Source organism: Panthera onca, chromosome A1 (genome assembly GCF_046562875.1).
Source record: "Panthera onca isolate mPanOnc1 chromosome A1, mPanOnc1 haplotype 2, whole genome shotgun sequence".
Lineage (NCBI taxonomy): Eukaryota > Metazoa > Chordata > Mammalia > Carnivora > Felidae > Panthera > Panthera onca.
The window spans coordinates 96,359,791-96,470,214 of NC_138339.1; the positions used below are offsets into that span (position 1 = coordinate 96,359,791).

The 110,424-nt window shown below is 40.4% G+C and overlaps 2 protein-coding genes across 3 annotated transcripts; one reads left to right on the forward strand and one right to left on the reverse strand.

Annotated features, from left to right (window-relative positions):
• Nucleotides 1-9,147: 9,147 nt before the first annotated feature.
• LOC132681238 (S-methylmethionine--homocysteine S-methyltransferase BHMT2) lies at nt 9,148-26,516 on the reverse strand. The gene is given in 9 exon segments (XM_060635480.3): nt 9,148-10,359; nt 14,718-14,946; nt 15,192-15,374; nt 15,602-15,749; nt 17,779-17,898; nt 17,900-17,971; nt 19,154-19,245; nt 21,034-21,166; nt 26,411-26,516. Coding segments are annotated over 9 exon segments (1,092 nt in total). The 5' UTR covers nt 26,444-26,516; the 3' UTR covers nt 9,148-10,277.
• An 85-nt stretch (nt 26,517-26,601) lies between these two features.
• On the forward strand, nt 26,602-97,877 carry DMGDH (dimethylglycine dehydrogenase). Of its 2 annotated transcripts, none has more exons than XM_060635477.3 (16): nt 26,602-26,709; nt 27,641-27,815; nt 37,047-37,145; nt 38,618-38,782; nt 41,444-41,648; nt 48,618-48,866; nt 50,917-51,115; nt 58,431-58,624; nt 59,648-59,801; nt 61,496-61,661; nt 62,820-62,950; nt 64,205-64,422; nt 65,875-66,032; nt 68,971-69,030; nt 88,746-88,880; nt 94,109-97,877. In XM_060635477.3, the coding sequence occupies exons 1-16, from the start codon at nt 26,615-26,617 to the stop codon at nt 94,322-94,324; spliced, it is 2,619 nt and encodes an 872-aa protein (XP_060491460.2). In that variant the 5' UTR covers nt 26,602-26,614; the 3' UTR covers nt 94,325-97,877. The 2 variants fall into 2 exon arrangements, with proteins under 2 accessions (XP_060491460.2, XP_060491461.2); XM_060635478.3 differs by having other exon boundaries at nt 58,455-58,624.
• Nucleotides 97,878-110,424: the final 12,547 nt, after the last annotated feature.

The window sequence follows — 110,424 nt, forward strand, 5'->3', positions numbered from 1 at the left end:
CTTTATTGTTTTTGTATGTTAAAATGGTTTCCATATTTTAAATGGCAGTGATGCATTTTTAAATGTGCACTTTTTCCATTGCTAATGATCCCAGGTCCTAACTCCCTCCTCTATCCTAATGCTTCCTTCAGCTCTTGCAACCTGGCCCTTCCTGGGGTTGCTCCCTGAGCTATTCTGTTCACACAGCCTGCCATTCCATTTACTGATGCCCCCTATTTCCTCCCACCAGTCTCCCTAACTTCAGCTCCTTTGAATCAGCACAATCTAATAGTGGTCTGTCATACATCATGTTCTTGTTCTTCAAAATGTTTTTGCAAGAGGGTGCCTGGGTGGCTCAGTCATTAAGCATCTGAAGTTAGCTCAGGTCATGATCTCACAGTTTGTGAGTTCTAGTCCCACATTGGGTGAGCTCGAGCCCTGCTTCGGGTAAACACAAGCCCTGGGTGAGTCCTGCTTCTCCCTCTGTCTCTCTCTCTCTTCCTGTCTCTCTCTGCCCCTCGCTCACTTGCACCCTCTCTCTCTCAAAAAAAATTTTTTTTGACAAGAGAATTCAACAAGGCAGCATAAGACAGTGATGTATTCCTCTTTGCATCCCTTGACCCTACTATGGTTTATACATTCATTTATTCATTCAACACATCTTTTTTGAGTCCTACAATGTGCTAGATACTGGGAGTACAACAGTTAACAAAATATTTTCTCTGGTCCCTCAAGTAGGGTACAAGCAAGGAATGATCAAGAGAATATTGACATTACATTGTGCTTATTTATGATAAATATTGGGTACTATCAAGCATATAGGAAGGGTGCAGAGACTATCATAGGTCAAACACTAAGTAAATGTTATTTGAATCATGAATGGGTGAGTGAGTGTCTGAGTGAATCAATGAATGACTGAGTGGATATAATTGTTATGAGAGCACAGAACCCTCAATGTAAGTCAACTGCAAAGATGATTCTCCAATTTTTCTGTTTGGAAGAGGCCAGTTCATCTGTATCTGTATCATGGAAAGTACAACTTTTCTTTCCCCTTCTCTCCTCTTCTCTCCTCTCTGCTCTGACCAAATAACAGTGTGAAATGAAAGGCGCCCGCAGAGCACCAACAATGCCAGTCAGCACACCCCATCTACTTTGCTCAGGACTCGTTAATAAAAGAACTCTGGTGTCAGGCAAAATTGTACCCTTCTGAAATTCTTTTCAGCATTTTCATTATTGACTAAACAAAGTATGTGCTGGTCTTCAAGGCAGCTGATTGTACAGCCAAAATGGGTTGCTTAACTTTGCTTACGATTTTGCATAGGGGGATCAAATCCTGTCTGTGCTCATCGTGAGGTGGGAATTGTTTTTCCAGTGAACTTCGCCCCTTAGTTTCCGCACATCTCTTCCCTCCCTTACAGCTATTTGCTGGTTCACATTGTTGATTCTACTGCAGCACAGCAGGGTTTATCAGAGGGCCATCTACTCTTCTCAGTAACTCCCTAGTACAGTAAACATCTGCTGTGGAGCTGGAAAGAGCTGGTTCAAGCCAGTTTTTCTTCATTTCACAGAGCAGTCTTAACTTTTGACAATCACCTCTTTCTTAATTTCCCCCTACCACATCAGAACCTGTAGAAAGTTTGTTTTTTAAGGAAACCCTCACTTTTATATATTAAAATATTTAAAGTAAATTATAAATAGGAATTATAACATTTTAGAATGCATTCAAAAAATTAATAAGTATCTCTAATAAGTGAGGACATTTTCCTACATAGCCATAATTAATTCTGATTCCTTAATACCCAGTCTATATGCAGATTTTCCCAGTTTGTACACAAAAGGTCTTTTATGGTAGGTTTGTCAACACTAGGATTCAATTGAGGACTATGTATTGCATTGGTTTGTTATATATAGATGAGTTGTCCCAAGGTACTTGATGTGGGAAACAAAGGCAGAAGGAAATGGCAGATAAAATTAAATTTCCTTATAACCTGCAGCCCATTGACAAATACTTGAGGCTGGTAGAATAAAACTTTTCTCCAGGAACTCCCTATTGTCTTAATGCTTTGCAGGAGGGAAAAACAACTTTAGTTTGACAATAGCCAGGCCTCCAGTATCCAGCAGTCTTCTTTAGCACCTGAAAGTCACTTTGGAATCTTCCCCTTCATTTTACCTCCTCCAAACTCCCAAGTGTATAATCAGTCTCTCTTCATGGTCTGGGGCAGCTCTTCCTGCCCACAGGTCCTGTCCCTAGGCTTTAATAAAATCACCTTTTTTGCACCAAAGATGTCTAAAGAAATCTTGGGCATTGGCTCTGGACCCCACCATCACTCCAGAACCCCCTCAGTACTGACCGGTGGAACAGACCAGACCAGCTCTCCTGTAGCATATATGATTCACCTGATTGCTTCCTTCTGGTGTTATTTACCTTATTCCTATATCACTTGTATTCCCTCTGAACTGAAAGTGAAATCTAAAGACTTGTTTAGATTCTACTCAGGGACTTTTGGCTGCTATACCATCACTGATGATGCAGTGTTTCTAATTCTATGTCACAACAGGAAACTCCTGATGTCTGATGATCTTGTTGCAGGACTCTTTACCTCAATACCCGGAGTTTGTTGTCCCACCACTTTGAAGAACGAAGAGGTAAACACAGAATAAAATGAGCAGCAGGCAAAAGTTTATTGGAGTATAAGATTAGAAAGTAGGAGTAGCATGACATCTCTCTTTACTGAGAGGGGGGTGTTTGAAAGTTAATGCCCAGGGGGTGCCTGGGTGGCTCAGTCGGTTAAGCATCTGACTTCGGCTCAGGTCATGATCTCGCGGTCCGTGAGTTCAAGCCCCGCATCAGGCTCTGTGCTGATAGCTCAGAGCCTGCAGCCTGTTGCAAATTCTGTGTCTCCCTCTCTCTCTGACCCTCCCCCGTTCATGCTGTCTCTCCCTGTCTCAAAAATAAATAAAAGTTAAAAAAAAAAAAAAAAGAAAGTAAATGCCCAGGACAAAAGGCAAGGGATTTTCTTTTTTAAGGTTTTGGTTGGCACCTCCCTTCCCTTCCCCCTTATTCCTTCTCCCCTGTTTCTTCTCAGGTCCTATCCTTATTGTCTAGGTAACTCTAAATGCCAAGTCATTTCTTTTTGATTGGCTCATTTCCGTTGTATGAGGCATGGTTTATGGCCAAATCAGTCCTTGTGGGTCATGTTTTTTTTTTTTTTTTTTTACATTTTTTTATTTTTGAGAAACAGAGTGAGACAAACCGTGAACGGGGGAGGGGCAGAGAGAGTAGGAGACACAGAATCGGAAGCAGGCTTCAGGCTCTGAGCAAGCGGTCAGCACAGAGCCCGATGCGGGGCTCGAACCCACGAACCGTGAGATCATGACCTGATCCGAAGTCGGACGCTCAACCGACTGAGCCACCCAGGCGCCCCTGGGTCATATGTTTTATGGTCTAACTAAAGATAGGTCTTTTGTCAAATTCCTGAGGGAAACCTGAGGGGGAGTAGGTGGTGTCCGTTAAATTCTTAAGAGGAAACTTACGCCCTAGGGGTTTTGCTGTGGTCAGATGCTCCCAGCATTGTTCTAAAATATGTTTTTCCCCACCCAGGAACCTCAGGTCCTAACTTTTCCCTCTCTGCCTATTTTATCCTATATTTTTCCTATCAATATTTATCCTCTTGCAATTAGAAATCTTGATATAAATTTTGTTAGTTTTTCTCTTTTTAAGTTTATTTATTTACTTATTTTTGAGAGAAAGGGAGAGCATGGCAGAGAGAGGGAGAGATAGAGAATCCCAAGCTGGCTCTGCACTGGCAGCGTGGAGCCCTACACGGGGCTCAAACTCACAAACCTTGAGATCATGACCTGAGCTGAAACTGAGTTGGACAGTTGGACTGACTGAGGCACCCAGGCACCTCAATACAAAGTTTAAAGTTAATTAATTTTTTTGAAAAAGTATTAATAACCACCCTTATTAACACATTAAGATACTAAAAAAAGTATCAGAGAAAAGGAAGTCTTCCCACTACACCATAGTTTTGTTAGGGTAGGCAGTAGGTTAGGTTCTAAAAGGTTACCCGGGGGCTACCAAAGAGGAGGTCATGGGCAGCTATTGGGAAAATCAGAGCTCTGTCCTGGCAGCACTCCACAAGAAGCCAGATCAAGCCAGACAGGCCCAAGATGGTGGGTGCCACGACAGGAAAGAAAGGAAAGTAAGGAAAGAAAGGACACCCCTGCTTCCAAGAAATCCCTGCCCCAGGTAATGAATATTTCATCCCTTAGTTAAAGACTGTCAGTGAAAGATAGAAACCCAAACCCCAAGGCAAGAGTTCTCTCTTTCTTGAGTTCTCCACTCACATCTTAAGAGTGTACTTTTGCTTTCACAGACTTTGTGTTGCGTGTCTGTCCTTGAATTCTTTCTTATGATGACACCTGGCATCTCCCCAGTTCACCTGGCAACAGTTTCAGTCCCTAGTCTCCTTTTCATAGGAGGGAAGGATTCCTCCTGGAAATATCCTCCACAAACACAATAGGAGCACACTTTCATTTAATAGTATATATAGGAGATCTTTCCATTTCAGTACGTGTTGACTTAGCGCATTCTTTTAATGGCTCCATGGTTTATTGTCCTGTAGATGTTCCTTAATTCACTCAACTAATGTTTCATTATGGACATTTTGGTAATTTCCAGATATGCACTTTTGCACAAATAAGAAAATAAATATAGGTTACATTCCTAGAAATGACATTGCTTGTTTAAGAGTGCATGAATTCTTTGCCTTTTTTTTTTTTTTAATGTTTATTTTACTTTTTTTTTTTTTTTTTTTTTTTTTTTAACGTTTTTTATTTATTTTTGGGACAGAGAGAGACAGAGCATGAACGGGGGAGGGGCAGAGAGAGAGGGAGACACAGAATCGGAAACAGGCTCCAGGCTCGGAGCCATCAGCCCAGAGCCTGACGCGGGGCTCGAACTCACGGACCGCGAGATCGTGACCTGGCTGAAGTCGGACGCTTAACCGACTGCGCCACCCAGGCGCCCCTATTTTACTTTTGAGAGAGACAGCATGAGCTGGGGAGGGGCAGAGAGAGAGGGAGAGAGAGAATCCCACGCAGGTTCTATGGTAGAGCCCTGCCTTAAGGAATGTGGTGAAAACCTCAAGACAGGGGAGGGCAATCTGGCTCTATGTGCATATGTGACATTCCTCATAACTCTGTAACATAAATTGCCCAATCAGACTATATGTCTCTATGTTACCATGTACAGGGGACAAAGAGGTAGAAATTGTATAAAAGGTTACATATACCGCCCCCCTACCCCCAAGCTTGGGGCTCAGTATTTTGGGTACAAACCCACTGAGCCTGTGCTGGTACAAATAAAGTTGCTTTCTGGAAAGAAAAGCCTCAGTGTCACGACTCTCTGTATGAACCTCAGTCCCATTACAGTTCCACGGTGACAGCAGCAAGCCTGATGTGAGGCTTAAATCCATGAACCATGAGATCATGACCTGAGCCCAAGTCAGACACTCAATCAACTGAGACACCCAGGTGCCCCAAGAGTATGTGAATTCTAAATTTTAATAGACGTGGTCAATCTTTTCAAACAGTTTGTATTAGTTTACACTTCTACAAAAAGCCTATGTGTGGTAGTGTCTTTTTCACTATGCCCTCATAACCATAAGGTATTATCAATTTTTTGCTTTTTACCAATGGTAAGTAGACAAAGATATTTCATTGTTTTAATATGCATTTATCTAATTCTGAATGTGTTGTATATCTTCGTCAACATTTCATAGGTGAAGGAAATGTATTTCCTAATCTACAGGGTAAGGAAATTCTCTCCTAGTTTATCTAATGTATGCAATATTTGTGGCAGGATATTAGCATTCAGATTGCTTTAATCTGTAAATTTATTACCCCTTTCCCTTTTCCTGCACTGCAAAGATATAAGGCAAATATTTTCCTACCTTCAATAAAGATGTCTTTTAGGAAAATGAACCTCATTTTTCTCTTGATTTTGGTCTACAGTCCTATTATAACCCTTAGAGCAAGAGGAAAAGAGGGTTTCTCTGAAAACCTTATAATGTGTGGGCATTGAGGGAAATGGGGAGGAGGCCATATGATGTGCAAGTGGGCGGGGCAGGAGCTGAGAATTGATCCCCAGAAGTTGCCCAGCAAGGGAGAGGATCTGCTGCCTGGGGAAGGAAGAGTCAAGTTGGTCCTGCCAGGTACCACGTTATGAGATAATGTGTCAATGTTCAGAGCTGTCTGAACTCTTGGCCAGTGCCTGCAGACCCACTGCCTGGAACCTCACCTCTACCAGGTGCACTGTGCTTCCTGGGACAGCTGATTCACATATCCTATCCTACACTGGAATAGTGATTGTCAAGCAATGGTGATGATGCTAGTGCTGACCCCAAGCTTTGCTTGGCCCCCAGCTGCATACATCTCCCTCTCATAATTCTTGCAAGTGCAAGAAAATGCGGTGAAATGGAGTTCTGGATGCCAGTCTCATAGGTGAGCCCCACCTTCACGTTATCTGCATGCATGGGGAGAGGGTTGAACTAAGATAGCTCAAGACCCAGTCCTGCAATGGCAGTTATTAATCCTTGTTACACATTATTCCCATTTGACTTCATTTTTGTTTATAAAGTATTTTGGGGTTTGTGCATACATTTAAATTTTTTGTTTGGTAAAATTTATGTTTTTCTTCTTTTATGGATTTATGTTTAAAATGTAGATCAAGCATGAACTTGTTTTAAGAGTTTCAACTTTTTCTTTCCATATGATTGACCAAATATCCATCATTACTAAACAATCCAGCTTTTCCTCACTAACCTGAAATGCCCTCTTTATCGTACATTAACTTCCATTGATCTTTTTTTAAAAAAAAGTATTTATTTTTGAGAGAGAGAGCGAGCATGAGCAGAGGGGAGCAGAGAGAGGGAGAGACAGAATCCCATGCTGTCAGCACAGAGCCTGACGCAGAGCTTGAACTCACAAACCATGAGATCATGACCTGAGCTGAAATCAAGAGTCAGGCGCTTAACCACTCAGGCACCCCAGATCTTTATTTTTTTTAATGCACATATCCACCTATGTTACATATAGCGATTATTTGGCAAGGCTACACCTTCCTCACTACCTATCTTTTTCTAATTTTCCCATAACCCCTATTTTTTTCCCCCTAATATGAACCTGAGAGTTTGCATGTCTATTTCCCCTCAATCCTGCTGATATTTTTCACTGGGATTATACAGCATTTATTAATCAATTTAGAACAACTATGCCTCTTACAATATCGTGTCTTTCTCTTTATAAGCACGTATAGATTTATTCGTATTTATGTATATTTGGTCTATAGACCACAGTTATTAATCTGCAAAGTAGATGAATGACTTTCCTCTTCCTAAAAGCCTAAATGGACTGCTCTTAGCATATATGGTTCTTAAGTGATTTTTAGTTGTTACAGACTGAGGGACCCAGGTTTAATGTCACCTCTTTACCACCTACCATATATAATTCATGTTTATTTGTTACATTGCTTCTAAACCATATGGCCTGAAACAAAATGAAGGTTTTAATTGTATGGATGTAGACCCAAGGAAGGGGCTTACAGTGAAAGATAGCTCCCCTTCCAGATGTAGCCTCTCAGTTCTTGCTTTTTGCCTGATGCCATCCACTTTCCTTTTCACATAAACTTCATCTGTCAAACAAGCTGTTGTCCAAGCATCCACTCCTGGAGTGTGGTGTTCAGGACCAGGCACTAAATTTATGCAGAGGCTTTGATGCTGGAGTGTGGCCAGAAGAGAGTCACAATGAGGATGAAGGGATTGGAAACAAAGTCACGTAATTATATTACACTACACAGTGTACACTGAGTGCTTACTATATTCCAGACACTGTTCCTGTCTCAATCCTAACTGTTCACTCAATCCTCATAGTACTCCAATGAGGATGGTTCTATTGTTATCCTCATTTAACAGAGGAGAAAATTAAGACAGAAAAGTTAACTGTCCACTATCACAGTGCTAGTATGGCAAGGCACATCTTACAAGTCTATGCCTTTGGTTGGAGGAAATGAGGAGGAGTAAGTCTAAGGAAGCGTGACACTTACCTTTAAATTTTTGAAGAGCTATCACATGGAAGAGACCACCCATTTGTTTATAGTCCCAGAGACTAACATGTGGACAAACAGGCAAAAGTTGTTGATAAGTAGGTTTCCGGTTAATGAATACAATAATTTGCAAAGAATGAAATATATCTTAAGAAAGAATATGTGATCTTGCACGGTAGTGAGTTACTACTGGGAAAGTCCAAACAGAGACTGGCTGGTCCTGGTTGGGGATGCCAGCAAAATATTCAGGCACATATTTAGTGATTTTTATTAGTCATCCTCAAGGACCCCCAAGGCCTTGAGATGATGGTAAATGGTTCACCTTTTAATTTTCAGCATGCTGGGGTTATGTATTATGGGTAGAGTGGCAACATTTTATTTATTTATTTATAGAAGGAGAGAGTGGGAGCAGGGGAGGCACGGGGTGGGGGGGTGGGTGGGACAGAAGGTCCCAAGCAGGCTCCAGACTGACAGCAGAGAGCCTGATGTGGGGCTCGAACTCACCAACTATGAGATCATGATCTGAGCTGAAGTTGGATGCTAACTCACTGAGCCATCCAGGTGCCCTAAAATGGCAACATTTTAATGAGTTCCAGGTTATCTACTTTACAGAAATAGGATTGAAAGGCTGATTCATATTAAGCAAAGCTGATAAAAATACATGAAACTTCACAACAGAAAAATTTGGATAAAAATCTGATAAAAGCAGCCACTGTGCACGTGATAGAGGTTGTGAAGTATAGTAGTTGTGAACATGGATCCCAGAGCCACACATGTAGGTTCAAATCCCAGTTCTGTCGTTTACTAACTGTGTGACCTCAGGCAAGTTAACTTAGCTCTAGTTTCCTCCTACATAAATTACTGTGTTAAAACCATGATCTCATTATTTAATCCCTGTAAAGGACAAATGAATGTGGATGAATGGATACACAGATAGATAGATAGATAAAGTGTGAGAACAAGAGTGAAGCAATAGCCTGGAACATAATAAGGAATAAATGTTTGCTATTATTTTCCAAAGAATGTCCATGATGTTTTAAATATTCAAACACTATCACAGGTACATTATTTTTAATTTTACTAATTGTCACAAATTGATACATTGTTTTGGAAAAAGCAGAGAGATATTGGCACATGGCAACTAACACAAACATAAATCAAGAAAATATTAGACCAAGATAGATTAGAACAGACTTTCTCAAAAGTCTTCTAAAACCGTTGATTTATTTTTACTCATTTTAACAATCAAAAATAAGAATTTCATTGAGCATCTATTATTATGCCTAGCACAGTGCTAAATACTTTAAGGAAAAATATATGAAGCACAGCAAATTGTCCTTGTCTTTAAGTAATTTATAATTTAGCTGTTTGTGATCATAAAGACACATTTAAGAACATTCTAGATCCTAACACCTTTTTTGTTTTTAAGGACCTAACACCTTTAAGTAAAATCATTTTTGAAAATAATCACTTACTTCAATAACCCTGCCATTGCTCAAAACATTTTTTGCTTCACTTCCTTGGGATTGCCCTTGGAGTCATCATACAAATCATGTAAGAGAAGAAGACTCATTGTTGTCCCATCTTCCTCAAGCACCTAGCTTGGTTGCCTGAATGAATCAATAGGTTTGGTGTTCAGTGACTTCTGGTTATTTTAAAATCTCAAATTCACCCTAAAAACAAGTTTCGCTATTATTCTTTTTTTTAACGTTTATTTTTGAAATAGAAAGAACCCAAGTGGAGTAGGGACAGACACTTGAGATGGGCAGAAGATCTGAAGTGGGCTCTGCACTGACAACAGAGAGCCCGATGTGGGGCTCGAATTCAAGAACCATGAGAGCCAAAACCAGATGCTTAACTGACTGAACGACTCAGGTGCACCACGTGTTGCTATTCTTGATGACCTTCCAAAGAATGTAGCACAGCATTACTGGACAGTAAGGAGCTGGAGGACCTCTATGCAGAGGCCCTTTCCCATCACCTCTGCATCTGCTGCAGCATCCAGCTGGGTGTTTGTCCACAGTGGGAGCATAAGATGTGTATGTTGGATGGAACCCAGGGGCCAGCAGCACATTAGCTGTTCAGCAACTGGAGACAGCAAGGTGGGCTGGGGGTAAAGGCGGGGAACAGTTCCAGATGGGGGCGGAGGGGGGCTTCCTTCTGTTCTGTTATTCTGAAACAGCACTACTCCTTAGACGTCCGGCTGTGACAGTGAAGGACAGAAAGGTCTGCCCGAAGCTGGCAGCAGATTTTCCCAATACTCCCTTCTGGCCCTGTGTTTAAAAAAAAATAATTAAAAAATGCGTACCTGTTTCATAAGTCTAATATGTGTGTATATATATATATATATATATATGTGAATATAAAATAAATTAGTACGTATGCATGTATGTATTTGCCAAATACACATAGGCTTGGTAGATGATCAGGCAGAACTTCAGTTTCAACACACAGACTGAAAAACTATGTCCATCAATGCTTTTCTCACATTTCTATCAAAAACAATCACTGGGTTTCACAGCACCTCTCAGAAAAAGAATATGTGTTTAAATTTTACATGTTTTGGTGAACTACATGTATTCTGAACTTTCTAGCAGGGTCCTAGCTCTACTCAATAGTTTTATATAATGACAAATATATGAAGACGGGGTTTTAAAAAAATGGTTATTTATTTTGTGTGTGTGTGTGTGTGTGTGAGAGAGAGAGAGAGAGAGAGAGAGCACAAGCAGGAGAGGGGCAGGGAGAGAGAGGGAGAGGTTGTAAGCAGGCTTCACATGGTCAGTGCAGAGCCTGACGCAGGGCTCCAACCCATGAAGTGTGAGGTCATGACCTGAGCTGAAATTAAGAGTTGGCCGCTTAATTGACTGAGCCACCCAGGCGCCCCAAAGCTGGTTTTTAATGTAAAAACACAGTGTAAGTCTTCAAAAGTAACCAGAAACCGAATACAAATTATTTTGTTAATATTTGTTCTTGTTTTTAGACAAAGAAAGAAGCGTACAAAGGTTCCTGGTCACAGACCTTTGTAGTAAATATATTTATACAGTTTTTTCCACTTTATTTACGAAGCAATGAATATATTGACATTTTTTGGATGATGAAAATGTCAGAAATCTGGGATGTCTATGGGTTTTGGTGTAATCACAAATTGTTGTGAACATCAATATGTTTGGGAGTTCAAGGTACAAGGAATGTCTGGCTTTGTTCTACAGAAAAATGTTTTCTCTTTACCTGGTAATGAATTTTAAGGATCCCTAGATAATAATTAAAGTAAGCCATATCTCACTTATCTGAACTATTTTAATCATTGCCAAAGTTTGCTCTCCTCATCTTTTAATTATATTTGTATTACTTTGTTCTAAGTATGATACCTATAAAATCAATTTTCTCTGATAAGCATCCATATCTCCCAGAAGAAGTGTTTGGCTAAATGATTTCTTGCCTGTTTTTACAATCTAAATAAATTTACGCTAGGGATGTTGTTTCAGGTAAAAAATGAAGAGTGTTCTAAATCCCACTGAAGGGGCGCCTGGGTGGCTCAGTCAGTTAAGTGGCCATCTCTGGATTTCGGCTCAGGTCATGATCTCATGGTTTGTGAGATCGAGCCCTGCATTGGGCTCTGCACTGACAGTGTGGAGCCTTCTTGGGATTCTCTCTCTCCCTTGCTCTCTGCCCCTCCCCTGCTCGCGCGTGCACACATACTCTCTTTCTCTCAAATAAATAAATAAATAAATAAATAAACATTAAAAAAATCCCGCCGAAATGCATAAAGAAATAAAAAATGGGTTAAATACATAACAGCACTGAAGAAAGACGAGGAGACAGCAGAGACTTTGGTTTCTAAAAGAGGGAAACGGGATGGCATTGTATAGAGATAGACGAGCGAGAGTCAGAGATGCAGTGATTCATAACACAACAGTCATTCAAGAGGTCCTCAGAAAAATGTCTTCAATAACAAAGTGCATTGACAAAAAGCATGATTTGTAACAATTTATAACAAATAGTATAATTTAGAACTTGGAAGACCTTAGAGAAAGTAAAGGCCTGTTATTCATCTTTCAACAATGACAAAGGAAGTTAATTAGAAGTTCCTAGAAAACCAAATGTTGTACAAAGAAAGTCACAGTCTAAGTATGAAACAAATTAAAATATGGCATACATGTGCACTACAGATGAAATGAAATATGACAGAAGGGAATTGATTTGAGCTTGATGCTTGGAACATTCTCCCACAAGAGGCTCAAGTGTCTTTAAAAAAAAATTTTTTTTTTACGTTTATTTATTTTTGAGACAGAAAGAGACAGAGCATGAACGGGGGAGGGTCAGAGAGAGGGAGACACAGAGTCTGAAACAGGCTCCAGGCTCTGAGCTGTCAGCACAGAGCCCGACGCGGGGCTCGAACTCACGGACCGTGAGATCATGACCTGAGCCAAGGTTGGCCGCCCAACCGACTGAGCCACCCAGGCGCCCCTCAAGTGTCTTAAAACAGAATTATTTCTCTTTCTCCATAGTTCCATGCTTATGTCTTGGTTCTAAGTGAACATTTAGAAAATCATTAATGTATCAGGATATTAGACTGGAAATCTTATTGGCAGCACCAAGATATGGCAGACATGAGGTATCAAGGTCATAAGACAGACACTCTGCAGAAGTTTCAAAGGAGGTGGCCAAGAGCCAGTCCCATGGCTCACCTGACTCTACCCTGGACAATCTAGCTCACAGACCAAAGGGCCAGCTTCTCTGATTGAGAGCAAAGAGGGTGCCATTAAATTGGGATCAGACCACACTCTCATAGTTTGTTTGCATGAGGGAAGAGTGAAAGTTCCTCCAGTCAGTTGTGGCCCCCAAGTGAAAGAGAGCCAGCCTGGAGGTGTTGAAAATCCGGAGGTATTTAGAATCACCAGGAAGGACGATGAGACCTCTGAAACAGGGTGTTATTTGGAGTGACCTGCTGAAAAAGCCAGGATCTGAAGGGGGAAGTGGCAGTGAGAGAAAGCGATGCCTGTGGCATCCCAGGGGAAGGCTGTGAGGAACCATGGCAGTGCTCAGGAAGACCTGTCAGGTCCAGAAAATGCAGTCTTCCTGTTAGGCTGCTGGGCAAGGAGGAACAGTTAAGTCCCCTTTCCATCCTCTCTCTTCTCCCTTTCAATCTGAAGAGGTCAGGAATCATGGTTAGCAAGACGGGAAGGGAGGATTGAAAGCCTAAGAGAGAAAGAGAAGGACCAGCCTGACTTTCCCTAGTTTCCTGCCTATTGAAGGCAACCAATGGAAAACAGGAGGAGATGTAAGCTTCATGTGTTCCAAGTTTTGATTTTACATGGAACTGTACACTTTAATTACTGAATTAAGACTGTGTGTGCTAAATAAAGTGGTCGCAGGGCTTTCTATTGCCTAAGACTACCCAACAAAGTCCTGGGGCATGTCTGTATTTTTAAATAGGGACAGAGGAAAGAATGAGCAGGTTTAAAGAGACAGAGGGAGACAAAAATAAAGTTGCACTCTGATTATTACATTTCATGAATCCCGTTTGTTTAGTATGACAATTACAATAATAGTGTAAATGTTATTTACTAGATTTACATTTTTTTAAAGTTTATTTATTTTGAGATAGAGAGTGTGCAAGTGGGGAAGGGGCAGAGAGAGAGAGCAAGAGAGACGGAATCCCAAGCAGGCTCCGCATCGCCAGTGCAGAGCTTGGCACAGGCCTCAAACTCATGAACCATGAGATCATGACCTGAGCGACATCGGACACTTAACCGACAGAGCCACCCAGGCACCCAGATTTACAGCATCGAGCAGAAATCAATGATGTAACTGTCATGGAACACCTTAAAGAAGCCAAGCGGTAGATGAGGGAGAGAGAGTAGAGGGGAGCAGAAAGAGTTAATTGTTTAAAAAAAAAATTTTTTAATGTTTGTTTATTTTTGAGAGAGGGAGAGATGGAGCACGAGCTGGGGAGGGGCAAAGAGCAAGAGAGACACAGAATCTGAAGCAGGCTCCAGGCTCTGAGCTGTCAGCACAGAGTCCGATGCGGGGCTCAAACTCACAAACCATGAGATCATGACCTGAGCCTAAGTTGGATGCTCAACCAACTGAGCCACCCAGGTGCCCCAAGTTAATTCTTGTTTTGCAAAGTGGAATTAAGAGATACTGCTTTATGGCAGTGGATTAAGAAATAGATGGCTAAATAGAAAATTCAAATTTATAAAGGTAACCAAAAGAAGAAATAAAAATGTAATACATCAAAATTGGGAAAAGTAGATCAGGGAGAAAAGGGGAATATTCTGTGATTTAAATGCCTCAGTTTTTTAAAGGGTTAGCAGTAATTACAGCTTAAAATTGCTAAACCAGAAATAAGGTCTAAGATTTCAAAACACAAGGGAGGGAGACAGAGGATCTGAAGCAGACTCCATGCTGACAGCAGAGAGCCCAACATGGGGCACAAAGTCACAAACCTGTGAGATCATGACCTGAGCCGAAGTCAGATGCTCCACTGACTGAGCCACCCAGGAGCCTCTAGTTTTAATTTTATATACTTGTATATTTTTTCAATTTTTACTGCATGCATAGTGTTTCTAACAATAAATAAAATGAGATTCGAGCAAAATAGTAATGTCAATTAGAAAATTCCTACCTGGCTCTAATCCAGGGTTTGGTGTGCATATTGAAACTGCTTCCCCAACTCCCATGTTTGTCAGAAGCAGGAGGCCAAAAGCCCCTTTCTGGGGCCAGCTCCTCTGCAATCGCCCTGATGTGGTAGGGTTCAAATCCACAGCACCCGCCAATGTACCTGACCCCGAGTTTGTAGGCCTCTCTGGCATATTTCTGAATATCCCATCTGGTTGCAGCTCTGGGCTCCAGTCCTGCAACACAACCATCACAGCATTGCTGTTACTGTCCTTGTATTCAAATCACAGGTGCTCTGATGGGCATTTTTTACAATTAGAAAATCACGAACTTTAGATTCTGCTCATTTTTCATTAACATTGAACGTTTTTGTCTTATGCGGTCTCTATTTGTAAGACCGTACCATAGCTATTTATTATGGCCGTTTCCATGCTGTCAGCACAAGAAAACGCAAGGACCTCTAATATGTGGCTGGGCTTACCAGAGGGATATTCTGGGAGATCCACAAACCCTCCTTTGCCACAGTCCGGTGTATGGAAGCCTAGGGACTGCACCATCAGATGCGCCTCCAACCCTGCAGCCTATAGGCCCGCCTTCATGAGTTTCATCGTCTTCAAGCTGGTGCTGGGTCCAAATCGGCAGTTCACGCCCACAATTGCAGCCCCTAGGCAAAGAAATAAAGGACTTATATATTTTATTTATTTTATTTTTTAGTAGTTGGAAATTGCCTTAGAAATTAGCTATCCTTCTCCACCGCCTAAGTTTTAGAAATAAGGAAACCAATTCCAGTTAATTCTGTTAGCAATGAACTGCTCTCACAATATTAAGCAACCTTTGTTAAATTTTATAAACAATAGCTGAACTGCTAATCACACGATGCATCCAAATTACCTGCCTTCACCAGCTTAACGGCACATTCTCCAGGTGACACACCATGCGTGTCTCCGTCTGGGCCTATGCACATGGTAGCTGCCACAGGTTTACCCAACGCTTTTAAGACTTCCACAGCCCACACGGCTTCTTCGGCATGCTCAAAATACTAAGAGAAATTTCACCATTTCTATTGGTCCAAATGTAAAGCAGATTTTGAAAGGTGGAATGCAAATGTTGCCAAATAGTTATAAAAATAAATAAATATATGCGGTAAAACTTGCTAGGAACAGGTATTTAGCAGACTAAAGAATACTTTTTTTTTTAAAGTTTATTTATTTATTTTGAGGGAGAGAGAGAGAGAGCTCGTGCGAGCAGGGGAGAAACAGAGAGAGAGAGAGGGAGAGAGAATCCTAAGCAGGCTCTGTGCTCAACACAGAGTCCAACACGTCACTTGATCCCATGACCCTGGGATCGTGACCTGAGCCAAAATCAAGAGTTGGACATTCAACCAACTGAGCTACCCAGGCACCCCTAAAGAATGCTTTTCTAAAGTACACATTTTAATTCCTTTAACAATAATATATAGATTTTCATTCGGGGATCATTGATTCAGCAAGATGATGACTGTTAGGAAAAAAACAGAAGCAAAAACCACAAAGGTTTTTAAAGTAATTGAGTATTTAAATTCATAATTTTGAAGGAATTTTATTAATAAACTCTTTTATGGAACTGGGGTAATCTCCAAAAAAAATTATGAATAGTGTATTATGCTTAATACTTCAAAGTGATTTTATATTCACTTCTAGTTAGACGTTCATAAGTGCTCCATGAAGTAGGGAGAAATATGATTTCTGCCTGGCGAAAACGCTGAGGCACAGAGCAGCGAGGAATAGCTACCCAGTTTCTTTGCCGAGGGTGGACAAGACACCTTGTCTGGTAAACCCAGGCCATTTGCAGGGGTGCTTCCCAGGAATCTCTTTAAGGGCCATCATTGAAAAGCTGACCTTAAGTAAGTCAAGAAAAGTCAGCAAAAATCTCCCTGTCTTCTTCCTTCTTGACTTAGATTCTGCAGAATCAGTGTGTGGGGAATGGCAGAGGGAGTCCACAGAGAGGTTCTTGCAAAACAAACTGGTGTCCTCATCCATCTGGAGAACCTATCAGGTGGGGTTGGTGACCGTCTCTGCAGATGATTCTTGCCAGGTGTGTCTGTCAGGCTTGGCTGGCCCTGAGCCTTAGGAAGGTTGACCAAGCAAGGTCTTCAATAGGTTCAGAGAGTGGTTAGGGAAATAGCGGTTGGGAGGCTATTGTCCTTGTTGAGGGTAGAGATTTGGGTTGAGAGCTTGACTTTACACGGTAACAAAGGTGGGAAATGGGGAATGAGGGCTTTTTTTTTTTTTAATGTTTATTTATTTTTGAGAGAGAGAGAGAGCGCAAGCCAGGCAGGGGCAGAGAGAGGGGATCCAAAGTGTGCTCTGTGCGGACAGCAGTGAGCCCAATGTGGGCTTGAACTCATGAACTTTGAGATCATGACCTGAGCCGAAGTCAGATGCTCAACCAGCTGAGCCATCCAGGTGCCCCGGGAATGAGGGCTTTTTAATTTTTGGAAGTGGAAGGAAGAGAATGTTCTCGGCCTTCATGTCCAATCAATGATCAATTCTTATTGATTTTTTCTTCAAAATATCACTCACATATCATAGCTAGAGGGAAAGCCGAGGGATTGGGGTAAGCACAGCATGAACAGAGGAGGGCAACGAAACTACTTGGTACTGAGTATTGTTAGTGGGGCCTGCATGAGCCCGAGCAACCATCTACCTCCTAAGCTTTGCTCTCTCACAGCCTCTAGCCCATGCACACAGCCCCTTCCTGCCCTGCCCCTCCCACAGGAGAGACTGCTTCCTGAATCACCGTCCCCTTCTCACCCAACATTGCATGGTCCCCTGTGAGTCAGCTGCTACAACCACCCAAAAGAACACGAAGGCTACAGGTAGGCCTGTCCTGGGTCTGCCCTTTGGCTTCACACAGAACCTAGCACACAATTGAGAGGATGTTTGCCTTGATTACAGTGCATTTAAACAAACCTTTGACCCTGTACCCTGAGGAAACGAGGGCACAAAGCAATCCAATACCCTCCTGAAAGCTGAAGACTATGCAGTTGTATTTGTCAAAATAGTGTTTCCCTAAAACACGAGACTTACCTCGGCAATCAAGAAGTCCACATTTTTCCTGGCAAAAACATCTAGCTGGCGTTGAAAGAGTTGTTTAACTCTAGCTTCATCCTTGTGGTGTGTGTACGCCGATGTCTGGCAGATCCCCCCCTGCCACCAAAGCGTCACCTTTTCCAGCCACTTCCCTGGCAAGGTCACAGGCAGCGGCGTTCACATCTTCCCACTGAAGTTGGAGAGCAAGAGTTCAGATGGTGAGCCTGGCGTTTTAGAGGTAAAATATTACAAATAACCAAAGGGGCAATGAGCAAGTAAGACGAGTTCAAGGTATGGCGTAAAATGCACGTTGGGAAGACCAGCAGAGTTGGATACCTTCTCCTCTACTACCAGTGAGCTTATAGTTCCATGACTGGACTTGCCACACTGGATCTTAGTAAATGTTTGTTTGCCTCCCTCACTTGACTGTGAGCCACTTAGGAATCGGGTCTGTGGCTTTCTTTCATCTTTGTTTCAAGCATAGAGATTGGACTATAGCAGGTACTCAAGAAATGCTGGTTGGTTGAATACATGGGCATGAACATTTGCAAGTATTAACACTTTTCACGTATGGAATATCTCACAATACTTCCGCATTCTTCTCCGTATCTACTTTTCTCAACGACCCTATGCATTTAAGCATAAATTATCTCTATTTGCAGAGAGAAAACCAATGCTCCCTGCAGTCAAGTGTCTTGCCCAAAGTCACACACCCAACAGATGGCAAAGTTGAGTATCAAACCCAATTCTTCTCATTCCTAGGCCAGTGCCATATTCCCAAGGACCACCCTGTCTCCAGATGGACAAGTCAGAAGAGAAGACAGTGAAATAAGGGAAAAAGGCATCTATAAAATAATAGCACAGAAGGATGACCATGTCCTTCCAATGGCCAATTCCTTCCCAGTCCTATCCTCCCCACATACCCCAGCTAAAGAGGCAGAAAAAAAAGCTCATTTATTTAGTATATATTCATTTACATAATAATTAATTCTTTAATAGACATTTTGTGTGGAGTTTGTAGCAAAGTATAGTAACACATCAGGTCAATTCCATAGCTTCCCGTCAAGAGGTTACTTTTTTTTTTTTTTTAAACGTTTATTTATTTTTGAGACAGAGGGAGAGAGAGCATGAACAGGGGAGGGTCAGAGAAAGAGGGAGACACAGAATCTGAAACAGGCTCCAGGCTCCAAGCCATCAGCACGGAGTCCTATGCGGGGCACGAACCCACGGACCGCAAGATCATGACCTGAGCTGAAGTCGGACACCCAACAGACTGAGCCACCCAGGCTCCCCAAGAGGTTACTTTTATTACAGATGATCCCTGACACTTTCCTCCTCCCTCCCTTCACACCTGCCCCCACACCAAAATTACCTTGCTCTCTATATTGTCCTCACTGGCAGAAAAGGTGAAAGTCTGCATGACATTTGATCCTGCTCTCAAGAATTCCATGTGAAGTTGACGAACTACAAGGTAGATTTTGAATTAAAATTAAGAAGATAAAAACCATAGGAGCTTTCATTTATAGCAAAAGTAGCTTACCCACTCACATCTCTTTTAATCAGACACATTTCAAACCTTGTACTTATAAAAAATTGCAGATTACGGTCAGTAGAATTCAAGGACAGAACAAGGCAGAGTCAATACCAAACTGGGGCTATTTGGAGTAGCCTCATGTTGCCCTGTCGATGGCCCTCAACAGCCTGGTGCAGTCGCAGGCAGAGATTAAGGCCTGGTTGGCCAACTGCCCCCTCAATCTTTTGGTCTAGAGAGGGTTTATTCATTTGCCTGTGTTGTGAGGGATGTGGCTGGTCTACTTATAGTCAGCACTGGGAGCCCTCAAAAAAGGATGAGGAAATTCTCAAATTGGACAGAGTGTATGTGGGTTGTGCCCCCATCAAACTGATTCAACAGCAAGCGGCTGCTAAGGTGCCATCAGAGAGCTTTGGTTGGCCTATCAGAACACCCTTTCCTTCTCTCTCTTCATCCTTGTTATTTCAACACTTTCTGGTTTAGCAGAAGAATCTTCTAAAATGAAGAACAGGGGCACCTGGGTGGCTCATTTGGTTGTGTTTGACTCTTGATTTTGACTCAGGTCATAACCCCAGGTTTGTGAGATCAAGCCCCTCGTCGGGTTCTGGGCTGACAGCATGAAGCCCACTTGGGACTCTGTTTCTCCCTCTCTCTTTGCCCCTCCCCTGCTTGCATGTGCTTGCACCACGTGCTCTCTCTTTCTCAAAATAAATAAACTTAAAAAAAATAAATAAAATGAAGAACAAGTTTTCCTTGGGCCAGATGAAAACTTCATGCTAAGCACCAGAGAAATAAAACCTGGTCCCACCACATAACTCTGGGTGTTGGATGAAACAATGCAAATGCCATCAGGGACTTAGGACACGTGGGACCCTTCACACCGGTTAACTCACAAGTCCTGACAACTAGCCCATCTCACACCTTCATGTGGCATGGATCAAGAAACTGACCCTTGGGAAAGTCAAATGACTTGTCCAAGGTCACACGGCTGGTCGGCAGAAGAACCAGGACAGGATCCCAGGCTTCTCAGATACACCGTGCATATATGAATAAAATCAGAGCAAACTGAAAGTTCCGTTCCCAGCTTGTATCCATTTCATTCTTTCACTTTATCTTCCCCTTTAATTTAGGACCTTGCTCTCAATAAAGAGTAAAAACAGAATTAAAGCTCCAGTTTTGATGTTACTCACCAATCCCATCCCAGTTTCTACCTCCAGCTCTTATTGTTTTTTGGGTTTTTTTTTCTAGCTAAGGGGATGAGGTGAAACTGTTTATTTCTTCACACCCCTCTCCCCCAGCAACCCCCAAATGTCTACTCTCTATGCTCTGTTAATCTGGTGGTTACCATTAATCATCTTTACCAAACACGGTTCTAGTATAATAAGCAAATTAGCCAGAAGGATTAACGTGAAGCCATAACACATGAGGTTCAGGAAACTCTTGACTATCCACAAGGTGAATATTCATGGAACAAATATTAAGGTGTATAATTTAACACCTCCTATGTATGAAGATGCAAGCGTGTGGTGGTGGGTGGGGGGGAGGGAGAGGACATTTTATTCTATGTGCTTCAGCCATGTACTGTCACCGTCCACATCTTGGTGATTCTGGCAAGGGAAACAGTCCTTAGAAAACACTGAGAATTATTCCTTTATATTCTCTCAGTCAGATTTAAGCAAACTGTCACCCAGATAAACGCCGTCGGGGCTGCTGGCACTGACCTGCATTGGGATATTCCACCACCGCTTCTGGAGTCCAGAGCCCCGCCTTCACGTAGCCCCTCTTCTCCAGAGTTAGGAGAAAGCTGCCGTCTCCAACCACAACCTCCCCATTCTCCAGACGTTCCAAAATACCCTGAAGAAAAGAAAGAAAAATCACCCAAGATGCCTCTTTTTTTTTTTTTTTTTTTTTCCTTAAAGCAGTTTCCAATTTTAGGAAAGGTGGTCCTATGTTCTTATAGATCCAGTTCTGTCAAAATCCTCAATGTCTAACAATATTCTAGAAAGACTGAGTATACTATATTTCCTGGACATTCCAGGTACTTGTGTTGTGCAAAGTGCTGTGACTGTTTTTTCTCAAATAATGTTTGCGCTGAGTCAAATTATAGTGAAAGTGCTGATTCTGCGATATACTGTTTTCTCAACATGTTTGTGGCAGACACTGATAGTTGCCTAATTAGTATGTATTTCCTCTTCTCTTCTTTGTTAATGTATTTCATTTGGGGAGACAATGTCCTCAACTCAAAAAAAATTCTCTGGCAGAGGGGCAGTGCACGCCTGAGTGGCTCAGTCGGTTAAGCGTTTGACTTCAGCTCAGGTCATGATCTAGCAGTTTGTGGGTTTGAGTCCTACATTGAGCTCTGTGCTGACAGCTTAGAGCCTGGAGCCTGCTTCGGATTTTGTGTCTCCCTTTCTCTCTGCCCCCTCCTACTCCCTCTCTTTCTCTCTCTCTCAAACATAAACAAACATTGAAAGAAAATTTATTAAAAAAATTCTTAGGACGCCTGGGTGGCTCAGTTGGTTAGGCGTCTGACTCTCGGTTCCTGCTCAGATCATGATCTCACAGTTTGTGGGATTGATCCCTGCATTGGGCTCTGCAATGACAGCATGGAACCTGTTTGGGATTCTCTCTCTCCATCTCTCTCTGCCCCCCCGGCTCACACTCTATCTTGCTCTCTCTCAAAATAAATAAATAAACAAAAAAAAATTCTCGGGCTCCCTTCCGCTGGGGGGAGGTGGGTATATTACATAGAGCTGGCCAATGAGACATGGGCAGAAGCCAGTTAAAGATTTCTGGCAAAGTTTTGCTTTCCTGATATAGATGGGCACTCTCTTCCATTGTGGCACTTTTTCTCTTTCCTGACTAGAATGTCAATATAAGCCCTAGAGGTATACCAGTCATCCTGCAGCCATGCCATTGAAAGTCACACACTAAGGCAGGTGGAGCCGACTAACAGTTGCTGTCACTCACAGCCACAGGGTTTTTGTTTTTGTTTTTTTTTTAAATTTTTTTTTTTAATGTTTTATTTATTTTTGAGACAGAGAGAGAGAGAGCATGAACGGGGGAGGGGCAGAGAGAGAGGGAGACACAGAACCAGAAGCAGGCTCCAGGCTCTGAGCCATCAGCCCAGAGCCCGACGCGGGGCTGGGACTCACGGACCGCGAGATCGTGACCTGAGCCAAAGTCGGACGCTTAACCGACTGAGCCACCCAGGCGCCCCCACAGCCGCAGGGTTTTAATGGCATCTTTGCGTAGCTGCAGCAGTCATGGATTGTTAGGCCTCACGTTAGGGGAGAAAACTAGCCTCTTTTTTTTTGCATAAACCACTAAACATAATCCTAAGGGGCAGAAAGTTTCATAACTATGCCCCTACATTTTCCAGCATGTTCATATATGTTTTCATTTGGTACTCCCGACAACGCTGTGAGCTAGGCAGGGCAGATGGTTTTTATTCCCATTTTATAAATGAGGAAACTGAGGTTCAACGAGACTAAGTGACTTGTCCAAGATCACAGAGCTAAGAAAGATTACAAAGCTAAAGTGGACTTCAGATCTTCTAAATTCCTAATCTACTCTCTTTCTAATCCCACTTTTCTGTTTGGCCCACCCATACTTGAATAAAAGGCTGTATCCAGAGCAGTTCTCCAAGGGCTTACAGTTTCCATTGTCTAAAATGTGCCTCCCCCAAATACCCGCCTCCCCCAAATACCTGCATGGCTCACCGTCACATGCCTTCAGGGCTTTGGTCAAGGGTCATCTTTTCAGGGAGGCATTCCCTGACCATCCTATAGGAAAACTGCAAACACTCCCATGGTGACCCCTACTCCTCTTGTAAAGATTGCATTAGCTGAAGATACAATCTTTTACTGAAAATACAAGGCCAGTTCACTTCAGCCCTGTCTACAGCTAGACACACAGCAATGCATGAGTGGGAGAGAAATGCCTCCAGTTGCCCCTTCTAACCAGCCATATCTGCAGCCCAGGAAGGTACATTAGAAAGAGTTGCAGTGGAGGCCGCCATATCTAGAACATCTCCATTTTTGTGTGGAGGGAAGTGAAATGGAATACAAACTGTGTTAGCTATATTAACCATAAACACTGCTTTGACTCTGGTTATTTTTTCCATATTTTATATCTAAAGATGAATTTTAGTTGAATGTGGAAGAACTGTTAATATTTATTATGATTCTCACCTAGTTCTCTATTCCTTCCAAAATATGCAATTTGCTCTTTCAATGTTGTACTTTTGAAACATAAAAAAAGACTTCAGCTTTAAATTTTCATGAGAACTTTCCACATGCCAGGTACAGTTCCAGGCAAGAGGGATAAACATTGGACTAAGACAAGGTCCCTGCCCTCGAGAAACTCAAAGTCTGCCCACTCGGGGGAAGGCTGATGGGTCAAAAAATCATCACAACGTATGTAAGAAAGAAATGCTGCAGAGGAATACAGAACAGAAAATCAGAGGTATAGTCATCTGTATAAAATCTCATCTTGGAAATCTAACACTTCAATTATAAGCTAAGATTCAAATTTAATAGTATACACCAAACAATTCTAGAGGGGAAAAACACTGGCATACAGTTTAGGTGTTATAGGTTAGTATCTCACCTACCACATTCAACCTGTCTCGGGGTTATGCCAAGTGTATCTATTTAACACTTCTTAGATACATACCTACATCCTACTGTCCCTGGATTATTGAAATGGCCTCCAATTCGCTCCCACAGCCCACTCTGTTGTATCTTCCACTGCTGCAGACCAAAGCCTTGCCTGTCTGACTCTTACTTGTGATTACTTCCTCCTTTGTGTTCTGCTTCAGGTCAAACACCCTCCATTCCTGCATCTGTCACCTGTAGCTACAGTATCTGGTTACTTACCTGTCCCCTCTGTTTGGCTTTAAAATGCTTGAGGCTCAGGTGACAAATCTCATTTGTCTGTATCCCTACCACCTCATACAGCACCTAACAAAGAGTAGGCTCTTAACAAACCATGCCAAGAGTCAGCAGACAGATAAGATTTTTGAAACTGTCACTTGTGTCTTATGTGCTACAAGTTTAGTCCTGAGGAGAGAGAGAGAGAAAAAAAAATGACACTCTTTAACAGAAAATTAGCTAGCTAGGGTTTTAAGAAAATTATAGTGCCTATTTTGATTGTAATCTTCATGATAACAAGTTAAGCCATTTTGATCTGTTATCTAGATGTTTGTCCAAAATTTTAAATTTTGCCAGTTTTCTTAAAAAGCCATTAGCAAAATAGCTATATTATCAAGACTTGAATTCAGAGCACCTTTAAGCCTCTCCTTCACTGCTCTATCTACCACCCTAGTTAATTACTACACCAGCTGATCTAAAGACAGCTCCAGAATGACAGGGGACTCTGTAAAATAAAGAGCAATGTAAATTAATTTGCAGTACATTTATATTTTCATTCCATCCTCCCTTTCAGTTTGGCAGTGAATCTGCCTTGGATCTGGTAGTGAGCTCTGAGAGGCATTTATGCTTCCTTGTTGCAGATATCAGTATCTAGACTTCTGGATTTAAGGTATGGCTTCAGGGCACCTCTGATCAGACAGATGAGTAGACCAACTTCATTCACCCTCGGCCAGATGCTGCCAGAGATCCAATATGCCTGAAGTTGCCACTAGGACTGCTCTTGGGGATTAATGAAGCGATTGGAAGTGTCCCCTGTGGCAACTAAATGAATTCTTAAAATGTGCCTGTTGGCTGACAGGAGAGGTGAGATTAGCTGCTTCCCACTAACATTTTAACTCCCAGGTACACATTAACATGGTTATCATACGATAACCTTGGCGTTGCAAGAGCAGAGGCTGGGAAGAAATTGAACAGGGACAGCATATTTTAAAAACCTTTTAAAAAGTGAGCCAAAGGTGAACACAGTAATACAGAAAATTTAGAGAAAGAAATCAGCACAATGTCTTTATCTTTTATTAAGCTCATTTACTTCAATGCCCATATTTTACTTTTATAAAACATATCCAAAGATTTTTTTTTAATTGTTAAAGTCATATTCCACATCTTACGCAACTATTACCATTATTATTTCTTTCCTTTCACTGCATATATAAATATTTACATAATTGGGGTCGGTCTGTATAGTATAACTCCTTTTGTAACTTAACTATTGTCAAAGCAGTTTGCTTGTTCTCATACTTAGCTTCTTAATTGGCTGCCTAATAACTTATTAAGTGGATGCACCTATATTTAGGGAGCGCACCATCATTGGGCATCTTGATTGTTGCTAATTTTTTAGGAGAAAAAGATCAGTGGTGCATACTTACATGCCTATATAGCTTCTCCCTTCCCCCTCTGAGTTTCAGGGCACAGCTGGGTTGCTTTGAGGGATCCTGGAGATGTTCTGCGTCCAAGTTCATGCCTTTCCTAATTTTGTCACCCCTTCTCCTCACCAAGAAACGTTGGGGGGTGGGGGGACAAAGCTGACACTTGGTGAACAGAGAGGGAAAGAGGCCTAGAGAAGGAACCAGAAAGCCGGTCCTACTGAAAAGGCTAGGCAGAACGCCGCTACCCCACTAACCTGCGCACTTCCCCACCCGCCCCCACTCCGCGGTGGGGGTCTGGGAGCATCTTGCACCCCTGGTTTCAGGCCAGCCCATCAGTTGCAGGGCCAGGCTGCTACCCTTCCCAAAACGCCAAAGAACCAAGCTCTGGGGCTAGTTGAGCCCAAGACCTGAGGTAGGCTGAGGGTAGAAAATGTGAGCGCGGCGCCTGAGTCCGGAGCTAGACTTCAAATCCCCGCTCCACCCTGGACTAGATGGGTGACCTTGAGCTAGTGGCCTTTCTGGGCCTCAGTTTCCTCACCTGAAAAATGGGAATAATTGTGCGCAGTCCGCGAAGTGTGGGGCACCGAGTCCGGGCTCAGTAAATTATCTAATCCTCACGCCAAGGCGGTATTGTCGCCCCGGGCAAGTGGCGATCGCGTATACTGAGACACAGAGCCCTCCAGGTGCCGGGCCAGGGCTGCAGAGCTCATTCAAGGGTTGAAGTGGGGTCTCAACTCAGGCGCCGGGAGCCTCGCGGCCGGGAGCGCTGAGTACCTCGCCGACTCCCGGAAACTCACCTTTTTGGCCCTGGGGCCTCCGGCCGGTGCCATCTCGCCGCGGCTGTGCGGCCGCCGGGTCCGCGAGAGCGCGCCAAGCTCTGGAACCCGCCCCTCGCCCGGGGGAGGGTCCCCCAGCAGAGCCGCCGGCCCCGCTGCCCCAGGGTGCCCGGTGTCCTCGGAGCAGGCTCCCGCGCCCGCGCCCTCGGCCTCCTCGGCCTCGCCATGCTCCGCCCGGGCGCGCAGCGGGGCCTCCTGCTGTCGAGTCTCCGGCTGCAGGGCTCCCCCGGCCGCCCGCGCTCAGCCTGCGGCCGCCAAGGGTGAGTGGGGGCCCGGCCGGCGCGGAGGCCCGCGGATGGGCTGCTGCCTGGGTGGGAGCAGGGCCTGAGGCAGTCTGCCGGGTCGGGGGAGCCTGGGCCTCTGAGAAATGGGCATTCGGATTTCACGGTTGGTGGACAAAGTGAAACAGTATCAAAGGGTTCCCAGTGCGAAGTTACTCCTACCCCCATCTCCCAGTCAACTTGTTAACAGTGTCTTCTGTATTTTTCCAGAGATTGTCTATGTGTAAGCAAACATAGGAAGATATACACCATATACATATATATATATGGTGTATATCTTCCTATGTTATATAGAGATATATATTCCTCTTTGCCTTACTTACACCTTGCTTTTTACAACGTGTCCTGGAGAGGCCCACGATCCGGCTAGGTAGAAAGTCACGCAAATAAATATATGAGACCACTGAGCAGTAACTATAAAATTAAAGGAGGCTGTACGTGGTGAGGAAGTTAAACGAAGAAGAACATTTTACTCCGTCTGGCTCTCCGCAGCCTGGAAAGCATTGGATGGAGGAGATGATCCAAGATTTATAGGAGCTAAAGTTCATAATAATGGTTTTTCATGGAATAGAATGATTATGTGTGTTCTCCAAGTAGACTGAAAAAAAAACTACTCTTTAACTCTTTTGGGGAAAAAAAAATAGAAGTCGTGTTCAATTCTTTAGCTATATTTGTTATCTACAATGGACCAGAATTATATGGAACGGGTTTCAAAGTCCTCCTCTTTCCTCCCTTAACCAGGTTGCTTCAATCAGGGTTTAGATGCCCCAATGACTAAATCAGCGCTATGCAACCCTCATGGGCACTGTTAAAATACTAGAGAAAAAAGGAGAAGAAACAGGAAACAAGTCAGAAAAACTACAGCTGCCATAGCCTAATAAAAATACCATTTACAAAAATTGTCTTCCAGAGAGGAAAACGCACCTTTGTCTGCGGAAACAAGATGGAAAGACAGAGCAGAAACTGTGATAATTGGAGGTGGCTGCATTGGTGTGAGTCTGGCTTATCACCTGGCCAAAGCAGGGATGAAGGATGTGGTCCTCCTGGAAAAATCAGAGCTCACTGCTGGATCTACCTGGCATGCAGTAAGAAAAGCCCCTCCACACCTTTTGGGATGAGCACTGGGTGTTGTATGGAAACCAATTTGACAATAAATTTCAAAAAAAAAAAAAAAAAGAAAGAAAGAAAATCCCCTCCAAACCATCACCTGCCCTGAAGTGTGTAAACCAGTGCAATCAACTTTCTTCCCATCACAACTCCCCACTTCGAGCTCTTTAGAGTGAGTGTCCCTTCAATAGTGTTGGAAAGTGCAATTGCAGTTTAGTGATCAAAATATATAATATTTTTATCTTGAGCCTATAGCTTCTGGATTCACTCCTGGCTCTGCCATTTTCTACCCATATGACTTTTGGTCAGTTTCCATTTCCTGATGTGCAGAAAGGAAATATTAACAGTACCTCGCTGACAGGGTTGTGATGAAGATTGAGTTAATATGTGTAAAGGTATTAAACACATGGTAAACGTTTAGCAAATGTTAGCTTTTGTCTGGAAGGATGTAGCTGGATGATTGCACATATAGCCAGAGACCTGCACTAAATTCCCCTCACCTGGGTTTTGTGGTCTTTTTAGTTTCATTTATGATTTTAATGCTGCACTGTGAGACAACAGCTTGGTGTCATGAGGCTGAGAACTGTGAGGGCTGAGAACATGTGATGTTGCTTTTGTGTTGTAAATTAACACGCAGCCTCTTCCGTTGGGCAGACTTAATAATACAAATAATTATTCCAGCACTACACAATAATTGGGCTTAAATGGAAAGTTACTCAGGTGAATGAAGTGACTGACACTGCTCTCATAGCATTATGCCATATCAATGATTTCTGAAGTCAGTTAAGGAAGAGAGAGGAAGTTTTTGTGACGGTCGGTACACATTTCTTTTGGAGAAGGAATTGGGCAGTGTTAGCCACTGCTCACCGTCCCTTTCTGTTGTGAGTTTTCCTCTGCTAAGTCAGGAGGAAATGCTGCTTTCCAGGGACTTTAGAATCTAGAGCCTGCTCAAGGTTTGGGGGGTGTTAAGCACTGAAAGGGCTGCCTATGTCCTGTTGAGATCAGGGGAAACCGCAGCCCAGACTTAAGCCCACCTGGCCACTGGGTCCTGTGGTCTCAGAGTCAGACTACACTTATGGTTGGATGGAAGCTCCTAGAAAAGTCACACCAAGCCCAGTTCCTCTTCCCTGTCTCCTTTCCCTCCAGTCCCCTCATTTCTGGGTCTGAGAGGGAGGTCCAGGCACCTGGTCCTCCCTGAATGTAATTTCAGAGCCTTTACAGGCATACTGTCTCTTGTTTCACCCTGTCCCTCAACTCACTTCCTCCTACCTGGAGAGAGGGGTCTGCGAAGCCACCAAAACTCCGGGCCCTTCTCCCCTCCCCGAACTAGACTTTCTATTCAGGCTTCACATTATCACGCAAAAAGAAGCCTGAATTTCTCCTGTAGTTCTCCTGGCACTTCTCCTTCGTGGACAGTCACTCAGCCTTTCAACAAATACTCACTGAGAGCCTATATTGTGTCAGACCAGCCCTGGTCTGAGAGGTGGGGACCCAGCAGTGAATAAAGCTAAGTCCCTGCCCTCATGGAGCCACATTCTGGTGTGCTAAACAGAAAACAAACAATGCCTGGGAGTAATCGGTGCCTCGAAGAAGAGTAAACTGGGGTAGAGGGGTGAAGGAGTCAGGAGGCTACCTTGAGGAGGTGACATCTCAGCAGAGACCAGCAAGAAGGGAATGAGGTGCTGGTGACGCTGTCCAGCAAAGAGCATGTAGGCAGAGGGAAATTTAAACAAGTGGAGATATCTTGAGAGGGAGGCTTATATCCTTTTAATACTTCTGGGTTGTTAAACAGGGCATACACCTTAATATTTTAATTACTTATTTGCTCATTTAAATTTCATTGATTTGATGTGACCTACATTTTAGAATAGATTACTGGATTCCCTGCATTATTACTTCTTAGACATTTCATGAATGAAAAAAAAAAAAAAAGCAACATACTCAACCTAAGTTTTTTGGAGAAAAGTGGGCAAAGTTTTTAAGATGATAGCTTCTGGTTAAATGTTAACTGTGCCAAATATGTCTTCTTTAACCAGAGAGCTATCAGAGTGAGTGGAAAAGGCATTCTCCCGCTTTGTGCACAAGGTTTACGCTATGGTTTACAAAATGAGATTCATGCAGTGCGAGCTCAAGATGGACTTGGGCATCAGAAGCCAGGTTATTTGGCCCACTGGGAATAAAGGAAAAGGAAAGAGGGTTGCCCTGGGAAGTCGGTCCCGGGACCTTTTGCAAGTCAGGGAAGCCTACCTGTGAGGAACAACATGAAGAAATTCTACATATTGGGAATTTTTAACATAGAAATATTTGGAGCAGATATGAGAATGTAGAAGTTTGGGGAACCAGCTAAGGGAGCAGACTACAAAAATCAAGGCAGCCTCACTGAAGTATAACATGTACTTAAGGTTTATATCTGCAAAGTGCAGGAATCAAGTGCTTAGTGAGGAAGGCACAGCTTGCAAAGTGAATATTAAAAATGGAGTCACACTGGGGCGCCTGGGTGGGTCAGTGGGTTACGGCACCGACTCTTGATTTAGTGTCGGGTCATGATCTCACAGTTCGTGGGATCGAGCCCCAAGTTGGGCTCTGTGCTGACAGTGCAGAGCCTGCTTGGTATTCTTTCTCCCTCTCTCTTTGTCCCTCTTTGTCACTCTCTTGTGCTCATGCTCTCTTTCTTTCCCTCTCTCTCTCAAGATAAATAAACACTTTAAAATAAAATAGGGGCACCTGGGTGGCTCAGTTGGTTAAGTGTCCCACTTCCGTTCAAGTCAGGATCTCACAGCTCATGAGTTCGAACCCTGCATAGGGCTCTGTGCTGACAGCTCAGAGCCTGGAGCCTGCTTCGGATTCTGTGTCTCCCTCTCTCTCTGCCCCTCCCCCGCTCATGCTCTGTCTCCCTCTCTCTCTGCCCCTCCCCCGCTCATGCTCTCTCTCTCTCTCTCTCTCTCTCTTAAAAATAAATAAACATTAAAAATAAAATAAAATAAAAATGGGGTCACAAATCTAAAAACCCTGAGGTTTTGCCATATTTTAACAACACTGCTTTGTCAGCAGGTAACACTACTACCAATGTAGAGCATTTCATGTAGGATGGACAGAAAGGGGAGAAGATGGAGCGAGAGGCAGCTTTGGAGCATGGGGTCCCCAGGAGAGGCAGCCCTTGGGGATGGTGCCAACATGAATGTTTTGGAGAACTGAGGACTGAAGATCTAAAGATGCAGGATGATCTTTTTGGGGTGTGGGAAGACAATATTGGAACTTTCTGTTTATTTTTATCTACAAATGTAAGAAAGGGAGGAAGCTTTACTAGTCTTTATAAATAGCCTTTACCTTTGATGCAGGTGACATACTGGGTATGATTTCAAGGCTGGCTAAAAGAAAGGTTGGCACACCACGACAGAGGCAGCCTCGTACTTTCTTTTGTCTTTCGTCTACCTTGACATACTGCAGATCACGTGCTATAGGACATCATCGTTGCAATGCATTTTATAGAGACAGGGCTTTGAGACAGGGCTTTAAATAATAGAATTTGTGATGAAAGGAAGAGGGAATGAACTGGAAGGTGTTGTGCTCCATGGAGGTTTGTTGTTTACTCATGCAGTAATTAAAAGGGTTAGTGAAACAAAGTTTTTCTTTTACAAAAAGGCCAGTGTTTTAAATTTGGCGACCTTTATAGTGATTCAGATGGCTACCAGTCATTAGGAGATACATATAAAAAATACCACATAGCAGACACATACAAGACAATAAATGCAATCTATGCTTTCAAAGTAAAGCTGATGGTATAGGTGAGAAATGACTGCTTTTTGCAAAATAGTCCTGTTGGAAAGGGTACATTTTGAAAAGGAATATTTGGAAATGTTGGTATCATCAATAGATTTTCTGGTCAAAATGATATGCATCATGTAGAAAAACTCTCATATATACAAGAGATAAATTTTTTAATGTATCTAAAATTTTCCCAAATGGTGAGTTTAAGTGGGGTTTGTACCCATTTATTTAAAATATAAAAACGTGGGGCACCTGGGTGGCTCAGTCTGTTGAGCGGTTCCTGGTTTCCGCTCAGTATGATCCCAGGGCTGTGGGATTGAGGGCACGTGCTGAGCGTGGAACCTGCGTGAGATTCTCTCTCTCTTCCTCTGTCTCTCTCCCCTGCTTGTGTGCTCTCTCTCTTTCTCAACAAAACAAAACAAAACAAAACAAACAGAAAAACCCAATACCTTCCAATTTGCTTATAACAACTGATAGACAAGAGAACATGAAATGTTAATAGTCAAGTTTCAAAAGAAACCTTTGTGTGAGTGGTGATTGGGGTGGAGGAAGTGGTGTCAGGATGCACAGAGTACAGCCCAGAGAGTCTCCTTTTCCCAGGAGACTCTACAAAGTAGACCTTTGCATCATTGACAGGTAGCGTCTTCAGCCATCAGAGCCATTCAAACCAGTCTCAAAATAAAACCTAGGATTAGGCATTCAAGTTGCTGTTTTACCAAGGTTCATCCTGTATATATTTTAGTAACAAAGCATGTAGTAGTCACCTAGATTTACTAAAATATTAATAAGTAATAAGTAATAAGTAGTAAGTTGACTATTCAAAAGCTTTTCCATATAATAAATTTTAAAAACTCAAAACCTTTCTTAAATAAGCGAATTTTTAAAATTTGAAAGCTTTTCTACACGATAAATAAAATGAAAATTATTTACAATATTTAATTCATTTCAAGTTGTCTTTGTATGTTTTATGATCTCTGTTAATATAGTAATACATACTTATATATCACGTGAGAACAAAGATATACACGTATTTTAGTGGGTATGCTTAAACTTAAAAAAAAATTTTTTTAATGGTTATTTATTTTTGAGAGGGAGAGAGTGCGAGCAGGGGAGGGACAGAGAGAGAGGGAGACAGAATTCGAAGCAGGCTCCAGGCTCTGAGCTGTCAGAACAGAGCCCAACGTGGGGCTGGAACTCATGAACCGGGAGATCATGACCTGAGCCAAAGCTGGATGCTTAACCGACTGAGCCACCCAGATGCCCCTGCTTAAACATTTTTTTATTTTATGTGGGTGCATGGAGATGGCTTGAGGTCAGTCACTGGGCTTTTTGAGGTTGTAGAGGTTCACGAAAGAGCAGAAAGGATTATTAAATACATAGAGAATCATTGGCTTTAGTGACAGTTGATGGTTTTCTAATGCCATGTTTCCTTTCATATTTATTCACTGTTAGCCTACTATAAGGAAGAGATTTTTCTTCTCCCTATTTATTTGCGTATGTATTTATTTAATCAACAAGGATTCATAATTCTTATTTTATTCAAAGAGTTATAGTTCCTAATGATTATTCATGTCTCTGATTCATCTTTCCTCTTTTATTTTCTCTTCCAACAATAATCATTTTCTTTCCTCAAATAAAAGGTAGGCCCCTTCCTGTCCTCCTTATAGACTTGTGGCTATTCTAGCACCTTCTCTTCTCTCAGTTTTTAGGTCTTTCTCTAAATGCTCTGGCACTTAATCATGTGCTCTTGATTTCATTGTTTGGTACATGAAAGTTTCAAGACTTCAGTCAGGCCATAACATCTTGAAGGATAAGAACAATGTTTTCTTCTTCAAAATTCCCATTTAATATATCCTTGCTGAAGCCCAGAACACAAACACATTGTACCCTTCTTACATTCCATGTCATAGGATTGGCGCATAAATTAACAATAAATACCATGCATGATACTACATTCAGATATCTTACATTAGGGCACCTGGGTGGCTCAATTAGTTGAGCATCCAACTCTTGGTTTCAGCTCATGTCATGATCCCAGGGTTGTGGGATCAAGCCCCCTGTCAGACTGTTTCGGGCTTGAAATTCTCTCCTCCTCCAACTCGAATGCTCGTTCTCTGTCTCTAAGAAAAAAAAAATCTTACAATAAAAAGCACAGATATATTTGACCCCAGATTTTATTACTAATTAATTAATTAATTTTGGAGTTTTATTAAAAAAGTTTTTTTATTCTCAAGTTAGTTAATGTATGGAGTAGTCTTGCCTTCAGGAGAAGAACCCAGCGATTCACCACTTACATATATCACCCAGTGCTCATCCCAACAAGTACCCTCCTTAATGCCCATCACCCATTTACCCCACCTCACACCCTCGCACCCCCATCAACCCTCAGTTTGTTCTCTGTATTTAAGAGTCTCTTATGGTTTGCCTCCCTCTCTGTTTTTATCTTATTTTTCCTTCCCTTCCCCTATGATCATCTGTTAAGTTTCCCAAATTCTACATATGAGTGAAATCATGATATCTGTCTTTCTCTGACTGATTTGTTTCACTTAGCATAATACCCTCCAGTTCCATCCACATTGTTGCAAATGGCAAGATTTCATTCTTTTTCATTGCTGAGTAGTATTGCATTGTATATATATACCACATCATCTTAATCCATTCATCAATTGATGGACATTTGGGCTCTTTCATAATTTGGCTTTTGTTGGTAGCACTACTATAAACATTGGGGTGCATGTGCCCCTTCAGATCAGCATTTTTGTATCCTTTGGATAAATTCCTAGTAATGCAATTGCTGTGACCCCAGATTTTAAACACAGATTAAAAGAGAAAAGCTAGCTGATAAAAAATACAGGGTACAAAAACATTAGTAAAGGGACTCCTAGCTGGCTCAGTCAGTGGAGCATGCGATCCTTGATCTCAGGGTTATGAGTTCGAGCCCCACGTTGGGTGTAGAGATTACTTTAAAAAATAAAATCTTTAAAAAAAATAAGTATAATTTTTATACCTGAGAAACAAATTAAGCCCAGCACTTACTTCTGACTGTCTTAGCAGCAAGGAAGTGAAGGGAGTAGGAATTGTTCGGTAGAAATAAGTATACCATTTTAGTAAGAGTGACTAACTTTTCCTTAACTAGGAATTCTAGAAGAATTTGTTCCCTAAATAAAGTTCACTGGGCTAAATGTCTTGAATAACAATTTTGCAAAAATTAACCCATGTGACTCTTTCCAATGCAAGATTATTAATTTATAATTCTATGAAGATAGCCTTCTGGGTGGGGAAGAAGAGGACTGATGTAGTGTAGATATACAATTTTTTGGTGGTCTGGTTTACCCCAGGTTAAGCTCAGAGGATCTTGAGTATATGGTGAATGGAACCCTACACCACTGCTTATGAATATCATTGTTTTCAACTGACAGGAGATATACGGAAGACTAGCAGACGGGTATCTAGCAGACACCCGAAGGTTAGGGATTCTCCATTAATGATCTGGAAAGTCTTGTATTCAAATGAGATAGCTGAGCATGTAAAGGAGACTGGAATATTTGAGAGTGAAAGAGCCTGACTTGCACTTCCGTTAGAATGGCACTTGGCTGTGAGAGCACCTTGAAGCTCAGCCAGGATCTTTCTCAAGAAAACAAAAACAAACAACAAACAAACAAACAAAAAGCTGTGCATATGTTCAGATGTATGAACAAGTATTTAATAGAAGCCCCAGGGTTCTGGCCCATAAAGGACGATTAATGAACTATCAACGGGGTGCTTTTGAGTTCAGGAGAACCAAATAACCTACCACTATCATAGAAAAACCTTATAAATCCTTCCTAAACAGATTTTATTTTGAACAGACTGTGTTCTGATGAGCTTTCCCGGGTAAATTAGCTGCAAAATGAGGCCCCAGATACTTAATTGAGAGAACCTGCTTCATATAATTGCTTAGAATTCTTTTTTTGGATACTACATTGCATTTGCCAGAATTAATAAAAGGGGTTTGGCATGCTACTATTTAGATATTTTTTGTGACTGTAATTCATAAGGATTTTTTCAGCAAATATTTGTGGCATATAATCAATGTTTATCACACAGGTTAACCTTCAACAAAAGTCTGTTCACCATTTATCCAGGCTTTAATTCTCAGGAATTTTCCAATTCTTTTGAATTTTCTTTTCCAATTTTCTTGAATTTTGGAAATTTCGGGAAAGGGAACAGGAGGGCTGTTCCATTTAAGGGAATGGCGGGGATTGGGTCAAGGAAAACTTTGCCAGTCCATGTTCCTTCTCCTCATGGGAACACACATGATTTGCTGGTTTGGGTCCATGTTATATACCCCCCTCCCCATATTCTTCTTAGCAGCATATATTACTAAGCCTCTCCTCTAAATCATCCCATTTCTGAATCTGCAAACACTCTTTCCTTAGTAAGTTTTAGGGACTTAAAATATATGTTCATTGGCTGACTCTCACATTACTTATATGGTTCAGATTGGTTCTCATAACTCTACCATGAGTTTTATGCCCCGGTGTGCTCAAACTGGAGCTGATGTGTTCTCATGTCAAAGAGCTGGCTCGTGCTTCTCAGTTTCTTGCCAGCAATAAATTACTGCTTAGCAGATAAAGTACTAAAACTTAGAGAATGTTGTTGGCAAGGATATGGACAAAAGCGAACCCTTGTGCACTATTGGTGGGAATGTAAATTTGTATAGCCACTGTAGAAAACAGTATGGAGGTTCCTCAAAAAATTAAAAATGGAAATGTCATATGATCCAATAATTCCACTACTAGGTATTTACCCCAAGAAAACAAAAACACTGATTTGAAAAGATATATGCACTCTTATATTTATTGCAGCATAATTTGCAATAGCCAAGATACAGAAGGGTGATGTATATATATATACACACATATACATACAGTGGAATATTAAGCAGCCATAAAAAAGGATGAGATCTTGCCATTTGTGACAACATGGATCGACCTAGAGGGTATTATACTAAGTGAAATAAGTCAAATGGAGAGAGACAAATACCATGTGGTTTCACTTATGGGTGGAATTTAAAAAAGAAAACAAATGAGTAAAAAAACAAAAAGCAGAAACAGATCCACAAACGCACAAACTGATGGTTGCCAGACAGGGCGGGAGTAGGGGGAGGGCAAAAGGGGTGAAAGGGGTGAAAGGGAGTGAGAGATACAAGCTTCCAGATTATGGAATAAGACGTGGGGATAAAAGGTACAGTGTGAGGAATATAGTAAACAGTACTGTAATAGTGTTACATCGTGACAGATGGTGGCTACACTTGTGATGAGCAGAGCAGAATGTATAGAGTTGTGGAATCTCGATGTACACCTGAAACTAATGTAACACTGTGTGTCAACTATACCCAAATAAAAAAATTAGAGAATGACAGGTTTTTTTAAAGTATTTTCTCTCCTTCTCGTTTTAAGGCAGGTTTAACAACTTACTTTCATCCTGGAATAAACTTGAAGAAGATACATTATGCTAGCATCAAACTTTATGAGAAATTGGAAGAGGAAACTGGACAGGTAAATGTATTTAACTTGAAATTTCTTTTAGGTCGATTTCTCAGAAATGTGTAAGATTTCTGAAGAATTTGGACATATTATCATGTGTGTAGTGACATTAATGGCATGTGAAATGTTTAATGTGGTAGAGAAATCTAACGAATGTGTAAGGTAAGAACCCCTCGAGTTTGCTCTGTTTTTGGTTTAATTTCTTGAAGTACATTTCCCATGCAGTTCACCACTCTTCTTGATTTTTTAAATAAGGAAAGGATAAAAAGCAGCTTTCAAAAATATCTTTCATCAGTTACTATATCTAGAAACTCAGAAATCAGAGTATTTCAGCAACTGGATTACAAAGGATCTGATAGCCGTGCCTGAAGATTGTCACACAGCTTTGAAAAGTACTTCACTAAAAGCCCCTCACTTTTATTTTTATCTCTTCTCATGCTTACATTAGTATTCTCAAAATAAAGTCACAGGCAAACACTACCCATAGGCTAAGATGGAAGTTTACTTACATTTTTCATGCTATTTTTCCTTGCCTAAAACTATCAGAGGGCCCACAGCCAAAAGCCAGAGGGGGAGAGTCTTCATCAAGTGAACCCTGCTTGCCTTTCCAACATTTTCCCTTGCCACTCTTTGCTATGCTCATACGCTTCAGTTAATCTTAATTACATATAGCTCTGGAATGTGCTGGGCTCTCTGCCTGAAACAACATTTTCTCTGGCCCCATCTCAACACTCACCCTTTACCCTTCCCTGAGGTCACCCCCTTTGAGAAGCTGTCTTTGACTTCCCCCACCCACCAGTCAGGACAGCTAAGGGCACTTCTCTTGGTTCTAACAACATACGTATGTTCTTACAACGTTCCTTTAACACGAATCTCTCCCTCCTGCCCCCCGCCCCTCCCTGTTGTGGCATTTGCTTTACTGGTTGATCTTCCCTTGAGACTATGAAACACTTGAGGGCAAGGAGAAGATCTTTTATTTCTGTAACCTAGGGCCTAGCTGAGTCCTTGGCCAACTGAAGGACATCAAGAACTGTCGCATGAATGTTGTTTTCACTTCACATGAGATCTCATCACTGCAACATTCTGATTCTTTACATTCCTTCCTCAAATCCTTTGTCTTTCTCTTTGTCACATAGTTTTCTTTTACTCTGTACATGAACACTATCCCGTGTTATTGTAATTGTGCTTTCAGCTGTCTGCCTTCCCTGTAGACCATAAACTCCATGCAGGCAGGGTCTTTGCTTCTTGTTTCTAACCGCATCTCTGCGGCTTAGCATGGTGTCTGACACAGAGGAGACAATTAGTAAATAGTTGCTGAATGAGCGTCTTTTTGTAAGAGGCAACTATTTGATACAGTTATCTCTTGCACGGCATAGACCATCTCTTTTCTTACACACTTGCATTTTCATCGTGCAGAAGGAGAACCATGTTTGAATGCCAAATAATGATTTATGTATGTGTTTGTCTTGGCATTATTGTCACAGGTGGTGGGGTTCCATCAGCCAGGGAGTATCAGAATCGCTACCACTCCTGTAAGGGTAGATGAATTTAAATATCAGATGACTCGGACTGGCTGGCATGCAACAGAGCAGTATATTATTGAGCCTGAAAAAATTCAAGAGATGTTTCCGCTACTCAACATGAATAAGGTATTTATCTTAAGGGTGTTTTCGCCATCCATTAACTTGAATTAAGAGTAGAAAAAGTTACTTTAAGAAGCTTATTAAAGGTAGAAAAACTTTGTGCACATGTCTTGAATGGTGAAATCAGATGGTTAATGCTAGAATTTGGGTACGTAACAAGGTGGGCTATTACGTATGCCAAATTAAATAAAAAAGTAATGAAAAAATGTTTTCTACCTGGGACAACTAACGAGACATTTTCAATACCTTTTTATTACTATGTCCCCCAGACCTAGGGGTTTCCATACATAAGCTTCTGTTGAGAACTTCAGAGAAAACAATGACCTGGTATGATAAATATATATAGAGAAAGGTTGTCTTATTGAAACTTTTTACAAAATCAAATTTAGAGGTGCCATGCGATGTTGCTCTATAAATATCTTCTAGCTCATAACTGTACTGCCAATAGGCTCCATACCAGATATTTATCTGGTTTTAACCATTTTTTTTTTGTTTTGCTAGTCAATACTCCCGTTCGAATAGTAAGAATGGCTAACACTGTATTACATAACACTATGGCACAGATTTATGTACCAGGTACTACTATGCTAAGCTTTTCATAGGCATAATTTTATTAATATTCACAATAATATTATACAGTATCTATTATTACTAAACAGGAAACTACAGTGTAGATAGTTTACATAATGGAACCAAGCTCATCCAGCTAGAAAGAGCTGGAGCAGAGACTTGAAGCCAGGCTCTCAGACTCCCTTGTACTCACTACTCAAGTATACCACCAGGTGAGGCTGTCGAGGAACATAGAGGCTTAAAGTTTCTCCCTAGTGACTGCCTGTAACATCTTTGAACTGTAGCAGCACCTTGTATCACTAAGGGGGTGCTGGGGCTGTCTGCCCTCCTGAGTCTTTATAGGCTGCTGGCACTCTCTTGTCTATAGTTTTGTGTGATGACAGTGTGGTGGCAGAGTGATGTCGCGTTGCATCGTCTGCATTGAAATTCCACCCATGTAAGAATATGTTATATGTGTTTATATGTCACCCTCGGAGTGCTTTGCTGGAAGACCTCACCATCACAGTGTTTTCTCAAAGGTATTGGACAATGGAAATACGTGGGAAGAGTATTCTCTGGGTCTGGGGCAGGGTGCCAAATCAAATAAATACAGGATTACTTCAATGAGGACATATCCATTATAAAATACCAACATGACATTTGGAAGTCTACAGTAATATGAATTCCATTAAAATCAAAACAAGTCTCTTGCACTAAAACTATAACAAGAGATTGGATTAGTATAATCAAAAGCTACCCACAAAGAAAAGATTAGGCCCAGATGGCTTCACTAGTAAATTCCACTAGACATTTAAAGAAGAATTAGTACTAATCCTTCACAAATGTTTCCAAAAATAGAAGAGAAAACTTCCCAACTCCTTCCATGAGGCCACTATTACCCTGATACCAAAACCAGACAAAGACATGACAAGAAAAGAAGGACATATTGTGAATATCGGTGCAACAGTCCTTAAGAAAATACTAGCAAACTGAATTGAGCAACATTTAGAAAGGATGATGCAGCACGACCAAGTGGAATTTATGCCACGGTTGCAGGGTTGATTTAACATCTGAAAATCTATCAATGTAATATGCTACATTAATAGAATAAAGGACAAACATGCACGATCATTTCAATAGATGCAGAAAAGACTCTTGACAAAAGCTCCTTGTTTGGTGCTCAGTAGATTTCTGTTGAATGGATGAGACCTAAGTATAATACTGCACAGTGTTCCTTCTATCAACTCGGTTCATCAGACTGTCATTCTTCTTTGTTTCCACATGGTACCCAGACTGAAGTCCTAGCATAGCATAGGTATTCAGGTATTAAGCTGTTGAATGACTAAATCAAGTATACATTTTCCTGACACTTACATATATTTAACAAGTGAATTTATTAACAGTATTAAACAATTCAATATAAATAATTGATCAGTTAGTATTAGATTAACTGAAAATGTTAGAAACCAAAATGATAATGCTTAGACAAGATAGAAGATAATTTCTCTTTCAGTAAGGCAGTGCAGGATTTGAATGATGGCTATTTTCCACAAAGACTTCAGGAACCCAGTCACCTTCTAGATCATTGCTGTTATTCCTAGGGTGTGACTCTTGTGTTCTTATTCCAAGATGGCAGCTAGAGCTCCAGCTGTCATGTCTGCATTCCAGACAATGGGATTGAGGAAGGGCAAAGAAGAAAGGACAAACGGCATATGCCAGTGGCTTTAAAAAAAAAATAATTCATGAAAGCTGCCACATGATGCTTTCATTTATATTTCATTGACCAAAACTTAGTAATACTTTTAGCTACCAGTTGGAACTAATAACTGCCAACTATTGGAAACTGTTCTTAGTGGCCATGTGTCTACATAAACATTCAGTTTACATTGCCATGAGGGTTGGGGGTGAGAATGGATGTTGGAGACAATTGCAAACCTCTATTAAGTAGCCTGTCTACTTAACATTCAGTGTGAATCCTGCCCTAGTTTGAGATTTGATAAAGGGAAAAGAAGTACAGATTGATCAATCTGATGCCATGATACACTTTTACAGTCCAGTTTTACACAGAATAATGGATATGTATTTGTTTAAATATTGACTCTTTTATGATCGATTTAGATTTTAGCTGGACTGTATAATCCTGGAGATGGTCACATCGATCCTTACTCTCTAACTATGGCCCTAGCTGCTGGGGCTAGGAAATATGGTGCCCTTTTAAAGTATCCTGCCCCGGTGACTTCTCTGATACCCAGGTCAGATGGAACATGGGATGTTGAAACACCACAGGGATCTATGAGAGCGAATAGAATTGTGAATGCTGCAGGTAAGCATTATATATATAATTCAATATATGTGTAATTAGTAGGTTTTTTTCAAGTGGCAAAGAAATAAGATATTTGGCCATAGAGTAATATCTAATATTTTACATTATGTACATTTTTAGGGAACACTGTAACATTCCCAAGGTGAACATTTTGTCTGTTTCTAAGCTACAAAGCCCTCCCTCCATCACTTTGCTTTTGGTGTATGAGATGCCACCCTGTCCTTGGTTACCCATAGAAAGTTGGTGTTCTTCTCCATTCTCTGTTTTCTTCTGCTCCAGATCATCTTTTGCTAATGATGCTGCTTTTTCTATGTTCACTCATTCTTTATTCTAATAGCCAAAGTCTAGTGTTCAAATTCGTGAGCATCCTTTTGTTCTCAGTTTACTTTTGGGAGCAGATCTGATCATTTGTGTGCTCTCTCATCCTTTTCTGATTCATTGACTTCAGTCAAAAAACGTTTAACTCTTTTCCTTTCAGAACATTATTAAATCTATTTCATAACCTTGATTTTTTACATTGTTCTGTTACAATTTAGACTCAGATTAGTGAAGTCAAAAGGGATATTTGAGTTAATCTCACAACCCACCCATTTTTCCACTGTGGAGACCAAGTTCCAGAAATGTCATGTTACTTGGCAAAGCAACAGAGTTATGTTGGGGCCAGGTTTTGGACCTGAGTCTTTTGATTCCTGAGTTAATACACTTTCCAACAGGTCATTTACCTGTGAAGTCATTTTCAATTATCAGACATACAAAAGTAAGCTCTTGTGCAAAGGAAAATTCTTATGCAGTCTGAACTGGACTAATAATTTGTATTTACCTGTAGTTCATAGTGGTTAATTTAAAACCCAAAGTAAGCAAGAGCCAGTAACTGATTTTCTTGTGGTCTGTTCTTGGAGTCATTACTTAAATTATAAAATGAAACCAATCTTTATTATTTATCAGATCAAATTATATTTAAGAGTTTAAGTTAGTATTTTTGAATTTTTCTAATCCATGCCCTCCATTTGAAAAGCATAAAAATCTTATGCTTTCTTTAATATGATTTGAAATTCAAAATAATGTAAAAGGACTTGCCTACACAGTAAAAGCAAAGGAACAAAACATTGCTTTGTTTTTGAGCTTTGCCTCCCACCCCACCCCACCCCAATCCCTATCTGGTAACCCATCACCATCCTTGGGCACCACTGATCTAAATTTTGTGAGAAGATCTAAGGCAATGAAATCATTCATATTTTCTTCTGCATGTAGCAAGGATTGCTTGTAATCTTGTAACTTTATGGTCTCACAAAATTATTGTCTAAATCCATCAGACTGTTTTTATAGTGATAGCAAACGAAACAGATGAAACACACTCTGACCTCCATACCAGACATCACTAATTGATCACTGCACTTATTTCAGATGGGCTTGGGCATGTTCTCCCATGTCTCTCAACACAGTGCTTCAGGCAGCCACACACTCCCAACTGATATTTTGAGAAATAATGTAGAAGAACTTAATTTAACATATTTTTTGATGTTTTCCTAAGATGGTAAGCTTTTATTTACATAATTCATTGCCACTGTAATACATTTTTCTTTTTTTTTAATGTTTATTTATTTTTGAGAGAGAGAGAGAGAATGCAAGCTGGGGAGGGGCAGAGAGAGAAGGAGACACAGAATCTGAAGCAGGCTCCAAGCTCTGAGCTGTCAGCACAGAGCCTGATGTGGGGCTCGAACTCACAGACCACGAGATCATGACCTGAGTCGAAGTCAGATGCTTAACAGACTGAGCCACCCAGGCACTCCTGTAATAAATTTTTTCTAAACCATAAACTGTGAGGAATAAGGAATCACTGAAGATAAAGATAGAATAATTCTCAAAGACATCTGACCTAAACCCAGGGCAGTGGTTACCAGGTGAAGTTTTCTATGCAACTGTGAAATCTTGTGTGGTTGGGTGGGGGAGGGCTATGGCAGGAGGTCCTGGAGTACAGCTTTTCTGGTGCCGGCCTGGGAAAGAAATCCCTGGAATTAGGTTGACAGTGTGGCCCTGCATTTACTGCTCCATGGGACCTAATTTTCTCCAGCCTGGATTGTTCTCCAGGATGCCCTTCTTTGTTCTTTCTTCCGGAGGCGTTTTACCTGGCCACATCTACTCCCTCTCGCATCCTCAGGTTTTGGTAAGCCAAGCAGCTGCTTCTTGAAAATTGTGTGAAGAACTGTGCTGTCTCAATGTTCAATTCTTTATCTCATGCATATCGTATCTCTGGCCCATAATCTTGTTTTTTTTTTTTTTTTTTTTTGTTTTGTTTTCTTCCTCGACCTCTTCTCTTCCACTGGGTAAAAGTTACTGGAGAAAATCTAACTGATTGCATATTTGTAGTCCATGGAAGGTGTAGAGAAGTGTGTGTTTAATTATTTGTAAGTCTGCTTAAAAAAAAAAAAAAAACACCTTATTTGCAGTATAGAAGGTAAGCCTCAGTAACTGAGGGCAAAGGTTTGGGTATGCTCGCTTCTAGAACTGAAATTAACAGAGATCAGTTTTATGAATAAAGCATCTGCAGAAAGCGTTGTGTTAACGTGATTTGAGAATGCGTGGCTGACAGATGTATCCCAGAGTTACTTAGTGAGACAAGGATGTCTCACAAATTCAGGCAAGGCCTTCAGGCTAGCTCTGAAATCTAATTAAAGCAACCAGGATATAGACTTGGAAATGTGACCGAAATATAAAAGACGTAAACACCATTATGGTACTCAACTGTACCATAACCTGCTAGAAGTTTCTTTATGTGAAGTCGTAACAGAAGGCAGCTGAGTCTTTAGTATATTCATGAAAAGGAAAGTCTAAAAGTAAAAATGTGTCCGTTTGGGGTGCCTGGGTGGCTTAGTTGGTTAAGCGTTGGACTTTGGCTCGGGTCATGATCTCGCAGTTGACAAGTTCGAGCCCCGCATCGGGCTCTTTGCTGACGGCTCAGAGCCTGGAGCCTGCTTCGGATTCTGTGTGTCCCTCTCTCCCTGCCCCTCTCTCGCTTGTGCTCTGTCTCTCTATCAAAAATAAATAAACATTTAAAAAATTAAAAAAAAAATTTTTTTTTAAATGTATCCATTTGCTGATGTGTTTCCAGCATTGTCCAGGTCTATGGGGCTCTCTGGCCCAGAGACACATGTATTGCCAGCCATGTGACCTGGGCAAATTACTCATTTGTAAAATGGAGAGAATAGTTCTCATCTCAGAAAGCTGTTATGACTGGTAAGTAGCTAATGTAAAGTATCCTGAACAGAACCAGTACCACACAGTAAGCACTAGAAAAAATACGTCTAATAATTATGATTATAATTGTTTCCTTGAAATCCTATCTGCCCCTCCCACCACCCCATCCCGGGAACACCAGCATCAGTTTGCTATAACTTCTAGGCACAGGCTTTTAACCTTACCCACCTCCTTTCACTTGTTCCATTGTCACACAGCACCCATTCTGCTGGTACATTTGGTTCTCAAACTGATGTACATATGAATTGCTGTGGAAAGTTTCCCAGATTTCAAAAGATTCTAATTTAAGTGATCTGGGTGGGGACTCAGAAGCTCTATTTTAAGCAAGTACTCCAGGTACTGTAGTGTCTGTTCCAGATGGTCTGCAAAACATCTTTAGAGAAACACTATTACATAGATGTTCCTAGAGGAGAGAGAACGTAGTAACTTTATTCTTTTACATTTTTTTTTAACTTTGTTTTTTAATGTCTATTTGTTTTTGAGAGAGAGAGAGAGAGAGAGACAGAGCACAAGCAGGGGAGGGCCGAGAGAGAGGGGAGACACAGAATCTGAAGCAGGCTCCAGGCTCTGAGCTGTCAAATCTGTCAGGCACAGAGCCTGATGCTCAGAGCCCGACGTGAGGCTTGAACCCAGGAACCACGAGATCATGATCTGAGCCAAGTCAGAAGCCTAACTGGCTGAGCCACCCAGGCACCCTGTAGTAACCTTATTCTTGAGCAAGCAGAGCTGAAAACTAGTTTTGGACACTTCTGACCTCTTGGGATAAAATAGTCTAACTTGCCTTTGGTACCTGAAACTGCTCAGGACATGAGCAGAAGATATTTTATTATCATGTAAGTTTTTTCTCTGCATGGTGAAGAATGTTTCTCTTGACTCCATTTCTTCTTGACTCATTAAGCCTGAGATAACTTTATAAACTTTACTTAAGACTTTTCTTAATATGGTAAATCAGAAATATGATTGGATCATGCCAACGTGAAGCCCAGTGTTCGGCCAAAAGAGAATTGCTTAATTTTGCCTGACACTCTGCATCAGAGAATGCCACTGTATAAACCATCACTGTCACCGTATAAACCACCTTGTACAAGTAAACTTGTCTATGAACCTTCACTCTTCATTTTAACTCTATTTCTATTAATCATTGCATTAAAAAAAAAAAAAACTGAAGCCTTTTCCAATAACTATTTTTATTGACTCTTCTGTTGTTTCTCAGGTCATAATGGTAGATTTGAGTGATTTTTCCATATTTGTCTCTCTTACCTTTGAACTTGGTGGGTGGGTGATGTAGCGAGAGTTGAATTATAACCACACCAGATTTAGGTTAACTTGCTTGACAGAAAGAGGAAGAAAATGCCAACAAACACCACCACCATAGGGTTAAACAGCATTGGGCTTGTTTTGGAGTGTAAAATCATATAGTTCTATAATACTTATGCATATGTTCCCACTGTATTTTAATGATCAAGTGCATTAATAAGCAAGCAATTAGACTCAGAGATTCATAAATATGTTTGAATAGGAAGGAATTTATTTTTTTTAATTTATGCTTTTAATTGAAATAAGTGTATTGAGGATACTGGAGTGGTTTGAATTGCTAGGCTAAATATTTTGGCTTTTTATATTTTAAATCTGCTGTGGTGCATATAACTAGCATTTATGGCTTTCCTATATTTTGTTACAAAGTCCTTCCATTGAAAATTCACTTCTTCCTACTAACAAAAATAAATTAAATCTGTAAATTATTAAAAGACCAACAAGAGGCTCTAATGCCCACAAGTAAGATTTTTGGTTTGCAAATAGACATCCGGTTAGGGGGCTATTAAACAAGTATGGCCAGGGGACCTGGGTGGTTCAGTCAGTTAGGCATCTGACTTTAGCTCAGGTCATGATCTCACAGCTCGTGAGCTTGAGCCCCACGTCAGGCCCTGTGCTGACAGCTCAGAGCCTGGAGCCTGCTTCAGATTCTGTGTCTCCCTCCCTCTCTGCCCCTCCCCCTCACCTTGTTTTCTCTCTTTCTCTCTCTCTCTCTCTCTCTCTCCCTCTCTATCTCTCTCTCTGTCTCTCAAAAATAAATAAATATTAAACAAACAAACAAACAAACAAACAAACACTTATGGCCAGTTAAGCCATTAGGCCAAAACAAAACAACAAAGCCCAAGGATGACGTTTAGATAGTAAAATAGAAATAATTAAAAAAGAATTTTTTTAAGTTTATTTTTGAGAGAGAGAGAGACAGAGTGCAAGTTGGGGACGGGCGGAGAGAGAGGGAGACAGAGAACCTGAAGCAGGCTTCAGGCTCTGAGCTGTCAGCACAGAGCTTGACGCGGAGCTCGAACCCACAAACTGTGAGATCATGACCCAAGCTGAAGTCCAGTGCTTAACCGACTGAGCCACCCAGGCACCCCAGTAGAAATAATTTTTGACACATAGGGTACATAGTCTGGGTTCCCAGACTGATTCATAATCGATGATCCTATATTTAGCTCTGAACCTCATAATGACATAGGCTTCAGAACTCTTTATTAGATTCCTAAAAAAAGCAGAAACAGAAATGGTTAAAAAATTGAGTGCAACCTCTAAAGAAATAACTTAAATAAGATTCTCTAATCATTTGAACGATTACTCAAAATTATTCTGAAGCAAACAAGCAAATAGAACCTCCTTCCCCCAAATAATCTGCTGACACCATGTCCCTGCCAAATAATCATTCTAGATTCTAAAATACCTTTATGCAAGTGAAGGTGTCTTGGATTTTTAAAACAAAATCTTCCCATAGGAAGAAAACCAATAAGGTATGATGATTCCAAGGTCTCCCATTGTGACATTGGGCATGTCTCTTTCCTTCTCTGGACTTTAGGTCCACGTCTGTGTACTGAAGAGTCAGCTGGGGGAGAATCAAGGGTCCTTTCAGCCACAATCTGGTTTTTTCTTTTGCAAAGGTAAAAATAACATTCATCCCCACCGGTAAGACAGTTTCAGTACGCACTGTGAACTGAGATACATTCTCATATAGGTACTCCCACTTACTGGACTCATGGTTCCTTCATGCCCGTTGCAAGAAAGGATCTTACAGATGTATTCTAGCCAAGCGTTTACAATAACAGATAAAACTTACTGTGCTATCTCTCCCAAAGTATATACATTTTCAAAATTTAAGTTAACAGAACAATTCTGTATTTGTAGAATCTTAGGCATCAGTAATGTGGGGAGAGGAGGGTCTGGGGGATAGAGGGATTGACTTGGAAGGCTTTCTTGTGCACAATTATTATACCGATCAACACAGGCCCCTTTATTGTTTGATCATTTCTGTTTCAGGAGTAGGGTCAGTCCATTACTGTCTTTCTTATCAACATTTGTACACTTTATATATTTGGGTTGTTTGGTTTGTCCTTCAAATAAGTGTGTTGTTGTTTTCCTGCCTGCCTCTGCTTATAGACAAAATATTTTTTCAGGAATTACAAACTCCTGAAAAACAAGTATATATCTGTTAGATTATAGGTGTCTTCAAAACGCTGGGGCAGGTAAAATACTCTCTTCCCCCAGGTTCAGTTTTGTAATGACAAAAAATTTAAAGTTGTTATCACATTCTTTAGACTTTCCACGAGTACTGAAGTCTTCTCAATATTTTATCTGAAAATAAATTGCCATATCCGTGTCAGGTGTAGTATGTTTACATATGTGGTAACATTTTAAAATGACTTTTTTTTCTTTAAGGATTTTGGGCTCGTGAAGTAGGTAAGATGGTGGGACTAGAACACCCTCTCATTCCGGTCCAGCATCAATATGTTGTGACATCAACTATCCCTGAAGTGAAAGCTTTGAAACGAGAACTCCCTGTGCTCCGTGACCTGGAAGGATCCTATTATCTGCGACAGGAAAGGGATGGGCTTTTATTTGGTCCATATGAAAGTCAGGAGAAAATGCAAGTGCAGGACTCGTGGGTCACCAATGGAGTCCCTCCAGGTGGGTTCCACAAATGCAAGTGTGTGCAGGTCAGGCACATATGTTTTGTCTTCTCTGTGGCGGGGGCTGGGTGTAGACTAAGATGACACCGTAACATTAGACTACTGGATACCTGGGACGCTGGAGGTGAGGGGTTTGAGGTCAGCTCTGTTCTCATGTCCCTTTCACCGATCACAGCAGGAAGTAAGGAAAGAGAGAAGAGGCGGTTGGTGATGGAGAAGCTGAAGAAACATATCTTCCGCTTCCAGGTAATTTTTCACCTGCCCGCACCAACCTTCTTCCTCCCCACTTTTTCCTCACTCTCTCACCTGCCTGGTCTAGTTTCCAGATTAGGATATAGCCGATATTGTGTTTGACGGTTGGAAACATGGCTGGTAGCAGAGACAGGATATCCGGCCTACTAAGAATGAAAGCATCAGAGTCTGTCACAGAGCAGGATAGGTTGCTCCTGCAAACTGATGCCCTCCCCTACTCCATAAATAAATGTAGAAAAGCCCTATGTGAAGCGGGAGGAACCATAGTTTCTGTAAGGGAGGTGGACCCGTTTTGTTTTTCATGAAACATTTCTACAGAGCTAAATTAAAGATGGAGGTTACCTAAGGAGGTAAACAAAACAACCTATAGAAAGTACTAAAATGTCATTGGGGCACTGAAATATTATAGGGGATATAAAGAAATGGAGGAAATTGTACTTCCTAGAATTATACTTTGATAAGCTACTTGGGATAGGGACTGAAGTTCTCCCCTACTCCTCAATACACATATGCCCATGTGACCACGAATGATCACTAAACTGCCTTCCAGAGAAGTTGGGCCAGCTAGCTGAAGGCTTTTGTTTTGTTGAGTTGGCTCTGCACATCTGGGCTTGCATGGAAGAGCTCCTGATCTCAGGAGGGCTGACGGCCACCTGAGAGCCTTCCTTTCTGTTCTTCCCTCATGCTGGCAGCCTCTCTTCCAAATAAATGTTTTGTTTTTTTTAAATTTTTTTTTATGTTTATTCATTTTTGAAAGACAGAGAGACAGAGCACAAGCAGGGGGTGGGGCGGAGAGAGAGGGAGACACAGAATCCGAAGCAGGCTCCTGGCTCCGAGCTGTCAGCACAGAGCCCGATGCGGGGCTCGAACTCACAAACCGTGAGATCATGCTCTGAGCTGAAGTTGGACGCTCAACCGACCAAGCCACCCAGGCACCCCATCTTCCAAATAAATGTTGAACAAATATTTAAATTTCCAAATTCCAAGTTGGAGGAAGAGCCAGGTTGTTAGCTGGCCCTGGGAGCGTACATGTCCTGGTCCAACCCTCGTGGTCTGCAGGCCTCCGTGCAACTGACCCAACATGCTTTTCACAGGAGGAACAAGAAGCTGGCTGACTGCTGTGCGGGAAAGTCACCAGTATTGGTGGAGAAGTTCTTTTAGAGGCTCATCTGTGGTCCTGCCTTCAATCACAGTACCTTTTACGAATGAGGAAATTATTGTGTTTCAAGACCCTGACTCTTTTCTAAGAATCTAGCTCTCAAATACATATGGGAGTGGGCGTGAGGGAGGAGGCCTCCATGCCATTCTTTCTCTGCTGAGAGCTAAAAGACATCTAGCATCCATTATTCTAGATCCTGGAGTAGTTTTCTGTTTATGCCCTGTGTCCTGACATGACTTTGCAAGCTCCCATTTGCCCTTAACTGGGAGGATAGATCAGACTTTTAGGGTTAATTAAAAGATAAAAGTTCTCTCTTGACAAACCAATTATTGTTTGTTTTTTAAAATTATGATTGGTTTACATGTTGAAAACTGTTGATATACCTAGATTTATATTTATTATTAAGAGGATTAACTTTCATGATTTTATTATTTCAACAAAAATAAATTATTATTCTCAGAAATGTGATGGGTACTTATCTGTTGATAGTGAATATTAAGTTTAGACTTAAAAAAAAAAAAAAAGAAGTACCTTCCATAAGACCATCTTTAAATGTAAACTGATTCAGACTTAAGTCACTTTGGAATACCTGTCAGGGCAATTGTGGCATCCTGACCACAATGGTATGTCTCTTCAGGGTTTGGAAAGGAGCTCTTTGAGTCTGATCTTGACCGAATTATGGAACATGTGGAAGCTGCCATGGAAATGGTTCCAGTCTTGAAAAAGGCTGATATCATCAATATCGTCAATGGTCCTATCACCTATTCTCCTGACATTCTGCCTATGGTGGGGCCCCATCAGGGAGTCAGAAACTACTGGGTGGCTATAGGCTTTGGGTAAGTATCTCTTTTATTATTTTATTTTATTTTATTTTATTTTATTTTATTTTATTTTATTTTAATTTTCAAGAGAGAGAGCACAAGTGAGGGAGAGGGACAGAGGGAGAGAGAAAGAGAATCCCAAGCGGGCTTCACGCCGAGCATGGAGCCTGATGCGACGTTCTATCCCATGATCTGAGCTGAAATCAAGAGTCGGGTGTTCAACTGACTGAGCCACCCAAGCACCCTGAGTATCTCCATTTAATTCAACATTTATTATAGAGTCAAGTATCTTTTTTAATAGAGTCAAGTATTATAGATAAGTCTTGTCTCGTAATCTCAGTCCAAAATGGAAAATGAGAGAAGGGCAGAGTTTTCTTCCTTAAATGACCATTGAGATATGAGGAATAAGATATTTCAATCTTCGGGTGCCTGGGTGGCTCAGTCAATTAAGCGTCTGACTTCAGCTCAGGTCACAATCTCTCAGTTGGTGGGTTTGAGCCCCATGTTGGGCTCTGTGCTGACAGCTCAGATCCTGGAGCCTGCTTCAGATTCTGTGTCTCCCTGTCTCTCTGCCCTAACCCGGCTCACTCTCTGTCTCTCTCTGTGTCTCTTAAAAATAATAAATAAACATTAAAAAATTTTTTTTAAAAATTCACTTTTATGGGGCGCCTGGGTGGCTCAGTCGGTTAAGTGTCCGACTTCAGCTCAGGTCACGATCTCGCGGTCTGTGAGTTCGAGCCCCGCGTCGGGCTCTGGGCTGATGGCTCAGAGCCTGGAGCCTGCTTCCGATTCTGTGTCTCCCCCTCTCTCTGCCCCTCCCCCGTTCATGCTCTGTCTCTCTCTGTCTCAAAAATAAATAAACGTTAAAAAAAAAAATTTAAAAAAAAAATTCACTTTTAAAATCCTGACTGTATAATGGTTTAATCACTTGTATAGATTTTAAAGATGATCACATAGAAGGGCAGTGATTTCCTGGAAACCTCTCTTTGCATATTTCCTGCCATTTCCATTATTCCTGTCTCTTTTCATGCTGTGTATGTTCATATTGGTCAATTTGCCCCAATTTTACAAGGCTGTTTTCATAACACAGTGTGACAAACATAATACCGAGTATCAAATGAATAACGTATATGATACCTTTTTCACCATAATTCAGGTTTATCCAACATAATTTGTTTCTTTATGATTCCTCAGGTTGCTTACTATTTACGATTCTGTTACCCATTTGATGCTTCATCCTTAATATTTGTCCCATTAATTTGTTGAATATTAATGTCAAACCCACTTTACTATCATGTCACAGCTTCTAATATTCTATTTTTCTTCTCCATTTTATTTGGCCATGTATTCAACTAATATCTCATGTTTGCCAGCTCTGTACAAGGTCTCTTTGCTAGGCACTGGGCTACAGCTAAAAACAAGGCAGTGAGGTCCGGCCAGAGGTGTGTGACTGCTTGGGGTGCTGTTCTGCCAGTACAGTAGAGGGGCTGTGGTCTGAACTGAGGGAGCAGCAGCAGGGACTGAGAGATAGGAGATAAAATTATTTAGACTTGATGATTGATTGCATTAGGTCTTGAGGAAGAGAAAAAAAGCAAATGATGGCTAACTCTCTAACTTGACCCCTGGTTGGATGCTGGGGCCATGGGGACAGAGAATCAGGAAAATAATGGGTTTCATTTTTGAAAGGTTGGGTTTGAAGTGTTAAGTTGATATCTTTGGGACATCTAGAGGGAGAAAACCAGATGGAGACAGAGGACCTGGAAGGTATAAAGTAACTGAGGGTTTAGGTAATCAATAGCATCCGTATGCAGGCATGTGTATGTAGGAGTGTTTCTCGTGTACATTACTTGAATATCTTCTTTAGAGGAATGCTTATTCATATACTTTGCCCATTAAAAAAATTGATTATTTGTCTTTCTACTGTTGAGTTGTAGGAGTTCTTTATATGTTCTAGACATAAGACCTTTATCAGATACATGATTTGCAATTTTTTTCTTCCTTTCTGTGGGCTGTCTTTTCACTTTTTTAATGGTGTCCATTGAAGCATGAAGGTTTTTAATTTTGATAAAGTCCAGAATGCGTATTTTTTCTTTTTTTGAGCATGTAGTTCATATATAAGAAACCATTTTCCAGTCCAAATTCATAAAGATTCATACCTATGTTTTCTTCTAAGAGTTTATAGTTTTAATTCTTTCATTTAAATCTTTGATCAGGGGTGCCTGGGTGGCTCAGTCGGTTGAGCGTCCGACTTCAGCTCAGGTCACAATCTCTCGGTTCGTGAGTTCGAGCCCCGCGTCAGGCTCTGGGCTGATGGCTCAGAGCCTGGAGCCTGCTTCCGATTCTGTGTCTCCCTCTCTCTCTGCCCCTTCCCCATTCATGCTCTGTCTCCCTCTGTCTCAAAAATAAATAAACATTAAAAAAAAAATTAAAAAAAAATCTTTGATCAATTTTGAGTTAATTTTTGTATATGATGTGAGGTAGGGGTCCAACTTCATTCTTTTGTGCATAGCCAGTTGTCCCAGCAGTGTTTGTTGAAAAGACTGTTCTTTGCTCATTGAATTATGTTGGCTTCTGTGATATCTTTTTTCTGACACCACTTCTGATACCCACATTCAATTTTTCAATTTTCTAATTCTCTGATACCAACTGGGTGTCCAACAATTCAATTCAATTCTGATCTTAACTTCCAGAGTTAGTGGTTAAGGACTCAGTCCCACAAAACTGCCTCCACTTCAGATACCAGTTGCAAGTCCAGGGATCACCTGTACTTCTGACTGGCTGTAACTTTGCAAGTTCCTACAACCCCCTTTTCAGGCTTGACAGTTCACTAGGATGGCTCACAGAAATCAGGAAAACACTTCCTTTTTACCCATTTATTATAAAGTATACAACTGAGGAACAGCCAAATGGAAGAGATGCACAGGGTGAGGTGTGAGGGGGAGGAGTGTGGCACAGAGTTTTCATGCCCTCTCTGACACACCACCTTCCTAGCACATCAGTGCGTTCAGAACCTGAAAGCTCTTTCAAGTCTGTCATTTAGGGGTTTTTATGGAGGTTTAATTACATAGGCATAATTGATGAAATCATCGACTATTGATGATTCAACTTCTTGAACCAGCCCCTGTTTAAGCCCCCAGGTATCACTCACTCCACCTTGAGTCATCTCATTAGCATACAAAGACTATAAATTCCAGAGGTTTTAGGAGCTCTGTGCCAAGAATTGGGGACAAAGACCAAATATTTATTTTTTATTATACCACAACATCCTTGACAAAAGTCATTTCACCATATGTGTATGGGTTTATTACTGGACTCCCAATTCTGCCATTACCACATTTTTTTTTTTTAGCCTTTATTTTGAGAGAGAGTACTTGCATGCATGTGAGTGGGGGAGGGGCAGAGAGAGAGAGAGAGAGAGAGAGGGAGGGACAGAATCCCAAGCAGGCTCTGCACTGTCAGCACAGAGCCCCACACAGGGCTCTATCTCACGAACCATGAGATCACCACCTGAGCTGAAATCAAGAGTCAGATGCTTAACTGACTAAGCCACCAGGCACCCCCACACTGTTTAGAGTACTATAGGTTTGTAGTAAGTTCTGAAATTGGGAAGTGTGAATTTTCGCTCTTTTTCAAGATTGTTTTGGCTACTTTGGGTCCCTTAAATTTTCATGCAATTTTTAGGACCAGTTTGTCAATTTCTGCAAAGAAGCCACCTAGGGTTTTGATAGGTATTGCATTAAATCTGTAGATCAATTTGGAGAGTATTGTTATAACAATATTAAGTCCAATTCATGGACATGGGATGTCTTTCCACTTATTTAGATCTTTTATTTATTTATTTATTTATTTATTTATTTATTTATTTATTTATAAATTTTTTAATGTTTTTATTTATTTTGAGAGACAGAGCAGGAGCAGGGGAGGAATAGAGAGAGTGAGACACAGAATCTGAAGCAGGCTCCAGGCTCTGAGCTGTCAGCACAGAGACCAGTGCGGTGCTCAAACTCACTAACCATGAAATCATGACCTGAGCTGAAGTCGATGCTCAACTGACTGAGCCACCCAGACGCCCCTGTTTAGGTCTTTTAAAATTTCTTTCAGCAATGATTTGTAGTTTTTAGAGTACAAGTTTGCACTTCTTTTGCTAAATGCATTCCTAGGTCTTTATTATTTTTGATTCTGCAGTTGGCTGAATCATAGAATTATTGATTTAGTCAACAAATATATGTGGATCATTGACCACGAGCCATGCTCTGAACAAGCAGACAGTATCCCTGGCCTTATTACATTTATATTTTAATGGAGCATCTGTTACTACTTGCCAAGGAAATTAGGAAGTTGATTTCTTTAGAATACCAGTTACTTATTACCTAGAAATTGTATGTACTTGCATGGGGCTAATGTTGCATTCCTGCTCTGATTGTTCTGGGTAATTTTCCCAGGTTGTAGATGTTGGGAGATGGATAGGGAAGATGACAGGTGAGGGGCAGGCAAAGTGCCTCACACTCTGACAGATTTGGTCTGAACAAAGGACTTGTTGCTATCTTGCTAAGATATTTCTTGGAATGCTTACATTGGCTGCCCCTGCTGGCTTGCATCAGTGATCCATTCCCTGGTTCTGGAGGCCAGTGGTTTCCATACCTGGCTGAGCAGGAGAATCACATGCCCATGTTAAAAAATAATCTCAACCTTGTGATTAGTCACTTATGTATGTTTCATCCTCCTTTACATCGTATCTGTGTAATTCCTATTTGTCAGGAGAACCCATGAAGTTGTGTTGAATTGGAAAACTATAAGCAAATGGATTCCCAGACACTACTCCTATAGGTTCTGAATCAGTGGTCTGGGGAGAGGCCCAGGGATCTGCATTTCAATGTGTCTGTTATTCTGATACAACCGTCCAGAGAACTTGGGGAACTTGCAAACTGTGTACATATATGCCAGTGCTCATTTACCTTACTCACAGATCACCCTCAGTCAAAACTCTATTACTTTTGTTTTGTCACAATTCTAACAAAAGGTTTTTTGCTTCTAGGTGACACCATGTCAACCAACATGTTTAATGGATTGTATTGAATTGAATCTAGTTTTCTTGGCTTAGAGCACATTATAAACAGGAAACTTAAGGAGGGGAGAGTGCCGTAAGATATAACATCTGACAGTTTAACGGAGTTATCCTGAAAAGCAGACACAAACATTCAAAAAGCAGAGTCACTGGGCCATTTAGAAGCGGGTTCTACAGATTAATGTTAGCGACAGAAGAACCTAACTCTCCTTTCCTTATTAAGTTCCCTTCCACTTCCATGCCACACAAATTACTTGGTATGAAAATCTTATCAACTGGGCATAGGCATACTCTGTTACTAGTTATATAGGGGCCTAACAGCAAGCATGCATTGCTGGCCTACTATGTGCTTTCAATGTCATGCCAATGTTCTCCACCAGAACCATAAAGGAAGTGTGCATGAAAGAAGACTAAAGCTCAGGGTGGTCACACAACTTGCCCATGGTTACACAGTTAGTACTGGCAGGAGTGAAATCATACCCAGACCTCTCTTACTTTTTGCTTGCTTTTAACTACTAAGCCAGGGGCTCTCAATACATGTTTCATAACACTCAGTAGTGTGGCATTTGACACATAGCTTGTTAATGGTTAGAGAGCTGAAGTTTGTAAAGTAAACACTTTTTGAAAACAAATTATCCTTCATTCAGGATTCTCCCCAGTTGACAGCACTCAGCCCCATTTGTTAGCTCATATACACTACTGAAAGGGAAAGAACATGATGGCATAGCAGTGAGGCCACAGGAAACCAAGCACAGTCCTGGCTATTCCCAAGAGCCTGTCAAGGATGTGAACGCTGTCTGTCATGTGTGCCTTGGCTGAAAATTGGGAACTGTTGAAGAGGTAAAGTTTAGTAAGAGAGAGTGTATGCTGAAGTCAGTTGACGGAGTCTGTATCCTGACCTTTATTGCAGTGTGACCTTATTTAATCGCTAAGCGGGGACTGGCTTTCCCAGTGGTAAAATAAAATTGCTAAAGAATAAATCATCTGGTACATGTTAGGTGGAAACAATGCCTGGAAAATAGCAAGCACTCAATAAATGTCAATAAAACACAATTTCAAGTTTTATAAACAGTATCTCTAGATCTCAAAAATGACAGCTTTTGTATATCATACATTGGGCCTGGTTAAGTGAATTTTAAGCATACATTCAATAATTTTTCTTGCTTTCTTGAAACTTAGTGAGATTGTTTATGGGTGATTTGGATGACCAATGTCTTTTTTTTTTTTTTTAACTATTTGGAGAAGTATATAAATTGTCGCCTTTTTATTCTACTTGAGAAATATCCTCATAACAAATTTAGTTATTCATTTTTGTAAAACGGCAATACTGGTATCTTGTGGGAAAATCGTTTTTAACATTTAAAGTCTTTGCTCAGGTGCTCCCAAGCTCTCAGAACCCATGAGTCTGGCTGTTAAGTTGTGGTCATTCACGATACTGGAATTTCTTGCATTTTGAGGTCTGCTCATGTAGCTCCATTTCTTGGTCATCCCTCACATGACTTTCTGCTCATCTAATTCCTCAGAAGCTTGTCTTGACTTAAACCACAGATAAACCTATAGGAAAGTCCTTCACTAGGCAAGAGGGAGTGGTTAGTACTGCACATGGCCAATGTTAAACTGTGAATCCTTCATCTGATAGCAAATGATTTGCCACAGTGATGTTCTTGGTTTTAAAGCATCATCATATAGAAATAGACAATAGACCCTCATCACCAAGTGACCCATTAGTTGCAAAATACAGGGGACAGTGTTCCTTTTCTCTCCTCCCCACAGGCCCCTGGGTGAGTGCCTCTTCCCCTGAATGCTTCTAAGATAAAGATTCAAGGTCCTTGCACAGAGGTCATCGCCTAAGGGGACCTGAACTAAGTTGAGTCTGAGAAGAGATGTGTCACTGGGCAGTGTACGGTTTCTCCTGCAAGGTTCCCATCAGTCAGGATAATTCTAGATCAGAAGGCCTGCTAAGATAACCACATCTTCCTCTTTTCTTCCTTTCCTCCATTTTCCTAAGGTGAGCATCTTTTCTAGCTAAGAGTTGTAGGCTATTTTGCAGGTATGCATCTCTTGAAACTGTGGAAACAAACTAGCTATCAAGTCAGGTACATTTAATTTGGATGCCCAAACATGTATTTTTCCCGAGGAAAAAAACTATAGTATAAGCATTATGTTGACTGTCTTCTCTGAAGATCACAGAACACTCCAACTTGGAGGCCCTGTAGAAGAGTTGGACATGTTTCATTATTGGAAAACAACATGTGTTCATAACAGGGTGTTTATCTCTGTATTTGAAAGATATGGCATAATCCACGCCGGTGGGGTAGGGAAATATCTCAGTGACTGGATCCTGCATGGAGAACCTCCTTTTGATCTGATAGAACTGGATCCTAATCGCTATGGCAAATGGACAACAACTCAGTACACTGAGGCCAAAGCAAGAGAGTCATATGGATTCAACAATATAGGTAAAGTGCAAATTTACTATTGTCTGTAAAGTGTGTACAGAATTGACTTGCAGTGCCTTTGATTTTAGATCTTTGTTATTCTGTGCTTTGTGGTGGGAGTACTTAGGGATTCTAATAAGCATTATGCCTCTAAGACACAAGAAGGAATCTTATATGAGTTTGTATATTTAATGTGTGGAGTACTTCTGTGATTTTAAGTTTTTAAATTTTTTTAATGTTTGTTTATTTTTGAGAGAGAGAGAGAGAGAGACAGACAGACAGACAGAGCATGAGCTGGGGAAGGGCAGAGAAAGAGGGAGACCCAGAATCTGAACGAGGCTCCGGGCTCTGAGCTGTCAGCACAGGGCTTGAACTCACAGACTACGAAATCATGACCTGAGCCGAAGTCGGATGCTTAACTGACTGAGCCACACAGGCGCCCCAAGTGATTTTAAGTTGCTTTTTTTTTTCCCCAAGTGATTTTAAGTTTTAAATTTACTTTTACTTTATCCTTGGATAGCTATATGAATGACAGTCTGGCTTTTTTTTACATAATTTTAAAAAATTGCAGTATAGTTGATTATATATGATATTATGTTAGTTTTAGGTGTACAACATAGTGACTTGACTTTTTTTAAAGTTAATTTATTTATTTTGAGAGAGAGAGAAAGAAAGAGAACATATGGTTGCCTGTGGGAGCGGGGGGAAGAAGAGACAGGAGAGAGAGAATCCCAAGCAGGTTCCCTGATGCCAGCGCAGAGCCTCACGAGGGCAGCTGGATCCCATGAACCCTGAGATCATGACTGAGCCAAGATCAAGAGTCTGTCGCTTAATTGATCGAGCCACCCAGGTGCCCTGTGATTTGACATTTGGGAACATTGTGCAATGTTCACCCCAAGAAAGCTAGTTACCATCTTTTATGTAAATTTCATACATATATGTGCTTCTGGATGTTAAGAACTGTGTTTTCTACTTTCTGAATCCCTTTGAAGTTTTTTACAGTTTCGGTTATATGGTACTTAGGTACTAGTTTTCCTTTTCCAGTTGGTTATCCTAAAGAAGAGCGATTTGCCGGGAGACCAACTCAGCGAGTCAGTGGGCTTTATAAAATCCTGGAGTCTAAGTGTTCCATGGGGTTTCATGCAGGCTGGGAGCAGCCACACTGGTTCTACAAACCAGGCCAGGATTCTCGGTATAGGTAAGTGAATGGCATGACCTGCCTGTGGCTCTGAATGTAGAACGCGATTTTGGAAGTTGAATGGAGGGACGTCGGAGAAGCGCTGCCCCTGCGCCCCCAAAGAAGTCACTCCACCCTTTCCAAAGAGCATTGAGCCTTTTCCTACAAAAATGATTTTCTGGCAATGGAGGCATTAGTCTATCCCACATGACATTGGCTCACATCTCTAGGACCCATGTGGCCTCCAGAGTCCTACAGCCAGCTCAGGTGAAGCCTCCACTTGGCATTTTCCAGGAGCTTAGGGGAACCTTCCCCATCCCCTCTTGATCCCCACATGGCTTCAGGTGGCTCCTAAAGATGTGTCCTGCTTTAGGATGCCTGGTCGAATCATGTTGTATGGAAATAGTCTAGAAATGTGGATTTTCTATTTATCAAAGATAGTTCACAGCAGCTGCTTTCTAGTGTGTGTGCACTGAGTCATGCAAAATATATGTACCATTGATAAATTAGGGGAAAGGATCATTTACTTAGCATTTTAGGTTAAGCTAAAGCATAAAGCATGTCACTGAAACAATCCTCTGAATTCCTCTAGTGTTGTTACCATTGTTATACTTGGATTTTGAGCCATTGTTGTCATTTGGGGTTAATAATGCTTATATATTTTTTTCTCATGAGAATCCATAAACCAAGAGAAAACAAATAGCAAATCCAGAAATTGTTACCTCTTTTTTTTTTTTTGGACTTGTCATTTTGCTTACTAAACAGGTTTTGATGTCTACTTTAAGACCAGATCTAAATGGTACAAAGTATAGTAGAGGCCCAGTTGGTGATTAATGAATTTGGGCTCAGTAGGAAGTCTAGATTATCTGGGGGCAAAATACTGGTTTGGTTTTTCCTAAACGACTTGGATAAATGCCAAATCTGTTCTTCACCTTTGCTCTTTGGATCTGACCTGTTCCTTCCATTATTTGAATAATTAAACAACTGAAAACTCATTTATCAGACAGAATTCTGCTCTGCAGTTAAAATACCACATTAGAAGTTGACTTTGCCGAGTGGGAAGAACCGTGAATGAGTCAGTAGACTTTTGTTCCAGGCCCAGCTCTGGCATTTACTAAGATAAAGGCCCTGGAAGTCACCTTGTACCTTTTCTCTAAAAAAATGCAGATGTTGGACCAGGTTCTTGCTTGTAACAACATGAACATCACTTGGGAGACTATTAGAATGCAGGATATAGGTCTCCACCCCAGACCTGCTACATTAGAATCTGCATTTTAACATTTGTAAATGATGTACAGTTTCATGAGTGTTTGAGAAGCACTGGACAAGATAGCTCTACCCCGTTCTATTCTGATTTAATTAGGTCCAGAAAATGGGTATTTTTTTAAATGCTCCCCAGGTGATTCTAATATTCAACCAAGACTGAAAACCTCAGGGCTGGTAGACTTCTATGCTTTCCTCCAGATCTGAAAGCCCACATGTCCTATCTTAATTTCTAGTTAATTAATACTTCGTTCACTACAAAATGGGTCAAAGGAATAGAAGAGTAACTTTAAAAAATCAACTTCTACCATATATGTATCATTCAGAGAACAGAATTTTAGATGTTACTTCTTTTCCCAAATAGGATTTTCTAGATCTATAGGTTTATTCAAATACTCTGTAATTTTCTGAAAATGAATGACAGTTGTTTTACCACAAACATTGTGTTTTAGGCCAAGTTTTCGCCGCACAAACTGGTTTGAGCCTGTGGGATCTGAGTATAAACAGGTTATGCAAAACGTAGGGGTTATTGACCTGTCACCATTTGGCAAGTTTAACATCAAAGGCCAAGACTCTGTTAGATTGTTGGACCATCTCTTTGCAAATGTCATTCCAAAGGTAAATAACCTTATATGGGTACAAGGTTCAGGATTCCTGCCTGCCTAATTCTCCATCCTCTCATTTTTAAATTTTTTTTTTTTTTAAATCTTTTTTTTTAACGTTTATTTATTTTGAGACAGAGAGAGACAGAGCATGAACGGGGGAGGGGCAGAGAGAGAGGGAGACACAGAACCAGAAGCAGGCTCCAGGCTCTGAGCCATCAGCCCAGAGCCCGACGTGGGGCTGGGACTCACGGACCGCGAGATCGTGACCTGAGCCAAAGTCGGATGCTTAACCGACTGAGCCACCCAGGCGCCCTAAAATTTCTTAAAATGTTTCTATTTATTTGTGGGGGGGGGGGAGCAGAGAGAGAGGGGACAAAGTTTCTGAAGTGGGCTCTGCACTGATAGCAGAGAGCCCAGTGCAGGGCTTGAACTCACAAACTGTGAGATCATGACCTGAGTGGAAGTTGAATGCTTAACTGAGCCACCCAGGGAACCCTCATTCTTAAATTTTATTTATGTATGTATGTATGTATGTATGTATGTATTTTAAAGTTTATTTTATTTTGAGAGTTTGTGTGTGCGAGTGAGTGAGGGAGGGGCAGAGAGAGGGACAGAGAATCCCAAGCAGGTTCCATGTCGTCAGCCCGGAGCCTGATGTGGAGCTCAAACTCACCAACCCTGAGATCGTGACCTGAATTGAAATCAAGAGTTGGGTGCTTATCTGACTGAGCCATCTAGGCACCCCATCTATCCTCTCATTTAAAACAAAAACAAAAAAACAAAAACAAAAAAACCCAGTATGTTATTTTAGTCCACCTAATGGTTTCTGTATGAATGCTATAGCTCTTTCTTCAACAGACCATGAATAAATATTCTAGCTGATTTTCTAATTACAATTTTTGTTGAATGAATTGTCATCCAAGGACTCTATGACTTTGCTAAATTCTGTCAATAGAGAACTGCGAAATTGACTGAAGTGTAATTTTGATGACAAATAATTATAATTACCCAAAATTAATCTTGGGTTTAGGTTTAAAGATAGTTCACACGATTGATATAAATGATATGATTCAGATATGTTTCACTGACACTTGTTTATTTCCATGTTGTGCTAAAAGGCTATGTAAGATTTTAATTTTATATTGAGGTAATTTTAAATTCTTTTGTGTAGGTGGGTTTTACAAATATAAGTCACATGTTGACACCAAAAGGTCGAGTGTATGCTGAATTGACTGTTTCTCACCAAACTCCTGGGGAATTTCTACTAATAACTGGTTCTGGATCCGAACTTCATGATCTTAGGTAAGTGCACAGCTAATAAGAAAATTTTATATGAATTATATATTGATCTAAACTTTCACTGAGCTTTTCTTTTGCCAGTAGTTGAAAGTACAACTTAAATTCTCAAACCTTATTCTTTCCAATAAACTTCGTGTCTTTTATAGGAAATTATTTGAAGTGAGGGACCCTGTCCCCACTCCTCCAAAAGGTAATTCATCCATAGGGTTTACTGGTTCTAATATTAACTCCTGATTATTAGGCATTATCAATGTGTCAGAACTCTTTTTAGACATTATCTCAGTTAATCCTCTTAATAGACATATATTCCAGGTATATATTATTCCCATTTTCATGTGAGGAAACTGAAGTTTGGGTTAAAGTAACTTGCTTAAGCCAGTCCTTTTGATTCTGATGCCCACATTCAGTGCACTTCAGTGAGCTGCCTCCCTGGGTTATCTTCCTCCTTTGCCGTGCCTTGTGCCCTCTGGCCCACAGCTAGATCTAAGTCTTTGAGCTGCCAAGTCAATCCTTCACATGAATCTTTAGTCTGTGATTTTGTCTACTATAAAATCTGTAGTTTTTAGTATTCCAAAAATATTTGGAACATTAATGTTTAATAAATGTCTTGCTCTGAGATCCTCACTCTGGCTGTAAAACGATGCCAATGATATCCACCAATCCAAGATGTATCTTAGTAGCTAGCTTTGTGTAAATCCAGATGATCATTTCATGTAGCTCCAGGGACTACTCAATAAATTATAAACAAACCCTAAGACTGGGTTCCAATAACTCATCAAGACTTAGAAATTGAAACCAGTCTTTAGAGTTTCTATCGTTTCCTTGTGATTGCCAAAGCAGTTAGGTGTCTAGTGGCAGGCACATTATTAACCTTTAGCAGCACAAATGTGCCTCCATGTATAGGTATTAGAGAAAATTTGGGTTTAAATTGATTTTTGAAGATTGAATCATTAGTTTAAATGCAATAGGGCTGTCACTCTTTAAAAGAATTATATGGCAGAGCTTATTTAAATTGAAGGATCCTTCTGTACTGTGAAAAATTACCCCCAAAATTTATGAGTGGGTGGTTTAAAGAGAATCACTTGACATCTCTGGGACTCAGTTTCCTCAGCTTAATAAATTAGGTTATTATATGAAATGACACTCTGGGGACTTTCTGGTAATTCTAGACACAGAGCATGTCTTCAGAGAAATAATATGTTACCAACATGTGTTATTCAAGCAAGACTTAACACAATGTTTATGACTCAAATGCAGATGGATTGAAGAAGAGGCAGTCAACGGTGGATATGATGTTGAAATTAAAAACATAACCGATGAGCTTGGAGTTCTTGGGATTGCAGGGCCCCATGCAAGAAAGGTTCTTCAGAAACTGACCTCTGAAGATCTTAGTGATGATGTTTTCAAGTTTCTTCAGACCAAGTCTTTAAAGGTTTCAAACATTCCTGTCACTGCTATTAGGATATCTTATACTGGTAAGAATTGGAAAACGATTCTCTAAAATTTAAGAGAAAGTCTCTGAAATTCAAAAGAAGCTGCCAGAAATGAACCTGTGCACATGCGTGTGCATGCGCATGCTCACATACACACATACACACTGACTTTTGTCAGTATAACTTTGGAGGAAGATTTCTCCTGTCCAACTCTTACAGGCTATTCACTCCTGTGCTGGGAGAGTCATTTCCCAGATTTCCAGTTGTTGTTCCAATCTCATAGCTACCTACTACTGGGAAGGATGGATAAAAAAGTTGGAGGAGGATAGCTGTTAGAATAGTTGGAAGGGTTGACAGAGTATTCAGGTCAGCTGACTCTATCTAGGAACATTCAAGGTGGTCTCCCATAGATAGAATCTCTCCTAGAGACCATCTTAAATGTATCAGGCACCTGTCTTAAGGCATTACCACTAAGACTCTTTAAGTGCATTAGGAAGTCTTCATGTAGCAGCTTCTAGACTTTCATTCTAGACTCTAAGTGCACTAGGGAATTCTTCATATAGCACTTAATCTTGTACATAGTAGGTGTTTGAAATAGAGATGAATTAATGTTCTTCAGTTCCCCATTGGTGCTGTAGGCTCACTTCCAACTTCCTCTAGACCTCCGTGCTCTTTCATAGAAAGGGTATTTGGTGCCCAGGCGTTCGTTCAATTACATGTTACTCATGTTCTGGTGGTGTCCTTGAAAAACACATCACCATCAGCCCTCAACATTGGGGAACAAGGAGAACGCATAAAGTATGAAGGCTATTGCTCTTCTCTGGGCTTCTGCTGTACACTTTCTTCCTCCTTCTTTCACCTGACCTTGGCAAAATGGTGACCAGAATAAAGCATAAGCAGAATAAAAAATAAACAAGACTATTTGGGTTGGGTTTCATTTCATTTGGTTTTAGCCCACAGCTCTAATGATGAATAATATGACCAATTGGGGAAGAAGAGGGATATGGGGGAGCATTAGAGATAATGGTTATCCCACAAAAAAGACCATATGAATAATTGTCAGTTGCCTATATTTTTAAGACTTGTGATTTGGAAGAAAGGAGTTGGGGGTTGAGATTTCTAAACGTTGAACCCTTTGTAATGATAAACTAAGCCATACTAATATGTAATTAGTCACATAACATTATGAAGCTGAGGCAGGAGTCCAGATAAATTCCTATATTAACATCTTTCTGTGTCATGAGAAAAGGTGTCCCAGTTACCACTCTCTGGGAGATAGGATGGGGCATGAATGCATCTGTGATATGGCAGGCTCCTTTGTGGGGAAAGGGTTGGGTATGGTAGTTGCAGCTTTTTTGTGAACTGGTCTTTTAAAACTCAGCAATGTCTGTATTGCATACGTGGAATCTCCATTTATTTTTGTTTCAGCTGACGCGCATTAGACCTGGTGATCACTGTTCTTACCCTAGTGTGGTACTTGTGGGTTTGTTTCAGGTGAGCTGGGTTGGGAGCTGTACCACAGACGAGAAGATTCTGTAGCCCTTTATGACATTATCATGAATGCAGGCCAGGAGGAGGGAATTGACAATTTCGGAACATACGCCATGAATGCCTTAAGACTGGAGAAAGCTTTCAGAGCCTGGGGGTCAGAGGTTTGAAATGCCAGCAACTTCATTAAAATTTCGTTTACTGTATCTGATTTTTGTATGAGGGCTAATTTTAATTGCATTAACGTTGGCTCTGACTATACGAGAAACTATGTGTTATTAGATAACCCTATTTAATTAAGTGAAGATGTTTTTCTCCTCCATTTTTCAGTTGAAAGTTCAGTGGAATTATGGCACACTGTTTATTCTGCTTTAATTCCTCCTGCGTTGCAGAGAGCCCTGGACATCCATCTCTGTGTGAAACTGTGTCTGCTTTAGTGGAGCCTGCTGACCCTACAGTATTTGAGGAGCACTTTTCAGATTCTTCCTCTTACTCTGTCGTGTTGCCCATCCCCATTTTCTTCTTATCATGTAGCTTTTGGGGGAAATAGCAAGAAAAAGTGTCTTTCTGAGGAGCAGGGTTGGTGGTCTAGGATGTGTTGGTCCAGCCTACTTCCACCATTGATAACAGGAACTAAGGGTTTCTGACCAAGTTACACACCATTTTCATATGCATGATTTATTTTACCTTCTCAACTCTTCCTGAAGACGGTATTATTGGTGGGTTCCTGGGTGGCTCAGTCAGTTAAGCGTCCGACTTCAGCTCAGGTCATGATCTCCCAGTTGGTGGGTTTGAGCCCCAGGTCAAGGTTGAGCTGTCAGCTCAGAGCCTGGAGCCTGCTTCAGATTCTGTATCTCCTTCTCTCTCTGTTCCTCCCCTGCTCATGCTCTGTCTCTCTCTCTCTCTCTCAAAAATAAAGATTAAAAAAAAAAAACTAAAAAAAAAAAGATGGTATTATTGGTGATTTTTGGGCAAGGAGTTTGGAGTTGGAGGCTATCTAAATCATCCCAATTCTATATATAATCACACTAAGAAACAGTAAATAACTTGGTCCAGATAACACGAAAGTGGCCAAACTATAGTTTAAACTGTATTCTGTTTGATCTCCAGTGACAGGCTATCTGTGGATACCTAAATTTTTTCATATTCCTACTTGTTTCCTTAGAAGTTGGTTCCTTGAGGTTTGAGGCCTGAGCAGTGACATAAAGGATAGTAGTAACAGATATACTTCAGGGTGGGGTTTCTTGGGTTTGAATTTATCCTCCATCACATATTAGCTATATGGACTTAACCTTCCAGAGCCTCTGTTTACTATTCTAAAAAATGAAGATAATCTTTATCCTAGGGAGTTACTGTAGATATTAAAGTGCCTAGCATGTGATAGAATGAATTTAATTGGAGGGAAAAGTGGGTTTGAAAGCGGGGGCCCTTGGGACATTTAGACTGTGGGCAGAAACATGTGGGAGAAACAAGGTGGAGAGGCAGTGCCCTGGAGTCACTGAAAGAACAAGGGCTCTGGGGCAAGTTACCGGGTTTTATTTTGCAGGGGAGGCGCTCTCCAGGGGGATTCTCAGCCTTAACCTGGGGCCTTCGATGAGGCCGCTGCAGGGAGAGAAATAGAGGACAGCTCTGTCCCCAAACTCCTCAGGGAATGAACCGCTGATGCAGCCTTTGGGAGTTAGCCATTTCTCCACTCTCCTGCGTTTCATTTTCTCGAGCTTGCTCCCCTGAGCCCTCTCCTCCCTTAGCGTTTCTTCCTCCCACATCCCTCTGATTTCCCAGCAGTGCCAGCACGCCCTCTAGTGGCGTTACAGCAATCTTCTGTGCTGTGTTTTATTTTCTTCCTGGAGAAAATCTGAAAATACAGTAGATAAAAAAATCGGTTTACAGTTGCTCAGATTGATTAGGAAATGTGAGACCAAATTTTAGAGCATATAAAACAAGTTTATATTACTCATATAATTTATATGAGTTCTGTGTTGTCTTTTAAAAAGTTTGGCTGCTTTTTATGGAGTTTAGACCAGTTCTCTTAGCACAAAAGGGAACAATAATAACAAAACAAAAACTATCAACTGCAGGTCTAGTCTCAAATAGAGGCTCTAGCTTAAAGTATATTGTAATTACTCAACCTTATATGAAAAGATTTGAGATGCGATCTCTGGTTTCCTTTTCTCTTTCCTGAACTCTGTCGAAGCCAATTTCCTACCATCTGCTTTCTCGTCTACTTGTCCTGATTTCTGGCCAATTGTAAGATAAGTAAATTACTTAATAATTTTTCAAACCTAACTATGTAAAATTATTATATAAAAACACAGTAAAGTCTTATTTCAGGGAGGAATAGCATGTTATTTTATCCCTCCAATATTTATTATTAGTAAAAGAGGGGCGCCTGGGTGGCTCAGTCAGTTAAGCGGCCGACTTCGGCTCAGGTCATGATCTCGCGGTCTGTGAGTTCGAGCCCCGTGTCCGGCTCTGTGCTGACCGCTCAGAGCCTGGAGCCTGTTTCAGATTCTGTGTCTTCCTCTCTCTGTGACCCTCCCCCGTTCATGCTGTGTCTCTCTCTGTCTCAAAAATAAATAAACGTTAAAAAAAATTTTTTATCAGTAAAAGAGCCATGGAAACAAACTGAATTTTAGTGTCTAATATGCTATTCAAATAGTATTTGCTGACAGGCTACATTTAAATTTCAGAGTAAAAAAAATTACTTTTGGAGACCAGTCTGTAATTTTCCTATCAGAATCTATTTTCACAATCCAAAAGTGTTCTCTTCCCTAAGAAAATAATATATGAAGGTGATGTTACTGAAATGATTTTCACTCGTCTAAGATTAAAATGTGTGTTTCCAGGGGCACCTAGGTGGCTCAGTCAGTAGATCATGTGACTCTGGATCTTGTGTTGGGGCTAGAGATTACTTGAAAATAAAATCTTTAGGGGCACCTGGATGGTCCCGTTGGTTATGTGTCCAACTCTTGATCTCAGCTCAGGTCTTGATCTCAGGGTTGTGAATTAAAGCCCTGTGTTGGGCTCTATTCTGGGTGTGGAGCCTGCTTAAAAAAAAAAAAAAAAAAAAGCTTTTTAAAAAACTGTGTGCTTCCCTTTTAGATGAACTGTGATACAAATCCCTTGGAAGCTGGACTGGACTATTTTATAAAGCTAAATAAGGTATGTTTATACTCTGAAGGGTACTTGAAGTACATCTTAAAATTATGATGCTGTTTCGTGACAGAGCTATGCTTTAAAATTTAACCAAGTGTGATTATAGGACAAATGAGTCGAACATAAATACTAAGCATTGCTCATATGCTTTGTATTAAGCTTTTGTCAAAATTAGGTATCAGTTCAAGCCATTGCAGTATGCTCATAGATGTAAGATAGCAGAATCCAGCAACTTCAAAGACTAAAGCTAAATTCTGGGATAAAAATTAGTAAGGATAAGATGTCAGTAGACATTCTTGTAAATCCTGGTGATTTGTGAAGTCACACGTTAGCTAATCACACATAGAGCATTAAGTGACTCTCCCTGGGTGCTCACAGCATAAAGCAGCCGTGCCAGCAGATCTTCCCATCTGCTTATTAAGCACTTTCATGTGTAACTGCGCCATCTGAGTGTAAGCAAATGACACATTTCAAGTGTTTAGCATAAAATGAGTATTTACTGAGAAGCCAATACAGGTATGATAACTGAAATTCACATTCCAAAGGGAACCCCTGCATTAGGAGCTCTCACCTCAGACAGATAGCATCAGCATCATTTGGGAGCTTGTTAGAAATGCAAATTCTCAGATCCCACCCCAGATCTGCTAAGACAGAGTCTCTGGGGCTCAGGCCAAGAAACCTGTGTTTCAACAAGCTGCAGGGAGTCTGATGCATCTAAATTTGAGAAGCACCAACCTACATAATTATTGTGGAAAAGTGTATTACGAAGCCAATTTCTTACAGCCTCTTTCGTCTATACAAGTCCTGCAACTATACATGAAGTGATCCCTTTGTTATGGACTGAATGATTGTGTTTCTCTAAAATGTACATGTTTTAGCCCTAACCCCCATGTGATGATATTTGGAGGCGGGGCCTCTGGGGAGTAATCAGATGATCAGGGTGGGGTCTCCATGATGGAATTAGTGTTCTTTTGAGAAACAGGAAGACAACAGAGCTCGCTTTCTGTCCTCATCTTGAGGCTATGGTGAGAAGGCGGCTGTCTGTGAGCCAGGAAGAGGACACTCACAGGGGAGCTTAATAGGCCAGCACCTTGATCTTGGACTTACCGGCCTCCACAACTGCGAGAAATAATTTCTTGTTGTTAAAGTCACCTAGTGTGTGATATTTTGTTCCAGCAGCCCAAGCTGACTCAAATACCCACCGGGTAGTGTTTTAGTTACCGTAAAAGAACCTAACAGAGATGCAGTCAGTGGTAATATTGAAGGATAGGACAGCAGCTGCTGCTGTGTAGGATCCTTGTTAGAATTTCAAAAATAAATTGTCCTGTTTAGGTGCTAGTCAGCTAAAGTAAAGGCCGTTTTCCCATTCTATGGAAATATGTGAACATATGCATATGAATCAGACTAAGAAAACTTTTTAAATGCCCCTGCATCAAGTTCCCAAATTCTAAGCTGAGATATTAACATAAACATGTATATTTATAGTATTAGATTTTAGGAAAACGAGCCTCCTTAAGGGTTTTAAAGGGAATATCTTTCTGTGCGTTTTCCCTATGACTTTTATTTTTATGATGTACCATCTGCCTCCAGACCAGAGAAAGCAGGTGCTTAGAATTTGGGCAGACCCTTACAGCAGATTGCTCCTTCTGATAACAGAAATCTTCGTTTAGTTGTTTAAAATAAGGATAAAAATGGCCTGACTCTTCAAAGCACTAAAGTTCTGTTGTTGGTCACCAATAGATAAATAGGTAACTGACTCTCTTGCTTCACAGTGTTTGGGTATTATTGTTTGGGGATAAGGCATAGATAAATGAGCTCTTCGTGCTGAAATTGGGTTTTTGGAACTCCCTTTATGATTATAAGCAGGTGTGGATTGTGTATTTATTAGTTCCTTTAAATTAGTTCAATAACCCAAGCTGAGCTCAGAATTAAGTTGTTTAACAGATGATGATTTTGATTTATGGTACGTTTTTTATGATTTCTGAATTACTGGTTTTCATTCTGGTGTCACAGAGTTAATTTCTAGTGATTACGTTGGTTGACGTGCGGTGTAGCACCAGGACCTGGACCTAACTGAGCTAGTCTTTTTCAATTATGTTGACTTGGGTGGTTCATGGGTGTCACTGTGATGCTAGCTAATCTCTAAGACTGGGGAATAGGTTGGATCAATAGGTTTTTCAGATTGTGTATGGTGGTTTCACAACTTTATCTTTGTTTTGTAGCAGTCTATAAAATGAAACAGGTTTCTGAAAAACTAATTAACATTATAAACTAAACGATGTAATTTGATACTTCACGTTCTATGCCTAAAAATAAAAACGTTGCCCAATCTGGTTTCATACTACATTTTAAAGAATATGTAATGCCAGTTCATATTGCTTTGGAAAGTTGACAGTCTATGAGAACTGAAGCAGCAGTTAAGACAGAGGAATATTTTTTTATTCCATAAATACACCAATGAAAACAAAATTTAAAAAAATCCTGGGCATTTCACAATTGTTTAAAATCCTTTTCTTTCTCTGGCACCTGGGTGGCTCAGTCAGTTAAGTGTCCAACTTTGGCTCAGGTCATGATCTCATGGTTCATGAGTTCAAGCCCCATGTCGGGCTCTGTGCTGACACCTCAGAGCCCGGAGCCTGCTTTGGATTCTGTGTCTCCCTCTCTCTCTGCCCCTGGCCCCACTCACATTCTGTCTCTCTCTTTCAAAAAAGAAATAAACATTAAAAAAAATTGGTTTTTAATAAAAATAAAATCCTTTTATTCCTTTCTCTTTGAAGCAAGCATGTAGAATTCTCCGCTTGGCCCTTGAGTGTTTACACAATAATTGTATAAGCCATAATATTAAAAAATTGTATAGGACATAGGCTGTGTTGGAGCTAGGAGGCCCCTGAAGGTGGCTCAGTACCCCTTCCTCATTTATGGGTGAGGAAACTGAAGCAAGGAAAGGTGTAGTGACCTCTGACCTCACCACAGTGCTCTCTCACCCACCACTTTCCCCAACAAAGTCCTTTGCTTCATGGGCTTTTCAACCTTGAATAACTGCCCAGGAATGTTTTTCTGGCAACATATACTAAAATATGCATGGACTATGTTTTATTAATTGATGCCTCCCACAGTCATGTTTTTGTTGTAACTGATTTTGCGTTTTATGTTAGGATCAGAATAGCTGATTTAACCACATTAAGGAGGAAAATGGGTGTCTGAGGAGATGGGCCATCAGGCCTCTTTGGAGACAACTGCGTTGTCGTCAAAACCAGTGTAAAAGTAGGGAAGAGAAAAAATGGAGTATTGAAGAAATCTTAGATGCCAAAGGAAAATAGTGCATGCTGCTTGCTTTCCTTACTTCTGAGAGTTGTTTGAGCTGCAGCCTTCCCATGGCGTTGGCTGATGTTGATGAGGTTTTGGTGTGATGGTGGTGGGGGTCCGGAGCCGACAACCAAGAAAGAATTCTTGAAGACATCTTTGGTGCAAAAAGGTGATTTTATTAAAGCATGGGGACAGGACCCATGGGCAGGAAGAGCTGCGCTGGGGTTGTGAAGAATACCTGGTTTTATACTATGGAGTTGGGGAGGTAAAGTCAAAAGGGAGGCCTCCCAAGGGACTTTGATCTGTTAAAGAGGGCTCCTAAGATACCTGAGGCCTTACTATGGTCAAGCTAAGGTTGTTTTCCCTCTAGTAAGGCATTAACATTAGGACATTAGGGGGTTCCTGGAGAAATGTTATATTCTGTATTTGCCTCAAGCATTTGTCAATGGCCTGCAGGTTATAAGGAAATTTAATTTTACCTTCTTGCCTTTGTTCCCCATATCACTATGGAGGGGTGATATTGGGGCTCCAGGAAACAGTCTACAGGCTTCTGGAGGCTGGCCTATTGATACAATTGCCTTTTTCTTGTAATTTACTAAGATATTTGTGCGTTGATGGAGACCCATGTTCTGCATGACTGTGATCTCTATCAATTGGCCATTTGTTTTCTTTCCTTTGTCCTTGGGCAGCCAGAAGTGCCTGAGGAATATCACACACATCCCATTTGGTGGTGGTGATGGTGATGTGTGTGTGTGTGTGTGTGCACGCGCCCATGAGCACACTAGCTTGCACTTTGTCCTCAGCCTGCCCCACGCTCCCTCATCAATGTGAAGTAGTTGTGCACAGGCTCAGTCTCCTTCTGAGTCAACATTGAGTAAGCACCATTCATTAAATACCTTGCTAGGACACAGGTCTAACAGTTAACGACATAACTCCTGATGGCTCTCCTATCTCATGACGTTTGAAGCAAATGACATTTCAGGAACTGAAACTATAGGAAACATTCTTAATACTCTGAAAATATCGATCCAGGAGGATCGTTTAGCAGTACACAACAGTGCCATCTTGTGGACAGTGAGCATAGAGCCTGGAAAGGAAGCATTAACCAGAAGCGCAATACAAGTAGAAATAATTAAATTATTTCTTTAAAATCTCAACTAAAATCCTTTTACCCCCCAAAAGTTATATAATTGCTATTAGTGGTATTAGAATTTCAATAGAAGCTACTTTTTGGGAAAAATTAGTGGTTCTGGCTTTTGGTTTTTTGTTTTAGAAATAAAATGCATTAGTCAAGAGCAAAAGGAAAATCAGCTGCCTTAGAATGGAATCATAAATATTGGAATTTTCCTCCTGGAAATACTGAGTCTATGTCCATTTAGAGACAACTTCTGCCAAGATTCAGAGACTGAAGTAACAATGTAACATGTTGAAGCAGGTTGGGAGAATTTTTTCTTTTTGATGTTTATTTTTGAAAGAGACAGAGTTCCAGTGGGGGAGGGGCAGAGAGAGAGGGAGACACAGAATCCGAAGCAGGCTCCAGGCTCCGAGCTGTCAGCACAGAGCCCGACGTGGAGCTCGAACCCACAAACTGTGAGATCATGACCAGAGCCGAAGTGGAATGATTAACTGACCGAGCAACCCAGGCGCCCCAATAATTTTTTAAAGATCCTTCCCACTCCCAATTTCTTCCTTGGCTTCTCTTTTCCTGTCATGGGCTTCTAACCAGTAGAGACAGAATAAGGTGATAATAACCACAAGTGAGAAGACAATGTTGATAGAAAATACAGAGTCTGTCTTTGTGGAAAAATTATTTAAAGTGTAACTAGTAGGTAAAACAACACAAAAACAAAGAGGCAAAGCACCACCAGGCTTACTACATTCTAAGTATTCAATAAATGTTAGCATTATTAAAATACCAGAATGGAAATAAATAATTACTCACAGACAAGTCAGAAAGGAGTTTCTAATATGTTACAGTGGTATAAGTACCCAACTCTGGGGAAATTTTAGGTAAATGGTAATAGGCATTGAGGCAGAAAATTTTCAGTGACTCTCAGTCTTGGCGTACATTAGAATCACCTGGAGTATAATTCTTTTAAATCATGAAATGATTAAAAAATTTCTGAGGTTCATGCTGCAACCCACATCAATTTAAAAAGAACCTCTGGGGGGCGCCTGGGTGGCTCAGTTGGTTAAGCGGCCGACTTCGGCTCAGGTCATGATCTCGCAGTCTGTGAGTTCGAGCCCCGCATAGGGCTCTGTGCTGACAGCTCAGAGCCTGGAGCCTGTTTCAGATTCTGTGTCTCCCTCTCTCTCTGCCCCTCCCCTGCTCATGCTCTGCCTCTCTCTGTCTCAAAAATAAATAAAAAACATTAAAAAATAATAAAATAAAAAGAACCTCTGAGGGTAGGAATTCAGGCATCAATTTTGTTTTGTTTTGTTTTAAAACTCCAGGTGATTCCAAAACAGATGGAGAGGGATAGTGCTAGACCAACGCTTTTGAACTGGCTGTACATCACTAACTTGGAGAACTTTTTAAAGATTGCCCTACCCTCAGTGGTTCTCAGCTGTGGTTCACAGACTGGTAGCATCAGTGTTAGCTAGGGATTGGTTAGAATTGCCAGGTGTTGAGTACCATCCCGGAATCGGAAACTCTGGGGATGGGCTCAGTGATCTGCTTTAACAAGCCCTCCAGGTGATTCTGATGCTCCCTCAAGTTTAAGAATACTGACCGGAAACCAGTTGGATTAGCTCTGCAGGGAGGGTTTGGGTTTCTTGGTTTTGTTATGCAATGAAGATTGAGACCCGCTCTCTGAGTTCTTTACCTTTATGCCTGCGTGGTCCTGTAAATAAACAGAACTTTAAAACAAGGGGTTTGGTTAAAGGAGGGTGCTATGGAATTGGTAGTGAATTGGAAGTAAGTAAATCTGTCACCTACTCTGGCTAGGCTACAGTTAATACATTCTGCACCAAATTTCTCTCTCTGTCTCTTTGGAATTGGACAGTAAGTGAATGTTTTTTTTAAAGTCACCAAATTTTAGCTGTGTGTCCTTGGGAAAGCCACTTAGTTTCATTTTGCACCCGAGACTGCTAGTGTATAAAATGAGGGCTCCTTACATGTCTAAAACCCTAAGAAATACCACCTAGCGGAGTAATTGAGGATGTTGTTACGGTTATCCATATGAACCACATAATTGTAACACTTTAATTATGCCATCCTTATTCCCTTACCCATTTCCATTGCTAAATGATAAAGGAAAAATGAAAGAAAAGAAGTAAAACCTAGGCTGAGATAGAGTTTATCATGCCTAAAACATTTATCAGAGCATATTAAGCTACCAGCTATTGAATCAGTATCCTCATATGTATCCAATTTCTGTTAGGAAACAGTGTTCTATTTCCACCCTAAAAGTGTAAGTGTGCTGTTTAGATGCCCGCTTTAAAATTTGGAAGTCTCTGGAAACTCAGGACTAGGAATAAGTTGAAATAATTCTTTAGATTGCTTTTATTATATTTTTATTTTAACAGCTTAACTAAACATGCAATAAATGGACATATTGAAAGTGCACCATTTGCTAAAGTTTTAAAAAATATTTATTAATGTTTATTTATTTTTTGAGAGAGAGACACACACACACACACACACACAGACAGGGGCAAGTGGGGGAGGGACTGAGAGAGAGGGAGACACAGAATCCAAAGCAGGCTCAGGCTCTGAGCTGTCAGCACAGAGCCTGACGTGGGGCTTGAACCCACAAACTGCAAGATCATGACCTGAGCCAAAGTTGGACACTTAACCTACTGAGCCACCTAAGTGCCCCAGGTTTTTTTTTTTTAATGTTTATTTATTCTGAGAGAGAGGGAGGGCATGAACACATGCACCTGGGGCAGGGGCAGAGAGAGGGGGAGAGAGAGAGAATCCCAAGCAGGCTCTGCACTGTCAGTGTGAAGCTGGACACTGGGCTTGAACCCACAAACTGTGAGATCATGCCCTGAGCCAAAATCAAGAGTGGGTCCCTTAACCCACTGAGCCACCCAAGCGCCCCACCATTTGCTAAGTATTAATGCACGTATACACTTGTGACACTACGACCACAATTGAGGATGGTAAGCCTATCCCTCTTCCCAGAAATTTGTTCAGGCCTTTTTGTAGTCCCTACTTCCCAACCCTCCCTATACCCTCACCTACTTCCCAAGGAACTTTTTGTCACTATAGACAATTTTGCATTTTCTAGGGTCTTATATAAATGGAATCCTATAATATATTTATAATATATTTTGTTTTGGTTTTGTTTCTCTCACTAAGCATAATTCTTTTGAGACTCATCTGTGGTATTACATGTATTAATAAGTCGTTCCTTTTAATTCTAAGTAAAGGATTCCATTGTATGTATATAGCACAGTTTGTTTATATACTCAGTGAACTTTGGGGTTGTTTCTAGTTTACAACATTTCTCTTGGGTAAATAGGAGTGGAATGGCTGCATAAAATGGCACGTATATGTCAACTTTGTAAGGAATTGTTTTACACAGTGGTGAATCATTTTATATTTTACATTCCCACCGCTAGTTAATGAGAGTTTCTGTTCCTCCAAATCCTCACCCAACACCTGTCATGGTCAGTCTTGTTAACTTGAGTTACTCTATGAGGTAAGTAGTAGGATCTCATACTTTTGATTTCCTCAGTGACTTGATGTTGAAAATCTTTTTATTTGTCTGTCCACCATTCCTATCTCTTCATTTATGAAGGAAGAGCGAGTATGCACAAGCGAGTCAGGGAGAGGGTCAGAGGGAGAGAGAGAATCTTAAGCAGACTCCGCACTGAGCATGACTCTGGGGTGACTCTGGGCTGGATCCCACGACCCTGGGATCATGACCTGAGCCAAAATCAAGAGGGGGATGCTTAACTGACTGAGCCACCCAGGCACCCCTCGTTTACTCCTTTTTTTTTAAGTTTATTTATAGTGAGAGTGAGAAGGGGAGGGGCAGAGAGAGGGAGAGAGAGTGAATCCCAAACAGGCTCTGCACTGCCACCAAGGGCCTGATGTGGGGCTTGAACTTAAAAACTGTGAGATCATAGTCTGAGCTGAAATGAAGAGTTGGGTGCTGAGTAACCCAGGTGCCCCTCTGTTACTAATTTAAAAAAATGTTTTTTTAATGTTTATTTATTTTTGAGAGAGAGAGAACGAAGGAACAAACAAGTGGGAGAGGGACAGAAAGCAGGTTCCAGGCTCTGAACTGTCAGTACAGAGCCTGATGCGGGGCTCGACCTCACAAACCACGAGATCATGACCTGAGCTGAAGCTGGATGCTTAACTGACTGAGCCACCCAGGCGCCCCTTTTACTCATTTTTAATGGGGTTGTTTTTGGTTTTTTTGTTTTTGAAAGTTCCTAGTGTATCCTAGGTACAAGTCCTTTATTAGATACATGCTCTGCAAATATTTTTTCCCACTCTGTCCTCTTTTCATCCAATACATCTGATAGTGTCTTTCAAAGAGAAGTTTTATTTATTTTATTTTTTTAAAGGTGCCATTAGTTAAGGTTTATTTATTTTGAAAGAGAGAGAGTGAGTATGAGCGGTGTAGGGGCAGAGAGAAAGAGAGGGAGAGAGAATTCCAAATAGGCCCCATGCTATCAGCACTGAACCCAATGTAGGGCTTCAACCCATGAACTGTGAGATCATCACCTGCACTGAAACCAAGAATCAAATGCTTAATTGCCTGAGCCACCCAGGCACCCCAAGGGCAGAATTTTTAAATTTTTTAATATTTAAAGTCCTTATCAACTTGTTCTTACCGATGATGCTTTTGGTGTCGTATTAAGAAATCTTTGCCTAACCCAAAGTCGTAAAGATTTTTTTGCTGTTTCCTCCTAGAGGTCTTATCAACCTTTTACATTTAGGCCTATTATTTATTTTTAGTTAATATTTATATCTAGTGCCAGGTATGAATTAAAGTTTATGTGTGCGCATATACCCACGGATTTGTTTCCATTACCATTCATTGGAAAGGCTGCACATTCTGGACTGTATCACCTGTGTACCCTTGTCAAAAATAAGTTGTCTATAAATGTTGAAGTCTCTTTCTGGACTCTTTTTTTGGACTCTATTGACTTATATGTCTTTCTTGATTCCTGTGCTGTATTGATAACTGTGGCTTAAATCAGGTTGTGGTAGCCTTGCAACTGTGCTCTTTTTCAGTCATTTTAGCTATTATAGGTCCTTTGAATTTCCATGAATTTTAGAATTTATAAAAACATGGGAATTGTGTTGCATCTATAGGTCAATTCAAGTCTCGCGCTCATGAAAAACACATATCCCTCCATTTACTTAGGTCACCTTTAATTTCAAAAATATTTTGTAATTTGCAGATTTTGCATATCTTTTTGTAGATTTATCCTTAAGTATTTCATATTGATAATGTTTAAATGGTATTTTTGATTTTCATTTTACTGCTAGTATATAGAAAACAGCTGGTATTTATGTATTGATCTTGTAATTTGCAACTTTGCTAAACTCAGTAGTTCTAGTACTTTTTTGAACTTTTTGTAGATTCCATGGACAATCATGTTGTATGCAAATAGTTTGTCTTTTCTAATTTAGATGCCTTTTATTATTTATTTATTTATTTATTTATTTATTTTTCTTGCATTACCACAGTGACTAGTTCCTCCACTGGCTGAACTTTCAACAGAGTTAAATAGAATTGTTGCTTGTTCCTGATCTTAGGTGGAAAGCATCGAGTATTAAGTGTGATGTTAGTTGTATGTTTTTCATGGATGCTCTTTATCAAGTTAAGGACATTCCTATCTATTCTGAGTGCTAAAAGTTTTGTTTTTAATCAGGATATCAGATTTTGGCAAATGCCTTTGCTACATCTACTGAGATAAACATATGGTTTTTCTTTTTTGCTTTGTCGTATAATGAAGGACATTTACTAATATTAAAATGTTAACTCAACTTTTCATTTTAGTGGCAAAATCCACTCAGTAATGATGGGTTATCTTTTTCTATATTGTTGGATTTCACTTGATATTGTTATTTTTTTAATATTTATTTTGTTTTTGAGATAGAGCATGAGCTGGGAAGGAGCAGAGAGAGAGAGGGAGACACAGAATCTGAAGCAGGTTTCAGGCTCCGAGCTTTCAGCACAGAGCCTGACGTAGGACTTGAACTCACGAACTGTGAGACCATGACCTGAGCTGAAGTTGGCTGTTTAACCAACTGAGCCGCCCAGGTGTCCCTCATTTGATAATTTTTAAATTAAAAAAATATTTTTAACGTTAATTTTTGAGAGACAGAGAGACAGAATGCAAGTGGGGGAGGGGCAGAGAGAGAGGGACACAGAATCCAAATCAGGTTCCAGGCTCCGAGCTGTCAGCACAGAGCCCGACCCGGGGCTTGAACCCACAGACTGTGTGATCACAACCTGAGCCAAAGTCAGTTGCTTAACCAACTGAGCCACCAGATGCCCCTATTGATCATTTTTAAAATACAGTTTGCACCTGCAGTATCTTTCTAGGATGTATCACACCTTACAATTATTTTTTTTCCTTTTTCTTTTGAATGGAATGTAAGCTTCTTGAGTACAAGTTCTGACAGGACAAAATACATTTTGTTTACTTTTTTATTCCTAACACCCAGCTCAGGGGTGGCATATAGCAGGTGCCCAGCAAGTAATTTGCTGTTGAAACTAGTGTCAAGAGCTGATGCTGGAGAAGTACTGAGACCTCGTCATGAAAGGTCTCATCTGCCAGGCTAAGGAATTTGGAGTGAATCCTGGAGACACTGGGGAGCCACTGAACAATTTTGTGTAAGGAATGACCCACAGATGACGGAAAATAGACTAAAAAGGAACTAGCCTGGTGACTGGGAGAACATTTCCCAATTACTGAAGAAATGCAGTGGAGTGATGTTGAGGGCTTCAACTAAGGCATTGGACATAGGATGGAGAAGAAAGAGGTGTGAGTGATAGGAAGAAGGTAGGATGGAGACCATGTGAGGGACACTATGTGAAGGGAGTGGAGAAGAGGATTTAGGATACTGATCACGAATGGGGAAACACAAAGGGTGTAATTGGGAGGCTGGAAGGACTGGTGGGGTTGAGGGGCTGTGGGACAGCCAACCGACAGCTGCACATGTGTTTGGGGACCTCTGCTCTGAAAGTATGGATTTGAATTGTTCATGTATGGGTGGTAATGAAAGCCAGGGGAGTGTTGTGAATCCCCTCTTCTTCTTCCTCTTCTTTTTTTAAATGTTTATTTATTTTGAGAGAGAGAGAGAGAGAGAGACAGCGTGTGAGTCGGGGCGGGGGGGGGGGCGGGCAGAGCGAGAGGGAGACACAGAATCTGAAGCAGGCTCCAGGCTCTGAGGTGTCAGCACAGAGCCTGACGCGGGGCTCGAACTCACGAGCTGGGAGATCATGACCTAAGCTGAAGTCGGACACTTAACGGACTGAGCCACCCAGGCACCCCTGGGAACCCGTGCTCTATAGCATGCTGTACTTAGCTCTGTAGTGATACTTGGTATATCCCATAATGTCAGCTGCTTCAGCTAGTCTGTGAGCTTCTCCAGGACAGCTGGAGAATCCTTAGGCTAGTGCTGTGTCTGGTCATTAGTAGGACCTGAGTATTTGGTGAAGGGTTTGAGTTATGGCTCTGCCACTTGCTCTGAAAGTAAACAAGTTGCTTAACCTAACAACACTTCAGTTTTCGTATCTGTAAAATGAAGAAAATAGCGACCTCATTTGTTTATGAGAGGAGTAAAAAACATGTGGTGTCTCAATAAATGTTAGTTTGTTCCATCTTAGTGAAGTGAATATAAAAGTATCTAGGGAAAAACAGCTGTAGAGAAAAGCCTTTCCATTTTTTTAAAGACCCCAGCAAGAAAGATCTTGTGTCCCTATTGAGGACTCATTTATTCATGTGTTTCTTGTTGTATTTAATAATTATTTACTTTTCATTTAGGCTCGAGTGCTAAATGTGAAATACCAGATGGGTAATTGTTCTTCGCTTGAGTCTAAAGATGAAAACTATCATGAAAAGTCTATATCGTGATTAGTAGTAATGCAGTTAAACATAAAAGTACATCTGCCAAAGTCACAGGTCTTTTGCATTCCATGTCTGTCCTTTCGATTATTGGACTCCAAAACTGAAAAGTAAATATTGGGGGCACCTAGGTGTCTCAGTTGCCTAAGTGGCCAACTCTTAATTTTGGGTCAGGTCATGATCTATGGTTTGTGGAATCGAGCCCTGCATTGGGCTCTGTACTGACAGTGTAGAACCTGCTTGGGATTCTCTCTCTTCTGCTCTCTCTCTTTGCCCCCCCACCCCAACTTGAGTGCGTTTTTTTCTCTCTCTCTCTCAAAATAAATAAACTTAAAAAAATAGAAATGTAAATATTCTTGTTAAAATGGAATCTAGTAAAAGTCCTAACATAAATGTAATGGGGGCTATTTCAGTTTTGAAAAATTTAGTTTGGTTTGAATGCTAACTGTAACCTAATTCTTAAAATATTTTAAATATTTTCTCTAGGTTTCTGTTTATCCCCAGCTTTCTTTTAGTTAAGAGAGTTGCTTTTCTAGTTATAGTAAATACTTTTTTCGAGAAAGAATACTTAACTGATTAGTACTTTTGTTGAGAAAATGCTAGATGAGGGGGGCCTGGGTGGTTGAGTCAGTTGAGCATCGGACTCTTGATTTCAGCTCAGGTCATGATCCCAGGGTGGTGTGTGTGGGATAGAGCCCCACGTCGAACTCTGCCCTGACAGCTCAGAGCCTGCTTGGGGTTCTGTCTCTCTCTTTCCCTCTGTCTCTCCCCAGCTCACTCACGTGTGCGTGCTCTCTGTCTCAAAAAAAAAGAAAGAAAGAAAGAAAAAGAAAAGAAAATGCTACTTTGTTTTATGTTGCCAAGGGCAAAGAATGAAAACTGTGTAGGTAGGAGCCAATAATAACAGATGTAAGTTTCTAAACTAATAACCTAACATTTTGCTAATAAAGAGATAGTGAAATTGTAGTCATTATAAACATACACGGAATGTTACCAAGCTCTGCATAGTGGAAAAAGAGTCAAGAGTTGAGAAGCTTGGGTTCAAGGTTTGGTACATTCATCACCCCAGGAAAGACCCTTATGTTTTCTGTCTGCTTAAAAACTGTGATTCTAATGATGAGAAGGTGAAAGGAATGATAGTCTACTCTGTCTTGATGGGGTGGTGGGTCAGCTGATTCATCCCCTAGATGAATGCACCCGTATACAGTTTTATCGGTTGGACTGTGAGACAAGCATAGATGTACCTGATATTCACCACCTGATGGAAGAAAGTTAAGATTTACATAAACGGTCAGTTAGTAATGGCCACATGCCCTGAGAGGGAGTCCTATCGGGACTGTGTTTAAATGATGGTCCCTGAGCCCCATTTAAAATAAGAAACATTTCTAGAAAGTACTGGGGGACAAGTGGCAGAAATCTGTCACCTGGATTTCCATCTCCACTCGGCCACTTACATTGACAGTTGACTAACTGTTCTCTCTGCAACCCTCTCCATCGCTGTCAAAGCAAGAACATGATTTTCCCACTAGTGCTGCCCCTGGTTTCTAAGGGGAGCTTTCTTGGGACCCAGGATGTTACCCCAATTATTGTATTTAGTCTTCGGAGACTTTAGATATGTAGGTTTCAAGGATTTGGGACAGTTAAATGAAAACGATGACTTCCTTGAATTTTCTACCCTGACTCTCCATATCAGAGCCTTCTTAGCACTGCTTGTGTTAAATTCAGATTTAGCTACATCTCGGCCAACTGTGCATTCACCTAAGAATCACAACCAAAACTATACTGGTTTAATTTATTTCATTTCCATATGCTTTGAGGTAATGCAAGTGCTTTTAGTAGAGCTAATAAGATGAATAATTTTATTTCACTTAAAATCTTAATGTTATCATCTTTGTGGATGTTATATTTAGTATATATTACAAATAGCTATTTTAATTGCTTTTACCCTTTCGTAAAGTTGGTAGATTAAGAAACATAAGCGAAGACTCTTTTTGAGCTATATTCTCAGTGCCCCCAGAAATTTGTGTTTCTCAAAGATATTAACAGCTGTTTATATAATTAAGTTGGCAGTGATTCACTAAATATATTTTGTTCTCAGGTCATCCTGATAGCACCAATTTTAATCATAGCATTTATCTTCAGACATATTTTCTTCTCTCATGTATAAAATCTACAATCTTGGAAGAAAAGCCAAGTAAAGGAGAATGAAATGCCACTGCCCTATTTTAAATCTTTCTGCGTCAGGCACAAGGTTAGCTTGGGAAAAGAGAATTGTCTCCAGGGAGAGGTGTTACCTTTTATCTGTGTTTTAACTGTGTGTGCCTTACTTTTAATTAGGTTTTTGTTGTTGTTAGAGTATTTTCTTTTTTTTTTTAATTTTTAAAAAATGTTTGCTTGCTTATTTATTTATTTTTAGAAAAACAGCATGTGCTCATGGGGGAGAGGCAGAGAGAGAGAGGGAGAGAGAGAATCCCAAGCAGGCTCTGTTGCTGTCAGTACAGAGCCTGACGTGGGGCTCCATCCCACAAACTGTGAGGTCATGACCTGAGCGGAAATCAAGAGCTGGATGCTTAACTGACTGAACCACCCAGACGCCTCACCATTACAGTATTTTCATTCATATCTGAGGACAATATTGCTGACCAGATCAGTTCCTGATGTAAGGATATACAGATACAGATGTCAGATTTCATTAATAGTAACCTTGACAGTGTTTTCAAATCCTCCTTGGTAGTTCAAAAATACTGTGTAGTGAACATCCTTCAAAACAGGTTCAGAGTACCCAGAAATAATTTAAAAAAAACATTCTTTAGAGGATTTACATATCCTAGACCTTCCAATGATAGACTCTAGGTATAGTCACTTTAAAAAATACATGGAGGGGCGCCTGGGTGGCTCAGTCAGTTAAGCATCAGACTTCGGCTCAGGTCACGATCCCGCGGTCCGTGAGTTCGAGCCCCGCATCGGGCTCTGGGCTGATGGCTCAGAGCCTGGAGCCTGCTTCCGATTCTGTGTCTCCCTCTCTCTCTGCCCCTCCCCCGTTCATGCTCTGTCTCTGTCTCAAAAATAAATAAAACGTTAAAAAAAAAATTAATAAATAAATAAAAATAAAAAATACATGGATAAAATCTAAAAGTGAAGTCTTGTGTGGCCATGTAACTGAGCCTCAGGAAAGACCCTTAACTTTGTTGGGCCTTTCTCTCTCATAAACAGGGGATAAAATTCTTTATCTCATAGGAATGTCATGAGGATTAAATGAGGTCATTCAGCATAGTGTCTGGCACATAGCAAGTGCCTAATAAATTGTAAATAGTATTGAATATTTATTTTCACTGAATTTATTTTTCTCTTTTAAAGAAAGTTTTCTGAGGCCCCTTCCCTGCTTTTCCTATTTCTTGTGATGAGCTGATACCTTATGTTCCCTCTTAGACTTTGGTTAAATTGTGATTTTGGTGAAGGTGGAGTTAGGCCCCTTCTAGCACACCTTTTTCCTCCCACCCCTCAGCACATGCCTCAGGAGATCTCGTCTAGCATCACAAAGGGACCCTTTTTTTAATTTTTATGGTTTAACAAAAATTTTTTTTCTACATTTATTTATTTTTTGAGAGGCATAGAGACACAGAGCACAAGTTGGGGAGGGGCAGAGAGAGAAGGAGACACAGAATCTGAAGCAGGCTCCAGGCTCTGAGCTGTCAGCACAGAGCCCGACGCGGGGCTGGAACTCACGGACCATGAGATCATGACCTGAGCCGAAGTCGGACGCCCAACTGACTGAGCCACCCAGGTGCCCCATGGGACCCTTTTTTTATAATGTGAAAAAATTTATATTTATATTTAGGCAGCTGGACACAGTATAGATGATCCCAATTTTGTTTGCAACATCCAAAACATCATAGTCAGGAGCCAGTCGAACATATGCCTTCTTCTCTCCATCAGCCCTGATCAAGGTGTTGATCTTGGCCATGTCAGTGTCATAGAGCTTCTTCACAGCCTGTTTGATCTGGTGCTTATTGGCCTTGAATCCACAATGAACACAAGTGTGTTGTTGCCTTCTGTTTTCTTCATGGCTGACTTGGTGTAAGGGGGAACTTGAGTGCATCATGGTCAAGCTTGTTTGTCCTGGGGGGACTCATTTCTGAAAGCTTTGGTCATGGCCATCTTTCACCACAGCCACTCCAAAGGTGTAGCAGATACTGGCTTAAGTAGTTCAGGACTGGGCATGTTGTGATGTGGAGAGAAGGAATGACATCTCCTCAGGGACCTCCTAGAAACTACAAGAACATATCTATTTATCTCTGTATGCCTTCTGCCTGACGCAGTGTCTGAACACAGCAGGGGGATAGCAACAGTTGAGTAAATAATTGAAGGAAAATTCTCTTAATATGGATGCAGGAAGACCCAAAACCTTCAAGATCTAAATGAATCTCTAATGGGAAAGATCCAGATTCCATTATAGGAAAGTATGATCTCATGGCACTCCACAAATCATACAAAATAGCCCATTTGCCTCTCAGTGTTGTTGTAAAATGCTTCTCTACACAAAGTGTGAGACTTTTTTCCCCATTTTATATTGATTGCTATATAGACAAGAACTCTAAATAGCACCCCTTGTTGGGGCACCAGGGTGGCTCAGTCAGTTAAGTGTCTGACTCTTGGTTTTGGCTCAGGTCATGATCTCATGGTTCATGGGTTTGAGCCCTACATCGGGCTCTGTGCTGACAGCATGGAGCCGGCTTTGGAGTCTCTCTCTCCCTTTCTCTGCCCCTCCCCGACTCATTGTCTTTCCTTCTCTTTAAACAAACAAACAAACAAACAAACAAACAAACAAAAAAACTTTAAAAAATAAAAGTAAGAGAGGCACCTCAGTGGCTCAGTTGTTTAAGCGTCCTACTTGGGCTCAGGTCATGATCTCATAGCTCGTGCGTTCAAGCCCCACGTTAGGCTTGCTTTGGCTTATGTTTCTCCCTCTCTTTTTCTGCCCCTCCCCTGCTCACCCTCTGGCTCTCTTTCTCTTTAAAAAATAAACATTAAAAAAGTAAATGCAAATAAAAATAGGAAAAATTAAAAGCACCCTTGTCACTATTTTTCCATGATAGCAAGTTGTCTTTGAAAACGATCGTAAAAATTTGTTGAAGTTCTTTCTCTATTTAGATAGACATGTTTTAAGTATAATGAACTATGGTTTTTGTTACCGGACAGAACCAGTTCTGAATTCAGCACCCCTGAGTGGCTGCTTGCCACTCAAAAATCAATAATGGAGAGACAGGGATGGTGGGAAAGGAAAAGTTGCTTTATTCAGGAAGCTGGGAACCTGGGAAGACAGTGAACCGAAGTCCCAAAGACCACCTTCCCTGTCTTGGCAAAAGCAGAGGGTCTTAGAGGGGAAGGCGAGGGACATGGACGGGGGTGAGTGGGCTCCCTGCAGTGGAAGTGGGTGCCCAGGTGGTTAGTTGTGTGTGAACATGACCTCAAATAGATGTGCTAGCATGAGCAGTGGCTTTTTGCAAATGTGGTTAGTCCTTCTCTTCCGGGAAAGTCTGGTTCTTCACTCCTAAAGGCCTATGGTCTGCAGATCTCAAGGGAAGCAGATTAGTTTGGCTACAGACTACGGGACTTAAATCAGCAAGCATGGGGTGCATAAACTTGAAGCCACTTAACCCTTAAGATGGATTGGAGGGCTGTTACAGTTTGTTATTACTTGTTACCAGGAATTTCTCTTACATATGAATTCAAATGAATCAGGCTTTTTCTGTGGGTTGGTGGTTTTGTTTTTTCCCCACCAGTCTGGACTTAAATAACATCGGGTCCAGCTGTCTTTGAATTTTTATCTGGCTTCATAATAAAGCTTTATAGTTGGTTCTCACCATCTGGATCACACTGGGGAAGGTAATCGGACTTTCATTTTGCAATTATTTTAACCTTGGCCAGTGGAAACTGACAATGGAAACTTTCAGTTTCCTGTGAAGGTCAGCAATTTAAACTTGCAATATCTATAGAAAGCATACTTCATTGTGGGCTTAGCCTAGAAGATCTGAACCAGTAAAGGAGTAAACTGGGGGGGTGGTCATCAGGCAGAGGGTATGTGAGAACCCCTCCCACTGTTTCACTGAGCAGTTAAGGGGATTCAGTGCACCCAATCCTAAATGTTTTGTGTGCAGAAAGAGCTGTGTAAATCCTAAATGTTGATGGCGGAGGACATTTTTGGCATGAGATATTATTTCCTTTCTTCTTTGGCCAATGAGGAAATTAAAATTGTTTGCTTTCTTCTTTCAGAGAATGGTTAGTCTGTATATGGGAACTCTTGAGAATTTCCCCTCTCACATTATAATCTCTAATTAAATCTCCTTCATAGAGATGTGATTTGTGTATCACAGATACCCCCTTCCCCTGGTAAGATAAGAGATGATTTGGGGCTCCCTCAAGTAGAAACCTTAATCCACACCCCTCCTGGGTCAGCTTTCCCTCCTTCCACTGACACTGCTCTTGGCCTCTGGCTAGCTTTTCAGTCTTACCTAGTATCCCTGGCATTCTGGGTAGGTAGAATTGTGCCTCCTTTATTAGCTAAGTGTCTCCACTGAAGAGTCATCACTAACCTGTTTGTTGTGAGGTGTGTGAATGGACTGGAGGTTATCCCTATAGCCATGTCACTGTCACTTGCGTTGCATTAGGAATAACTCTGAGTGTGACCAGGGGAACATATTAGGAATAGGAATGTCATCTGTCATGTGTTGCATCGAAGGAGGAAAAACAAGCTTGAAAAGCATTGTGTTAGACTTTTGATCAAAGAGCTTATTCTCTATCTACTTTTATAATCCACACAGGGGTAAGCATGTCTCACACATAGTATGGGCTCAATACATTTCTGAATGAACCGAGTACGACTCAACAGTTGGTAAATTTCTTGAACCATTATTCTGAGAAAGAAAGAAATGTGCAGCGTTTTGGGGTTGTTCTGACATCACGCATCAAAAACATGAATTTCCTTCTTGTAAGTGTCCTACTGTAGGTGGAAATTGAGTAGTGCTTTGCTCACCACCAGCCAGTACTGCTGTCCAGAACCATTAGATACAAGGGTCGCTTTCATAATCCACCATTGCAATATCATGCCTTATGTTTTTCTGCCTAGGTGGTTCTGGTAAAATTGTTATCACAAGTTATTACCCTTCAGTCTAACCTATCTGAAGGAAAAGCTGGCTGATACTGTCATTTGAGGACTAAGAAATATTTGTCTAGACGTTTGATCCAATCTGTATTTTTATTTGATGTGTAATTGGCGAGAAAATCGCAAAGACAAATTTAAATGCTTGCATCTCTAACCTTGTCACAGTGTCTGAGCATTCATTCATCATCATTATCTTGGATTCCTGCAGCCAGCAGACTTCATAGGAAAGCAAGCACTGAAACAGATTAAAGCCAAGGGGCTGAAACGGAGACTGGTCTGCCTCACCTTGGCAACGGACGATGTTGATCCGGAGGGAAATGAAAGCATCTGGTATGATGGCAAGGTGAGTGCTGAGGACCTTGTGGCTAGGGGCCACTGCAGCTTTTCTGTACCAGAAACTCTCCTTGTCTCTATTTCCTTTTAGGATTTTGTTTTTTGGTTTTTGTTTGCTATTTACCTATCTTTTGGTTGGGTCATACACTTTGATTTCTGAGCTGTCATTCAAGAAGCAGAAATCATTTAACTGAAAGGAAAATGAAATGCTACTCATTTTAAAAAACATAAAATTCTCTATGCTTTGATTAAAGAAAATAAAACCAAGGGCTTAAAATTCAATGGGCAATGAGGAAGGTACGAGTTAGAGGGTAAAATGATCTACATGCTCACTCCACATCCATATCTGTGAATGCAAGAGATGAATTTTGTAAAGAATTTGGCATGATGGTTTAGCTTCTAAGACATCTTTGAGAAAGAGGTAATTCTAACCTGAGCACATCAGAAGAAAAAAAAATCCAAATGAAAATATCCATGACAACAGCGAGTAGAGCCTTGGAAAGTAAAGCGAGCGGTAGAAACCATTTAGTTCTTCAGAAAGAGTAAATGTGCCTTCTTCCCATTTGGGCATGTTAGGTTTTATTCTATCAGCATCCAGTAAAACCAGATAACTTACCAATTGAACTTCATTTCTTTGACTTTTTACAACTATTTGTAAAACCCAGTTTGGTTTAAGATTTTGCTGTGTTCTGGCCGGTGTTAGCAGGCAGATGTGGGACTCTGCTTAGACCACGGGGTAAGCACAGGGCCTTCAGAGCTCATCCAAACAGCTGCTCCATATTGAACAAGATCTGCTTGGTTGGTCCATACCCAAAGATTCAGAGATTTGGTGCCTGGGTTTTTTCTCAAGCACTGCAGCCTACTTGATACTTGTTTCCATTTTCTTCTTCTCTTCAGTGACAAAAAGAGCCCTGGAAGTGAGGAGAGCCATTGGCATAAAATCTCAGCCTTTGGGATCAATTGGCCCTCAGCCAATGGCCATTTGGACTGAGGCATGGGTTCATTTGATGTAGAACTAACATCTGCAGAGTTTCTACTATGTGCTGGATATTTTTTGTGTACTACTCTAATTTTATAACACCCCTCCTAGATGGGTATGATTATCTCAATTTAGAGTTTAGACTTTGGGGTTCAGATCCCAACTAACTTGCTTGAGGTTGCATAGTGACTGACAGAGCTGATTTCTGATCTGTGTATAGGCGGACTTTGAATTGCTTACCCTTTCTCCTAAGCCATGCTGAGTAGGCCAATTTGCTCTTGTCTCTGTCTCTGCTGTCCCACAGTATTCTCTTCAGCACTTAACCATAGACCCACAGTTCTTGTACATCCCAAAGCGGGTGGATGTTATTAGACACAATGAAGCCAAAGATTTTTTTTTTTTTTTTTCAGATTTCAAGTTCTTTCTTAAGAACCTCTTCACCTTTAATTGTTCTAAGGTTGTTTACCTGTTTCAACCATTCTTACCTCACTGTCTCCCCCCTTCTTTTGGTTCTAAATCTCTGGTTCAGATTTTTTTTTTTTTTAAGTTTATTTATTTTGAGAGAGCGGGGAGAGGGGCAGAGAGGGAGGGAGAGAGAGAATCCCAAGCAGGCTCTGTGTTGTTAGTGCAGAGCTCCACACGGAGCTCAATCACACAAACCAAGAGACCATGAACTGAGTTGAAATCAAGAGTCAGATGCTTAACCTATTGAGCCACTCAGGTGCCCTGAGACCTCTTTTCTTAATAAGCATTTCCTCCAACTTCACATTCACCTGCAACTTTCAACTGATACACACCTCTGCCATTAACTAGCTGCTTGACCTGATCTTAGCCTCTCTGGACTTCCATTTTCTCATCCTAGAAAATGAGCCGTGTCAAGTTTCCCCCACCCCATCTTCTGTTTTTCCTGTTCTCACTCTATTTTCATCCAGCTTTCTAATATGGTCCACGCCCACCCTTGCGCTGGCTTTCCGTTTTGGCCGTAGGTTGCAGATTATGCCATTGTGTTCTGTATGCAACCCCAAACCAACCCTGATAAACATGGTGTGAGTCTTGACACGCAAATTCAAGTTAAAAAGCCTGGAAACTTGTACCTTAAACTTACACAACATTACACGCCAACTATATCTCAAAGCTGGGAATGGGGGACCTGGAAACCCCAGTTCCTTTTTGAATTTTACTTCCTTTGCTGTTTCTGTGCACTGAGTTTACATCCTATATTCTTCATCTTTCTTCCCATATGCCATCTGCTTACAGAGCTGTTAATCCAGTTGTAGTTGGCTTTATAAATCAAATATCCCTTGAATTTCCTGATATCCACTTGTCTGTTCTTTGTTGCTCAGTAGGGTGATCGTCTCATCCTGCAGATGAATCTCCTGGATCCTCTTTATACTCTGGAATGAGATGACATACTTTTTGTTCTTGCTTCCTGACTTTGTTGAGACTTGTACTGCCTTTGGTATTTGGTATTCTATTCTTGCAAATATTTTCTAGGCAGTGGGGATGCGGCAGTGCATAAAACAGGCAAGCATCTCTGCCTCCATGGGTCTTACGTCCCAGGGGAGAGAGAGTAGACAACGAACATACTAAATGAAATAAAATGGCACATCTGAGAGTGATGAGTGCCCTGGGGAAAAGTAAAGTCCAATTGAGAGATGGGCAGTGATGGAAGGAGAGATCAGGATTTTAAATAAGGTTTAATTTTTGAAAAAGAGTGGGCATGCAAAGGGCTTCTGTTATAAAAGCAGCTTTGCTGGGAAGTTTTAAAGATGTGTGGTAGAAATGAAGTTTGGAGAGTTGAGAAAGCTGTCTTTTTTTTATTATTTATAAACAAAAACACACAGAGACAGCCAAAGAAACACCATGTATCATCCAACTTAAATTATGTTCTCTCTTTCAAAGGCCATCTACCATGTTACCTCCCCTAAGCCAGAGGTGCCTTTAATTCTCACAAAGGGAGGAATGAGACAAGGCTGAACACAAATGAGGATTGCTTATATTGGTAAAAGGAGAGCCTGTGATTAACAAAGAATATGAAAATCTACTAGGCAGAAGGTGGGCACAGGTTGTTCTTGTGATTCACTGAGCAAAGAGAAGAAATAGATTTAATTGAATCTGGAATATTTTAAGGTAGAAGGATATAAAACTGTTGCTAGGGAAAACCTTTCCTTAGAGATTTCGTAATGAGATAAAAGGAAAGGCCAGACTTGGGAAATACTCGGGTTACTCGGCATTGAATTAGAGAGAAATGAAAGGGGAAATGAAAGTAATCTAGCAGAAAGCAATGCATTCAATAAATATTTAAAAAAAAATAGCACTCTTGCAATAAATACACTATTTCTTTACGTTACTCATGCAGGCATAATTGCAAGATGAATCACTGCTGGGATTTTAAGAGATGGGAAGGCCTGGGGAATCTCTGAAGAGGGATGGTGGGGTTTTGACCCATTGAGTTAGGGGCTTTGGCCAAGAGACTTGGTCTGACCTCTTCTTATATTCTTAAAATGCCCAAGCAAATCAGGTCACCTCTCCAGGGCTCCAAACACAAACCTCAGGCTTACAGACTAGGAAGTGAAGCCAAGATTACCAAGAAAGTCTTTCAAGGAGCTGTGATTAAAACTCCAACCTTCCTGACCCAAAGCTCTGCCTTACATTACTTAACTATGATCTAAAAGAGAAAAACCATTTTAAAGCATATGTGTTCTCTCAGCAATACCTTGGCAGTTAATAACCTGCCAGAGAAACAGCTTTTACTAATGAATGCTTTCATGTTTGTTTGTTTTTTAATCAACCAGTTCTCCCCATAATAAGCTCAGAAATGATACGGAGAGGTTTCTGATTTGGGGGTTCAGTGAGATAATTACAAACTGGGACCACAGAGCTAGGAGTCTGTACTTACTGTCATAAATGTGTCAGCATCTCAAAGACTAGAAATGCTATAATAAGACTGTTGATTGTAGTGGACTCTTTGCTGAGGCAGCTGAAAGATCACTGGCCGATTCATGTCCATGAATATTTTTCAGCACCAGCTACAAGCAGCCCACTGTGTGAAACAGGGAGGCTGTAAGGATTAGTGCAACGCTGTGTAGCCAGGAGAAGCCATTTTGAGTAGGGCTATTTATCATATTTTGCTTTTGTTGTCTTCCTTTTACATTTTTTCAAATGTGGTGTTTTAACCTGATGTTGTTGTATTGCTTTTTTTTTTTTTTTTTTTGCATTCTACTGTTTCTCTTTCATCTTTTCCTTCAGATCTAGTTTCCACTCATTTTCTTATCTTTGTAACAAGCCTGATGAGATTTTTTTTTTTTTTTTTTTTTTGCTGCATAAAGGCTTTGTTTTCATCTCCTAGGTTTTGTTTGTTTGCTCAGTGCTTTTCTCTGGTTTACCATCCCAGTTTATTCCATTTCATCCTCCCTAATTTTGATTGCTCATGCCTAATTCCATGTCTCCACTCATCCTGCAAAGTTTCGTCCCCCTTATATACCTACTAATTCCACCCACCTTCAAAATGTAGAACAAATCCTGGCTTAATTATGTTGACTTTCTTGGCTTCCTGGTTATATTTTCCCGCATCTCTGTGTTAATTTCTCAGCTAGGCTAGAAGCTCGTGAGGGTAGGAACCAGACCTCAGTCATTTTCTAGAATGCCCAGCAAAATGTTTTGTACCTGGTAGATCTAGAGAGGGCAAAGTTGACATTAATTTAAGGGCCTCGCCATCGCCAGGAATCGCTAAATGCTATATATTCATAGAGAAAGTTCGCTTCACATTGACTACTGATGTATCAATAGTTTATTTCACCACTATTTTGGCAGGCCGTATCCTAAACCACAAGAGGAACACTTGAGTAAATTTACATTTGGATTATTAGGAATTTTCCCTTGTATCTATTATTGCCATGCTGGTTGGAAGATAATGCTTTTCAAATTTAAAGCAAAAATATTTGAGTCTTCCTCCCATCAGATCTCTTGCCACCAAACTGAGCAAAATAGTGCCAGCTACTCAAAAAAACCAGGTGTTCTTACCTAAAAGTGAGAAGTGTGAGAGTACTGTTGATGATGTATTTTGAGAATTATTTTTCATAATTTGTAAGCCTGAATTCACTTACAAGAATATTTTCTGCCCGCTGTTAGCCCCATAAACAGTATTCCCTAAAACTTTCAGATTGTAAGGCAAACCTATTTTTTCAGAGTTCAGTCTGGAGAGGAGGAGCACATGGCTGTGGCCAAGCTGCTGAGGATGGCTGGGTCTTGTTTTTCAGGTGGTTGGCAACACGACGTCTGGAAGCTACAGTTACAGCATCCAGAAGAGTCTGGCGTTTGCCTATGTGCCTGTTGAGCTAAGTAAAGTAGGACAACAGGTGGAAGTTGAACTGTTAGGCACAAATTATCCAGCAACTGTCATACAGGAACCCTTGGTATTGACAGAACCAGCCAGAAACCGGCTTCGGAAGAAAAATGGAAAGGACAAAATTTGAAAAAGACCCTCAGCAGGCAATTGAATTATGCTTGCTCTATGACTACCAAAAATCATAACTGAGTTTTGGGGGGGAATACAAGAAACCAATAATTCATGGGTTCATTCAAATGAGTAATTTGAATAATTCATTCAAAATCATCAAAATCTAGATTTCTCATCTTAATAAAATAACAATTCTGTTCTAAACAAGGAAGAAAAATGGATTAGTGATGTACTTTGTTCTTTCAAATGAAGGTATTTGAAATGAATGTTTTTATTACCCTATATTGTTTATGAAATTCAGGAAAACATTTAGGTGTTTGCGAATATACAATCACTATTATAACTGAATTAGAGGAAATTATATAATTGTAAGAGCATATGCATATGGTTCTTGTTACCTGACAACAAACTAATTGTTCTACATAAAAACAAATGCAATACTATTCATTGATGTGTTTCATTAGGAAACAGTAGTTGAATAAGGGATAGTTTTAATTTTTATAATGTATTACAATGAAAACAGTAAAATTTAATATTGATACATAAATTGTTATTCAACTCTCTGAAACACTTATTTTCCTAATGCATTCCCTGAAAGCAGTATTATGGGACATCATTATTGTCCTTCCAAAGGTTGTTTTAAAAGAGTAGTTGCAAAAAGAACAGGCTTCCAAAGGAAGCATTGCTTGAAGACCTTTTGAAATGAAGCTGAAACATAGATTGTGCCAGTAAAAACACAGTTTGAATACTGAACACCTCTCTTTGGGAAAGAATTAATGCAAGTTGACATCACATGTGCCGTTCTGAATATCATTTCACGAAGCATCTGACAAAGCAGGTCAAACAAGAGCTAAAGAGATGACAGGATGGCCCTTAGCACTATGTACAGCAAGAAAAAAATCCATTTAGACATAATTCCCTCATAAATTTTTTGAAATTAAATTCAGTGGACTGAACAAATCAACCTTTTTTTTTGTAAAAGGTAACTTATCACTTAAAATTTGTTACACACACATTTGTTAAACGTTTATTGAGCTTTTCCTGGGTATTAAAGTTGGATGTGAGACGTAAAATTCTGTAATTAGAACAGATTATAAAATAATTTCTTAACTTGTAAGTGTTGCAAAGATGCCAAGCGTACATACATTTAAAATGTTTCATTAAAGCAATCATATATTAGAATTCCAGCAGACCATTAATTTCCCTTCCATGTATCTTTATTTTATATGAGAAAAGAGGGAAATTTTCTTGGTAACAAAATTTGATAATCTTGATAACTTCCTAATTATCAAGAATATTATCTTGGTGCAGTCACTATGGAAAACAGTATGGAGGTTCCTCAAGAAAGTAAAAATAGAACTACCGTACCATATAATTTCACTTCTATGCAGAATCTAAGAAACAAAATGAACAAACATTATAAAACTCAGATACAGAGAACAAATTGGGGGTTGCCACAGTGAAGAGGTGTTGGTGGGGGGCAAAATGGATGAAGGGGGTCAAGAGGTACAAACTTCCAGCTATAAATAAGCCTTGGGGATGTAATGGAGATCATGGTGAATAGTGTTAATATAGCATGGCATATCTTAAAGTGGCTCAGAGACTACCTCTTAAGAGTTCTTATCACAAGAAAAAAATGTAACTTTGTACGGTGGTGGATGGTAGCTCAACTGGTGGGGATATTTCACAGGGTATATAAATAGCGAATCATTATTTGCACACCTGAAACTAATTGTATGAACCAATTATTCCTCAATTTAAAAAAACCCTCCAGATCCACTCTCTCAGTTTGGATATTAGGTGCTGGCTAAACCCTTTACCTGGGAGATTCCACTTCTCATTCTCTGTCTGTCTGTAGCCCTGTAACCATTAAGGTACTTATTTACCATCTCTGAATTTCTTCTCTGCAAAATAGACAATTCCAGGAGTTTTTTTAATGCATTAATTAATGATGAAAGCACAACATTGAATTCATGTCCTACTAATATAACACTAAAGCAGATCAATAAAAAGCATAGAAAATTTAGATGAATATTACATGTTTAAAGAAATCCTGCCCAGGAGCACTTGGGTGGCTCAATCAGTTAAGCATCTGACTTTAGGGCAGGTCATGATCTCATGATTCATGGGTTTGAGCCCCACTTCGGGCTCTTTGCTGTGCTGTGCGTCTGAGCCTGGAGTTTGCTTTGGATTCTGTGTATCCCTCTCTCTCTGCCCATCCCCTGCTCGTGCCCTGTCTCTCTTTCTCTCTCTCTGTCTCTCTCAAAAATAAATAAACATTGGGGCGCCTGATGCTCTGTTGGTTAAGCATCCGATTTTGGCTCAGGTCATGATCTCACAGTTTGTTGAGGTCGAACCCTGCATCAGGCTCTGTGCTGACAGCTCAGAGCCTGGATCCTGCTTTGTATTCTGTGTCTCCCTCTCTCTGTCCCTCCCCTGCTCATGCTCTGTCTCTCTTTCTCTCAAAAATTAATAAAAGCATAAAAAGAAAATAAAAAATAAACATTAAAAAAGAAAAGAAATCCTCATGGTATAAAAGAAATGTATTTCCTGATTTCCTTAAGAAGTTGTGCTCTTTCTTTTGTGGTATGTTGGGTGCTATTAAGTCACCCTGGCACTCCCACACCAACCTAGCCAGTGGGCCTGGCCTAGGTGCCAGGTTTGGCATCAGCCAATGCACAGGCTGATGTGTTAATGACCAATTAACACAATGTGGCCATGAAAAGATGGACCAAATTAACCAGACTTTATCCCATGGGAGTTTCAAGTGTGAAACATCCAAATAAAATGATTAGGACTGAAAGCTGAAGTTGAAAAGATGAAGAAAAGAAGATGAAAGAGAAGCCTTGGGGTAACCAGAGCTCCTGAGAAGAGGAGTGGCCCTGAGAGAAAGACCAGATTCTGAAGCTTTCAGTTCCCAATGGCCGGCCCATCAGCCAGTTGGTAGGTGAACACCTTGACTCAAAAGAGCCACACTAAAACCACCAGCTGCTGGAGACGGGACCATATACTGAGAGAGGCCTCAGAGGAATTGTTCCAGGATTGGTGTCAGCCATGAAGAGCAAACGACCAGCATGCTTCAAAGTACGCTACTGATGTGTAGAAGTCCGTGTCTACAGCTTAGGAAAGAATGTTCAAGAATGAGATGGTGAATGATGGGCGCTTTCTTCCCTTGAGCCAGGAAAGCTTCTTAGAACTGCAAAGACACTTTCTAGTCAACACATTATCAAAACATTTATGGGCGTTGTTATGTTGCTAGTGTTCACATCTAACTAATCTATGTCTCACTCCTTTTCTATTGATGGGAAAGGTGACAGATACACCCATTTTTAAGTATGCCGTATGGCACATTAAATAGCAAACAGATTTTGGAACGTTACTAAGAGGACTTTATGCATGTTTGAATTGAACAAAAAGATTGACATTATTAGGAAACAAAGCACCTGCGAGAGGAAGAAAGTTTCATTTATACAAATAGCATCCTTTAGCCAAAGTCTCATAAAAACAACCCTAAATCAAACTCTTCTTCTGATGAACCATCATGTAAAAATAAAAATTATCTTGCCTTTGCTTATCTGTTTGGCATTAACGAATCTCCAGAGTACTTCAGTAGTTTATAGAAGCTATTTTAGGAATTATAAAGGGGTAACGCATTACTTAATTACATATTCTCTAGGTATAGATTTTGCAAGTGTTAACATGCCCTGGAGCATAGGAGTGGTTACTCCTGGGCACCTGGGTGGCTCAGTCAGTTAAGCGTCTGACTTCAGCTCAGGTCATGATCTCATGGTCTGCGAGTTCAAGCCCCACATCAGGCTCTGTGCCCACAGCTGAGAGCCTGGAGACTGCTTCGGATTCTGTGTCTCCCTCTCTCTCTGCCCCTCCCCCACTTGCACTCTGTCTCTCCCTCTCTCAAAAATAAAAACATTTAAAAAATTAAAAAAAAAAAAAAAAAAAAAGGAGGGGTTACTCCTACACATGTTCACTGAGTACTTTCGCCATGCCAGGCACTGGGAAAGCAGTGAACAGACATGGTCCCTGCCTTCGTGGAGTTTATAGACCAGAGAGGTCAAGCATTTAACTAACAAAACCAGGTGTATATTTACTTACATACTGAGGTATCATGAAAGCCAAGTGAGAGAACATTTTGAGAAGGAGAGGAGGGCAAACGGTGTCCAAAGATACCAGATGTCACATAAAATTAAGGGCCAAAAAGTGCCCGTAAGGTTAAGCAATAGAACATGGTTGGTGCCATTGGCCTGAGCTATTTCAGGGGATTGGTGAGGGCAAATGGCTGACTGTATTGAAAAAGGACAAGGAAGGGAGCACCTGGTTGGCTCAGTTAGAAGAGCAAGTGACTCTTAATCTCGGGGTTGTGAGTTTGAGCTCCATGTTGGGTATAGAGATTACTGAAATAAACAAACAAACAAACAAACAAACAAACAAACAAAAAACCGGGGCACCTGGGTGGTTCAGTCGATTGAGCATCTTGATTTCGGCTCAGTTCATGATCCCAGGGTCATGGTATTGAGCCCCGCATCAGGGTCCATGCTGAGCATGGATCGTGCTTTAGATTCTCTCTCTCTACCCACCCCTCATCCCTCTCCCAAGTGCTCTCTCTCTCTCTCTCAAAAAAAAAAAAAAAAAAAAAAAGAGAGAAGGAGAGAAAGAAAGAAGAAAGAAGTGAAAGAGAGAGAAAGAAAAAAAGAAAAAGAAAGAAAAGAAAGAGAAAAAGAAAACCAAAAAGGACTAGGAAGTAAGGAGTTGGAGATATGGAACACAGACTCTTATTATCTAGGAGCAGTTTCCTACTCAGGTACAGAAGGTATCAGTTTGGGAGCTTTCAGCTGCAAGTAAGAAAATAGCCCACGAACAGCAGTTTAAACAATCGTTTTAATAAATTGCATAGTGAGAAGTTTTTTTTGCACAGTAAGAAGATGAGAGGCAGGCTCAATGACACCATTAGATATCTCAGTTCTCTTTATTTCATTATGTCAAATCCTCTTCCCCCTAAAAATACTGTTTTAGGCTAAATCATTTGTTGTTGCAGTTATTGGTGTTTTGATATCTATCTACTTCAAATCGGTGCAATTTTATTACTTATCTTTTTAAACATTGTGTTCCACATGGAAATTAATTTAGAGAAGTTTCAGTTACACCACTGGCCCTTATCACTAACAGACTTAGCTGTGTGTGTTCATTCCAAGAGTAAGTTCTTTACTGCTGAAATCGTTCAAGCTTACTTCACGCACAGGTTGGGTCTTCATTCCCTGTGGACCTGGTTATCCCACGCTGAAACAGTTGAGTGCTTGTAAATACAAAGCAGCAGAAGTTGAGTGTTTTCAATTCTGTTATTCCATGTGATCACTGAGGGTTTCCATTGATGTTTATTATGAAACAGAGGGCAAATTGTGAGGCACAATATCGTGTTCAATGAGTGCAGATTTTAGTTCACACATGAAATACTTTAGTGGTTTGAATACTATCTTTAAAATTCAGATTTCTTCTTTTTAAACTGTTAATCGTTAAAGTTAAAGACAGAACTAACAAAATATAGGGGAGCCTGGGGGGCTCAGTCCATTACGTGTCCAACTTCAGTTCAGGTCGTGATCTTGCAGTCTGTGAGTTTGAGCCCTGCATTGGACTTTGCGCTGACAGCTCAGAGCCTGGAGCCTGCTTCAGCTTCTGTGTCTCCCTCTTTCTCTGCCCCTCTCCTGCTCGTGCTCCATCCTCTCTATCTCTCAAAAATAAATAAACATTAAAAAAACTAAAAAAAAAAAGAAAATATAATCATCAGTGGCATAGTTTATTAGTTACCTATGTTGTGACTTCTCAGTAACTTATTAGTTACTGGACAAATTATTTACATAAAATATTATTGTGTCAGACTCTAATCAAAGCAGCAATACATAAAAGTTGTGGATAAGGTAATTGACCATGCAGTAACAAAATCTCAGGAAATGGTCATTTATTCAGAATAAACAATCCAATTTCAAAGAACGTCAGGAGAAACAACAAAAGGTATTGGTCATACATTGCTGGAAGAAATCAACCAAGCAGTATTTGAGTGCCTTGATCTTTTTCACCAATGATTGGGCTCTTGTTTTAAAGCTGCAGATCAAATAATGTCAAACTTTATTATCGTTCATCTGTTTGCTCTGATTTTAGCAGATGAAGAAAAACCATGTATAATACTTATATATATAATAGAATAGAAATATAATAATATATAATATATATAAAAGAAATGTGTGATGAATTTTCTGAAGATACTTTAGTGGAAAATGTATAATATACATAATAGAAATGTATGACGAATTTTCTGCTGAAAATATTTTAGTAGAAAATTTTCAATTGCAGGGATATTTGAAAACCAGTATAGTTGTCCCCAAAGAAACAGAGATAGTCCTGCCATTTCTGGAGTTTGCTGTGAAAGGGGATTTTTATGAATTTCTGTCAAACTTATTACGTTAAAATCTTTTCCTAATTATTTGTACGTCTGTTGCTCATGTAAAACAAATGTTTGAAATTTAAAACCTTAAAATATGTCCTTCAATCAACTATGTGCAGAGTTAACTGGACAAATCTGGTTATACTGTCGATTAAACATTAATATATGGAGAAGATTAATTTCAGTGAAGTCACTGCAAAGTGTAAGGCTTAAAAACAGAAAAGGTGACTTTATTATTCACAGATAGCAACCAGTTTATTATAACAGACCAATATGTTGATATAAATACTTTCTTTTTTCAGGGGCATCTGGGTGGCTCAGCCGGTTAAGCATTTGACCCTTCACTTCAGCTCATGTCGTGATCTCACAGTTCGGTTGTTGAGTTTGGGCCCCTCACCCGGCTCTGTGCTGACAGCGCGGAGCTTGCTTGGCATTCTGTCTCTCTCTCTCTCTCTGCCCCTCCCCTGCTGGCTCTCTATCTTTCTCTCAAAATAAATAAAACTAAACTTGAAAAAAATACTTCCCATGGGGGCACCTGGGTGGCTCAGTTGGTTGAGCATCCAACTTCGGTTCAGGCCATGATCTCATGGCTCGTGAGTTTGAGCTCCGTGTTGGATTCTGTGCTGACAGCTCAGAGCCTGGAGCCTACTTCACACTCTGTGTGTGTCTCTCTCTCTGCCCCTACCCCGCTCGTTGCTCTTTTTCTCTGTCTCTCAAAAATAAATAAACATTAAAAAAGGAAGAAAAAAACAACTTTCCTTTTCCAAAAATACATTAATATAATTTAAAAATATTAACTCCTTGCTTTACTATAATATTTACTTAACTTCTATTTTTCCTATTACTTTTATTGGCATGATGCAAAGTTTAATAGAAAATTCTCACTCTGCGTTTCTTTTCTGGTTAGTTTTTGTCTTATTTCATGATTATTACTAAAAAATAATTGTGTCACATAAAAAGAAGCAGGGTTTTAAAATTTTTATTATTATTATTTTTAAATTTTTTAATGTTTATTTTTGAGAGAGAGTGCAAGCAGGAGAGGGTCAGAGAAAAAGGCACAGAATTCAAAGCAGGGTCCAGGCTCTGGGGTGTCAGCACAGAGCCCAACGCGGGGCTCGAACTCACAAACTGTGAGATCATGACCTGAGCCAAAGTTGGACGCCTAACCGGTTGAGCCACCCAGGCGCCCCTTTTATTATTTTTTTAATGTTTATTTACTTTTGAGAGAGAGAGAGAGAGTGAGTAAGGGAGATGCCAGAGAGAGAGGGAGAGGGCTGCCAGTGCAGAGCCCCACACATGGCTTGAACTCATGGAACTGCACGGTCATGACCTGAGCCCAAACTAAGAGTCAGACGCTCAATCAACTGAGCCACCCAGGTGCCCCAGAAAAACTTTTAATATTTAAATTGTATTTATGTATGTATAGACTATCTCTGGAAGGGTAACACTAATATTCCTGGAGAGGGATTGAAACCTACTTCTCACTATATGCCCTTTGAATTTAACGTATTAAAAATGATACGTGTTTCACTTAAAAAAGTAATATAGGCCTATAAATTAGTTACATTTTCTAATCTAGTAAGAGTAGGTTCTTATTTTTTTGTTGTTGTTGTTACACAACATGACTTTTTAATTTTTGAAGTGTTCACATTGGTTTGAAGTATTTAAGCATGGTTAGAAAGTACTGATTTAGAACTACTTAATAAATTGATATGCAGTGTTCAGTACACAAAAAGTGAATGCAATTCACTTGTTGGAAACAGTAAATATTGTGCAAACATTAAGTCCCAGGCTGTATGAAACGTAGAGGAAAGGAAAGAAGAAATGAGATAAAATGCAATACCAACATCCTGTGTAGTGGTTACATGGGTGTTCACTTTGTGAGAATTCATTGACTATATACACTTCAGTGTGCTGTCTTAGTATTTTTTTTTTAAAGATTTTTTAAAAAAATAATCTCCACACCCAACGTGGGGCTCCAACACACAACCCCAAAGTCAAAAGTTGCATGCTTTACTGACTGAACCAGCCAGGCACCCCTTAGTGTTATGCACAAAAAAATGCTCTGCCAAAATCTTTTTTTAGGAGTGGCACTATTTTCCACTGTCTACTTTCATCTAGTTGGTTTCGAGGAGATAAGAGGTGATAAGCAATGGTAAAGATGAAGGAGTCAAGAGAGTTTCAATGTGAGTTGGCTATAGCTGTTCTTATCTAGACTATCAATTTCAGAAATCTGGAGCCATATATATACATATATATATAAAATTATACTAGACCTAAGAGAAATCTTTCTTCTTTTTAAAATCTGACCCTTTTTCTTTCAATACATGTACATATATTAACACACCAAACAAAACCAACAATGAACTGAGGAGACTTCTTATACGTAATTAGCTTCCTACATACTTGATGATTCTTATTACAGTGATAGTAGTTAGCACTGATAATAGTTAATATAACTTATAAATGTAAGTACTGGTGACTAGAAGAAGGGTGAAGACATATTAAAAACAGTCATCTGCTGGGTGCCTGGGTGGTTCAGTCGGTTGGGCATCTGACTTCAGCTCAGGTCATGATCTCCTGGTTCGTGGGTTCAGCCCCGTGTCGGGCTCTGTGCTGACATCTTGGAGCCTGGAGCCTGCTTTGGATTCTGTGTCTCCCTCTCTCTGTGCCCCTAACCCACTTACACTCTGTCTCTCTGTCTCTCTCAAAAATAAATAAAAAATTTAAAAAATTAAAAAAAAAAAAGAAAAAACAGTCATCTGTAAGTCTGGTATATGACGTTACAGGCCTTCAAGAAGACCATCTCCCCCTCAATTAGCTATGGTAGAAACAAAGTCATTCTAGATCATTTTCCAAAACTAAATGTATTGCAAACATTATTTTTTATTTGAGACACACACACAGGGGGAGAGAGAGAGAGAGAGAGATCACACATGAGTGGGGGAGAGGGACAGAGGGAGGGAGGGAGAGAGAGAGAGAGAGAGAAAGAGAGAATCCTAAGCAGGCTCCATGCCTATGACCCTGGGATCATGACCTGAGCCAAAAGCAAGAGTCAGACACTCAAATGACTGAGCCACCCAGGCACCCCAAAGAGCTGACATCTAAAATAACAAAGTTTGGATATTCTTTCTGTTGTTCAAGTCTATCTCCTTCTGGACTATGTGGGGCATAAGGGGGCGTTGAGTAATACCAACCATGGTTTACCACATTTAGTTAGTGAATTTCAGGTTTTCTATCTGAAGAAAGACTTCTTGGCGTTCTTATCTCTACCTCAACCGTTACACATTTAGAGATAAAGTGTTTAGAAATGTTTAACCTTTGTATACAATGTTTATCATATTCAAAGATACTAAAATGAAACAGGTTGAAAGAGGATCAAAACACAGGTATCCTGACTTCTCAGCATACCTTGTAGCCAGTTAGTACCATGCCAAGAACCTGGGTCTGTAAACTGGAGAAATCAAGAGGCACGGCAAGAGCTTCTGTGTGACTTTCTTATTTCATGACCTTGGAGCTTTACAAACATGTTCACTGGGGAATATTTGTGCTTAGCATTCTGTTCACAAAATGGATGTTACTTTTTTGTTTAAATGTAAATTATGTTATTACCATTAATAATATTATTAGAAATAGATAATATATGTATAGAGTTAAAAATTTATAAGGCATAAAGGATATGTGGTGAAAAGTTAGTATTTCTCCTTTTCTGCAACCTGTGTACCCAAGGACAATCAAAATTATTATTTCTTCTGTTTCCTTGAGATACTCCATCAATGCATAAGCATCTCTCTCTCAATATATGAAAATACATGAATTTAGATACATATGCACATCTATACATGTATTTTTAAATGAAGGTGTACAAAGCATAATGTTTTTTTGCCTTTTAAAAATTAATGATATATCTTAGAGATTATTCCATATCAGCCTTTTGAATGACTGCTTGGTATCCCATAATTAATTTGACCAAGGCTTCTTATTTGCCTTTTTCTAATAAAAGTAAAATTAAAATCACTATCTTCATGCATATGATATTTCTCACATTGGGTGTATCTGAAGGATAAATCCCTATAACTGGAATTGCTGAATTAAAGTGTATGTGCATTTTGAGAGATATGCAAGTAGATATTGTTTTCTTAGAGGTTATGCCAAATTTCACTTCTGTGATGAATGCATTAGAGGGTTTGTTTCTTTTTTTTTTTAATTTTTTTTTTAACGTTTATTTATTTTTGAGGCAGAGACAGAGCATGAATGGGGGAGGGGCAGAGAGAGAGGGAGACACAGAATCGGAAGCAGGCTCCAGGCTCTGAGCCGTCAGCCCAGAGCCCGACGCGGGGCTCGAACTCACGGACTGAGAGATCCTGACCTGAGCTGAAGTCGGACGCTCAACAGACTGAGCCACCCAGGTGCCCCGAGGGTTTGTTTCTTTATACCACACCCAAAGCAGTGAGTTACCACTAGTACCAGTGCCTTATTATTGAAGTTCCAATTTGTATTTTTCCTCTTGAGCGAGGTTGAACATCTATTCATTTATTTAATGACCGCTTGTATTTCCTTTTCTGTAAGCTATTGTTATGTTTCTATATTTTGCCCATTTAAAAACTGTTGGTCTTTTTCTTATTGACTTGAGGAGTTAAGAGATTTAACTATGGGTTAAATAGGTTTTGTGTGGGTTGGAATGCAAACCAGGTATTATGTATACTATCTTTTCTATGTAAAAAACATAGCCCAAGTTCCAAGTTCTCCACCTACCCCCAAATTAACTTTTATACCCATTGCTGAGTTGGGAGCTGCCTTTATTTCAGTCCTAATTTTTGCATCTTCTAACTGATTGGAATGGCTTTTATCAATATGATTATGTACTGGAAACACTCTTAAAAATCAATAATTAAACTCACACAAACAGTCAAATAATTCAGTATTCGGCAGAATATAAATTACCATGCAGTAACCTTCATGTCCACAAATAATAACCAGTTAAAGGAGATAATGCTACAGAAAGCCCCATTTCAATAGCAACAGAGAAGATAAAATACTTAGGAATAAATTTAACAAGCAAAGCACAAAACTGGTATGAGGACAATTTTTAAAACTTCTACAAGACACAAAAATAGACTTAATAAATGGAAGATAACCTTTGCTTTTAGATATGGCAACTTAATATTATAAATATTTCAGTTGTTCCTAATTTAATTTATAAATTTAATGCACTTCCAATAAAAATACCAACAAATTAAAAACATTTAAAAAATATTTATTTATTTTTGAGAGAGAGAGAGAGAGAGACAGAGACAGAGCACAAGTGGGGGAGGAGCAGAGAGAGACGGAGACAAAGAATCCAAAGCAAGCCCCAGGCTCTGAGCTGTCAGCACAGAACCCGACACAGGGCTCAGAGTCATGAATCACAAGATCATGATCTGAGCCGAAGTCAGATGTTCAACCGACTGAGCCACCCAGGCACTCCACAGCAAAAATTTTTTTAATGGAACCGGGCATGTTGATGTTAAAGTTCATATGACAAAATAAGCATACAGGAATAACAAGGAAAACAGTAAAAATTAAGTTATGAGGAGTCACTATTCCTATCATACATTAAAACATATTGAAAAGCCTCTGTAACTGAAACAGTGTGGTACTGTTATCTGGACAGGAAACCAAGAAATAGACTCAAGTATATGAGAAAATTAAGCTTATAATAAATGTGGCATCTCATAGCAGTGGGGCAAAGATGGACTGCCTTTTTAAAAATATTTTTTTAATGTTTATTTTGAGAGAGAGCAAGAGACAGATTGCAAGCAGGGGAGGAACAGAGAGAGAGAGGGAGACACAGAATCTGAAGCAGTCTCCAGTCTCTGAGCTGTCAGCACAGAGACTGATGCAGGGTTCAAACCGATGGACTGGGAGATCATGACCTGACCCGAAGTCAGCTTAACCAACTGAGCTACCCAGCTGCCCCAAGATGGACTTCTTTATTTTCTTTATGAACGGTGCTAGGATAACTGGGTAAGCATTTGGAAAAAGACAAAATTAGATCCATATTTCACATCATACACAAAAATAAATCCTAATGGATGAGGGATCTAAATGTGAAAAGTGAAGCCACACAAAAACTAGAAGAAAACATGGGTGAATTTAACTTTGGTATAAGGAAAGTCTAACCATGACTCAAAATCCAGATGCAATACAAAAAGAATTGATAAATTTGACTACATTAAAAAAAATGACGGCATATCAAAAAACACCATAGCAAAATATTTGACAGTTGACAAACTGGGAGAAAATATTTGTGGTACATATCATAGTATCATACTCTCTGAAAATGCACATACACTTTAATTCAGCAATTCCAGTTATAGGGACTTATCCTTCAGATAGACCCAATGTGAGAAATATCATATGCATGAAGATAGTTAAAGAGGTAACATCTCTAATATATAAAGAACTCTTAAAATTGAGGGGAAAAGGGGTGCTTGGTGGCTCAGTTGGTTAAGCATGTGACTTGATTTGGCTCAGGTCGTGGTCTCATGGTTTGTGAGTTTGAGCCCTTTGTCAGGCTCTGTGCTTGCGGCACTGAACCTGCTTGGGGTTCTCTCTCTCTCTGCCCCTCCCCCTCTCGAGTTCTCTCCCTCTCTCTCTCAAAAGAAACAAGTAAACTTAAATGAAAATTGAGAAAAAGACTGAACCTAGTCAAAAATGACACAATTCACAAAATTGATGTAAAAAATAGCTCTTCAAATCTCAAAAGATGTTTAAACTCATAAAGATGTTTACTCATAAATATGAAACCAAAAACTATCCTAAGATACCATTTCTCATATCAGATGGCAAAAAATTTAAAGTATAGCACTTTAATGGCTGCTAACAATGAAAACTGGTACTACCCATATATATAAATATGTGTGTATATATATATATATATATATATATATATATATATATATATATATACATTTGGGGGAAAGCAGAATTGGAGGTATTGACTATAAACTCATGGTTTTATATCTGTATGTATGTGTCAGTATGGTATATATATACACTTATGTATGTGTGTGTGTGAATACATACATCTAGTTCCTATCTTTGTCTGATGAGAGATCCTAGAACTAATGACAGCCCAGAGGCAACCAGCATACCTATAACACAGACACTGGTTTCTAGATGTCATCCTCCACTAAAAGGAATCACAGTTCCTAGGAGAAATGTTAATTCCACAGTTAGGGAAGGAAAAATACAAGATGAATCTAGAATATCTCTTTGCACCAAAAAGTAAGAGAGTGCTCAGAGGTTAAAGAGGATATGCCAAAAGGACACAAGAGCTAGAATGAAGGGGCTCCCATTGGGTAAATCAGAGGAAATCGGAGGATTGAAATAATTATAGTAAAGTATTATAGCACAGTGATTAAAACAAGAAGCCATGATTTCGTAGTAATTTATTTATTTATTTATTTATTTTTATTTTAAAAAAAAAATTTTTTTTTAACGTTTATTTATTTTTGAGACAGAGAGAGACAGAGCATGAATGGGGGAGGGGCAGAGAGAGGGAGACACAGAATCGGAAGCAGGCTCCAGGCTCTGAGCCGTCAGCCCAGAGCCCAACGCGGTGCTCGAACTCACGGACTGTGAGATCGTGACCTGAGCCGAAGTCGGACGGTTAACCGACTGAGCCACCCAGGCGCCCCCGTAGTAATTTAAATAAGCAAATTAATGAGGGAGAAGGCAAACTTGGCAACTGCTAAATATAGAAGGATGATGGAATTAGAAAATCACCGTTCAGCAACCATCCTAATAATAATAGATCAAAGCAAGAAGTATCACTGGGCACTAAAACTAATAAGCAAAACTTTTAGAAATAACAAAATATAAACATATTCTCAAAGTATCTCCCCATAAAATAATGATCAGTTAAATATTAACTTTACAGCAGAGAAATGGCTACCTTAACAAAGTGATCAGGGCACCTGGGTGGCTCAGTCGGTTAAGCGGCCGACTTCGGCTCAGGTCATGATCTCGCGGTCCATGAGTTCAAGCCCCGCGTCAGGCTCTGTGCTGACAGCTCAGAGCCTGGAGCCTGTTTCAGATTCTGTGTCTCCCTCTCTCTGACCCTCCCCCGTTCATGTTTTGTCTCTCTCTGTCTCAAAAATAAATAAACGTTAAAAAAAATTAAAAAAAAAAAAAACAAAGTGATCAAATAAGACATCAACATCATGTCCTTCTTAATATGAAGCAACAAGAAGATATATCACTGTTAGGATATTTTTGCACAAACCCATCACCTGAGTCAGGAAGCATCAGACAAACTCCAACTGAGAGATTTCATAATCACCAACCTTTACTGCATATCATGTGTTCAATACATAGACAGAAAATCGAATTAGCTCTTTTTGATTAACTCATTTGCACATTTCCAGAGCATGATTAGCATAGGTTTTTATTTGAAAATGCAGGATATGAGAAATCTCAGTGCAAGTTTAGCTAGTTTCTGGAGCAGGTGGTCAATGGAGGGACTGTTTCTGCAGATTAGCAGCCATGTTTGGTCAATTTGTGTGTGTGTGTGTGTGTGTGTGTGTGTGTGTGTGTGTGTGTTTTATTTTTTATTATTTTTTTTATTTTTTATTTTTTCAATATATGAAATTTATTGTCAGATTGGTTTCCATACAACACCCAGTGCTCATCCCAAAAGGTGCCCTCCTCAATACCCATCACCCACCCTCCCCTCCCTCCCACCCCCCATCAACCGTCAGTTTGTTCTCAGTTTTTAAGAGTTGGTCAATTTGATTTCTATCAGGAAGGGTAGAGAGAAACAGTTATGGGGAAGACATGCAAGAGTCATAGTGGAGAATTCTCAAGACTTTAACATCTTGCAGGGTCTTTAAAGGAAATTTTCAAGTCTTCACATAAGAGTCAAACAGCAATTAAAAATTATTCTTTTGAATTTAATGCTAAATTTAAATTTTTTCCTAAATTTCATTGACTCCACTAGAGATGAAAGTGGATGTGACAAACTAATCCACTTCATGCAAAGTAAAATAATTACATGCAAGAGGAACAAAATCCATGTGTTAAAGCATAATTAAAAATTTTTTTAATTAATTTTTTAACGTTTATTTATTACAGAGAGACAGAGAGACACAGAGCGTGAGCAGGGGAGGGGTAGAGAGAGGGGGAGACACAGAATCTGAAGCAGGCTCCAGGCTGAGCTGTCAGTACAGAGCCCGAGGCTGGGCTCCAACTTATCAGCCTTGAGATCATGACCTGAGCGGAAGTCAGACGCTCAACCGACTGAGCCACCCAGGCACCCCTAAAGGATAATTTTTAAAAAAGATAAAATCATGACTCTTGTACAAATATAAAAAAGAATACATGTTGAAGATTTTATTTCGTTCACTAATGAGGAAACTGGTAAGGTGTTAAAACGAATTCAAAGGACAATCCAAGGATCAGATCAGGAATATTACAATAAATGTGCAAGTGGAGGCCGAACTGCTTTCATCCATGGTGGTTGGTGAGGATTGCCACTCCGCTGGACAGAATTCATCTGCATATGTATAAAGAATTGGTTTCCATTGCTATCAGTTATCCACAACTTAAAATGCTGTGAAATAATTCCCATGGAATCAGACTCAGATAACCTGAAGGGATACAGTGCATAATTTCCCCCATAT

Excerpts from the sequence above, each read along its gene's own strand:
- DMGDH (XM_060635477.3), top strand. The coding sequence starts at position 26,615 with ATGCTCCGCCCGGGCGCGCAGCGGGGCCTCCTGCTGTCGAGTCTCCGG. Across the intron at positions 41,649-48,617 it reads TAGAATTGTGAATGCTGCAG|GATTTTGGGCTCGTGAAGTA; the intron begins GTAAGCATTATA and ends TTTTTCTTTAAG. Across the intron at positions 59,802-61,495 it reads GGCCAGGATTCTCGGTATAG|GCCAAGTTTTCGCCGCACAA; the intron begins GTAAGTGAATGG and ends ATTGTGTTTTAG.